This window comes from Larus michahellis, chromosome 7 (assembly GCF_964199755.1).
Source record: "Larus michahellis chromosome 7, bLarMic1.1, whole genome shotgun sequence".
NCBI classification, from domain to species: Eukaryota; Metazoa; Chordata; class Aves; order Charadriiformes; family Laridae; genus Larus; species Larus michahellis.
The window spans coordinates 23993549-24137727 of NC_133902.1; the positions used below are offsets into that span (position 1 = coordinate 23993549).

General features: G+C 40.3%; 4 protein-coding genes across 7 annotated transcripts; 2 read left to right on the plus strand and 2 right to left on the minus strand.

Annotated features, from left to right (window-relative positions):
* The first annotated feature begins 24806 nt into the window (after positions 1-24806).
* Positions 24807-25355, plus strand: AKAP19 (A-kinase anchoring protein 19). The gene has a single exon (XM_074594856.1). It carries the CDS (start codon positions 24956-24958, stop codon positions 25217-25219), a length of 264 nt encoding a protein of 87 aa, XP_074450957.1. The 5' UTR covers positions 24807-24955; the 3' UTR covers positions 25220-25355.
* Positions 25356-28246: 2891 nt separating this feature from the next.
* HIBCH (3-hydroxyisobutyryl-CoA hydrolase) lies at positions 28247-72557 on the minus strand. Its single transcript, XM_074594855.1, has 14 exons — positions 72455-72557; positions 71427-71469; positions 70516-70656; positions 68958-69042; positions 67974-68054; positions 65835-65887; positions 52491-52569; positions 47366-47511; positions 46378-46464; positions 45186-45244; positions 44321-44402; positions 36990-37109; positions 35751-35784; positions 28247-30996 (listed from the first exon to the last, which is right to left on the minus strand). The coding sequence occupies exons 1-14, from the start codon at positions 72484-72486 to the stop codon at positions 30881-30883; spliced, it is 1158 nt and encodes a 385-aa protein (XP_074450956.1). The 5' UTR covers positions 72487-72557; the 3' UTR covers positions 28247-30880.
* A 19344-nt stretch (positions 72558-91901) lies between these two features.
* On the plus strand, positions 91902-121945 carry MFSD6 (major facilitator superfamily domain containing 6). 4 transcript variants are annotated; one of them, XM_074594850.1, is made up of 8 exons: positions 91902-92086; positions 92319-92369; positions 101211-102807; positions 108525-108622; positions 114135-114296; positions 114859-114957; positions 117117-117397; positions 119729-121945. In XM_074594850.1, the coding sequence occupies exons 3-8, from the start codon at positions 101264-101266 to the stop codon at positions 119909-119911; spliced, it is 2367 nt and encodes a 788-aa protein (XP_074450951.1). In that variant the 5' UTR covers positions 91902-92086; positions 92319-92369; positions 101211-101263; the 3' UTR covers positions 119912-121945. The 4 variants fall into 4 exon arrangements, with proteins under 4 accessions (XP_074450951.1, XP_074450953.1, XP_074450954.1 ...); XM_074594852.1 differs by lacking the exons at positions 91902-92086; positions 92319-92369 and adding exons at positions 92644-92784; positions 119460-119511; XM_074594853.1 differs by lacking the exons at positions 91902-92086; positions 92319-92369 and adding exons at positions 92644-92784; positions 119493-119511.
* An 837-nt stretch (positions 121946-122782) lies between these two features.
* On the minus strand, positions 122783-139110 carry NEMP2 (nuclear envelope integral membrane protein 2). Its single transcript, XM_074594854.1, has 9 exons — positions 138941-139110; positions 136306-136421; positions 133826-134054; positions 133580-133652; positions 132485-132578; positions 131647-131761; positions 130759-130984; positions 128325-128501; positions 122783-126132 (listed from the first exon to the last, which is right to left on the minus strand). Exons 1-9 carry the CDS (start codon positions 139041-139043, stop codon positions 125907-125909), a joined length of 1359 nt encoding a protein of 452 aa, XP_074450955.1. The 5' UTR covers positions 139044-139110; the 3' UTR covers positions 122783-125906.
* Positions 139111-144179: the final 5069 nt, after the last annotated feature.

A 144179-nucleotide genomic window follows, 5' to 3' on the forward strand; every position in this document is an offset into this window, starting at 1 on the left:
ACCAAATCAGTCAGGACCCAAGAATTCAGGTTATTTTCATTCCGATTCAAACAAGCCTGGTAAGCTTTCTCTGCTTTTGTAAAGCTATAATGCAAATATCTTTTAAATATCTCATTGTTGACTGTCAGGGTTGTATTCTTGATGTAATTCAGCCATTCGGTGTCCTAAGCGTTAACGTTCAGTTAATTTATATTTCTGCGCCTACTAATAGCTAGTTCCTTAATATTTATGGGCGTGTTTTTCATCACATCCGCGTGGCTATACCCAGAGGTGTACAGGGAATTCAAACTGTGCTTCTTGAATCCCTGTTCCCCCTCGTGTCTTTCCATTCTCTTCTCTGGTTTTCACTGATTTCTTTTGTTTTCCAGTGAGACCGTCATTAAACTGTGTGTTCTGTGAAATATGTGCTTTTCTGTTTTCTGCTGTTTAATTACTAATCCACCAATTTTGGTTGAGGCTGTGAAATCAGAGATAACATGCATGTATTTAGCACACACCCAGATCCTTCAGGTCTGCTGTAAAGTTTGTCTCCTTTACCACAGTCACAGGGACCAGGAAATGGTATAATCCTCAAGAAATCTCCGAAAGCCTGCAAAATAACCTGCCACCTCGCAGCTCTGCACCTTGAGCAGACTAAGGACTGGCTTCAGTGTCAAAACATGAGATCAGAAATCTTTTCCAAACTTTAAGGTGCGCATTACAGTAAATCTAGGTGTTCTGAATCCACTATAGTGGTAGCATCTCCTATGGGCTGACTACATAAAGAGATAAGTAAAGAGATTTCTCCTTTTATCACTATGGAATTTCCTTCCTTTCCTTTCCTTTCCGTTACACGGTCTGTTGTACTTTTTCTATGAGAAATAGAAAACAGCAGTTTCTTATCTGCCTCCTCTCTTCCATGCATACCTTTCGATAGATTATCATGTTCTTTCTTTTCTACAGTAAATAGCTCTGCTTTTTCAATATTAGTGGTTTAGCCCTGTATCATTTTTTCCCCTTTTCTAGGGCTACGCTGTGAGGAGTTTGTTTCTCTTAACAGAGAGTAATCAACAATATTCTACAAATGTCTACAATACTTCAGTCAAGGTAACGTACTGATTATACAGCTGTAGATAAACTATAGTGGACTTTTATTTACCCATTCTGGTATTTGGAAGTTACAAAAAACACCTGCACATTGAACAGAAGTTTTTAACCGAGCTATTCACAGTGGCGTTCTCTTTAAAAAATAACAATTTTTTTACAAAAGTATAATAAACACAAACGCCTGTAAGCTTTGCAAGAAATTCAGTTCTTCCTTCTGCCTGGCTGCGTACTCAGTAATCCCAGCGGAACGGTCTGCTCTACGCGGCTGTTTGACTGGAAGGCAGGACGTGAAGGTATTTTTCCCCGAAGCGCTTCTAGTTTAGCTGTAGTCGAACCTCGTGAGAAGCGCAGCTCTCAAAAGCAATGCTAAATTGTTCCACTTCGGGTGGTTCTGGCTGCTTCCATGACATGGAAGTTTCTTGCATCCAAAAAGAAATTTGAACGGGTTAAATTTGCTTAAACTATGCATTATTAAGTTTTTTAAAATCATGTAATAGTTTTAAGTATTGCACTTGAGTTTACTGGGATGACAATTACAATACTAAATACTTTTATCAGTGACGTCCCTCAAATGTACTTTAACAGTGAGCCCAAATTTTCTCAAAGGTGAGATTATATCATATAAACTTTGATTTTCTATACGACATCATAAAACTACCTTTACTTACAAGATAAAAGAAAAAGCAACCATTATTTTTACTGGTACTTGGTGTATACAGCACCACCTATGATATTGGCTGCTGCACAGCTGAGCAGTCAGGAACTAAGCTAGAATAAATTTACTTTCCATCTGCTCTGTGCATGACTGTAGGAGCGGCAGAAGGATATTTAAAGAAAAAGAGAAAGGGAAAAAAAAGTTTCAGAGCTTAAATAAACAGACTTTGTTCACTTTACTCACAGTCAGTGATGACTTTGAGAAGTGGCTGAGAATCCTCCAAAACACCTTTTCATGACTGCTGTGGCACTGAGTCTTTGGGGTCTTGATTTTGGGGATGAGGGTGGAGTACGGATACTATTGCAGTGCATCCACATGCCTATGCAAACGTGTCTAACACCATGAAATCCACTGGGAGGGGGGAGAAAGCACAAAATCTTCTAGTTTTCTGCTAGGGAGAACAAAGAAGCTGTATCAATATCCAAAGAGATGCAAAAATTTTTTGACAAAATTCTTTATTCGTGCCTATAAGACTAACAGATTCAAATGCAGAGATTTTATAGCATGAAATGGCTTTCTTCTTTCAAAGGACAAAATAACAATACTGAACTTGAAGTATAATAAGGATTCAAAAAAAGTCCCAGTGCTGCTTGAAGAGACCAAATCTTGTGTGCAATTCCATTCGCAAATGAGCACATATACAAAGCCATGAGTAACTAATAAAACCTGGCAAAACATCAGTAAAGACAAAATATTCCAAAGGCAGTGTTGCTGAAATCCTTTGAAACTGAATTCGAAGATCATAGGGACTTCCGAAGGTTGTGTAGATCAAGCCCTAAAAGAAGCCGATGCTTGACTTTAAGTTCCAGTGGCCTTTGCCCTTTTGCATCAAGCAGGAGCTTCTTCCAAAAATAATTTCCTGAATGTAAATGACCTCTTATAGCACTTATTACTTGGGGTATAATGTTCGAAGCAGAAGTGAACCTTAAATTAGTCGAAGAACACATACGAAATTTCCAACTTCTAATAATAGTGAAGCAAGTCTTCCACATGTTGTTATAAATTTAAGTCCAAGATGATTAACGTGGCTCACAGGCTACTCTTGTAAGATGATAGAACAGATATTTTTGCTGCCTCTCCTGAGAGGGGTAATGTTTCAAAATCATTTCCAAACAAGCATCTTCTAAGCGACAGATATTTCTCTTTTTTTTTTCCTCACTTTAATAAAAAGGTGATGTATGCTCTCTTCTTAATTGTGTCATTATATGAACATCAAACAAATGTCATGACAGCATGATGTGATAACAGTGTGGATGTGATAGCCATGAAATAATATGTTATATTCACTAATACAAGTCATTAATTTATTGTTGCTGTCATTCTGTTTGAAATAGAGTGCTTGTATTGTAAGCGTGCAGGGAATCTCACAAGCAAATTCAACAGATCCATCTTCATTCAAAGTTATTTGTACTTACAATAGGTTTCTATCCTAGCATATTTTAATTCAATTCTGTCAAAAGGTTTTAGAAAAAAAAAATATCTTACAAACTCCTTTATTAATTTAAATCATACCAATAATAAATTGGGTAGTGAGTTGTTTACTGCCATAAACAAATTGTAGTGGCCTGGGATCGTTCTTTTGGCACAGAAAAACATGACTGGCAAAGCTCAAAGGATGGGTTTGGGCAATGAAGAAAGATTATTTAGTTTCAATACCTTAAAACTTGGGTCTTGGCTCTACTGAAATCATCGATAATTCTGTGACTCACTCAGGCAAATATGAATTCACCTCTTCATTATTTGAAATCTTGCTCAAGGGAGTGACCGACAAACTGAAGAGGCAATTTTCTGGTTCTGTTCTCCAGGTCGTTTGGGTGACCTTGGACAAACCAATTTAGTATTTCCCATCCGCTACCAACAGCAGTAAAAGGACTAATTGTTAAACGGAGACCTTATTCTTTCTAGTGATACAAGTGACTATGTGGCTGCCCGGTTGCTGTGTTAAGCCACCGGAGCCAACCCCAACCGAGCTGATGCATCCCGGCTGCCACTCCAACGCAGGGCGGTGCGGCACAGAGCAGTGAGGTGAGCCCAGCGCCGTACCCCAGCTTGTCAGAGCCAGCTCGGATCTCTCTGCACAGCCACTCTCTGCACGCACACACTTAAGCCTACACATTTTCCAAACTTCCCTACCCATCCCCTCTCATTGTCCCTCGTTTCCCCACCGTTAAAAAGTAAATATAATTTTCCACTCGGAGGATAGTTGTGGTAACAAAATGTACGATGTTCCAAGGTGCTGCCCTGGCGAGAGGTGTGTTAAGCATAGAGGCAGATAGGTAAGGAGATGGCAAGCGGTACAGGTTGCAGGCATGAAGCAGTTATTTAATTACTGATAGTACGTGATGCAGTTCATAGACGAGAGAGATAAAAATACTAAATATTCTTATTTGGCTGAAGCTATTCATCCTGATTCATCCTCTCTGATTCAGAACTGAGGTTTGCAACGTGTTTCTGTCTGTGTGTACTATTGACGCTTGCTGAAAAGAATTTGTCAGACCGTGTGCGTTTGTGAGCTCTTGGCTGACCCACTCAATGACTCCTCTGGTTCACTAAATGCAGGCTTGTTTTGGAGCTAAGTGACACAAGTTTTGCTGTGGAAATTGCATCCAGTTGTTGGACTCTCAACACAGAGTCTGTTTTTGACTAAATTTTTCCAGCTAGTAAGATGTCATGCCACATACAAGTAGGATCTTGAACTCTGAACCACGCGAGATGAACAATGCTCAATTCAGACATCAAAAAGCAGAGTTGGGGGCGAGGGGAAGAAAGGAGAGCCAGAAGGAGAGTGAAAAGTTACTCAAGTTAGCAGGAGCAAATTTCCAATATGAAGCTGTTGGCAGACCACCTCAGATAGGGTGGCGCTGGCAGATTTTTGGTGATCCATTTGTCTCCCTGAGACTATTTTGGTGATCCATTTGTCTCCCTTTCCTATATTAACTCCTTGATCAAATCAGAAAACTTAACCATATAACATTGTGCTGCATCTAAGTGCAAGACAGCTCTTATGTTTATGAGCTACTGGATCATCATATACATACATATATATGTACCAAACTATGTATCTGTGTGTGCTACCTTGTTGAAACTTGGGACTACATCCCAAACTGATATGATACAGGATATCTGGTGCTTCTTGAAAAATGTGCTTTGCAAGAGCCAAAGGCTGAGCCAGGTAGGTTTAATTCTTATATATTACTTTATGACATTTTTCTTGTATACATTTCTGCTCGGAGATCAAACGCAGCATCAGTTAATGCCAACTGAGATGTGCGTTTTTGTAAGCCAAAGCTTACTGGAAAACGGAGGGAGATTAAACTCCACCATCAAGCTTCCAGTGACAGAATCTCTAGCTTTGGGGGTTTTTTTGGCAGGCCCATATAAGCTTGATTTTGCCTGTTGGTTTTTTTTCCAGTCTGAACCCTGATTGTAGGCCAGTGTTTAGGCATCACCTCTCAGTGTATTTTGGCAGTGTACTTGTGGGCATTAATCGTTGCTCTACCGTCTGCCTCTCCTCTAGCTCAAGCCCCAGCAGCCCCTGCCAGTCCCAAACCTACAAGCGCACCCACCACCTGTCCAAGGTGAACGCAAGATCTCAATTAACACTGACCATTAAACCTAGGTCTTAATTCTGGCTTTATCCTGTCTCATAGCTTATTCCACAAACCCTTTACTAGTTCAAATCGTATGCTAGTGGCATACCAGCTCAATTTTTAGGTTTTTTTAGCAGTAGCTGATCATAATGGGTTGTTTAGAATCATGCATATTATCAGACTAAATATTTCGAGTCTTTTCAGTCATAAAAACTTTTCTATGTGCAATCAAAATTAGCTTTTATTCAAAGCTCTGCTTTAATGAAATAAATGTGTTGCAAGCTTCTGCTGTCTAACTCAGTCATCCAACTAAAATGTTCTTTCCACTGCTATATTTAAGGTAGGAACAGGTATCATAAAACTAACTAGAAACTGGGAAAACTGAGACTTGAAGGCAGAACTCTAGACCATATCCTAGAAAAGGGCTCCTGAAACACGCACTCGCGCTCTGTTGAATCTCTCAGTACAGAGTAACGGTTACACAGACCATCCATAACCAACATTTATTTCAATTTAATTTTTCTGCCATGCTTACAGCATCCTCAAGGCAGTGTTTTTTTTCACCCAAGAGAAATTCCTTGTACCATGTTAAAGGTTAATTTTTCCTCCTGAAATCAAATTGCAAAGTCAGGGCTATGGGGGCCTATGTATACCATGAATGAAATCCATTTTCTTATTTTCTTCTTTGCCATTATGTGGTTATAGATAATATTTCTATTTATGACTTACAAAAAATTGTTATTGCATCTTGCTGTTTGACCTATGTATGGGCATAAATTTCACTGTGTACAAGGGCTCTGATTTTAGGATTATGCAGCTGAAAACCTCTTGATACAGTGGAAAGGATATCATATATTGTATAGTAGCTCAGATAAGATGAGATAATTAGATCATTAGGGTATTGGATAATACCTGTAGGTATCAAAATATTTATTTTGTGAGGTAATCATGATGACAGTTCTTTGTCAGTAAATTAGGCTCTTCTGAAAATGAATTTCAAATTTATCTTCTCATTTCAGTGACAGCTGAAGTCATTTTGTGACTTTATAAAGGAATTTATTTGACATTTGTGCTGGAAAAGGTGGTGTTGGTATATGAGAGAAAGTACACAGTGTTTGATCTCAGCCAGCAAGGCAATTTAGGGAAATGAAAGAGTCTTTAGCAGCAGTAGCCCTGATTCAGTCACCCATAAATCTCCCCGAGGGATGCGCATCCTCGGCATCCGTATCCGTCAGTCCCCTGTCTTTGCCCTGATGTAGCTTCTGAGGGAGTTTCCACCCCAGCGTCTTTTCAAGGTATCTTCTGGCTCATTTCCTATTTGAAAATCCATTTGCTCAGAAGGAGCCGATTTTTCTGCCCATTTCGTTAGCGCACTGAGCGGTTCGGGCTGCACCGCAGGGTGAGTCTCTGGTGGTCCCCCTTGGGCTGCCTGTGCTGGGCAGGCAGCTGAACAACAAAGCAAACAAAAGCTGCCCCTTAAAGTGAGGGGGGGACGCGCGCCTGCCCTCAAGGAAAACCGAGAGAAGTGGGCCAGGCTCTCAAAACAGCAAGAGACGTTACAGCTGCTCTCGTGGCAGCAGGAGTCCACCCTTTCACAAGTTTGTCTGCATGGCTTAATTTCTCAGGGTTCAGAAACTCATCTTCTAAGCAAAGGTAGTTTGGGGACTACAGTTTTGGTTTCCTAGTACTACAAGTACTACATACCCATTAAGCATCTTTAGCTTTGTCCATAAAAACGCATGAAGAGCCCATTTTGGGGAACGTATTAGTTCTTAGGGGGGCAGCTGATTTACTCTGAACAAAGCTGGGATGAAATAATGTGATGGGTTGACCCCGGTCAATAGGCAAACACCCACCTGGCTGCTCACGCCTTCCCCTCTCCTGCTGGGTCTAGAGAAAAGAGAAGGAAGGCAAAGGAGACTTGTGGATGGAGATGAGGACAGTTTATCAGGTGACACGGAAGCTAGGGGCACAAGAAGAGTTTGCTCACTACTTCCCACTGGCAGGCAGATGTTTAGCTGCTTCCCGGGAAGCAGGGCATCAGCATGCACGGCCAAGGGGTACTCGGGAAGATGAACACCACGACCACAGACATTTCCCCTTCCTCCTCCTTTTCCTGAGCTTGTACAGCCGAGCACAGTGTCGTAGGGTATGGGATGTGCCTTTGGCCAGCTCAGGTCAGCTCTCCGGGTCGTGTCCCTCCAAACCCGCTCGCTGGGGGGGCAGAGTGGGAAAGAGAGAAAACACACTTGACGCTGTACAACTCCTGCTTGGCAATAGCCGCAATATTGGGGAGTTATCAACGCTGTCCTAGCCACAAATCCAAACTGCAGCACCCTACGGGCCGCTATGGAGAAAGTTAACTCCATCCCCACCAGACCCAGGACAAATACAAAGCCTCTTACTCTTGTTTCATATTTGTTAACCTTTTTAGTTGTTGCTCATAATGATGGTGATCTCAGCGTGAAAATTTGAAGGTACAGATGTTGGTACAACGCTCTTCTGAAGCACATTGCCTCATGTTAAGGACATTAATGTCCACAGATGTTGCAAGATTTGGAGGAGCAGGATCTCGGTGTGTCACTGCTCTGCTGATCCATGGCTTTGTCTGCAGCGACGTGTCTCCATCTCCACTTAGAAGCAATTTCCCATTTAATATTTTATTTTAGTATCTTTGGATTGGGAACCCTGGGAGTGAATTTTATTTTGGCAAAGGGAATGTTATGGGAAGATTAGGTCCTTAAATTCCTGTTATTTCCCTGTAATGTTTCCTCTTGTGTAACAACTTTTGTACTGCTACTGCTTTGTTGCTGTCCTCAGGGCTCTTAGCTTTTGGCGCGTCAGTGACCGTATTAGATGTGATTTTGCTTTTTTGACAGATAATATTTGACTATCATAAAGCTATAATTTCCAGTTTAGAAAGAAGATGGCGTTGTTTGCAGCCTCATGTCGCACGAAAGCCTGACGTGACCTATCGCGGCGCACATCCCAAAGTTTGAGTTTATTCTAGGAGAAATCTAAATGTAAAAGATTTACCCGTTTTCTGTCTGTCTGGCTTCTCAGCTGACTATAATTCTGGTGGGTGGCTTTTCAGTCGCAAATCTCTTTTGATCCTCTTTGCAATATTCTAATGCCTCATGTTTGGTTAATCCCCTCGCTGTGCTGCTGCCTGGTGTTTTCAGGGCTGCGGTTTGCATGTCCTCCCCTGCTTCATGTTTTGCTGCTGTTAAGATATTCATTAAAAAAAAGAAAGAAAAGAGGACTCGCATATAAATTACGAATATTTCTCTGGCTGCTATATTGCCTTATTAGCAGAAATGTAAGTAATATTTGGTGTTTGCTGTTCTCCTGGTTGATGTTTTCTAGGACCGCGCAGGGGGTGCGGGTGGTCTCTGCTCACAAGGAGGTACGTGTGTGACTGCACAGGCTGGGTGCAAACCCCACCCCAGCTGCTGCCGCCCACTGGCGTGGCTGAAGCCCCGTGCCCACGCTGCCTCTCGCAGACAGCTTACGTTCAGACTCGCTGCTAACCGTCTGCCAAACACCATCTCCAGTGTCATAGATAGACCGAAGCAAACGGTGCAGCTGCCTCTTTCCCCAAAGCTCCTGGGAAGTTTTTATCGCTGCTGTTTCGGTTTTCCTTCACGATGAACGCGCAGTGCTGCTTCGGTGATTTAGTGCCCGGCTTCTGTATGCACCACAGAAGGAGCCATCGTTGAGAAAGGTTTCTTAAAAAACCCCAGTTATTGCCATGGCACCAAGATGAGCCACAGACCGAGGCCAGTGTTTGTAATTCCCTGGGGAACACACTTTACTCCTCTGTCAGCGCAGAGCCCAGCTCAGAGCTCACCACCAGTGAGTCTTCATTAGCTGAAACCGTCAACCTCCTCCCACTGGAAGAAATTCCACTGTTCTGGAAAACTGTCATCTCGAATGAGAATTAATACTCGGAGTTGTTTTTAAAGATTTCTTGGCTGCTTGTGAATTCCTCAGGTGTCTTTCTCTGCCTTTACTCGAGGGCACTGACTTGAGGCCTCTGGGGAGCGGGGGTAACTCAGAGAGTCCCAGGCCACCAGCGCCGCTCCCTGTTGTAGGACACTAAACCCAAAGAGCCCCGGGAGCATGAGGAAACCGTTAGGCTTTTCCAATATAACAATCTTCGAGCTTTACAGCAACTGGGGAGAATCCAGTAAGGTGAAACTACTTCTTATCAGTCACCAGATACTTACAGAAGTCTTGAATTTGGAGTACTTCGGGGTTTTTGGCTTAAAAACATTTTTTCTTTTAGTTACACTTCTAGAGCATGTAGTTATATAAAATAAGGCTTTATGTTACAAAGGTATCTCCGTTTTTGGGAGTAAGGAAGGAAAGATACGCTTGTATCTGGTATAACTAATAATCCAAATGTTAATCAAACCCATGCTTTCTCTTACAGAATTAATGTTCTGTACCGTGTCCTTCTTCAGCCCTGAGGTCTCTTTCTTCTATAATCTTAGGCCAGACTCTGGTCCTGCTTTTACCTCCCTACATATAGGCTACAATGGAAGCGTCTTTTTTCTGTTGTAACAGTGCTACAAAAGATGGAACCTATGTTAGATACTTATGTTTTTCAGTATTTAATATTTACTCTGTCTTATCAATGTTTCTTGATAAATCTGCTCAACACAGGTGTAAGATGGGAGATGTACAACACTGATGGACAATGGACAAGAGGAGATTTATTACAAACATCCATCAGGTTTCTGACTAAAAAGCAGAAATAAGGAAAGCATTTTCAGGCCTTCCCGTGCAGAAAACAGAGGACAAAAGCTTCCGTGGGCTCTCCCTGACTTAATGTTTTCTTGTAAACTTTGTCTTCTCTGCTCTACAAAAACCACCAACTTATTTTCTTTATGGGGTCCTTTTAACAGTATTTCAATGACATGCAGTATGATATAAATTCTTGACAATATTACAGGTTCTATCAAAAAACCAAGATGCGTTTTGTGAATTAACTTTTGTTATAAGGATTCCTAAAATTGCCCAAATAGGCTTCCACTACAAACTTGCTATCAATTTCTGGAACAATGGCTACCACCCGTTGGAACAAAAGAATCCAACAAGTATTACACTCAATTGGCTAAAAAATTGTGCTGTACAGAAATGTGTAATTTATTTTATAACCCCTCTTCTGGTTTCTTCTTTATTACTGGTAAGTATAGTTGTTATATGGGAGAAAAGAATTAATACCCACACATTACATCTCATTACGCCTTTATAGCATAACATATTGTCATAATTAACTTTTTAGCACATTTCTAAGTATCTAGACAACTTCTAAGTAAATAATAATATGTCTTCACAGAAAAGTTGGCAAATAAGGTGGTTTAAATAGTTCCAAATGTTTTCACACAGATGTCACTGACTGGATGCAATGAATTATTGCAACACAGCCCCCATCCGCTGAAATACAGCAGCACACGCTGAAGTGTAAGTACAGGAGCGGAACTGAGCCCACGGGCTTCAAGTTCTGCTGCTAAACGGGGTATCTCACCCATTTTTTTTGGAAAAAAACCCCAACAGGTCTTCCTCCAAATATCTCATTGCAATCGTGATGGAGACTGACGATAATAGCCAGCTATTCTCACGTAGTGCTGGGGATTCCTTAATGCGTGCAAAGTTCAGGGAATATACTGATGGTTCATGTTGGTTTTCTCCTTTGAGCTATAGCAGTATATGGACATTCAATTAACAAAAAAAAAAAATCAATAGCAATGGGTTAAACATCGTATTTTAAATATTCAGTATATCTTCATACAAGAAAGTGGAATCAGGTTTTACATTTATATTCTGAACTTAAAGTTAGAAACTATCAAACCCTTTTTTGAGAGCAGGAGGATGAGCTGTTCCAAAAATAATTGTAGTCTAGAAATCAATGTTGTGCCCTAAGGTTTGGAGCAAACGTGCAATCACCACTGTCATGTACTTTTGTAGTAACAGAGTTGAAAACTAGGGCAGCCCTGAGTGACTTCTGTGGCCTATGCTTGGGCATACTCTAATCACACTCGTCTTTCTTTACTTTTAATCAACACGGTTGCAGACACAAAGGAAATATTTTAAGAAAACAGGAGCTCTAAGAAAAGGCTTTGGTAAATCTCAGTTGTGCGCAGAATACAAGAGCAATGCATAATGGACAAGAATTAGGTAAAGAAGAGAGGAAAAATCCGTAGCTGAGGAAAGGAACAGCTTTCCCATCATAAAGTTTTTTAAGAAGAGCATTTATTTAAAAAGCAATTATTTAGCCTATAAAGGTGGTGGTTGCAGTGAAGAAGACCTACTTTACCTCATGGTTTTGAGTTTGAAACTCTACCAAAGTACCTTATTGCAAGGCGGTCAGAGCACGTCGGGTAAAACTTTAAGGCTTTTGGATTGTTAGGAGATTTTAGTTGATGGGAAAACTTTGGGGTTTTTTAGCTCTTCATACTCTATACTGATGCTTTTCAGACTGCGTAACATTTTCCAACCCACAGAGTTAGTGGATTACTGCACATATAAATAGATTTTTGTAGAGTCACCACGTGACTGTGGGCACGCTGTGGGGAGCTACTGGGGCAGAGGACACATGTCCTAGCTTCCCTTCTTTGAATCTTCAACTGAATTAGAAATACGTGCCTCAATAAAGCCCTCCCTAATACAAGTGTACGCATGTATGTTAAAAAAAATAACATGAATTGGGAAACGGAGAAAGTATGAAGTGGTCCAGCCAGCAACCGATGACCAGGGACTGAGCTGGCGGTTGGATTTGGACTGATCCAGTAGTCCTCCGTGGAGTTTTGTAGCCCTTTTTTGAATGCCACCCTTGGACAAACTCGTTAAAAGTTTGCCATCTGGTACAGAGGTTGGTAAGCGACAAATTTTGCACCAAAAGTAGGTTAGCAATTTCTTACCCAAGTTCCTCTGAAACTTCAACGCAGCTATCGCTATCATGTAGTCCGGCATCCAGCTACCGTTCCAGCAATGCCAACAGCAGCACCATTCCGCAACTTCCATGGTTCAGTTTGCGCCATTTTCCTCCCATTGCAAATGTATTTATGCTGCACTTACCTTATTATCGGAAAACGCTTGTATCACTCTGGGGACATCCAAGCGGTTGTCCCCCGCTGAGGTGAATAAGTGCACACAGAGCAGGGCATGCCAAGCGTTTAGAGAATTCGGATTATTTTATAGGAAGATGTAGCAAACTAATAAGTAAATAACTAATAAAAATAGCTAATAAATAAATAGCTAATAATAAATATCAGATCCTATGACAACAAAAACGTCGAACTTGGTTCAAAACTATTTCTTCCAGAGGGAGAGTGCTTTCCCTAGCCCTATAGGAAAGTGCTTTCAGCCACTCAAACTGGGGAGACGGGTGTAAGAGGCAGCACGATGTGGGAAGCGGAGTCCCAGGAAAGGCTTTGGTGCCGGTGCCTTCCCAAACCAGTCTGTGTGCAGCAGGGGCTCCTGCACCCCGGCTGCTTGGTACCCTGGGGACCCCCGGCCCCGCTCGCTGGGTGACGGGGTACCTCAGATTTGGGCACTGGGGTTTTCAACATCACAGCACCTGTGTCTGGGCCCAGCCCTTCGCGTTGAAATGCTTTACAAGCTAAATATTTCATAGACTGCCTGGTCTCTGCCTGGTGGTAGTCATTTCAGATGGATGCTCTGCATTTAAAAAGACTGACTGCTTTGCTTGAGCCAAACATAATAAGCTGTCTCGCATGCTCCACAGCTAATAAAATATTAAGTATATTTTGGCACCCAGAAATAAATACCGGTTCGAAATTCTCATCGCACATATCTCCCTCTCCTGAACTCCCTGTCCCCCCCGGCTTTACACTGAAGTGCTGCTGCTCAGGCTAAACGGTTTGTTGTCGGGTCCTGGCACGGGCAGGTGAGTGGTGCGCAAGTACTGTACCGTTATTAGCTGATGGGCTGTAATGAAGTGATGAAACTGGGTGCTGCTGATGTACTCGCAGCCTGTGCCATGCAGAGGAAGGCAGCCCATGCCCCACGTCTGTTGAGACTCAACGGGAACTGCACTCGCTCAAAAGCTGAGGTTAAAAGTGGAGCCTTGCATTAGAAACCTGGCTAGAAAAAAAAAGACCACAGTGCTTGTAAACCACTGCAAAAATATTCATAATTTAGTTATGAAAGTCTTATTTAAAAACTGCTTGCATATAGTTTAAAAATCATTGTTGTAATAATACTACTGTGTTAATGCAAGGCAACCATACCTTTCCAGTACTCTGTCTCGTTTTATTTCTCAGGGCTATGATTTTATTTGATTTGCTCCCCGACCCACCCAGAGAACTAAAACAGTCATAAAAACAACGGACCAAAATCTACCCGTGTCAGCGGGTGCCGAGTCAAAGCTCCTCGAGATGAAAGGATATAGTGCCTCCAGCTTTAATAGGCTTTGGGTCAAGCTCCTAAAACCTGCTCCTGCAAACACTTGCACACACGTGCTTAGCTCCCAAGGGGCTTACTGCTGCCTGGTGAACTCACCCCTTAAAAATCGCAGGTGTGGGGAAAAGAATGGGAGCCAATGCCAATAGCTGAGGTTGCCTGCCCTGGGAACCGCTGCTGTGGGGAGGGTTTGTGCCATCCCATCACCCCCCCAACATTTGCACCCCAGCCCCAGAAACTCTCCCTTTGGTCTCTAAGGGCGGCGTGGTTCCCCTTAGTGCTTTAGGTGAAATGATGCAGCAAACGCTTCTCGTACAAACCCCACGCACAGCACTTGTCAGCTAAATGCCTTCTCTGGACCCCGAAGGCAGTAATTAGTAAAATATGTACTTTTTTCAATTCACGCTCATGATGGACTGCTTGCAAGTAACAAGTGTGATATTGCACACTGTTGTCGAATGGTCGCAACAGCTGTAGGCAGCGATCCCTTCCCATGAACAGCTGGACGCTGTTTGTGGAGGTGTGTAGGGGCGGTTGCCCACTCCCTGCCCCACAGCTCAGGGCTAGGGAGGAGGGCGTGGGGTTTGCCAGTCACAGAGAGATGTGGCATGTGTTTTTCCATGCCTGTCTAGCCCCCGGCTCTCCTGCACAGCCCCCCCGGGACCTAGTAACAGCAGTGCAATGGACTCACTGTGACCCAGCAGCTACATTTGTAATAGCATTTTTCTTTACTAATATTACCAGTGTGGTGTTTTTGTTGGCTTTGGTAGAGTTGCAATAAATTCCTTGGCTGGCCAATGCCTAACTGGAAATATGTTAGAAACCTACTTGACAATAAAACTGTGGCCTAAATCCATAGGAAGACTTCACCACAGGTCAGCAGCAGGGTATAAAGCCAGTGCTACCTCTGCCAAGGGGCCTGAGACCCCCGCCTTTGGACTGGGGCCCAGCGTGAGCTTCGTGTCCTGAAGCACAGAGCCGGTCATCGCTGCCACCAGGAGACCACTGCCACCTCCTGGGGTGCTGCTGGCCAGCCCCAGCCAGGCGTGAGCCCCAGTGCAACCTCACGGAGGTGACCGATGTCCACGGTGCGCCCCCATGGCTTTGATGTCAAGGCTCCCCGAAGGCAGGAGGAACCCTTTACCCGAGACATCTGCCCACAGCCTCTCTTGAGACATATTTATTTCATTTTTAGCATCGCTTTTATTTTAGAAAAATTAAAAGCGTTATTTTAGTTTGCTGAGCTCCTTCATTCAGGAAGCTTTCCTTCAGGGTGGGGGCATTTCTTAAAAAGCTGTGGTACAATTGCTATTTTTCTGTCATTGCGCACAATTTGATGCTGCCTGACAGGACAAAATCGGAGGACCATCACCCAGGCCTCGCCCCTAGTCTTTCCCACAGTTTCCTTCACTTGAGCACTCGCCAGCACTGAATCACTCCCCGTCCTGGGGCACGTCTGCGTTTTGTCACAGGGATTAGCCAAATGTGCCATTTCGATAGCCATGAGCTTTTTATGCGGTAACTCCGTCCTTAAAAAGCGCTTCCCATCGTTTGAAAGAAGGAGAAGCCAATGAAAGGCGATTTTCCTGCGTGATTTTTTTTCCTTTTTTTAAATTTTAAACCGCAGGCCCCATCCCGGCGCCGATGCACGTCGGCCCCCGCTGCCACCGGCCCCGCCGGGCGCGGGGGGGTCCCCGGGGGGAGAGAGGGGGCGGGCGGTGCGGGGCGGCAGGTGCCGCTGCGGCGCGGGGCGGGGCGGCAGGTCGGGGCCGCTGCCGCGGCGCTGCCGAAGGGGCCGGCGGGGCGGTGGGGCGGTGGCGGCGGCGCCTCCCCGCCCCGGCGGTGCCGCGGGGAGGGCGGAGAGCGCCCGGCGGAGCGGCGCGGCGCGGCGTGGCGTGAGTCGTAGTGGCGGCGGCGGCGACGGGTGGGGGGCCCCTCCCCGACCGCTGCCAGTTCGAGCGGGGCCGGGCCGGCTGCCCGCTCCCCCGGGAGGTCCCCGCCGTGCGGGGGGCGGCGGTGCCGTCGGTGCGGGGCGGAGGCGGGGCGGCGGCGCGCCGGGAGCGGGCGGCTCGGCCCGGCCCTGCCCGCCGGGAGCCCCCGGCGCGCCGGCTGGGCGGGGGGAGCTTGCGGGCAGGTTCCCCGAAGTGTTCGTTGTCAGCATGGACTTTGATGGTGGTTTCGCATCTCTGTGGTTCAGGGAGGGCGATCTGGAGGACGCGGCGTTGGTGGGACGAGGGCCTGATCCTGCTGGCACCTTTGGAGGAAGGAGCATCCCTCTCCAGGAGTTTCTCCTCGGTGGCCGGAGGCGTGCTGGTGGGACCGCGTTTGCAACATGCTCTTTGCACTTAAACCACCCCCACCGTGCTGGTATGTCAGACGGGTTTCTTGCTCCCATCTCATCTTGCTTAGGAGGACCATGGTAGCCTGGCGCGGTGTTGCGGGAGGAACAGGCCGTGGCCCCTCGCAGGCGTCACAATGGGTGGTGACCCACGGCCATGGGCAGGACTGGCCTTCAGCATCCTCCGCTCGTGCTGCAAGGAAAGGAAGAAGAGCTGGGCTTTGAGGTGGGGGTTTCAGGACAGGCAGCAGTGACCCTTACTCCTCCCGTCATCTCGCAGTGAGGTCACTAGCAATAAAGTCCTCAAAACCGAGCAAAACAGAGAGGTGGTGCTCCAGCTGGGCACCCGTGGGGCTGCCTGAGAAGAGGTAGTACCCCATAAAATGATGTGAGTGAGGGAGTGCGGGAAGGTAAATGGTGCGGCTGGTTCTCTGTAAGCCACGTTCCTGCTGTGGGGAAGGCAGGAGACTGGTATTTGCTGGCCGAGGTGGTGTGAGGGCTTCTTGTCTGCCCCTGCTCTGCCATGCTTCAGCTTTCCCAAGCTTCGGCACAGACCTGTACAGGGAAGGTTACCTTGATCTGGCACTTTGTGAAACACAGGTTTAGTGGTGTTAGATCAGCCGCTGCAAAAATTGTAAAACATTCAGAAACATCACATGCTTTCTCATAGTTCAGGAAGTAGGAGTCCACATTAGGTTTCTAAATATAGTAACTAAAAAAAAAAAAAAAGAGAAATACAGGGATTTATACTATAGTCTTAACAAAGTGGTATTTTTAACCTTTAAGTACATCCAGATTCATTTTCTTCTGAACATTTTGTTCTGCTGAGAAAATATTTAAAAATCACTTTGATTTGTATGTGTCACACGAGGGGCTGGGTAGAGCCTCGCCACGCTCGTGTCTCCAGGGACAAGGTGGTTCCGTGGGCAGGGTCCTGGGGGTGGGGGGAGCCGGTGGCGCTGCCAGGCTGCGTGGGGCACGACTGCCTCGCCTGGCTGCCGGCTGCCCCGCTCCTCGGGCGCGAAGGCAGCAGCTCCGTTAGAAGTAGAAGCTGGCACATTAGGAGCGATGAAATTCAAGAAAACAAATACCGGGGGAGAGCCGTGAGACAGTGGTTTTTAAGGCTGATGCAGTTCTCTCTCACGATTCTGGGCAGCTTTCATACAGAGAATCTGGTCATTAACTTCTCATTTTGTTCTCTTACTCCTCGGCTGATTTCTGCCAATCATTAGTGATGTAGTTGTGATTTTAAAATGTGGGGTTGTGTTTTCCTGCGCATTCCTATGTGAGACTTGGTCTTCTGTTGCATTCCTAGTTCTGATTCCCAGTTTTACAGTTGGCTTCTGTATATGGAGATTAAAGAACAGAACGGGGTGTGTGCTGCTTTTCTTGTACTCGTCTCTGGTTGTTCCTGGGCAGATCCTGGCCATCTCCTTCGTTCTGACTTTCATTTGTGTTAATCCAGTGGGACCTTTGCCTTTGTAAGGGCATCACAAAGCAAAGCAATGCACCTCATTCATACCTTATGATCTGCAGCTCCATATGTTCGTAGTTGAATCTTGTGACAGATACTACAATAAAACGCGCCCCTGTCAGACTGAGATACTGATCCACTGTTTTACCTGCTGCTGCTCATCACTTCTGGCTGGCAGGATCCCCAGGCTGGGCAGCAGCCAGAGACAACAGAAGGAGGGGCTTTCTTGCTTGTAAAGATTTGTGCATCTCCGTTTGTCGTCTGCATCAGTCTGTCTTTGGCTGGCACCTGTAGAGGAGAGTAATATGCTTTATTAAGGCTAGATACGAAGTTTTTGCATGAGTATAACTAGCTTAATGTTTTAACTGTTCCTGAAGGTGGGCTGTTAATAGGTAGGGTGTGATACCACGATTGACATACTGGGATAGAAGTTCTGTGCTGTATATAGGAAAATACCAATTTCTGCTTTAGTTCATTGAAAACGGTATCACAGCGTTGTGATCAACCAAGAGGCTGCTTCATTTGACCCAGCGCCGTGCTTTCAAGCTGTGTAACCTCGGTGTGTGACTCAGAGGGGCTCTCTGACAGCCTTTGGTGGTACGCCTTGCATTTTCCCACCTGTGGAGAAAATATTTGTAGGGGTCTTCTCCAGGCTATAGATTTGCAGCTAATACATATAGGGGGTGGGGTGATAATTGCAACAGCTGTGGGCTTTGCTGAAAGATGTGCTGATCCAATATCTTTCCATGTTATGCAGGGCAAGGAAGCAGCTACACATCTATATTACAAACATCATACCCATTTGTTATGTCCCGTCTCTATTTACTCACCAGTTCTGAGCATTGTTTTGTATTTGGGTCTGGGTTCTTGGAGAGTTTCAGATCTCCTCCATGACCATTAGCTTTTCCTTCCTCTGAACCAAGGCATTTCTCACTAATTTCTGTGGTTGAGTTCCTTCAATTTTGGCAAAGCTTCCTGCAGACAGAGCTTCTGAGAAGCTCTGCGTCTTCTTCATGCCCTTCTTTTACAACCTCTCTCTGAGGCCTCACTTGCTAAGGAAACTCCATTGGTCCACTCCTACTCATCTGGAAAGCAGGCTTTCATAAGCATTAGGCATCCTACTCGTTTGTGTGAGGGCACGTTAAGGTAATGACTCTCCCTTGTCCATGGTCTGGCAGAGTATGTTGAGAAATGTCTGTTTGCTTGTATTCTGGGGCACTCGGGGGAAAAAACCACCAGGCACTGAAAAAGCAGAATTAATACATTGTACGTATTTTCTCCAAAATAGTAGTAGGATGGTTGCTTGGACAAGCAGCTAAGTTATGCGAGAGCAGAACCCATAAGAAGTTCTCAGCATCCTCTTGCCCTCTTGCCTTCAGGCTGCTCTCTGAACTGCATGCAATTCTGATAAATAAACCGCTGTACTGGAGGGAGGATTTCAGGACAGACTGACTGGGTACAGTTTTACTTTCATGAAATCAGACAGCTACCAAGCACACGATGTTCTTTACTTGTAACATGTCATTTTTCCTGGATGAAAACTCACCTTATGGCTGCTGAGGACTGTACCTGCTGGCATGGCTAATATTGGTATTTTCACCTAAAGGTTCTTCGCTGTCCTTCACCTCTGCTTGCTCCTTCAACTGTCCTTTTACTGAAAAGCCTTTTAAAGTAAGCTAGAGGTCATGCCTGATTCTGAGAAGTGAGTGTGTTGTTTCCCCAGTCAGTTACAAACTGGCTTAGGAGCCTGCAAAAGTTTTATCAATTCTGGCCATAGGTGGGAAAAAACTCAAGCCATTGAAATTCCAGCACGTACCCTGAGACAGATAACCAGGAGACTTTCATTTACATGCTAATCCTGCACAGCAGTTGTTTTCCGTTCCTGCATCCAGCCCTTCCCAATCTGTAGCTCTTATCTCTCCTTGTCAGTAAGCAGCAAGAGAGGGAGAGGACGGCCCTGCGAGGAATGAGAGCTTCGCTTTTTCTCTTGCGGTGCCTGAGTTCTTTTGGGGTATTTAGATATTTTAGTGATTGCCCAAGGTAGCTTGATCTTGGGAATTGTGCTTGTCTTAAAAGAACTCTAGCTTTTTAAAACTTCCTTTTCCTGGGGTTAGAAGGAGACTTTATAATAAACATTACCCCAGTGTAGCCGCTCTGTAGGATTTGCATAAAACTGGATGTTAAGGAGAGGCAGAAATATAAAACTGGTGGATTGGACTGCTTTGAGAGCCCCTGCCTGGGGTTGCTCTGCACGGGGAGCCGCTGAGTCCTGCAGCGATGGAGACGATGGTGTGCGCTAAGTGAATGATTCATCCCTCTACCATTTATGTGCCATTGCTCTGTTCAAAACTGCAGAATATACATAAGCATAATATCATGTATCCTCCTGAATAACAACCCACCTTGTTAGGGAGAGGAAAGGCAGACGTAGGATGTTCTGGGTTTCTGTTTCTCTCCATTGTTAGATGGAGAACGTAAATATTTAGCGTGATTAGGTGCAGTTCAGAGGTCTGGATGTCTAAATGCTGTTTGGTTTACCTCTGCCGGTATGACAGTTGGGTCATTTGCCTTGAGTTTGAATATCTTTGTTACAAAGGGTAATGTTTATTGTTTCCACGATTATGACAGCGCTGTGATTATCTGACTATTCTCCCTATGTGCTTGGATGATGACGGTCCAGGTCTCAGCAGAAGCTCTGAGAGGGGGAAGGGAAAACAGGAGAGAACTTTTAAGCTTAGGCAAAAGATGGGGTGCTCCAGATGCTGGCGTATTACCCTTCCTGTATCCTTGCTGAAATCATCCTTAACTGGACTTACTGTGGAAGGAGGTTGGCAACATGCCCAAGCAGTGGCCCCTCTGTATGCCTGGGATTAGGAGCTGTATATAAATGGTTGTAGCCTGCCATTCAATCTGATTTCTTAAGTGCTGTATCATCCTTTTACCATTAGCAAAGTCAAATACTGTGGGTGAACAGGCAAACAGACTTCTGCAAGGCCAGCACTACAGGTTCATCTAACTTTGTGATAAGACGTAACTTTGACATCTTCTTGAGTGCTGTGCTTTATTTATTGGTTCCCATTGCAGAGTCCTGGTTGTGAAGCTGTCTGTGCTGTACTGGGGACAAGTGGGACAACTTGCTAAAAGCAGACGTGTTTTTGGTAAGTAGCATACTGACCTTCTCTGTCACAGCAGAAATTACTCGCTGTGTTCAGTTGGGCAAAGCTGCACTACGCTATTCTTCATCATATTCCAGAGAGGCAGGCGAAACCCTTATTTTTGGATAGCTCACATTTATCCTTTTGTAATTATTTCTTTTTGATGATGTTAATACCTTAAAAAGTCTTGTTTTTCTAAATAAAACTGCAGTTATGCTATTAATGCTTTCTTCCTGTATTTTATATTGTATAATAGTGAATTGCACGCATCCTTTTACCATTGTTTTGTTTCCTTCAGTGGTTAGAGATGAACTCGCCTTGGCACGAAACACGTAACCAGGCTGGCAAAGAGACTGCTTAGCCCTCTCATGCAAGGTGAGTTCAGCTATGTGGTATGACTCCCTCAATATTTTCTCTCTCCTTGTATTACCACAGGGCACACGCGTAGTAAATAACATAATAGGTGAGACAACACCTGAACTTGTCCTCGTGAGCTTCTGATTCAAGGGAATATGGAATATTCAGGGATATGGAAGGGAATCGATTGTTTGCGGGACTCTTCTTAAAATAATAAACAGTGTTTATAGTATTGAAGTTAAATGAGGTATTTAAAAGCATATTGACTATATGTCCACTGAAATTGAGCACAACTAGGAACCTGTATTTTTCAGATGAATTAAATCAACATTTCACTTACCGTAAAATTGGAATTTAAAAAGAGAAGATATGCTAAAGTATGTGATGGGGCTGCTTTAACTCCTGGTTGACAGTGTAATCAAGCAGATGGCAGCTCCCTAACCTCTGCCTGCAGCTAAGCGCAGCAGCTTGTCACGTGGGGAACTGCATCTGCAGGGGTTTTGGCCTGAGCCTCGAACAGTCTATGCAGCGGTTTCTGAGACACAACTGGCAACAGAATAGAGCTTGGACACCGAAAGAAACAGACTCCTATCAGACAATTTTGCGTTGTGCAGTTACTGAATGAAACATCGTGCTGGGAGTAAAATGAGCTGCTTCTTTTTTTCACCCCCTCTGAGTGTGTGAGCATTGTGAGGAAAGCTGGAGATGTTAAAAACCCTGTCAGAACTTAACGCTCTGGAGATGAGTTCGGGGGAGAGGATTTAAACAGCGCTTCACCCTGTATGTGCAAGCAATGGTTGTCAGAAAAACAAGGAAGCAGTCAGAAGATTGAGGGCAGCTTCATTTGCGATCATTTATGTGCCAACAATTATTAACTCAAGCAGAGCAGGCAAACTATAAAACTTACTGCAGTGACTTGGAAAGTACTGTGCTGTATAAATAATGAAATGAGCAACAGTCAAGAATTTAAACTAGGGTCGATAACCTTGCTTTTAAGCTCAACTAGTAATCAATTTGGAATTTAGTTGTCTTCTGTGCCTTGCTGTCTAGAAGTTTTATAGCCCGCCCCTTCCTCTGTGTAGGACAGCCAAACATTTGATTTAGCACAAATGAAAAGTCAGAGGTAAAAAGGTGGGAACAGAGGTAAATCCTGCAGAGAAAGATGCTGACCTGTGGAATTCCTCCCACCTGCTTTAGGAGATGTTTGTCCTCCCGCTACTCAGTTCCCTCCTCCTTTCTGCTAGACATTAACTCATCTGCATGTGTCCTCTAACAGAACAGGAAAGGAAATCACCAGTTGTAGGACAAAACCATCTTAAACTAACAATAAAATACTAACTGAAGTTGGCTACCATTTAACAGACCTCTAAAAAGCACAAAAAAAGAATAACATGTAAAAGAATATGGCTCCAAACTTAGATAAAAAATCCAAATCTGAATAGTCATTAAATAGTCAGGGATGAAACTCAGATAAAATATGTTGTTATATCAACAGTGGCATAGAGCATGTTTATGGCCAGGGAATCCGAGGTTTAAATCTACAGTATTTACGGTTCTGACTAAGCCTAAGGAGGACACAGTATCGAATCTAAAACTGCTAATTGTCACCAGTAGCATAGTGAGAAGGTATTGGATGGCATACCTGTCTACTTCCCAGTGAAGCTTGCGTATTACCTTGGCTGGATAAAGACTGCAGCTTTCTAGTATCAGCAATGCTGGGTTATAGACGCTGTTAGTGATTCTTTGCCATATTAGATACTTCAAGCTACATATTTGTCCAGAAGAGCAAGTGGAAATTATTTTTATTAATGTGTTATTATTAGTAAACATTGAAATTAGACGTGCACAAGACAGTAATATTAGAAATTTTTGAATTACTCAGACGTCTGAATTGCTTTCAGACATCTCCTTGGCCTCTGGTCTGTAAGCAAGTTCTGTAAGCGTTTTAAGTTTCATCAATGTATGCAGTTGATAGACATGGGCATAAAGCTCATGGGGTTTTTTATAAACCTCCACAGGGATAAATGTGGTTTCTTGTGCAGTGAAGGGAATCCTTCCTTTTACTCATTTAATCAAGTTGTTACAGTAAAAATCTCACTGATAGCTTAGCTCTCCTCTGTGTTGGGTACAACTACAAATGCTAGCAGCGGGGTTTGTTACAGGCGTGTTAACTACACCGCCTGCTCTAAAATGCACTGGCACATGCTGCAGCGTGTCATTACGCACACAAAAAAACTTCCCTGAATTTTATTAAAGTAGTTTAAAAACATTTCTCTGGAACTCTGAAATGCTCTTATACACACATTTTCATACCTTTAGCTTTGTATGTACTTTCTGGCTTCAGAAGCCCTTCAGGTCTGGCTTTCTGCCAGGAATATCAACCACTGCTTCTGAGTGCTGGCACATCAGTCCTACAAATGGTTTTCTAAACAGATAGTGATGTTTCCATGAACTAGCAGAAAGAGGAGAGAAGCTTGTCACTGTGAACGTGGTTGTCATGAGTCAGCTGGTGGACTGGGGAAGTCCCGTCCTACCTGTAAAACACCATTTACCTGCAAATGGGATTGATTTCCTCTGCAAATATTTGCCTGTCATCAGGTTACTGGATTGGAGCCCCTATTTGCCCCAGCATATAAAGCAAATAAATAAGGCTTAACATCTTTGCCATGATGATGTTTTCAAAGGCTATTTACAAAAAAATCTTTAACTTTGGCTGACCTTAGTATGACGTCATTGGGTGAAGCTGTAGGAAACAGTTGGTTTCTGTGCAGCACAGTCTTTATTTTGGCTGGCAGTCTATTAACTCCGATAAGCGGGTAAGCTCAGCCAAGCAAAGTCAGGCATATCATGAGATTCTGCTTTGCCTGTATAGAGAAAGTAGCCTGAGAAACAGCTTTGTAGGCCAGTAAACAAAAAAACATATACCAGAATTTGGGGCTGACCAGTTCTGATTCTTGAGGAGTTTGACAAAGGGACCCTGTCAGGTGTTTCATTCCTCGCTCTCCCTTCTCTAGATCTTGAGTTGTCCTGCTTCAGTAGGAATGGCGCTCTGTCAGACCTGCCTCAAACGCAGCTGTCCGCAGCTGCTTTAACCTCTCAAGGAAAAACCGAAAAGCAGCTCGTTTCTCGTGAATCCCTCCTCCTGACTGCATGCTCAAGCATCCTTTAGCAGCAGCTGAGTGACACTGAGAGTGAGCGTCACTCCTGCCCAGAGGGTGTAACCACAGCCACGACACAGGGCGCTCTGGTGGTTGTGAGGTGCTTCTGTGGGGTGTTTTTGGGTTTTATTTTTATTTTCTTTAGCAGCAGCAGTCACTGGAGTTAAACAGTATTTGTTTAAAGATTCAGGAAAATAGCACTGCGTTGTCAGTTTGGAAGAAACAGTTTGGGTTTTTTTCTGAGACCTTTACATTCCTAGAAGCCTTACATCACGTACTGGGAATTGCATTCAAAGGCAGCTTGAATTCAGGTCAAGCTTTGCCTACTTGTAGTAGATGGATGTTAGTGATAAAAACATTTTACGTGCACACCGTGCAGAGATTTACTGAAGTTGCTTCTACAAGCGTCTGTAGTGAATTTAGCTTTCCTTTGAGCTCACTGAGAATGGCAAACTATTGCATTTATATGAAACACTATTTTGACAGATTTCTTCAGAAGTAAAGAAGCACAAAAGGAGACGTTTTGTTCTTTCAAAATAACTGGAACCACTGGCAAGAAGCAGCAACGCTGTGCATTGAACAAGGGAACCATTTCCAGATTATCAAAACATGCTGTTGAACTGAATTTTGCAGCTGCATTTTCAAATGTACCATGGGATGCATCAAATCCAAGGACGCCTTTCCAGGTTCAAATGCTATCCAGGATGAACGGATCAGGGGAGGTAACGAAGGATGCACCGGGGAGAAATCATCACTGATAGCGGTGAAGGTGGACGAGAAGGGTCCATCAAGCACGATAGTGCTAGACTATGCACACCGTCTCTCCCATGAGATTCTTGATCAGGCGGTGAAACAGTGGGCAGTGACGGAAAGCAAATACAGCGACATCCCTTATATCGAAAGTGATGTGCCCTGAGCCCTGGCTGGCAAGAACTGTCTTCACAGTGGGTGTCCTGGCTGTTAAGCAGTTTGTATTTGGTACCAGTGCAAATAAAGTAAAATCAGCTGTGATTTGAGCATAATGCCACTATATGAGTGTGTTTGCAATGACAGGCTGAAAAAATTTGCCTTTAAATCTATATTGCTAAGAAACTAATTGGATTATAGTAGAATCTATTAATCAAGTCTCACTTGTTATCAGCCGTATTTTGAGTATATTCTGTCTTTGTATGTGTTGAATGTGATCAGAAATCAGTGTTTAAAAAAAGGAGGAGAAGAACGTGGTTGCCCTGCAACTGTAGAAGTGCTGCCACAGAGGCCCCAAAGATGCTTAAGAACAAAGTGTGGATTATTTTTATATACTACATAAAAAATCAGAGGCCTCTTTGTAGGTGAAAAGAGAAGAACTCTCCGTGCTTGGTAAATTTGCCTGCATTTTGCTAAAGTGAAACCAAGGTCTACATGTAGCAAAGGTAACTGCTGTTATAGATTTTACTTTGATTCTTTGACCTGACTAAATCTGTAAGCCACAAAATAATGAAGGCGATGAGAAGCATTTTATAAAACCAAGTAGTATTCAGGGAACCATATGGATTATGATAATATTCAACTTCCAGTCTTAAGCGAACCAATGAGAAACATTACAATATTGATGAACAGTGCATTATAATTAACAGATGCTCTGGAGTCTGTAAATGCATGAAGGCTATTCTTTAAAATCCTGCAGTAAGATAGTTTAATTACATCCGATCACTGTGTTCAGCCAGAGCTGTTTGGTTTTTTGGTTTGAGGGTTTTGTGTTGTTTTTTTCTGTCTTTGGTGTTAGGGTGCTGGCTTTGGGAGTTTTGGTTTTTTACTGTAACACAGATAGGTGTGCAAAAACTACTGATGCTAACTAGTGAAATGAACCTTCAAAGGTGTAACGATGTTTTAGGACTATGTATTTCATGGGAAATATGGCTGCATTACACTAAAATTTCACTCTAAAGTAACACCCTTGGGACAGTATACCGTCCTTAGGTTCTGTAGGCTCATCGCTTACCTACTGGTAATGGTGATGCAAACAAGAGCTGTAGAAACCTAAAGCCTGAGCCGTGCACTGAATTAGCGAATCAGCCTTAGGCCCAAAGCTGAAGGGCTATGTTCTTTACCAGTTTTATCGCGCTTGCATCCACACACTGGACCCTGCTTCTCCAGGACTTGCAGCCTGACCTACTGTGCTCATAAGTAGCATTTGAGAGATCAAGAAAGGGATTAATTAATCACAGTCATCTGAAAGCTACAATTTTGCTGACATTTTATACAAAATTAATGCCTTGTAGAAGCTTGGGGTTGTAGCACCTGTTTGTTCATTTTTATTATGGCCAGTTTAAAAGATGCATATTTTTTTCCTAAATCAAAGTGCTTCCCATTTTATGTTTTTGTTTTATAGAAAAATGCTTTCCATACTGGCAAAAACTGTTACTATTTTTAAAAAGTACACATAGTTCTAGTAACTGATATGAAGCATGATTTTTCAAGCCATGGTAAGCAAGCAGAAAGAGGACCATGCAAATCATTATTTTTAGCTTATTCTCAAACATGAGAGAGTCTATGAATTGAGCTGTTTTGCAAACTTTGTGACACAAACTTAGTTATTTGAAATTCACCTGTACTGGGGAAGTGGTTGTATCAAGAGTAAATGGTGAAAAATACTTCTTTGTAACACAGCACAAGACTGCCATTAATTCACACTGATCAGACCCTGTCTGTAAGACTGTTCTCAGCCTTTTGCTGAAAAAGGGAAAAAAACCCTGCTCTTGTTGTGACGTCATCTTTTTTGAAGCAATGTAGTATTCGTTGAAGCCATATGTAAAGTGGGACTAAGGTATTATGGTCCATTTAAATTCCGCTAATGGCGATGTTCCTTGAGGCTCTAAAACATGTAAACATTAAATCATGCCCTACCTTTGCTCTATCTAAGAAAACTCCATGCCATATACTAGGGTGAATTAAAAAGCAAAAGCAAAACACTGATCAGATCAGTACATGTGAATTGGATATTGCTTAACCACAGCATTAAAAAATATCCCTATCCTTATTATAGCTAAAATAGAGCTTTATTACAAAAAAAGGCCAGCTTTTCTGTAACATTAGTCTTGGCTCAAGAATGTTACACTCCTAAAGACACTAATTAAAAAAGGTGCACCCAAACTCCATAGATATTATTTGCCAGATAGGCGAAGAGCAGACAGAAAACTGCACTCGCTTAAAGAGTGCATTTAGGTGTATCTGTCTTGACCCTTGTACCTTGGTGGCTGCCATGGGGAGTTGGGTGCTGCAGTGCTCACCGTCGCAATGTCTCAAATCCTTTCTCTGGATGTAGCCTTAGCACCTGGCACTCTTCTGGAGGCGGAGTATCGTGTGCACTTTTGAAAGCAGCTTCTCCATTGGCAGGCTGCCACTGTGCGGTCCAACAGTAGCCAGAATTACAAAATAACATGAAATAGCCTCAAGCATCTGTACTGATAAACACCCAAAATTTCCCCAAAGGAGAAAGTTACCCAAGTATAATTAAACGTGCATCACAGTGAGCTTCCTTTTGGAGTACTGGCTGTGTAGGACAGCTACACCGCTTGCTCAGAGAGCCATCCATAACGCAGTAGCGACTGGATCGCCTGCTGCTGGTTATGTCCAAACAGTCACTTACCTGCAACCACAAAGCTTGTCTTCCCTCATTAATGCTTGAAGATTACAGCGACTTCAATATGGCCTGAAGCGCAATTCCAGCTGGTTTACGATGCTTTCTATGACATTGGCACTTCAGGGAAAGCACACAGCAAATGGAAAGCGTACAAGCTTGCAAACAAGCTTACAAACAACAGGGAGACAGCTTCTCACCAGGAAAATAATCTCTTTTACAAGATGCTGTCCTTAATAAATAATGCACTTACCATTAAATAAAAAAAATAAAATAAATCTGTTCAATACTACAATCTGGTGAGAGATCGAATGACATCTCATTCCAGAGTTCTGCTGTATTTTAATAGGCACAATATATAATAAAGACTTCTTTACCTAAATAAAATTACATCTGCTTATTTATCATTAGATTACTCTAAACTGTGCTATAGTCTTACAAAGCCACTTACAGTGGCTTTCCAGCTAAGTTGCCACTGATTCTTTGACTTGATTTTGTGTAATAAAGGCACTCCAGTATGAGACTGGCATACTCTGCAAAACCACTTCTATTTAGGAGTTAAAAATACATTTGCTTTGTATTTTCTGCAGGAAACGTTAAGTATAGTCAGAGTGGGTACTATGTGACTGACAATATTCTAATAATGGTTCAAAACACATTAACTGCAGCACAACTTTGTAAAAGTGACATTTCTGTAGTAAGACACATCAGTATTCCCAAATAAAACACACTACGATATATTTTTACAGTATTTTTGTGGAAAATACTTTCTTGTGGACCAAATAAAATTAAACTTGCCATCTGCTTGTAAGATTCTTATTTCATAAAATGCACCAATTGGACAGGGTCCTGTTACCATGAGTTTGGGATAATTCCTGTTCACATAAACTTTGGAAGCAATTGGACGTGCAAGTCAAAGTTTATTGATTCAGAAGTATACTCTTGCTAAAATGTTTTATGGCCTTTTCAGTCAGAGAAGGCATGATCCCTACTCCCTGGGGATTACTGTGTTTTTTATTAAATATAGTTGCTGAAGATTGCTTCTTTTGTACAAAAATAATGGAATGAACCAATTCTTAAAAATAAATTAAAAATAGCCATTTTTTAAGAATCTAAAACAAATAAAAATTTTAAACAATAAGGGGGGAGGTTTACATTCCTTACAGAACCAGCGTGAGGTAGAAATTTAAGTCATTTTTCAGAAGTTACCCTAGAGATATTAATGGAATCTCTCAACTACTTTTGACTGTCTCGTAACAAATACGTACATGGTAACAGCTTAAATTTTAACAATTTTATCTTAAAGATTCTGGTGCCAAAGCAAGGTGCCATTTTTTCTTGATTTTTCTCTCCATTTTGCTCACCTCTAGTTCTTTGAAAGTCACTGCAGTAGTTCACCTTGATGCCTGAATTTCCTGGACTTTGTTTCCAGGCAACAGCTTCTAGGAAGAAAGGAGCCTTAAGCCAGTGTAGACCATTACTGTCGGTAATAAAAACTGCCCAATGTTGAAAACTCCGTAATGGTTCTGCTGTACCTCTGACTTTTTGATTCCCCAGTGCTGATGACTATGTTATTCTTTAGTCTCATTGGTTCATCTTCAGAGAAGCCAAAATTTGTATTTGTGACCTGCCTGTAACTGTAGAAACAACTAGGAAGACATACTGACGTATGACTTGATTAACCGTAAAAAAGCACGCAGGCTTAATGTTGAAGAAAGATTAGTAGCTGTGTGTTGCATACACAATAGAAAAATTAATTTTAACCCCCCAAAAGATTATACTTTTATCAAGGGGCTCTGGTTATGTCATCTAACTTCCAAGTATTACTGGTATCAGAACCCAGCAACCTTTTGTACGTATACAACCAGGGTTTTTTGATGTATATTTAAATTTTGATCCTTACAAATACATTTTTTAGGATATGTGGTGTTAAAAAAATTTATGATCCAGGTAGCAGCAGATATTTCATGTTTTCCCCTATTTGTTATCTTTGGTACGTATTGCTGTGTCCCCCGCTACTTTTCACAAATTTTCCACACAGCGAACAGGATGTTCACGGGCACAAGCAAACGGGAACCCAGACCTGTTGGTATAGATAAAACTCCAGCCACTTGTAGTACGCGGGCCAGGCTGATCTCTGTCACTAAAATCATTAGGCAATCACTAAGATCAACAGGAAATGTGCCGCTTAGCGTTCAGAGGAAAGTCTGAGACAGTTATTTCTTCACCATTGTAAAACCAGGAAAACTAGCAATTTTTGAATCATGAAAAGCTAACAATGCAGTTCAATCAAACTTAATGGCATTTTAAAAAAATTGGGTTTACAAGCAACAGAACTGCGCTCTCGGCTCTGGCAATATTTTGACATTTGAAACAATGTCTACATCACATAGCAAGACTGAATACTGACCAACTGTTAACTCAATAGAACAATTTCTTGCTCTCAAATGGATAATGTGTCAGTCTGACCTTTTATTTAAAAGACTACTTAACACCATGGATTTAGCATGCCTTGCATTTTCCTTTGTAGCTCTGACTGTTTTAAAGCTTTAAGTATATTTATTTTCATTGTTTAAAGAAGAATCTGAGGCACAATCCCAACTTAACAAATCAGTGACAGAGCCAGGAACACAAAGGTCTCCCGACTTCTTGCTTATTAGGTCATCCCTTAACTATGCTGTCTCCCCAAAAGGTTCCTCCTAAACTAAGAGTTGATGCAAAAAATTACATGTTAATCATTGTGTAAAGCAGTAAAAATAACAATTTGCCTTGAAGTCATTTTCCCCCTTATTAACCATCATTATGGCAATGTAACAAAAAAGAATGTCCCTGAATGCAAAAAACCAGATTTACAAATCTCAGGGTAGCTAAAAGAGTCTTGTCAAACTTCATTATACTACTACTAACTTTTATATCAGAGAATTAAGCAGATGTATAAGATGTCAATAGGCTTGATCTTTACAACTTGAGATCGTTGTTTCCCAATGGCTTAAAACAATCGTTCACAAATTCATCACTGACTTCTTCTAAAGCAGCTGGCTTCCATCTGGGGGATTGGTCTTTGTCAATCAGCACTGTCAGGTGGAGTATAAAAAGACAAAAGTTACTTGTAAACTTTCTCTAATTAAGATTACTTTAGATTGCATCAAGACAGACATATACAGTGAATACATGGAGGAGAAAAATCAATACGCTTTGGAGAAGATGCAGTTGTTGAAACATAGATATTTCTACCGTAACAAAAATTATGGAGTTGTGACCTGTCTAGAGACATATCGGGGAACCACCTGATGATACAAGGCACAGTGGATCACTTCAGAAGTAGCCCAAGCTTTGAAGGAATAGTCCTGAAATTTGTGCTTTCTCTTAGACGTACTATTCTTGCCTGTCTTCTGCTTTTTCACGTGAAGCTGGGAACAGTATGCATGATGATGCTTTTGGACAAGGGCTTTCACATCTCTGTGTAAATCTGACTCTTTGTAGAGTATAGGAAAAGACTCAAAGTAGGTGCTAAATGCCCAAAGCTAATTTAAGTGCATCATATAAACTAATAACGAAATAACTAATGATGAAAGAGTAAAGCAGAGTATCTTTGCGGGAAAATCAAGAATATTCATTTGTAAATACTGACAGATACTGCAGACCTATGTAGATTTAACTGTGAAGATTTGTATAACCTTAGTATGTATACTTTACTCTGTAGGCTGTGAAACACACATCACTGAAGCTAAAATCATCAGTGAATGAACTGCATGTTAAAACTGTAACAAGAAATACCAATGCTCAAAAAGCATTCCTTGTATCATAGGAATGTTGAAGGCACGTCAGCAGGAACAGCTGCACTAGCAAACAATAGTAAGACAAGAAAGATTTTATTTGTGTGTAAAAATGAGCAATATGAATGGAACTCCAGAGCACCCTTCCGAGCACCTTTGTGGCTCCAAGAAAATCCATAAAGGTGCTATTCAAAATGTGAAATTTTTATAATTTAAAAAAGAATTGCTTTAGTAACTGTAGCTGTCCAGGATGCACTGACTGCCCAACATTCCTCCTCAACACACCCTCTCTTCAGATGTGTGATATCAGCACCTGATTTGGAGATGCACCTGTGTCCTGGGAGACCTCCCGACTGACACAGCACACAGCATATAAGGGAGGGTGGGCAGAAAGTACCTTTCAAGTTCCTCTGTTGAGGATAGAATTAATTTGTTTGTCCTTTCTGACAAAGACTTCAGAGTAAGGTGGTTTTAAAGGCACACAGACAAAAGATACTCACAGGGACTAGATGTTTTGAAGACTAACAGCTAAGGTAAGTTTTCATGTCTTTCTAAATGGACTTCATTTGTGGTGATTAAACTACAACTATCCAGGATGAGAAATGTATAAAGGAGTTGGATTGGAAATTCAGTGGAAAGAATGCCCACCTAAAGATTGTGTCTTATCAAAAGACAGGCATTAAGGCAGTTTGTGGTAAAAAATGTGACTTGAAATCTTCTTTTTAACTCTTCCCTCTATAACCAACTCTTGGAAAATGCCTAGAAAATAAATACTGTTCAAATTACAACTGCACTAATTAATATTTCTGTAGCTGAAGACATACAGGCATTGCAACTCTTTAGCTTGCATCTCCAACGAGAATTGGAGCCCTGTGTCAATTTACCTTCAAGTACAGGGCTAAGGACTCCCTGGATACAAATAAACACACTTTTGAAGAGAAACCCATTGTAGAGATAGAAGCTGCAGTTCCATGGAGAGTAGAATCCATGTGGGCAATTCTTTAAAAGAAATGTGCTTTAAGAGAATGATTTTATTAGGCCATTCAACTGGATAACTTAATGAAAAGTTATGATTCTACAAGTTAATTTTAAATATTATGATGTGAAGCGATTGATTGGTTTGGGTCAAAACATATAATTGTCCCAAATCAACTATGTTTATTCCATCAGAGTAATACTTGTCTAATGACTTCAACTGAAGTTGAAGGTCATGATCTGGCCAAAATAATCTTAACTGTTATCCACAAAAGACAACACTGACTAGAGACGCTTTAAATAAGGCGGGGTGGGGTGGGGAGGGAAGTCCATGTGTATGCTATTCTGAAGATTTCCAAGATAAATTAAGGGACGTTCATTAAAATAACAGTAACTGAACATAGACATTGTGTTCAGGGTTTGTTGTTGTGGTTTTTTTACCTCTTCAAAAATAAGAAACAATTCAAAAACCCCTCTGTTCAGTAGCAGTGACCTCACCAGAGTTAAATTAGTGTTCTATTTTTCAGCTTCATTCAGCACAGTCAAAACAGTGATATTTCTAAGCACCTGAAATTCTGTTGGTTGCAATGAAATCTCTCTACCTACTTGCTGACTGCAGGGGGTTTGCGTGCCCAGGGTAAGGCTGCCAGCACTGCAGGAGAGAGGGCAGAAGCCATACAGAAGTAAGATCTTTGCAGGCTCAGCAATATGTAGAAGGCCTTTACAATTCCATTTGAAGTGTACATTCCTGCACAGTTAGGAGGCTAATTTAACAGATTTCTGTACCCTCAAGCTGCTGAGATTGTAGTGTACCTGGATATGTTTGAGCACAGACTCCAAAAATGACACTTTTCTTATGCAGTAAGAATTAAAAAACAAAATTGTTGGAAATTACCCAAATCTTTGCATTTCTTAGTTTATGTATTATTCTATAAATCAAGGTGAAAAATGGATCTCTAAAGTATTTAAAGACCGCATTTACCATTATATGGGAAAACGCTGATGAAATATGATCTTTGTATTTTATGCTTTAAGGGTTTAGGCTTCTACTTAGTAGCCCCAATCACAAGTGGGGAAGTAGATTTGGCAGCAGAGTTTCAGTCTGGCTGAAAGAAAACTGGCTAAAAGAAAAATGAAATTTTGACCTCAGGTCAAAGCAGGTTTAAAAAGCTTTTAAACAAACTCTTTCCCTAGCATGCCTATTAAAATTACGGTTTGAAGCAGATAAAAACTGTTATTAAAACCTGACCAATGGCCATTGCTGCTGAAAAAAAATCTTCAAAAACTAAAATCTGATTATTATATCTTAATTTTACTTTGTGGTAGACAGAGTCAATAGCTGGCTCTTAAATGCTTGGAATATAATGTTTTAATGAAGAAAAAGCTAATACTTAACACTTTTATCATTTTCATTTTTATTCACTATGGTTGATCCTGTGAAGTACTTAATAATTTTACTTCCTATTAAAAAGGATGCTCAGCACACTGTTGGATAATGATTTCTATGAGATTAGACCCAACTACAAAAATGATTTTTGAGTCCGATTCTGCACCACTGTTAAACAAGAGAAACAATTTTAAGATGACAAATCTGAGAACAAGATATATGCAGTAAGCAGAGAAGAAAAGGGCTTCAAGAACAAATTATTATTCTTAGCAATCCCCCCAGTGCAGCTGGATCTCTGGTGGGGTTTTTTTCTTCCCCTGATATAGTTAAGCCTCTGCTATGCCATCCTCTGTAAAAGAGGAGCTTCCCAACTGCTGTTCTTGCAGGTTCTTTCTTTACAAGCAGTTTGTATAATATACTGACATGTGACTTGCTTTTGTGTTCTACTGCATCCCCAGATGGTTTAATGACCTTGTGCTTTACGAGTGAGAGTTTGGTTTGTTGTTCATCTGACTCTCAGACTTTGAATTTGTCGCTTCCCAAATAACTACATTTCAGCAGTTTATATGGTGGTTTAGAATATATCCTAGGAATATTCTTTTTAAGATATCTTTGTCCCCATTACACAATGAATGTACATGTACTTAATGCATGTAGTAAACTCTTCAAAGGAGTCTCTGCTAATAAGTGCTAAAGATTAATTAAAATCAGAAACTTTTTCCATGTTGTACAAACAAACTTTGCATCTCTCACCCCAGGCTATCTTTAACACAATATTATTAATAGTGAATGCTCAAACGAATATCCACTACTTTATAAAGACAGATATAAAAAATGAGGAGGAGGTGATAATACATACTCAAGTATGTAAATGTGTGAATTACAAGCCAGGTTCCCTCAACCCCAAAGTGTTATTCATCCAAATGTTTTGTACTGTAAGCTCCTTGGAAAAGGAAACGCCTCTGTTTTGTTTCATCTTGTGCTGTATAGTACATAAATAATTACTACAGTTTCCAACAGATGTGACACTGGGTTTGACAAACTGCATAGTGAATCAGCAGTAGAATCAAGGACGCAATCTAAGTTTGTCCCCTAGTTGAACTTGCTGAGCTGCTGCTCTACTTTTACCACTACCTATTTTGACTAATGCCTTAAAATGCTGAATTATTTAACATTAAGTTTACATATATGACTTTTTAATAGTAAGACACCTTTATACAGAGATATGTTGGACATGGGTGAAAGTAGTCTCTGTTCTAACAACTTTCTAAGCAAATAGCTGTTCCTGACTTTGAGTCTTAAACCATCTTACAGCTGGTTGAACCAGCTATGTGGCAACACTAAGTCTAGACACATAAATGATACCCATAGCTACTCACTACTACCAGCATTAAATATATTTTGAACTTTCCCAATGAACTGGTGAAACCTTTTCACGGTGCTGCATTACCAGGTGGATAAGTAACACCAGGAAACTGAGATTACACAAAGGAAACAACATGGCTGTTACACTTTGGAACAAATAATAACTTTTGGCCATACAAGAGTCCAATAAGCAAAAACTGCAGCAAGCTGGGAAGTGTTCTCTGGGCTGCTGCTGCATGTACTTTTCTTAACCTCTAGAGAAGCAACACAACAGTGAGTTTGCGTATTATTAAATTTGAGAAACATTTCTGATGTGCATGCTTACCTGCTCGAACCCCTTCATAGAAGTCGTGGCCTCTCTGAAAGACACAAAAACAAGCTGTAACGTGACAGATTCTATTTATTCCGTCTTTCCCTATCCCACTTCTGCTTGAAATGTAAATTTTCAAGATTTGGTTAAATCCCACTTGTACTGTTCTCATCTAGTTCTGCTTTCGCCTTACTTTGAGCTCTCTATCCTCTTGCTTAAATGCACCCACAACTCTTAAAATCAGTGTGTTGAACTGTAGTTGATCAGCCAACTTTTATGCAGTGCAAGCTCTCTCTCGGTGTGACACTTCATAGATTTTTCTGAAGAGTTTTGCATGATGAGGGCTAAGGTGTGTAGGATTAGAAATTCCTCAGAGAAAGGCCAGTTTTCAGGAATTGTGATGTACTCTGTATACATGAAACAAGTTGCAGTTAAATGGATTCCTGGAAACATCCAGTTTTGTTTTTTTATAAAGGTAAACCTAGCATTTAAATCCCTAAGGATGCTTCACTAGCAATGGAGCAACAATACTAGTTTCAGGAAAGATATGGTAAGGATACTGTCAGGATCTACAACATATCAGAATGATATACATTTTCAAACTTTTTAAAAAACATTTACTTTATCACAAATCATTTAATCAGATACATAAAAATCTTATTTTAAAATGTGACAAAATTAATAAGGGTGCCACGGGGAAGCTTTGAGGAATCTGCTCAGATAATTCATTTAGCAACTCTGTTCTACTGAAAGGATTGCTTCCTCATATGTTCTCCAAGTACTCAGCCCCTACTACAAATAGTACTAAAATCTCCTGTTTCCTTTAATAAACTTATCACAGCGCTCCTGAAAGGCAGTGATACACAGCTATTCCCACCCTGCTGACAGGAACTGAGGCATTGAGAGCAAAGTAATGTAAATAGGAAATCTGGTCAACAACACCAGAGTTTTAAAATTATGGTCCAAATACAAAACTTCCTAGATTGTATAACATTATCATGGTTTTCTTAACAAGTCCTCTACCATTCCCAACTGACCATCATTACTGTGATCTTCTTAGAGTTGCATATAAATATGTGGAACTGGAAAAAAGAAAGTGACAGCCTAACAAACAAAAAGAAGATACTGGAAAAAAAATCCCTACAAATTTTGAGCCCTTAATGTAATGTATAGAAAACCTAAGTGTCTGACAGGCTCACTGCCCCTCCATGGCTGGAAAGAGACAACGGGCTCAGCACTCAGCTGCCTGCTTACCATGCATGCTTGGCTCAGTCTGTATTCCATTGTGAGTACGTCTTGTAAGCTCATGGAAGCTCCTTCTCTGAGCTGTCTGAGAGTCATCTTTAAGGATGTAGGTGACATCTTATTAATAGTCTGGGGAAGATATTAAAAATGTTTTTTATTATCTTCAATTTAGACACTTCTGTAAGTCTCTCTTTTTTGCATTTTAAATTTCAAGTAAATGATGGTACTCTTCTCTCTGAGCTCACTTACGTGGTACCTATCCCTTCTGCTCCCTCCCACCATGCTGTCATACTAAATGAACTTACTTGCACAAACTTTTATCAGCAAGATCTTGTGGAAGCATGCCATCACTTGTGGAAAGCCTAGAACTCCTAAGGTCACATCATTTATTATCAAATTACTACTAGTCAGAGAATCTAACGCAGCTTAAATGATTTCCAAACAGATACTTTTGTAAGTGAAGGTGAGCGTTACAGGCAATTATACTCCATTTTTAAATATAAATGTATAGTCTGAATTGCTCTTAGATGTTACCGATATTGTAGCTGATAATACTATTGTACAGCACTTACATTTTATTTAGTACAATAGTCAGAGTTTTAAGGTAGCAGTGGTGAGAATAGCCGCAGACTTTAAGTAGTTGCTTTATGATCATCTGCAAAAACCAGACAATATACTGAGAAGAAATTTGTGGAAGAAAAAAATATTAAAAGAAATCAAACCTAAATGCATATTTGTCCAGGCTTCTTGTCTGGGATCAACAGATACTGCAGTAATTTAGCCTTACATAGCTCTGCTGATGGGAAGCCTGGAGGTCTTGCCTTCTTTTGACAGAGCTACAGGCTATAAATATTATGCAACAAACAGGATCTGTTTACGGCACACAAACAAATGCTGTAAATCTGGCTCTCATGATTATCCTTCAATTAACAGCATGCCAGTAAACAGTAGGGGGAGGTGGGGAGAAAGATGAAAACCTAGTTAAGAAAACAGAGCTGAGCTTTAAAGCTTTCAGGGTTGTGGGAGAAAGGAGCTAAATCTTATTGTTGTTGATCTTTGTTTTCTTACTCTAAACAAGACTACTCTTTCCCTGTAAACTCAACTAAAAGCTCTGTATTATTCACAGTACAATAGACATTTCCTGTTAATTAGGACATTTTTACCACTACCAAAAAGTGGCAGATGGTAAGATTTGCCTCTTTACATTATTTTCATTGCAGTCATTAGACTCCTTATTCACAGACTGAAATGGCAGGTTTCCAGTCATTAATGTTTTTTCTGGCTCCCAATTACTCTTCATCCCTCTTCAGACACCAGCTGATACAGCAGTGACCCATTTTGCCTAGTTAAGCTGGAAAACATGCTATTGCTATACAAGCAGGAGGCTGTGCAATTGTACCTTAAAAGCACTGGTTCTGTCATTCTATTATTTGCATGTTGACCACTCGCTTGAGAGAGAAGCTGGTTTAGAAAGAATTAATGCTGGCTCAACCTGTCAGCATTTCCTGCATTCTGGTAAACCTCTCTAACAACAAGCTACCTTTCAGCAGATAAGGAAACCAGCTATACCTCTAATTACGTCACTATGTATGTCTCAGATGGATAGCAGTTTTTAACTGGATCCCTTATTTCCCATAATATGCTCTTGCTGGCTGTACCTTTGAACTGGACCTTTTCTCCTTTGAGTTTTACATTCTGTCGTCTAATTAGAAAGTCTTTGCTCAGACCAGGTTAAACAGTATGCACAGTGCAACCAGATGGTTTCCTAGGTGAAAGGGTAATGGCAACTTCTTTCTGGTCAAAGAAAGCATTGAAATGGGGAAGAACTGAAACTAGCACCTAACTAGTCTAGTGCATCCAGCAGCTGCCTTATCTTGGCATATCAATGAGGCTGAAGGTGGAGGAGGGACTGCCATAAATGAAGCTGAAGGAAGAGGAACAAGGAAAGAAAATGGGTAGGTGTAATTGCAGAAAAATGAGTCACCAGTGTATCTATAAATAAATTCTCCGTACGAAGAGGAGGAGGGGATCGGTGCTAGGGAACAAGCCTGAAAAGGAGATAGGATAGGCTGAAGCGGGGAGTACTAAAATGCAAATAAGTCTTCATAGAAGTATTTGACATCTATTCCAGTATCTTTCACACCATCTTGATTTCAACATAATGATCCTGAAAGCTACAAGCTGAATTTGCAATAGATCTGAATTCCAATAAGATACTGTCAGAAGGTGACCAAATTAAGTGTCACTGACTCAATGGAATCCCTTACAAGAGTAACAGCTGGAATAGTGGCTGCCTCTTGTCTCCACGGCCCATTGAAGTTTCTCACCTGAGCTGCTTAGGGTCCTTGAGGGAGGCTTTCTTTAAGTTAAAACAAAACAAAAAAAAAAACAACTCCCAGAGGTCCAATGTACCAGTTCCCTTTCAATAGATGAAGACACCCATCACTTACTCTCTGAGATACCAAAGCATTTGTTTGTCTGCAGCAAACAATGGTTCTGGACGAGCTTTGATTAAAATATGAGCATCTAGCTAAAGCATCACAGGAAAGCTACTTAAGGACAGACATATCATTCTCTTACTGGTCTGTTAACAGAGGCTTCAGAATGCATCTTTACTTGAATTCAGCACTACCAAGATACCATCCAGCTTCGTTCCTGTCATCTATCATCTCACCCACTTGCTGCACGCCCATTTAAAGTTTCAGGAGCTAGTGTCTGCATCCCAGCCTGACCAGTAGATCTGGACAAGGTGTCTTATAATTCCTAGCCTCTGCAGTGTCCTTCACAATACACTGGAATTCATTCAGTAACAATGAAGGCTAGTAAATAATGAAGTATCAGTGCTCAGAAGGTGCACTCTCCTGCCAAAGAAAGCTGTCAGAAAGCATCGTGTGAAAGCCAAGTCAAACATCAGATGCTTTTCAGGTTTTGACCCTGCATGTTTACTTCATCCAATTAGAAGTGGTACTTCTGTCACTCAGATCAAAGCTTTATGGCTCATGTAAATCCTGAAAACAAAGTAATGCTATAAAGTAAAAGATTTAAAAAAATATTTTACTACGAATTCAAAAAGTGTGTTAGTACTCTGGCTTTCTACCTATTTGTAACTGGATTCAAAATATGATTTAAATCGTAAAGCCATTCTCAAGTAGAATTTTAACAACTTTACATTTTTCTTACTCGTGCAAACCACTTCAGTATCAGATGTGTGAAAGCCCGCCAATCAGGCATGTTTTGAAAGTAAAAATCGGAAGTACTGTAAATTGAACAGAACAGGATACCTAGGATAGCATGGCTCACAGCATACTTGGATTATAGCAGAACTAGTGTTCTGTTTTATTAATGCTAAAAGGTATCCGTACATCCAAGGTGTGGATGTACCAAGGTGTACCTCCAAGTTAGGGTATTTGTATTAGACTTTCAGTTAGGGCTTATTCCATAAGCTTATTAATATATCATAATAAATATACAGGGAAACAAAAAAAAAGCATACACATTGCTGTTACTGAATCCTTTAAAACTTCTATATTTATCATTTGAATGTGCTGTTGTTCCTGTACCTGGACACTAAAGTAAAAGCTTGGTTTCACAAAGTGACAGGAAACATGCAGGGGCATACTCTTGGTACTGTGACACTACTGATGAGGAAAATTACTTGCTTCACACAAGTCAGCAAACTGCTATCAAGGATAATGTCTGATAATCTCAGACTGTTGTGGTTTTGTTATGTGTTCCCTGCTCTAACCAGTTCTTTGAACTCTGCTCCTCTGAGCAATGTGAGAGCAGGCTCGGAGTGTGGGTGTTGTAAGTTGCTCAACTGCCGGGGTGCAAATGACCATTCTTCCTCCAGCTACAATTAAGTTTAACTACAATTCTGCTTCCCCAGTAAAACAAAACCTCCAGTTTAACCGGCAAGCATTTCCTGGAGAAATTTATATTCCTGGAAAAATTTATACCTGAATCCCTTTTTAACACACACACACACACCTGCCCCAAATGCATTTTCCTTCTTTGGTTTTATGGATCTTTTGCAGAAGAAATTAAGTATCCAATCCTACAAATTTACTTAATCCTACTGGCTTAGCACAAAATGTGTGCTGTTAGAGACTTGTCTGAAATTTACATACTTGTTCACACTAATAAGCCTTGTACCTGCTAGAAAATATTAGTGGTGGGTTTTTACCACAAATTTCTGGGTGGACAGAAGCCACTCATATTCACACAGTCTCATCTCTTGAACAGATAATTGTTTGGGAACTTCTGGCAGCTCCAAGGACAGTCTTTCATTTACTAATCATATGAAAGAAAAAGGCTGCTATAAAGTCCTACTAAAGATATGAAATAAAATTAAAAAAAACAAACCTGAAGAAGCAACAAAAGATCTTTATTTTTGTTCAGGAATTAAAAAAAAAAATCAGTTGCACAAAATCATAACTTTGAAGTAGATGACAGTTTTCAGTTCTAAACTAAAAATATGAAACAAATGTATCCCCCTAAAAAGAAGGAACAAGAACTTTTTTTTAAATAGGGGAGATCTGAGTTAGAAGGCTGCAGATGGAGGAAGCAAGTCAAGCCGGGTCTGGGTAACTAGAGCAAATGTGGCAGAACAAATTATCTAGTTAACATATTTCAGTAATGAAGTGTTTCCACACTCCTTGCACCTTTTCTAGTAGAAACTGTATTTTGAAAAAAGCACCCCTTAAGGGTTATAAGCCATTTTTAAAAGTTCCACTAGGTCTGATTATGTTTTAAAGTGCCATAAAATTGCATGAAATTAACTTAGGAAAAGCTGTATGTAAATAGTTCTTGATTGTTTTCAACCTCCACTGAAACTAATCAATATAATATGCCTGCAGAATTCTATTAAACTTTACAAAATCTAGAAATAAAATACTGCCTCATAACTCAATACTATAAAGAAATATGAGCCACTAAAAGTGACTGCTATTAACATGCTATCAAACTGTTTCAATAGACCTTAATATTACTGCTTACCCTGCCATCTATAACATAGGGAAAAAGTGAAGAACTGAATCATACAGCCTTTACAGTTTGGGGGAAAACCATGATGGTAGCCTGTGGTAGAATTCAGGTCTACAAACATAAAATTATTCTTCTGGCACTAGCTCACTTGACTACTTTATTCAGTGAAACCTGAATACTAGTTGCGGAAAAAAAATTAGCTTTCCCTTTCATTCAATTTTGTTTTGTAATACATACGCTGAACTTCTTGCAATGTACTAGGCGTACGGGTTGGCACAAGGATAATTTTAAAACTTCCTTTCTCAAAAACTGTTTGAGAGTTCCAGTGACACAATGTTAAATCTTTAACCAAAAACTAAAACCAAAAATGTGTCTGTGTTATCTGGGACAGGATGCCTAATGTTAGTGATACTACATTATAAGATTATATTCCTTCTGCTCAAATGAAAGTCCAAAGATGATGGATGTTTTCTTTCATTGAAAGAGCAGGATTTCTTCTGTGATCTGTTACCAAAGTTAAAACAAAGCTTTGTTGGACAAATGCTTGTGTGCTATCCAATTTTAAGTAATATTTGAAGAGCTCCAAGACAAACCTTTACAAGGCACCAGAATACAGATACTTCAAAGGAAAAAGAGAAAATACACACATTACTTGTAAATGAATGTAAGTGGCTTCTTGCTTCTGAGGCTGAAGTGTGTAATATTGCTGTACATTTTTTTGAGTAGTGACTGTATCCAACACTCAGAAATGCATTAAAAGGATCAAAAAATACTTTGTGATGACAAGTTGCTTGCTGCTTACCCAAATGAGATATCTAGTATGGAAGAAAACGAGCAACACTGTTCTGGCACTGTTTTATTTCAACCCTTGGCACTGAATGAGAAGCTATAAAAGGAACCTTTGTCACCAACAATCCCCTGATCATGGGGAGGGGAAAAGGGAAAGAGTTCTTGTTTTTTTTACTAGATTACAATTTCATACAACATATGATGGTATTCACATTGTATGCTTTTACAGAGGAATATTCTTGTCTGAGTGGAACTACTGGCAATCCCACAAGACTGTCCAATGTCGTATTGGTGTTATGTAGTATTAGTTATGTTAATAAGGTGACTAAAGTCTGCCCCATGAAGAGAAAGTAGAGATCCAGACTTAACAATGTCGGAGCAACTGACATAATCTAGCTGGACTTGTGCAAAGCATTTGACACTGTCCCACACAACATACTTGTGTCTAAATCAGAGACGTGAATTTGATGGATGGACCACTCAGTGGATAAGGAATTGTCTGGATGGCCACACTCAAAGAGTCAATGGCTTAATGTCCAAGTGGCGAGCAGTGATCAGTGGTGTTCCTCAGGGGTTGGTACTGGGACCGGTGCTGTTTAACATCTTTGTTGGTGACATGGATGGTGGGATTGAGTGCACCCTCAGCAAGTGTGCTGATGACACCAAGTTCTATGGTGCTGTTGACATGCTGGAGGGAAGGGATGCCATCCAGAAGAACCTGGAGAGGCTTGAAAAGTGCGCCTGTACAAACCTCATGAAATTCAACAAGGCCAAATGCAAGGTCCTCCACATGGGTCAGAACAATCCCAAGCACAAATATAGGCTGGGGAGAGAATGGATTAAGAGCAGCCCTGAGGAAAAGGACTTGGGGGTGTTGGTGGATGAGAAACTCAACATGAGCTGGTAATGTGCGCTTGCATCCCAGAAACCCAACCACATCCTAGGCTGCATCAAAAGACGTGTGGCCAGCAGGGTGAAGGAGGTGATTCTGCCCCTCTACTCCACTCTGGTGAGACCCCACCTGGAGTACTGTGTGCAGCTCTGGAGTCCTCTACACAAGAAAGACATGGACCTGTTGGAAGGTGTCCAGCGAAGGGCCACGAAGATGATCAGAGGGCTGGAGCACCTCTCCTACGAGGACAGGTTGAGAGAGTTGGGGTTGTTCAGCCTGGAGAAGAGAAGGCTCTGGGGAGACCTTATAGCGGCCTTCTAGTTCCTAAAGGGGGCCTACAGGAAAGGTGGGGAGGGACTCTTTATCAGTGAGTGGAGCAATAGGATGAGGGGCATCAGTTTTAAACTGAAAGAGGGGGGGTTTAGATTAGATATTAGGGAGAAATTCTTTACTGTGAGGGTGGTGAGGCACTGGAACAGGTTGCCCAGAGAAGTTGTCAATGCCCCATCCCTGGAAGTGTTCAAGGCCGGGTTGGACGGGGCTTGAAGTAACCTGGTCTAGTGGGAAGTGTCCCTGCCCATGGCAGGGGGGCTGGAACTAGATGATCTTTAAGGTCCCTTCCAACTCTAACTATTCTATAATTAAATAGCTAACAAAAATAACACAAAGACATTACCTCTAGCTGCTTAATGGCAAAAGGAGAACCATCTTGCTTTAATTTTTTAACAATTTCTTCCATGCTATTTGCTGAAAAAAGACTAAAAGGAAAAAAAGTAGTTAAGAAATGAATGAACTGCTTTAGCCTTCCTCTTCCCTATCAAGTGCTAGTAACACAGAAATTAGAAACAGAGCGTAACCCTCTGATTTGGCTTTTCTTAGCAATGCGTTCCCTGTTCAGTTTTAAGTAACTCAGTTGACAGGCATCTCCTCTTCCTTTACAGATCTCCAGCATTTCAATAAACTTCACTTACAAACTCTGATATTTATCCAGAAACTTTAGTTACTACCATCGGTCTTATCTGTGTTTTTATAATACATCAAATGTTTAGCTATCAGTTCTGTTCTATTGGTTTGGTGTCAACATCTCTAAACTTTCTTATTGCCGTACTTCTTCAAAAGTTTTAGGTGCTTCTTATCACTCTTATTCTTCCCTTTCTGACACACAGAAGTTCCAAACAATCAAAGAAATGGCCTTATATCAATGAGTATAAATGTGCTATGTAACATTTCCTGTCCAACTGAACGATTACTCTCAGAAATCCCCATCCAGTTTCTATAAAAAATGTTTTTTCATGTGCCATAGGGTAGTTTAATATAATGGTCTATGAATTAGGCAAATATGCTCAAGTATTCAATATACTGATGAGTGAAATATTTACTGAGCTTCAGATAAAGCTCCCTAAAGACAAAAAAGTTTAAATTACTACCTTGAATGTAATTTCTATCACCTTATCTGGGGAACACTGATACTGTTACTGGATTTAACTTCATGTTCTCTATCCAAGAGAATAAAAAAAAAAAAAAAAAAAATTACTGAATACCTGTTAATCTTCTCCATATGTTCATCAAGTACAAACTCCTTTTCTTGATCAATTTTGCTCTATTTAAAAAAAAATTACATATTTTACTTGGGATTTTTAGAGTGAAAAACTTATCAGTACTGAAAAATTCCAATGACTTGTGTTACAGAAATACCATATCATAAAAGAACATTAATATTCATAGGACACTGAAATTTTTAATGAGTTACAGTTTTGTTTTACAAAACATTACTGTATTTTTTACAGTAATGTTTTGTTTTTTTAAAAAAGTTTGGTTTTCTTAAAAAGCAAACGAACACATATATACACTTTTTTTTTTAAATGATGAAACAAAAAAATGCATTTCTCTTCTTTATCTTTTCTCTGTTGTTTTACAAAATTTTATTCAGAAAACTGTAGTGTGAAAAATATGCTGACCTTATGTGGAAAGGCTGTCAAATGTTTCAGATTTCCTGCGGTTTAGGATATAAGCAGATGTTTTGGTAACAGCAGCTGACGCTGGGAAAGGTTCCCTTCAGCTCTGATACGTAAAAATACACAGCTTCCTTTTCCTTTCCATGCCATCTTGTAAAGCAGTATACTGCAACATATAATCACTCCTATTTCATAGCTTTCTATTTTGTCAAAATAATCAGTACTACTATGTAAACTGGCTTATCCCATTTATTTTTCTAATTAATCTTTATATATGAACTTAGTCATTCCAAAACACAAATAAAAAGAGTAGACACTGCTCATTTTAAAGCCAAACAACTGAGGAGTACTACTCAGATTAACTGAATACATTGAATCCTGATTTGACTCCAGAAGTTTCCTTTCTTTTGAAATAAAATTACAATGCACATCAAAACAGCTAAAATAGCCACCGAGTAAACTGACTGTAAAGCCAAAACCTTTTATTTTCATGCCCATGATCATGCTACTGGCTGAAAACTTACTTCCACACATAGAAGAGAGAGCGAGCTGATCACAAGTGGAATTTGAGGATTATCCAAAACAAATAAAAAGTGAAGAAAGACTTTTAAATTTTAATTTTGACCACTGTAGGCCTTAGTGCTGCAAATCAGTGCAAAGAGTTTGGAAACCCATTATTTTTAAACATAAAATGAAAGATTAGTAGCATGGATAAAAAATAATTTGGTTTTACGTATATTTAACAATTCTGCTTGATTTCAGTAACTCATCAGATTACCTTCGCATGGTAGGAGTTCAGTAAGTCTGCAATATTTTCTGTTGAAGGAGATTTCAGTGCTATCAGGTCTTTCTCTAAGGCAGGTAGCTATTAAAAATAAGATTTAATGAACAGTAGATCAAACAAAAATGTACTTATTGGATTGTTACTGCTTTGGTAATAGTACTACACAGTACATATGTATATAAACTTTCAGACAGATCTTAAAGAGGTAGCAAGTAAACAATAAAAGGAGCCATAGTTCACTTTTTCAGTGTTGAACCATCTGGATTTAATTATGTTTGCAGCAATCAGCAAAGAACTCTGCTTCCCAAGCGGATCCCCAATGCAGTGCTACAGCTGCAGCAGGTAAAGCCAGCCTACAACAGTCTGAGAGGAAAAAGCAGGTGCCTGGCAACCATGCTATGCTCAAAATAGTATCTAACCAATGCCACAATGACAGTCATGGGTCTTTCCACAGAGAAGGAAAGCAAGTCATTGTTTCTCCTTCACTTATGTCCGTGCGAGTTACTGGAACATTATGAGTCTGACTTTATCAAATATATGAATTTTTAGACTTTCTTACAGCAACTGTAAGAAACAAATAGGATATCTCTTAAGGAGATTGCAAAAGACCACGTTAATGGGGTGTTACCTAGATTAAAAACTTCGCAGTTGTATAAATCTCTCATTTCAGGTATTGTTCTCTCAATTGTATAATCCTTCAAACAACTTCAATTATGCTCTGTAAATCATGTCCTTCAACAGTAGAATCATGAAGACAGCAACACTTGCTCCCTATTCCAAGCAAAGCTGTCACTAGCTGGAATGTGTTATAGTGACAGCTTGGGAATATCTTATGATCCCTGTTCACAGCGTACGGCCGGCTAATACAATTGCGCCTCTGCATACACTCAAGTTGGTAAAAGTATATTGGTGTGCAACACAACTCAAACTTGTCTCAAATGGTTGTAGGCTGCGCCCTTGCTAGCACTGGTTAGCAGCTTACCTTTTCAGATTCTACAAAATGTGTAGCGATGCCAGCTTTCAGTACATCTCTTCCTTTCAGCCTAAATCCTGTTAGTGCAAGGTAATAGCCAATCCTTCCTGATAGTCTTGGCAAGAAATATCCTCCACCTACATCAGGAAAAAGGCCTGTAATAAACAAAACAAAACAAAAAATGTCAAGGGAAAACAACTTGTCCTACTCATGCACGTAACTTACTAGCTATTTCTTCTTGTCTCACTTTCATCTCCCTGACTTAGGCATGGCTCTCTTGCCCGTTTCTCCTTGACTTGGTTTGACATTTCTGTCATCAAAACCCTTCCTAAAAGCAAGCTCTTGAACACCTTCCAAACTGTATCCTTTCCACTGGCACGTAATTTACAAACATATACCAGACAATATGGTATTTTCATTCTATTTGCCAACAACTTGAGATGTTTTTTAGATGCCTGAAGAATCAAGCGTGCTTTCAGCAAAAAACAGAAGTGACACCAAGATTTGTGAAATAATCTGTGCAAGCTCAAACTGCATGCTGCTCTTTCTCTGAAATCTTTTATTATGATAAAAATATCAAACAATGAAGAAATGCCTCTTTCACAGCTAAGTTTGAACAAATTTTGGGGCTGAGAATTCATTAATAGATCAACAGTATTGCTAGAGTCTTCCTGAAGGTGGAGGCACAAGATGCTGACTTGGCTCTGACAGGAGTATGACTAACCTGCAATTTAAAAAAATTATAAAACTTCGCAGTTTAGTGACTGGCTTACACCTATATTTTTTAAAAATCTAGAGTCATTTTTAAAAATTCAAATCTGTGAATAAAATTTAGAAGACTTATAAAAGTTGTAACTGAAAAATATAACTACTTTTATCAAAGTTTAAGTATTTAAAATCATCACTTTGTCAATATCTATTTATTCTATTATATACATTTATCACCTACAAAATGAATTCAAACACTTTTTGTAACTGTTAACATACTTAAACTTAAGAAAACTTAAGCATAGCTGTATCAATCTCAGAAATCAAAAGGAAAGAAGCAGTGTCCGGTTACTACTTCAAAATAATCCCCAATGGTGCATTCATGAAACTGAGTCTTTTGAAGAAATTAAAGGTGTGTTGGTGTTTTTTTCACTTTGAGAGAATAAATGAAACATGAAAATAAATGAAAAATAATACAAATGAGCGATAAGAAGCTCAGAAAACGCTTGCCAAAGCGCAGATATTAACTGGGAAGACTAAGATGTACATAAAGAGTTTAAATGGGGTTCTGATAGAATGTGGTAATTTTTTACTGACAAGTAATTGCTTTAAATCACGTAAGATTCAACGTAGTTTAGAAAGAACCCATTACAGGTATTTTAAGATGTGGGAAATTAGTGGTCCCTGAATATTCCTCCCCCTTGAACGGAATCAAGGGGAGGTTTCTTTCAGATAGCTTCTCTTCAGTGTTTTCCTTTTCTCAATAATCTTGAGTTCATCACTGCCTTATGTTCTCACCCATCTCTCAGCTGCTCCTCTGGTTCCTTCTTGGTCCTCCCTTAGTTCTGCTGCATCTACTACATCACTATAGTTGTAATGTTCTATTCCCATTCCCACTGATGTGTGTGTTGCCATTAATTGATTTATTCCTCATCACACAGGCTACTGAGACATGCAGCTCTTCTCCTAAAATGCTGAATGTCTTCTTGGCACCCTTTAAAAGCTCTAAGCTGTATTAACCCAAATTCATCACTTATCTTCTTTTTCCTGCACTCACATTCTGAATAGTCTACTCTGCATTTTACCTTCTCAGTTTGAGACATCATAGCTATAATGTTGATGCCAAGACTGTCATTTAGTTTTATGTTTCCATTCATCTGTCTCCACTTGGATATCCTACTACCGCAAAACAATCCCTCATTTCAAAATGAAACTTCTCTTACAAACGCCCTCTGAAGCAAAAAGTCAATTACATTATTCTCCCAGTCCACCAGGACTGCAACAGTAACAAACCTTTTCCTCTTTGCTCTAATGAAAAGACTATGCTGAAGTACCGTTCTCCCCATGCTCCAGTAAGTTTCCAGAGGGAAAGCCATCTTCCTATTGAGCCATACAGGGCCCTTCCACATGGCCATAAACAGGGAAATTAGTTCTAAATAAGCTGTGAAGTTGATTAGCTTAAGTTGATTTAGAGGTGAATAAAACTAAACTGAATGAAGGTTGCTTTAATTACTAAGGAATTTACAAACAAGATTAGTGAAGGTGTAACTAATCCACTTTACACTTACTTGGTTGCATAAACATAGTCCACTATAGCTTCTACTGTATCCTTTTCAAGGTCCCTGTTTTCTTCTTACAATTTTACTCCTCTTGTTCCTGTTCTACATATTCCTCTTAATTCTCTCAATAATGCTTCCCATATGTTTCTGCTTGCTACTGGGTTTCTCTTAACGTGTTGCATATACTTGATTTTTTTCCCTTTTGATAGCATTTAAGAATTATTTCTCAAATCCCTACTTAAATAAGAGAAGAACTGAACGTCTGCTGCGCTTACGAGGCTAAATGCTGTAATGCTGACTTGCAGTTTATGCTCTGAGACAGATGCAACACGCTTCGCTGTTATCCCGAATTGTGAAACTCTGCAGTTGCCAAGCATAAAATAAAGGCAGCTACCGCACTCCTACCTTATCATGCAGAGGTGGTTGGAGATTTATTATTAAATGACTTATAGAAAGCTAAAAACTTAGAGTGATATACAAGAAACTGTCCACATTGCCTTAAAGCCTACCTCTTAAAATAAGCTTTCATCTTTTGTTCTTGTCACCAGTGGTTTTTCCACACCTTCCTACATCTAAGCTGTTTTCCAGTGCTTTATCTTATCTATGTCAGTTCCAAACTCCTACAAGCTAGAACTGCCTTTATTTCTATTTGCAAAGTGGCATATCTATCTATAGCCTTTATTTATGGTTGTGTATAAATGCAGAACAATTGTGTGAGAATGTAGCAGCTGAATGAACGCTTTGTTTTCATTGCTCAGAAAAGGTGTAACGCCTACTGAAATAAGTGACATATGAAAAATCAATTAATACAGTATCTAGACAGCTAGACATTTTAAACATACACCACAGAGATCAGAACAGCTAAGCCCTTAAATCCAGATTTCAGTGGTTTTACTTCTAATTGATCCTAAAAGGGTTTTAATTACTTTCTCTCCTAAGCAAGTTATAAGATTTTCGTTTACATGTCTTCACAGTCTATTTTTGTTTAAATAATTCCTTCCCAACACAAGAAATGTATGTAAAGTACAAAATTTTTAATACAAGACTACTCATATCTTTACCTTTAAAGAAGAAAGCGAAGCAGGTATCTTTCTTATTAGAATGATTTTATACGCCAAAGAACTTCTCCGCTTAGTTTTTTAAAAAAATAAATGTTTTCTTCAAATAGTTTTATTGTACAACAACTGATTATGAACTTCAGGAGCTTAGCAAATCCATGTTGTATTAATGCTTGAGCTATTTCATTTACTCACTTTTCCTTCATCAGAGAAAAATATTTGGAGAGCTGCAATAGTTTTTGGTTTTCTCCTTCTAAACTTACTTGTTCAGAAAAATTACATGACATTTATCAGCTAGCAGGAATTGTTCTAATATTTTTTTTCAGGAGTTAAAATTATAATCAGCTTGTTTATATTTGGGAGATTTATTATGTTTTATTTGACTTGACACAGCTCATTTAATATTTTAAGAATTTCAGAATAAGTCTTGTGAAATGTTTCATACAGGCTGGATTGCAATAAACAATAGATAGTATGTGTAAGACCCTTTAAAAATATGAAAAATGCTTTTAAGCACTACTAACTGGGGGCATTGCAAAAATCCAATCATTAGCTAAGTGTGCATTTTAACTTTAGTTGTGATGACATTGTTGTACTTTAAATATTCTCAACAAAAGCACAATATTATAACTTTTATTCTCTTTTCAGAACAGAGTCCTGATTTTTGGTTTTTTTTAATTATCTCTTAGTTTTAACATTACGTTACTGTTTGGAAATTCTTTTAAGAAAATAACGGTCACTACTCCTTACAACTAATTCTTTGAGGTGAAACTAAGATTGAACCTAATAGTGCCATATCTGATGCCATTTAAGCTGTTTAACCACCAGATAAGGTTCTTTATTCTGAACAATGTGTTCAACAGGGCCACATATTACAGAGTAGCCTCATTCTCCTGCTTGAGGACATAAAGATAAGAACAATTGCAATCATCCTTCAGCTGCATTGCCTTGGAAAGATGTAGAAACTAGAAATTTTGCAGGAGAGAAATGCAGGACAGGTTACAGGTTTTGAGCATTCTTCTTAAACATTCCTGATAAGCACGGAGAAGGGACTTGGACATTGATGAAAACATTAATGCAGTATACATGCTAAACAATAATAGGTTCAACGTGGATACCGTGTTGGTGCCAGGATTTTCTTGAAGGGAAACGTGAATGATTTCCCAGTAGGGTTCACTTTAATCTTACTGCTTCTTCTTGAGCCACACCACCATCTTTGTATAGCTCTGAGACACAACATTTTCTTTTGTACATATCAGAGTTGACAAAGAAGCTGTATGATCAAACATTAGAAAACACAAGGTACGTGTTGCTATTAAAAAAATAAAAGACAATGACGCTGTTATCTCCCCTGCACACAGTCTGTGCACAACTGTAATGGGCCTACATTAATAATCTACATGAAAAACTGGAATTTCAAAACCTGTCTCATTAACATTGCAGATCAGCTTGTAGTACAGCCAGTTTGACTCATACTGAGTTGCAAATGTAAAGCTGACATACTCACACTGGGATTTTCAGACTTCATCTGCCTACAGCTGTAGCAAAGACTTAATTCCTCAGATCTACTTCCATTTTAAAAAAATTGTATGCCCACAGTCTTTGCGTCAGTCTAGACAGTAAACCCCAAGTTAAGAACTTCAATGATCAACCTCCCATAATACAGAAAATAGTTTCTATATATGTCATCTCCAGTTCATTTTTTAAAATTATTTCATTACCACCACTGCTTTCAGTCAAAGACACTTCATCCTTATTACACAAACAGTGAAACTTTAAACACTAATAATATGTGTGTAAAATACTTACCTATTGCTGTTTCTGGCATTGCGAAAAGTGTCTTCTCTGTAGCAACTCGGAAATGTCCATGGACTGAGAGGCCAACTCCCTATGCACGCAGCACAAGCAAAGGACACAGTTGTAAAATTACCGGTAAAACAACCATAACCATAATGCTATGTAACACACCTCTTCCTTTGCTCTACAATTAGAAACTACTAGATTTACTATGCACCTCTCAACAAAATATTAAAAGGCCTTTTACGGTTCAAACACTAATAAAGCATCATATTACCTTCATGATTTGGCTGAAATAGCATATTATGCTTTAAAAGGTTGATGAGTTATACAGAAATTAACTTCAAAAACCCATGAGTGACAGCAACAGAAACGAGTGACCGCATTTTCTCCATTAGTCTACTAAGGGAGTTGACATCCTTTTGCAAATGTTACCCCATCTATAATTTTTGCACGTACTTCAAACCACCAACAAAAAACTGCCAGTACATTTGGAATATACATAAATTGCACAAAGTTGTAATTATAATACTTTAAAAAGAATAATTAACTATTCTTATAATGTGATAATTACCTACTTTATCAATACAGAAGCATTTTAAGCAGGAAAAGCCTTTGGCATTATTAATTAAAATTCAAAATATGTGGTTAGAAACTCGCTTATTTAACCTGGGGAGTTTTGTTCTCCAAGTCAGAGAAAGAATTCACATTTCTAAGTATTGAGCCCTCTTCTCTAGCAGTCCTTCCTGATGAGACACTTCCTTCAAAAGCAGAAGAGTTCCTGGTGTTGTCTATCAAATATTTTCTGATTTAGGCAGTAAGCGCAGCAAGACCCAATAAAAATACATTTTTTCAGTTCACACAAAATTAATTTAATTTAGATAAATGCTCAAGAGGCAAACTAACAAATTTAAAGAAAAATGGTTATCTGACAAAGTTATTATTATTTAGTAATAGTATTTGAAGTAATCCAAGAATATTTGGATTACTGGGCACAGCCATAACATATGCGTAAAGGAGTCGCACTTCTCAAAGCTTATCTACATGATACGTGTCAATGAAATGCATGTTAGATACTACCTACAGACAAAACCCTCTACTGAGTATTTCACAAGAAGTTTCTTCATACAATTATTTTCTCTGTCTTCCTTTCCAGTACTTCAGCTTACTTCCTTTCCTCACTGTTAAATTTCCCTTTTCTTAGTCCTTCCAACCATCCAGTTTTTCTATTAACACTAAGATATGTTAAATATCATTGGCCAAATGAAGTCAGTGTCTAATGAAGATGTAACAGATTTTTGAGTAACATTTCTAATTGTTTAGATACTAGAAAAATGGCACTTTACACAACTAAGGCTACTAGTCTTCACAGAATTTCATACTTCCCACCAAAACCAGGGGGATTAATTGGATGATACTTGCTTGGACCTGCATTATATATTTGATAGGCTTTTAAGGAGAGAGCAGAACATAGTAAAACATTTATTCATTTAACTTATCTACAGAGATCTTTGGGTGGGTGTCACATTAAAATTTCAAAAAGTTATCTCAATTTAATATAAAATTACATCCATTTCCTCACACCATTCTCATGCATTCTTCCCTGGCCTCTCTTACAATTCTGCCCAGCAACAAATTAATTGTCACCATTTATTCCGTTAGGGTGATACACGACTAAATTTGAAAATATCTTCAAGTTTTTTTCTGTAAAATGAGTATCTGCCAGTGTTGGGTTTTAATATAGATGTATGAAGTTTTTAAGATTCTAATTTCCTGAGAAATGGACGCTTAAAGTACCTGGTTATCGTACTTGATTTTATATCCAGAGACTAAGCCAAATCTATATACATGAAATACTGCTGTTTCAAGGAGGCAAATGGGCTTTGAGCAAGTATCTGAATCTTATCTGCATATGGTACAATCCGTTATCTGTCCTTCAGCCCTTTGATTGAGGACTGGTCAGAGGCCGTAGATCTCGTCCAAGCTGCATCAAGGGCAATGGCCCTTTATTTAGTTCTCTTGCAAATGCAAAGCTACATGTAAAGCTACATTCACTCCTAAAACAGCTCTAGAAATCTTAAATGAAATGGAAGTGTGACTTCATCACTTCCAACTTTTTTTTATATTATAACAGCATATTTTCACTGCATTTGGTAAAGCCTGCTGTTATTTTTATACGTGTTCAGCAATAATGACGACCTTTTTATAAAGATAATGAAATATAAAAAAATCATGCCCATTTTGCTCTTTCTAATGTTAAAATTAATTTTTTCTAATCCCATATCTAAGAATACAAATATTAGCTCTCATAAAGTATTTTTTCTGGCTTATTCTCTAGAGAATCAGAAGTTTGTATAAGGACTCAACCTCAGTACTCAATACTCAGCCTCAGTATTAAATAACAGAGTAGAGTGTGAACTCCATGAAGAGAGCTTCTCTTCCAAGCTTGTTCTTTTTTATAGTGATAAAAATAACTGTAGAGTTTTAATAATGAAAAGTTGAAAGAGGTAATTTTCTTTTGAAAGAAGTAATTAAATCAGATTTCACTTTCTCAAGTGCTTAAGCTGTAATTGGATTTGGTTTCTAGACAGCCTTCCAGTTTTGTAGTATAGATGAGAGCTTAATTTCAGATGTACATTTAAAAGACTAAAACTGTATTTTCTTCTTATCCATTGTATCTTATCCTTATAAGGATATTCTTATCCTTATAAATAAAATCATGCAAATATGTGCTTACTTCTTTGAAGATCATTTCTAAATAATCCAACATCAAGATAAAATTAGGAGAGAAAAATGAGTTAATGCTTTGAGGGTTCAAACCTCAGTAATTTATTAAACTGGTGATCGTATGTTTATTTGCAACTTCCCAAATGGTTAATACATTCACTGTATGTATTTACCCTTCTCCATCTAATACAGAGGACAGATGCTTATTAGTTTAATAGTATCCTGTATAAAAAACAAACTCTTCCAGTCAGAAGTCTAAATGCATTCCTCCTACATTTCTGGATTTTTTAATTATTTTTTTTTTAAATTTAACTGAAATCTTACACAGCTCAGGTCCCACCTAGGAGGCTCTTCACACTGTTATCTGCAGTTGGGCTGTGTTCACTACACCAAATAGTCTCAGCATTTATACATACAAGTCTTGATGCTATAATGTGTTTGCTAAAACACACTAAATCCTGCACTGTCAGAGTCCTACCTTTCACGATCTTAAAATATATACTAAACTTAATGTCTTCCTTCAGACTTTTCCAAGATAATAGACTCCTATGGTAACTCAGGCTTGTCTTTTAATCCAGATAGTTTATCTTAATACTGGCATGAAAATTTTTTTCCACTGATGGCTGAATGTTTGAATTTTGTAAAGGATACTCAAAGAACGAGACTAGAAGTTAAGGAGTTAAGAAATTAACAATCAATCAATTTAAACAATCTTCCTGTAGGGTTTATATATGAATTAATTAAAAATATAGGTAAGAGATGAAATGGTGGTCTAACCGTGTATTACTGGAGACTGATTGGCTACGAAGGTGTTTGGTTACAAATTACAGATTTATTATTACATGGATGTTAAGATATTAATCTTAAAAACAGAATGTTACAACAACTGTTAAACTCAGCGCAGCTCAAGGAGGCACATAACATTATAGGCAGTTCAGTCTGAATTCCTCAACAAGCTTCTGAAAAAGTCAGTAAAGTATCTGAATTTTACTTCACATACACCTGATTTCCTACCCAATGTCATATTTCAAAATTAATTATGTGACTGTTTATAGAAAATTTATTGATTTCCATTTTTTCCTCATGATGAATACAGAACTTTATTAAAAGTATTTTTATAATGAAAAACAAAGTGCAAATTACTGATAGATGGAGAAATGGAATACAGCTACTATAAATCTTAAAAGTTGTAGCTGTAAGGCTGCATTTTCTTACACTGAGAATGACCCATATTTGTAAATAAAAGAATTCATCACATCTAGGGAAGTTATTAAGAAATTTGAGGGCCACAACAGAAAACCATGTAGAGCAAAATAAATACGCCCTTCCTGAATGACATACATAAACATCTGTTCACATACAGAAAAGCAGATCTGTGTCACAGCAGAACCATAAATCACGCTTGTCTATTTACTAATAACCTAACTCAGACTGTAAAAGAATCACTGCCTACAAAACTGTAAGTGATAGAATACAAGAAATAAACAGAAAAGGCCTTCAGGAATGTTGTATCGTCATTGGGCTGATAAAGAATTTTTAGCTGTTCAAGTAAACAATTTTATGATAATACCAATATCAGTATTGTCTGCAGTGACAGTCCTGTTGTTAACAGTTCACATTCAATGATTATGCTCATTTTTAACTTCATGAGAATACAGTTCCTGGTAGGGCTAGAACCACAAAACAAATGTGGCAATCAACAAACAAACAGTGCGTAACACAACAAAGGGCAAATATATCTGAATACAGATGTGTAAAAATAGCCAAGGTGCAGCAAAAATGTTTTCAAAAGCTTTAGTTGGCAAAGTAAGCGAGTGGAATTGATTCAGGAAGCAGCAGGAGCTTGTAGCTATGTTAGATCAAAAATCACTGATGTAAGAGCAATACCCACTGCATCCAGACACAGCAAATCTTAAACTGAATCAAAATTAATCTTCGTTCATCATTAATGTAATGGACCACTCCGAAGAGTATAATCCATTATTATCTGTAGATAGTAACCGACAAGATTAGTGAGCCACAGCAATGCAGCATAACAGATCAATCTGGACTAGGAATCTCTCTTTCTTTGGTCAATGACATATAAATCAACTCTATACAGGTATCTAAAAAATTTCACTAAAAAACAGTGCTTTTTGTGAACCTGTCTATCATTTAGTGTGGTATTTTAAAAGATATAATATTAATGTAATCTAATTTAAATATAAAATATTAATTTCCACATACTGATTATGTATTAGAGATTCTCAGTCCAAATTCCTACAGACATACAGAAGCACAACGAGCTGACTGGAGATGGATTATCTGTAATAACATCCGATGTTTCAGTCTTGTTCTCCTGACCCCTAATTATTTAAACAGATTTGATACAACTACATTAATAGCAATCATTTAGGTCAGGTTCTTCTTACAGTGAAACTTGGAAAAAAAAATACATAGGCCATTCTGTGCACTGATGCTGCTACAATGAGTGTCCTTTATCAACAGAATTTAGTTGAATTTTTAAAAGCCCTGTTTTGATTTTTCTACTACCAGCCAAAACTTATCAATGATCTCAGACTTTTTTTATTAGGGTAGTAATCTGCAATAGCCATATTTTTTCCCCTGCGTAAGCTGCAGGAACTGATCTGGTCTTCTGACGGTGAGCACCTGTGCTGGTGTGATCCCACCTGGCAGACTCTGCAGTGGCAGTTAAACACGTGCCTCTGCAGCAGGGATTGAGCGCCTGCAGTTCATGTCCTCCCTTTCCATGTGCATTGGCTCCTCCAAGGTAAAAAGCAGCAGGTTGAGCAGTTTGGTTTCACGGTCCAGTCTGGCTATGGACACTGTGGCTCGACAACCATGACACAAACATAAAAACTTTTACCAATAATTCCTTCTGATTACTCAGAATTTTCTGAAATACCTTCTTTCCAGAATTAAGAATGTTTTCTTTGTTTCTTTTTCACTACTGTCTATTACTTCCTAAGACTTACATTTAATAAGCCTACAAAACTTCCTGGCATCAGCAGTCAGCTGTGTCTGTTAAAAAATACTCTTTCACGTCAGAGGAAGCAGAACTTTTTATGGACGCAAGACTTCTGCTGCAACAGAAAGGGAAGAGAAGATGTAAGGAGATTTAGATCTGAAAAGCCTATAGCAAAAGTAATTAATTGCTAGACAGTGAAACTTTTTCTAGTGTTAAATTTGAAAGCATTCTTTTTCCCCCAGTGCTGTTCCCCAGTGTTTTCCCTATACATAACTGGCCACATATGTTCAGAAAAAGATAGTGTGGGGTTTTTATTATTTCTAAAATTCTGGAAGACAAGCTCTATCCCTTTGTCCCTCTGTATCACCTAAAAATGTAGCTACTGCAAGAAATCTGTTATGTCCAGCTCATCACATCTTACTGTCTGCAGGCAAGCAGGAGGAAACCCGCTTCAGCAACTCGCATTGACACAAAACTAAGCTTTTGGGTTTTATCTTAAAAACAGACAGGCACATGCAACATAACTTTATTTAAACAGGGGCATAGTTATTTGGGATGACAGGAGTGAACTGAGGGGATTTTGTAATGATGATCTAAGCACTATTTCTTAGGAAAAAGAGCTTAGAAAGTATAAGACAGATTAAAACTAACTCAAGGAGAAAATGAGCATTCAAATTCTTCTGGCAACGAGAAAAAAATAGCAGAAATATGAAAGGATGGAAAAGCAGGCAAAGATAATTCTCTTCAGAACTCTTTTTCCTTGATCTATAATAAAGGGAAGGAAAGAGAAATAATGAGATAACTCTCAATGTGAGACTAGGCATCTACATGAAGGCCTAGAACTAGAAAAAACAGTGGAACTTTTCGCAAAAAAGAGTCTGGTGTTAAATGGAAAGAACAAATCTGTGCAGAAGCCTGCAAAAATCTCTGCAATGACAGTCAACAGTGCAGGGGTAGAAAAAGCTTTCCATGAAACCACAAATAAAACCTCCTTTAAACATACACAGGTTGCAGAAAAAAAAATAAACTAGAAAGTACAACTTAAAATAATCTCAGAGTAGACAAGCGATGTTTACTCTTTGATGTGATCCATGTGTCATTACATTGCGCAGGAATGCAAACACTTATTCTGTAATTCTAAAATACTAAGCGTAGTATGACTGTGTAATACTAACATCTGTACAGCGTACATTCAGGAAGTCTGCCTTTCTTTTCTGGATGTAAAATAGTGGCATCCATTCCTTTTCATAGTCTACATTAAACAACTCAGTCACTGCAGAGTTGGGAGAGGGATGGGAGAGGCCTTTCACTTGCTGCACCAGTACTGATTCATAATTTAAAATACTTGTTTTCAAGACAGTGCTTTATGATAAGCCCTTTGGGGAATAACATCACATGTAAATCGTTGAACATTCAGTGGTTATTTTTTGTTGATGTCAAGAGCTGCTGATATTATAGTCCGATTAGCTATAAATGAAGTGTGCCATTTGTCCCTAGGATCACTCGCAGGAGCTTAGCAGGCAGACCAATGTGCCAGATGGTAAATATACTGTAACATCAGCAAAGAGCGAATCCTTTCTTAGTACTGCCTCAGCATTGTTTTCAACATCCTATATTACAAAAGCTAAGTGGCACACAAGTCAAAGCACAACAAATAACTACTTGCAAAATCTGTATTCTGTTCTACAGTAAAAGCTGCCTTCAGCTTTCAAGCATTGGCAACAAACCAGAACACAGGCTTCTATGTGGTATACATCCATGAGTTTCCAGAGGGACGGGCAGAGGGGGAGAGGAAGAGAGAGAACTGGAAAGCAGCTTATCTAGGTTTAGTATGACAATTACTTTTACTTCAGGGCAGATTTTAGAGCATAAATTAAAACAAAACCAAAGATTTTCAAGTTTCAGAGCATGATGACTGACCAGAGGCATGACATATTTATAAAAAGGAAGAAAAAGAAAAATCAGAAGTCCCAAGAAACACTGACATTTCTAAGTTCCAGTTTCCTGGCTGTAAAAATGGGTTAAAGGGATTAATAATGTCCATTACAAAACAGAAGTGCTGTTCTATGTAAAATAATAATTTTTCATGAAATTTTATATGCTGCAGTTAGTAACCCAAAGCGAATGATGTGTATATATATGTATATGTGTATTAATAACTAATAAGCAGAATTTATATAGTTTGCAATAAAATTTGCACCACACATTAAACAACAAATGAATAGCTGTTTTTTCTGTTAGCAATATCCACCTGTGCACTTCATGAATGCACATTCCTCTAATTAAAAATTGTATCACAAGTGGGCAAAAAATGTGAGATTTTACAGATACGGTTAATTCTAATGTTTCCTAGTTTTTGAATGTTAGTCTCAAATGCTGCTATCTACACCTCTGTATAAAAACTATATGCACACAACTTGTATGAATACATCCTAAAAGCAAATAAATTTAAAACAACGGACGTCAAGACACCTTATAATGTGGAGGAAAATGCGGAACTGCCCCCCTCAATTGTATTTTATATGCCTGAGGAATATCAGAAGACACCTAACAGACATTTACGTAGCAGCTGCAATTATTGCATATTTGTCTGGCTTCTTTTTCTGCGCATTTCTTATTAACAGCTCACAGTTCAAGTGAGATCACAATGAAGTAAAGCAGTTGGTTGTCTTTACACTTCCCACCTTCCTCTTTCAGTCTTCAGTCACTTCAGCTGAACATATTGAAACGCCAATATTCAGTAGTTTACAAGATTTAACTTTGGTGTTAGATACAGGCTCACAATGTTTATGTAAATACTTTTTATGGAAAAGAACAGGCAAACATCAGGTGTTATGGTCACAATGATTTTGTTTCCCTAGTCTGCGAGAAGAGACAGCAATGCCAGGCAACTTGCTTAGAAAGAAAGACTCTGTCTGCATAGATGTCCATACCCACAAACGGCACAGAGAGCAAGGGCAGACCCTTCTCTCCTACTTCTGCATCACTGGGAAATGGTTTTGGCAGTGGGTAGATTCAGACTGTGGGCCACTGGATCTTTGCAATGTTCCCTCCCTTTCCTCCTCCCACCTACAGCTGCAGTCCAGCTAGCTGTAACTCAGAGGCTAACTCGTGAAGCCTGAGAATAACTAACTTTATTTGTAGTAGCAAAGGTGTGTTTTTCCTTATGCTGCTTTGGTCATGACTGCAGAACATCAGGCAATCAAAAAAACAAATAATTCCATTTGGGAAGAAACAAGGAAAAAAATGTTATTTGCAGATATATGCCAGAAATTTTATATGTATGTTGGTAGTGAAAGGAACATTCCTAAAAAGTTGCAGCCACACAATCTGGATAAAAAGGGCACAGGATTATGACAGCTACTGCTCAATTCCAGCCCCTTTGTGTACTGGAATTCAATTGACTAAAATGTCTAACATACAAGCTGCTTATGACATCACTACCAATTTACTTTATAAGAAATATTAATGTAATGAGAGCTGTTGACCAAATCACACTAAAGTGAAAGTTCAGACATTTGTAACTATATTGATAGAATTCCCATGGTATCTGTAGCAAGCCTCTAACAACATTGTTCAAGAAAACATCATATTAATTTAGCTGTCGAAAGTGTTTGCTAGAAACTGCATTTCTAGTCTGTGCAGACATTACAGTTATGTTTTTTATTGAACAAACGCCTAGACATTTTTCAGGGGTTTATAGCAACCATGATATAGTAACTTAATACAAATAATAATGCAATGCTGTTGCAAAAAGAACTACTTAATGTATCATGCTAGAGCCAAGTCTCTACCAGCAGGCACCGAAGGGCTGAAGTGTAGCCACTCAGCCTAGATTCAATCCACCTGGGAAGCCTAATCAGACTGATGCAGTGGAGCTATAAAAGGCAATGCCAGCTGATATGGCAGTCAGGTTTCTTGAAGGAGAAAATGAGTACTTTTTTTTTCTTTGTAGTTTTTGAGGAAAAAGGTGGCTCCACAAGACTGACTCTCTGACAAGTGCTGTTCAAGGAAGAAGATTCAAAAAATCGGTAAAAGGTAAGCCATAAAGAAAGGTACTGCAATGGAAGCTTGTTATGCAAGGAGGTAAGAATAATGGCTTTAAGAATAACTGGAATTGGTGGCCTCCTAGCACCTGATGCTTTGAGAAGCTGCTGTTTGCATGGACTACTTGTGACAGAGTATCTCTGTAATATATGGAGGATAATTATTCTGCTCTACTTGGTGCTGATGAATCCTCCAGCTGAAATATTGTCTGGTCTCTGGTAATGAACTGTGAAGTACACAAACGCGAGAGATTCCAGGGCATCGCACGAAGACCAAGAGACTTAATCTATAGTAAAAGCTGAATTATTATCCTTACCTCTATTAAAGAGAGATAGCTAGGAGCAAGGAATGCAAGTATCTCAAAATGTTCTTAGAGAGCTGTGACTAAGACAGGAATCTATTGATTACACATACTAAAAACTTAAATTAGACACTAGGGAATCTTAACTTGAAAGAAGAACTAAGTACTAAGGTGGGAAATCTTGGAAAAACAGAATTCCTGCTGTCGGAGAGTTCCAAATGTATTAGGTGAAAATCTGCAATCATCTAGCTATATTTAACCCTACTTTGAGTGCGAAAGAATAATCCTAAGGTTCCTCTCAGCTCTATACTTCTGTATAGTCTAAAGCTTAACATATTTGACATTACTACCCAAGTGACTAACAGACTCAAACAGTTCTTTTAAAAAAATTCCACTCTCTAATAGTCACCTTAACGATACTCTATGTAAGTAACTTAGATGTAAATGAATACTAGATGAATAGAGAGGTGAGTGTGATTACTGATGGTGATTTAGCACCATGGTTCTGAAATAAAGCCTAGCTCAGGAAGTTTCTGAATCATGCATGCTCCTGAATACAATACTAAGGAAGAGTGTACTTTGTACACACTGTCACAAATTCCTCCCTAAACTAAAAACAGTGGCCTTTGCTCCTGAAAATTATATACTTCTGCTTTGGCAATATGCCACTGAAGTTTTAAATATGCTTTACGTAAAGTTAGTCCAGTGACCCAGGCCACATTCATTAACTTCCAAAGTCTGTGCCCTGTATGTTTTCTTTTTTTTTTTTCTGTCAAATATTCACCTTGAATTCTAAGACAAATCATCCAAAAAGCCACCACTCAAATCTGTCTAGTGTACTTTATTTGGCTTTGAAAGAGGTTCGAAATACATTTTTATTAATCCTTTTAGTCTCTTAAGAGAGAATATCTGACACAGTAACATATTTTGTGCCAAAGCCCTATTTAAAACTGTAGGTTTAGAGTGAGCTTATAAAGCACACTTCTATTCATCTCCCAAGAACTCAGGAAAAGATTGTGACTTTTCTAGAACCAAGAAGCCTAAACTTAGGACCTCATTTACAAACAATAATATTTTAAAAAAAAAAAAAGTTTAAATACTCTGCATTTCTTGTCTACTGTTCAGGGGTTTCATTTAAAACAAATAAAAAATCTATGGATAGAGGTCAACTAAAATAATATGAATAGTAGTTTTTAGCAATGAAAGGGTATGTGCCCAGTGTTCCCTTCAACAGTATACACCCTTTAGCAGTACACGTGGTATTTATAACTTGTTTCACTATTTTTTAGCAACATGCAGTCATCTTTGCTTCATCAAATGTACTTGTCACTTGAACTTACTGCTCTGTATAAGTACAAAAAGATGAAATGATACACTTATATTGAATATCAATTTTTGATGAACTTCGGGAGTATAAACACGGTGCATAAAACAAGCACCACAGCCCCATCTGTTGGCTAATTAAGCTCACAAGAAAGCCATCTAACAGTCCCTAGTCAACAATGCTGAAGTGGAACCAGTTCACTTTTTTGACACAATTCCAAGTTTTACCATCACAAATCTATGGTTTCTGTGGATCAGTAGCAACCTTTATTACCTAAGCACATAATAACTGAGTTTCTAATACACTTGTGTGATTTTTCATTTAATTTAAATTAGAACAACAGAGTACTCCATGTGCATAGTGCTGCTTTTTTGAGCAAGGTTGAGATTGACTTGCTTGTATTTTCATTCACAGATAAATGGTTTATAGTGAAATTGCAGTGTTTAAGAGGTGTCCCTTGATTTTTAAGCCCAAACTAAAACCACTTGCTTCTAAAGCCAAGGGCCTGAATGTAGATTTTTTTTTTTAAAGACATTTACTGTATTTTGTAAGTGACAAATGTTTCTAGCTCCCACTGACTTGTAGGGACTAAGATAGCCAGATCCTGAGCATATGAAATATGACCTGGTTGTGTTAAAAACAGAGAACCTAGCATATGACCGATTTAAAACAAAGCATCTAATTATACCATAAGTAGAATAACTCCTTCAGATGAATGCAGTTCTAGTGAATAATTACAATAATTACAATAGAATGTAGTACTTCATACAGCAAGCCAAAAAAGATCACAGTATGACCATGACAAGTTCAAGGGATGTTCTAGAGGTCCCAGTCCTGAAAATGGTGAGAGAAAAGGGTGGGGCATAGCTGGGATCTAATGCACTTTTCCTATGTAAGCATTGGTCCATTTAGAGGAATGAAAACAAATTTTATAGTCGAGGGAGGTGGCTGAAAGGAAAAGCGTAGAAGACAACTCAAAGCTAACACAAAACACGTACATAAAAATTAATCAGCATTGAGAAATGCTACTGCTGAACTCCTCCGTTAAGTTATCAGTAGATACTTCCATGTACTGCCAATGGTGGGGCAGAAGTATGTTGATGAAAACATGCACTCCTGTAGGAAGGACATTATCTCAGAGTAAACTGCAGCTGTATTAACAATTGCAAATTAAATAGCACTCAATGTTAAAAAAAAAAAAAGTTTAAAAGTAGACTGGAACCTGAGACCTACCTGCTTGTTCTGCTAAGTTAGGCTGCATACCTCCTCAATCAAAACCTAGTCCCCTACTGCCAAATGAAGATATTTGCTACTAGTATCATCAAATTGAGGATACGCAAGTAAGTTGTCATTCAAACTCTAATGACAGCTAAGCTCTGTCAAGGTCGCACTGAAATTTGGATAGCCTATGCTAAAATTTGGGTATCCAACTAGTTTCAGATTAACTGTAGTATTTTAAAAGCCCTTTAGAAGAAAGGGAACTATTAAAGAGTCTTAGTAATGCAGGATCACCTGACTCCTTTATGATCTTTTCAGTCCAAAAAAAATACTTTCCTTTTAAAGTATAGCTTAGAATGATATTTCTCCAATTTTTCAAAGAGTTATCCTTTAGTTGTATTTTTTTTATAGTTCTAATTTTTAATACACTTTGAGTGGCAAATTATTCTCAGCTCTTGTATGATCTACAAACTCACGCTTCAGTATTCTGAAAACTTTTGTGAGAAGCTTTTCCTACAGTGACAGGATTTTGCTCTTTTTCTCAACACAACCACCAGATCTCAGAGAAAGCAGTTGCACTAGCTATCAAAGAACAGCAGAAGCACTAGAAGACCACCTATCTACCCTAACAGGCAAGCGACAAAGGTTCAGATTATGATGCTTGTTCTTGAATTGAGATGTTTGAAATGTCACGTGTCCATTCAATCAAGTGCAGATTACATTACTTTAAAATAAACTATGTCAGATATCATACCAAGGTACTTAACTTACCCCTCCCATTGTAATGCCATCGATAAGTGCCACATATGGCTTCTTGCAAGTCCCTGTAAGAAATTAAAAAAAAAAAATAAAATTAAGCATTTTTTCAAAAGAGTGGATCTGTGACTAACTGTGTATATGACACGTTTCCCCATGTCTTACTTCAGCAAGAGCAACAAAAAATAACTGGTAAATTAAACAGTAAAACATCAACTTAAAATGAAGGTACTTCATGTAATTCTTAAGCAATGAAAAAAAACACCAGCTACAGACATACTGCATTCTGAGTGTTGTAAGAGAACATTATATAACCGCCAAATGTCAGATTGTTTCCTGCCTGAGTACCTGACAACTTATCTACATCTGGCTATCATAAATAGCTTTGTAAGATGTTGGGACACAACAGTTTCCCTTTCACCTCATTTCACAGCCTGGATTAACAGCACAGAGTATGCACCAGCACTCCAGTACTTAAAAAGCCAGATGTATTGGTAGGTTTCAGCCAAAATGTGACTATAAACTACTGCAATGCAAACATGTTCTGTCTTGCCAACCCTGTTGCATGTTACAACCCTGAGTGTGGCACAGGCAGCTCAAGATGATAATGTTCTAAAGTACCACAGTTTTATCTATCAGCTTTATCTGTTAGGCCTTTAGGAGGTAAAAAACTAAAGATCTGATGCTTTCAATTACCATTCATGGAAATATTCAGAAGTTCACTGTGAATGAAACTGCTGCTTCATATTCAGTGTTTTCAGGTCAGACTGAAAGTTCAGTCAGATTGCTGATATGGGTATCCACTGCAATCCTGTTGATAGCTTTTCTGCAGCAACTAGAGATCCTTGTTTTAAAAAAAGTATTATTTTAAAAGGCAGTTCAATTCTTCAAATAGTGGTTAGAAAATATAAACCGAATTGCATTTTTAACTTTGTTCTTACATGAACATATGGGCTAATGCTTGGGCTCTAGATGCTAGTCTTTGAAATAAATTTCTATAGAATTGTGCCTCTCCAAGTGCAAATGCTGTGAAAGCAGCTCCCCTGTGTATTTTTAAGTTGTAAAATATAAGATATAAATAAATCTTTTTGGCAGACATCTCAAAGGAATACACTCATACCAAAGTTATCAAAAATGTAGGTTTTGTAATTACATGCATTATAGACATAGAAGACACTGATCTTTTAAAAAAAAAAGCGAACTTTTAAAGTATGTACCCTTGCAGTATTTGAATAGACTAGTTAGTTGGAAGGGACCTACAACGATCATCCGGTCCAACTGCCATGATAATACTAGTTTTTCCCCAAGCACATGAAACTTATACTTTTCCTGCCTTAATCAAGAAAAATATTTTATGACAAGTGTGCTAAAAGTGGAAATTCTGTCAAATGAAATAAAAACAACTTTTCAGAAATTACTCTTATTGTAATAACTCTATGCTCTTCTGTCAACCTAAACTGATAAGCAACACCTTCACCTCTCCTCCTGTAATGACCACCAATGGATACAATGTTTAAAAACTCAAACTGTATTCAATTAAAGTATGTTTGGAGAAGTTTCTTCTCACCAAAACATTCAACTTCTGACTTTTACCCTAAAGAATTAATATCTTTTACCCCAGTAAACCTTACAGAGTGTCTTTGCTGTTAGTTATTTTAAGACTACAAACTCCTTGGTTCTTTGCAATAAACTAAGACAGTTAAGTCCTAGCTTGAGTATTCATTTATGCAGTTTATTTAAATGGAAAGCTTGAAAATAACTTGATCATCTGCTTTCTGACTGAATACTAATGATTTTCCATGAATCTATTTTTATCTTGGGTCTTCTTTGGAGTAGATCAATGATACTTAGTCCAGAACTGCACTGTCTACATCTAAGACTTAATTCAACCATAGCAGAAATATAACTACCCAGAACAATGGGATGGGATAAGGTAGCTATCTTAATAGCTTAAACAAAAGAAACAAATTCTGTATGCGAGTTATAAAAGTGAGATATGCTACACTACTGCTACTGAACTTGATAAAAAAAAATATTACTACTTCTATTATGTTATCACAGTCTTTTATAGATTAGCAAAGAGAAAAAGTGAATTTACATTCAAAGCCACTATTACAAAAACCGTACTGCTTCAGAATTTGCTATGAAACATACCAATGGCATTGTTCAGCATATATTCTTCTCTGAAGAAATCTTGTGCCAGTCTATCTCCAGTTTTTCCTGCATCTGTGATAGCTTAAGAGAAATAAAAATTCTAGAGATGACTGTAAGTTTAATAGAAAACACAAGTAAAAAATTAATATCATGTGGTAAGGTTTTTTTTCCTACAGCAATGAAACAGCAACTTAACCCTGCTTTATTTTATTTGAGAAAATTTGCTCAAACTTAAACATGACCGCAAAGCTTCAAATTTGAGTCAATTCTATTACGCTGGAGACTCTGTCACATACTTCTAAGAATGCAGTCCATTTTCTACACTATGGAACCCCTCTTAATGTCTGGTAGTCTCGTTTGTGATATTTTTTTATCAATATATAGAATGGTCACTTAAAACTGATTATACTGAAGACTGAATACTAAAAATGAGAAGCCAATTAGAGTAGGACATAATTTAACAATAACCCAGGCTGCTTATTTACCTAAAATTTAAAACAACTGATAATTTTCAGTTTGGAGATTCCCTACAGTTCACAGTTACAAAATAATCACAGATACATTGATCACCATTGTCAGCTCTGTATCTCGTCATCTCAAACATCAGACACAAGTTATCCAATGGTAACAGAGCTACCTATTAGGATCTGTCAAATTTCTTGTAAAGAATCTGTCAGTAATGAAAATCTGGGAAGAAAAAGGTAGAGAGAAGAACCTTCTCTTCTCAGGAATGACTGGCTGCTATTAACAGTTATTCATAAAACCCCAATTTTTACTCTTCTACAATGTTCCGACAGCTCTCTCCTGACAAATAAGTTAAATAGCATCTGTACATCAAGGTGCTGTAAGAAGTCAGCACAATTAATGTCTCTTACTGTTGTGTAGAAAGCATCTGTTTAACTGACTTAGAGTAAATAAAGGAAATCAATGCAAAGTAGTAACAGGCAAAGATATTTCAAATGTTTGAGTGGCTATAGTCCTTACCTCTGATGTCACCCCCAGCACAAAAAGCTTTTCCTCCAGTTCCCTTTATAATTATTACAAAAGTTTCAGGATCTTTCTCCCAAGTCTAAAAAGAAGTAAATGTTTCCATGTAAGATTAAAGTCTGTACAAAAAATGCTTTATCTGTATACTGTCTGTAATTCTTATTTTACTTTTTCAAAAAGCAAATCAAACCAATACTTAAAATAGTTTGTTTTAAGCTGAAGTTTGAGAGCTACATGTCTTTCTCCCATTCCTGTGTCCTATTCAACCTTCACATCAGAGATCAGCAAAAGCTGCCTTGTGTCTTTTGGAAAACTGCCTATGCAAAGCTCCCAATCTCTGAAGAAAGGTAGCACTCCCTAAAACAGTGTCGGACATAAATCTCAATGCGAACACAATGCTGGGGCAGGAAGTTGGGAATATGGAAGATATAATAACTATGTTTCAGGCCAAATAATGAAAGTTGTGTAAACCTAAGATGCATGGCAAGGAAAATGGCATTTAAATTGTTGATGGATTTTGCAAAATTACTGCAATCAATGCCAATCAAGCATTGACTGGATCAAATCAATTTGTGCACAGATGTTCTGTTAGGTACAAAGACCATGGTTTCGGTTTGTTGTTTTTCTTCTGAATTAAATATACTGTTACAAGATCTCAGCAGTGCTGCAGCCGTATTGAGAAAAAGATGCCTTTTACAGCGCTTTCCCCCCACCCTTAAACTATGCTTATATATCCCTTATTTAAGTAGGTGTACCAGATAAGACAAGACATTTCTGTATACCAGCAACTGTACTTAAAATTATGCCACCTTTTAAGGTTGTGCTTCAAATAAAGCCTGGTAGTCAGCACTATAGAGTAAGCATTTCTTTCTTTAATTGTTCTTTGAAGAATGCATAAATTTGCAACACAACTGTCTACCAAAATACCAAAAGGCAGGCAACTATCCCACAAATACTGGTATCTAATAAATTTGACTTTCTGCATATGATATATAATATCATTAAATTAAAAGAGGACTATTTGCATGCTTAAAATTTCACATTACTTCACTAGCTTGATTGGGTAGAAACAGTGCCTGTATAACCATAAAGAAGTTCTTGAAGGAATGACACTAACAGCACCATGCTTCATAATGATTTGTATCCTTTATTTCAGCCCCGCAGCCTCCCCACAAAACATGCACCCAATCAAGAGGCAACACCACTTCATAGCTTGGAATTTGTGCATGCTCACTGACAAGTTGGGTGTTGCCAAAAGGAACATATAAACACTGAACTTGCTTTTAATTCAGTTCTGGTTTTAATATGGGTGTCTCTTTATCTATCCAGATGTTAAATTTAACTTTGTCTGACAGCTTGTTTCTCTGACATGTCTCCTATTTCTAACTTGCTTGAAACTGACTGTTCTTTACTATCCTATAAATCTGAGCTCATTGGATGACGCACTCACACAGACTTTCATTCTTCAAATCAGTACATTAAATGTCAGACTGAATTTTAAAATTGGTTTTGGACAATGTAGGTATAGTGTATGGGTGGAAGCAGAGCTACTAACCTTTATTTGTGGATAAATTTGTTGGATCATAGAAAGATTTAGTGCATTGAGAGCCTTGGGCCTATTCAAAGTTATTATTCCTGCACCTCCTCTCTTTTCCAACAACACTTCAGCTGTTGAATCTGTATGCTTAGACATCTTCTGTATATGCAAAAACAAATAAAAAAAGCCAATGTCATCAGTTAGATACCCGGAGTAGCATGCTTACAAGAGTGTTTATGGAAATATATTCTTGAAGCGCGCTACTTAAGATCATAAAACACGCATTTCAGAATTACTTGCTAACGTTTCCCCACTGTACTTCAAGATTTATTTGCATTTGCTAAACAGTTCTTTTGAAACCACTTTATGTTTGAGTCCTTCAGAGTAATAAACCTTGGTCAAGTTTTCGAGCCACACACTCTTTAACAATGACATTTGAGTTCATTTAAAAAAACCCCACACAACAAAACACAAAGCCATGTTTCTTTAAGACTGATATTCTGAAAATACCTGCAACAATTATAACAATGACAGTTCCATGTGTCCTTACTGGCAGTTTGACAAAGCAAAACCAAACATATACATTGCTTTGTCTGTAAGTAACTTTTAAGAGTAGAGAACAAATCACTAAATTATTTTCACAATTGATTTCAAACTCACAGTTGAATGATATGTAAGAAATATATGGAAGCTAACCTAGAAACTAACTGTAAAAGTAAATAAAGCCAAAATAATTAAGCTTTAATTTACAGTATAATAGAAACTTGTAACAAAGTGCACAAAGATGTGGGCAGTGTTATGCCTGAGCAATAAATGATGACATTCATAACCATTGTCAGCAGACGCGTTAGAAATTGCATGTGCTGTCTGTCTCAGGGGGGTTGAGTCCTAAAAGCTTCCAACTTAGTCAAACAAGATGCTGTTCTTACCAAATGTTGTAATATTACTTGCAGTCTGTTGAATGGCCTCAGCCTGGAAAAGAAATATTAAAAAGACAGCTAAAACCATAAGCCAGCTACACAATCCCCAAATGTACGACTGCTGAGTTAAGCAAAGCTTTGTCAGAAAAATTTCTAAATGCAATTGTTTTACATTCTCCTTTTCAAAATCAAGTAAAATTAGAGTACAATTTGACATCAAAACAGTTGGAAACTTCTTTGCTTACTAGTAAATAGGCAGCAGATACCAGTGCCAACTACTAATGTTTTCAATGTGTTCAAGTTAGAAGGTGAACCTGGAAATAATAAGACAGAGAGTTTGGGGGCTATGTTTGATACTTAGCAGTGTATGTCTTTTAAGGATTTATAGCCCTTTTCTGGATGTTTAAATACTAGTACTTTTTTTTAAATCGTCTTGTCAAAAACGTGTGCATTTCCAAAGCTTCCATTACACCAAACCTGCCCTCGTGTCCTTGTCTGTTTGCACGTTTAGGTAGGTTTATGTTAAGGGCTTGAACATGGCTCGTGCTTCTATTGCTGACAGGAGATACCCATGCTGGGACGTTTTATGAACACATTACTCAGTTTAAGTAATGAGGCACTTATTAATTGCCACTGCATTCTATTGAGGAAGACAGTTAAGAACAGCATTTGCTGCACTTCAGACACCAGGCTTGCGTCAGTGTTAATGAGCCACTTTATCTTTCAGCTACTTAAAAAGCACAAAACACAGCCAATTAACGTGTTACATGCTGACGTCCCGGCGTCCTAGCCTAAATTTTTAAGTACACGCTCGATTCAGAATGTGAAAGTTAATCTAGGCCTAAACTATATTTTTATACAGCTTCAGGGCGTTACAGTCCCCGGCACTAGAGGCCTCCCCGACCCATCACTCCCCGCCGCGAGGCACTGCCGGCCCGCCGCCATTTAAACCCCCTCAGGCGTGGCGGAACCGAGTGGGGGGGGAGCTTTTCCGCGCCGCGGGGTGGCCACTATCAGCACGGCCGCCTTCCCGTTACCTGGGCAGCGGCCTCAGCACTCGGGCCGCCATGTCGGCAGGCGGCGCGGCCGATCGCCGTCATGGGCGTAAGCGGTACGGTGGGGTAGGGCGCATGCGCGGGGGGTGGCCGGGCCCCGTTCCCCTTAGAGCCGCCCTCACCCTTCGCTGGGTAAAGGGGAGTCTCTGAGGGGCAGCCGCCTGCCTTCGGGCCCCATTCCCGCTTAAACACGCCTTTTGCAGTTAGCGTAGCGACTATGAACGGTATAAAAGGCTGTTAGGCCCCTTGCACGGTAGTTGTATGAAGGGTTTTCCTTACCTTGACAGGATTTGGGCTGCTCCCCGGTCCGGGATTAGGTGTGAGGACATGAGGTGAGGCTGTTCCTTTGTGGGTGAAGCAAACGATGTCACGTGTAGTAGTTAATGGTGGTTGCTGCCCAAGGTGGAGAAAGCCGCGTTTCCAGATTAACCTTCAGAGCCGAACTCTGCCGACCGAAACTGCATTTTGACGATGCATTGTTTTCAGCAAGCAAAGCCACTTTCTTAATTTCAGGCCTCCCTGTTTCTCCTCATCTCTTTTACAGCTGCTGCCACACCTGTGCTGCCCTCTTGGCTCAGAGACACAGATGAGTGAGCTGGTCTAATGTAACATCCCACCAAAACCTGGTTATTTTAGAAGGTAAATGTGGGGATTAAGCAGCTGTCGTGGTTACTGCACCGACAGTAGCTGGGGACTGAACTGTGAGCTCAAACGCAGCGTATGTTCAGCGTAGATAGACTCAGAAATGGCAACCAGGAAAATTGCCATTTTATAAAAAACAGAAGATTAAGGCTTTTGAGAATTAACGGACATCATAGTAGGAGTCCATAATACTAAATTCACTTTTATTTCAGTAACTACGTCAGACCAGATATTTTTAGGCTGCCACATACCACCATGACACTGATACTGCACAGTGTGATGAACCATAGAGTAAATGACAATACAGTGCATTGGACAGAAATATAGCTTCATCATTTCTTAAGGTAGCAAGTGCTTTGCAGTGGCTGTCTTGATTCACATTCGTATTAAAAAAATATATAATAATTATCTTAAAATCTTGTAGCGAAATTATTTTTGCTGGAACAAAAAAGTGCCAGCTCTCGGAAGCACTTCTATAGGAGTCCCCAGAGGGCAACCTTGCTCTTTATTTCAAGAAACGATTCAGCCCTTGCTTACACCAGTGTCATCCGGACTGGCATTTCTGTTGCAGTAACTCTCAGGGTATGTTAAATTTGGTTGTAAAAATCTTAATCAAAGTAAATGGGCACACAAAAAAAAAATAAGCAGAACACTTCTGTACTATGCAGTCTCAATTTTCAGTCTTGTACACTGTGAACAAAAAATAGAACAGGACATGAGGTGCTTCTGCAGGCATTGGGAGACTGCCTACTGTGAACTAATTAATTGCAGAATTCATTAGGCAATCCAGACTATTCAAACTTTTACCTACAGATTATATGATCATCAAAGATGCAGTCTGTTAGTGTCATCTTGGGTATATACAGCCCTATATCCGGTTTTACAGCAAGTACCAATTAAATCTAAAACAGTATAAATGACACCAAATTATCACAATTGCCAAATATGAACCCTTATTTAGATTTATATTTTAAAAATGATTTTTGAGGATAAGTCAGCATCTCTCATCTAGGCATAACCAAATTATGGTGAGTTTGATAAGCGGGTGACATTTTTGTACTTCATCATCTATGTCTGAAAGTCTATATATTTCACAGACAAAAATGAACAGAACCTTTCTGTAAGGTAATCTTTTTGTTAGTGTCGTAGAAATGAAGAAATCAGTGTGTGGAAGCTAACCTTGGGTAAGAGCAGGTGGAAGCTGTTTGGAACCCCTGGAAATCTCTTAATAAATTCCACCTGCACATGGTGTGCATGGGTAAGGCTGTGATCAGGGCATGATTACATAGGATGTCTGTTTCTAGAGTCCAAAACAGAAGTTAGTGGTCTGATTCATCTTTTACTTATGCTGATTCAATCTGTTTCCCCCATCTATTCCCTCCCCGGCTTCAGTATAAATAATGGTGTAGACCCTTTCTTTGTTGTCTTCCAGCTGTATGTCTGATTTAGAACAAGAGTGGGGTTTTTTCGTTTGTAAACAATGAAGTAACAGCAAGCATTGTCTTGCAACAGCTACTGATTTCTTCCCACAGTGCTGACGCTGAATTTATTCTTAATGTTTAAATTCTCCCCCCCCCTCCTTTTTTTTGTAATGGATTTCAAGAAGAAGGGGTGGTGACAGAAGAGACGTCTTCCTTGAGCCTAACGTTCTACTTCATTTTAAAACATGCTGGTGATGGCTTGAATTTACCTATAGTTTGGGGGGAGAGTGGTAAGTGTTAGAAAATTGCAATTTTCTCACAGCCAGACATTTAGTGACTGAAAGCCAGTCCAAAAAGTAATTCAGATATCATCCTAATTTTTAATAGTCCTCCTGCACACCCCATTTTCTGCAGAGTGGAATATCAAAGTGAAAGTGTTTTCTAAAAAGTAAATAATAGACTTCTGCAAGTAGAAATAGGAAAAAGAGTGAAAATAATGGAGTCACACAAGAATAAGCGGAATGAGGTGACCTTTAGCCTGGGAGTTTATGGATGATATTACTATTAGCAAAGAGGGCGGCAGGAGACTAGATGTGCTAGGGGTGAGCAGCAGGCCTAGTAACCAAGCCAGGAACTCGGAGACTCTTAAGTGCAATAGCCAGAAGGATAGGCAGGTTGTAATTCCTCCCCTTGGAGAAATTTCCTGGCAGTGTGTTCAGCAGGTTTGGAAAGAGAAAACAAATTGCAGACTGTAGGAGGACTTTAGAGTTGAGCAGATGTTTTCGGGTTTTGTTTCTGGGTTTTTTTGGTTTCTTTTCTAGAACAACATAAAACTTCAGGATGTGGGAGCTCTCGCTCCCAAGGATTCCAAGAGCTGCTCAGCTGTGTTCTGTATGCCACCTATATACCACTAATTAATCATTAATTTTTACCTCTCACTTACTTGCCTCTGAGAGCTCCCAGTATAGTTCACTGAGACCAGATAATAAATGGTACGAGTACTTCATCATGTCCCGTGCTCCTGCATCCTGGCTTGCTGTAAATTTAATCTTTTCCTCTGCTGCTCTAACACCTAGCATCTAATTTCTCTATGTGTGGGTAGCAAGTGAATCCTTACAGTGTATGAAGGTTAGGAAAAATGAGTCTGTGAAGGCTTGAGGAATAGAACGGGACAATTTTCAGTTCATCCCTGCTAACTGGTTATTACTGTACTGACAAGCAACCCTCAGATTGTTTTTAATTAGTTCAGTCTCAGTTGACAATATTCTAAAACACCTCCACAGATGACACAGGTTCAAATTTCATTACTCCAGTGTGGACACCTAGTACTGCCATGGAGAGTCTTCCATTGATGTCAGTGAAAGTAGAAGTAGACTTAAAATAGTGGAAAAACCAATCTGTTTCTCCACTCTAACAATAAGGCAGGGAGGGAAGGACTGAAACAGAGGAAACACGTATGTAATATGGAGAAGCACATTTTTGCTTTTGTCTGTAACGTGAGCAATCCCACGGGAAGAGAGTACCTTCCCCAGGGCTTTCAGTCAGAGACTTTTCAGATAATGCATCTATATAACATCTGAAGTCATACATTTGGGATGAGGGTGCAGCTAATGGCATGCAGTAGTGAATATTCTCCTGTAAGAAGAAAGTGGGTGAAAGGTAGAAAAAAAACCCAACCTCTTTTTCTTTTTTCCCTTTTTTTTTTTTCCACCAGTTAATTTGCATCTTATCAGTGGGGAACTAGAAGTGTTTGGAAAAGGATGAAAGCAAATCCATAATGAAACTGTGTGAGTGAAGTAGTTTCCATTTTCTTTTGGCCTCAGAGGGCACGGGGGAAAGTGTGGGGGTGGCTGGGTGCTGCTGCAGATGCTGTCGTGTTGGTGAGGCCAGGAGAGAGGCCCCAAGCAAGGTCCATCCACCAGTGGGTTCCTCCCTCCCCCCATCTCGGCTTAGACAAACCACTTGCGCTGCATCCACCCTGCTGCCAGTACCCCCTAGGTTAGACGGGACCCTGGGCAAACACCCTCCTACATCTTTCTTCCCTGCTGCCACAAGCAATCTGTCACTCCCCCCCTCCAACCACCCTCCACCTACGTACAAAACCATAACTGTAAGGAACGCCCGCTTCCCTTCCCCCTTCCCACTTCCCTTCCCACATGTCTGTTTTTCTTTGTGGGTGAAAAATGCGAATTTCCCAGAGATCTGGTCACCCCTGAATTTGGCTTTGAGACCCAAGCTGTTTGATACCTTTTAGGGCCACAGCTTGGAAAGCTCTGCTTGCAGATCTATTGTGTTCGTTTTTCATTTGCATATAATTGCACATGTGCAGGTGGGAAGGGGCTATTTGCTTCCCACTTGCTTTGATATGCCTCCCCTCCTAAGAGGACTGCTTCCTTCCCTTCCTGCTCTCTGCCTCCCACGTATCCAGCAATGAGAAATGCTGCAGAAAACTGACCAGCTACCAATCCGCCCACCTGAGGAGGAGGAGCACTAGCAGCAGCAGCACATTTCTCTCAGCTTTTTAAACACAGTTAAAAAGAGCTGTAGTGTGGGTGGAAATAGCTGCAGGGAGTGTGTGTGGGAACGGGGCCAGAGGAAAGTGAATTTTCTGTTGGTAGGACAGTTACTTCTGGTGGACCAAAAAAATCCCCCAAGGATATCTTACTGCTGAGGGTGTCTTTGGGTGTATAATCGGTTCTTAAGGTTGAGTTTCCCAGGTCTGGAAAGAATGAAACCGAGTTTCTTTTTTCCTGGTAGCGCAAGTGATGGTACAGTGGCAGCCAGCACTCCTCACTCAGGGAAGCTTGCCTAGATGACTTCAGGAGTCTGCCTAGCAAATGATATTTGTATTTCATCCTGTTGTATCATCGTGTCTCTTGTTCCGCTCACGATGTATGTTCTTGATTCCGTGAGAGTGAGAGCTGCCTGTATGTAGGAAGAAAAAAAAGCATGTGGTTTTCACACAGTGTGGGTCTGTATTTCAGAATACCATTCCTGTTGGACCTCTTGAAATAGCACTGTCCCAGAATATCAGTTAATTCAAGATTTACTCTAAATTTGTGCTTCTATAAGGAATTAAATTCAAGTTTATTTATGTTAACAGGATGTTATTTGAGGTGCTTTGCTTCCATAACATGAAAATAGCAGTGAAAGTAGTATAGGAAAACGGAACTTGTAAGACTAGTGGTACAGAGTGCAAAGTGGTACTGCTGTTTCTTAAGAAGTATCACTGATAGACTCCAAGAACCAAGGGTACAGAACAGTTTTCATGTTCTGACTTGGTTTGACTTAGATATCTGGAATACAGGTTTTAAAATATGTAATCCTAATCAAATTTGTCCTAACTTGAGTTAGTTACATGCATGCTTCTCGATCCAAAACTCTACCCATGAATTTATTTTGACTATATTTCTCAGCAGCATCAGATTTCCCCTAGATATTACTGATGCAGAATCTTATAACAGGATGGGGTCTGTAATGATTCAAAGAGATGCAGTAACAGCCAATGAATGAAATTTGACTCTCAAAGTATAGGAGATTTTTAAAAAATATTGCATAGGGTATGTAATTTTCTCCTAGTGAGTAGAAACATCAAACCTGGAATTTGAATGGCTTTAGCCCTGTGAAGTAACTTTCTTCATGGAAAAGGAGTGCACACTGGAATACAAATTCCGTCACACAGCAACTTACCCTTCCAGTAAAGACACAGCAGTTTGTCAGACCCATTTCACAGACCAGGACCGCACAGATACAGTGCAGTAGGGAACTGGGCTCACTGACTTCAGTGCCTCCCCCCTGCCAGCCTGTCTCCTGTAGCTCTGGGGATCTTACCCTAGAGTAGGAATGAAAAATGTAGGCATAATTCCTTACACCGATCAGCTCAGAAACAAAGGAAGTTGTGAATAAGCCTAATTAACACATTTGCATGTGACACAACAGAAAGATCAGCTGATGGACTTATGTTAGCAAGAGCCAGAGCAGTATCAATGGAGATGTCACCTTAATGGAACTAATTACCCTGATGATTTAAAAGTCTTATTTCTGAATGGTGATTAATATTTTAAATATATCCTTGTAACCTTCCACTGAATCTTATGTAACTCATAATTATAATCTGCTGGAATTACATACCCACCCTGAGGAGGAACAATATTCCAAATAGTAAGTTCCCATCACTTGACTGATTTACTTTAAAACATTGCAGTAATTCCTGTCAGTAGCATTTTGAAGCACTATTGGCCCCCTTGTAATTGTCTCGCATTTAGCATTGGTTCAGTTAACTTTAAAGGTGGTGCTTTTCATATCTTTTATATCAATGAATATACATCAGATTTTAAATGCAGATTATATGCTTATTTTGCCAACTACTGTTAGCCTGAAATTTTCCTCATGTGATCTACTATGGTGGAATGATATTATTCAAGAAGCAGTAAAGAAAAAAAAACACCAAACATTTAGAATCATTAAAAACCTCTTTTAGGAGCTCAGTCCTGCATGTAACATTCCTGTTGGCCTCCCTGTTTTATCTGTTGTTCAGCTGGAACGTCACACGCTTTGGTCTTGAACCATCTGGTACCATTTCTTCTCAGGGGTCATAGTGAATGCCTAGTTACCTCATTTTGGTTCAGTCAAAATCACAGTGAATTAAGCACAAAGGCTTTTGATGCTAATTCATAGCTTTATGATAGTCCAGGGATTTGATGTGTACAGAGAGCATCTTGGATGTTTATTTTAAGAATTTGTTGCTCTAAATCTAAGCGAGGCTCTTCAGCAGGGCAGTTTGGCTGACAGCGTGACAGTCAATATCTTATTAAATGGATCTGCGTGTATTCAGACCTTTCCATGTTCCTCATCTGACACCTCACACAGGTATTAATTTTCCGTTTGAAAAGATCTACATTTGATTTTAAAAATCAATATTAAGAATATTTTTCAAAATTTCTTTCTGTTTTATTTAATTCTGGAGTACAACTAAAACAGTTCATAAAATAATTCCTTTGAAGCACATTGCCTAGGGAAAGATATCTCATTTAATGCCACAAATGATGCAAAGGACAGCAGAGCAGATTGGAGAACGTAAAAATGAGGAAAAAAATTAGATCAGCAGAATAAATAGAGGCCTTTAAGCTATTAAAAATTAAGCATATATCATTCATTGCTGCAAATATATTCTGTTTGTAGTATAAATTACCAGCCTCCAATATGGGGTAATTGTGACCAAATGCTAGGTTCAATGCAACTCCACTTAGCAGAACTGTGTGTAATTATTAACCTGGCGGAAAGCATGTGTAGCAAGTCAGAAGGGAAAGTGTCTGTGTGTGTGTTTGTTTGTTTGTTTTTTAAAAAGAAGTATGGTCATCCTAGATCATAAACAAACTTGCAATGGAAGTAACAGGGACAGAGTACTTGGTTCCTGGAGCCCTCATTCAGTGGATATACTTGCCCAGGGATACGGTGAAGAAAGGCAGTGGCAGCTGTGGCAGGGCACAATGTAGATCTAAATTGTTCACTGGTATCATTAGTTCTGCTCTGTAATCTCAATCTTCCGTCTGCCCAGTGGATTTCATGATGCCACTGGTTCTGCTGTCCAGACCTGGGCAGTCCCTCCTTCTCTCTTGCTCTCTCTCTGTCTCTGCAATAGCAGCCTGGGACAGAGGTTCATGCTGCTAAAAGCAGTATATGGGAATATATAATTATTTCAGAAATAACATGCAACACAGTGTGACTTAGTCATACTTTGACACACCTCTGTCTGCCAAGAAAAATGCAGGCACTACCTTGTAGAACCGTTGCTAAAAGCACTTCTTCAGGCTCTAGGAGTGAGAAGATGCTTTATTGTATGGTTAACTGCAGGAGTTAACCGCAGGGTTTCAATCTGGGACCTGCCAAGATATTAAAGCACACAAATCTGTTGCTTGAATTAAAGGCTGTGCTTCTGCCTAGGAGACGTAGCACCATGTAGAATTAGCCTGGGACATTATTTTGCAAATTTAAGACACTTTGAAAAGTGATTTTATTGACATTTGTAGCCTAAAAGAAATAAAGAGAAAGTTCTGGACAGCATCTAGAAGAAACATCCTTTGTTTATTTTATGCTAAAGTTAAACAAGTTTCTAAGAAAGCAGAGACTTTATGTTTAAAAAATAAATAAAGAAAAATCCATTTTCAATCTGAAATGTTAATGGAAATCTTTTTTTTCCCCTCATGAGTGAGCAGGAGAATCATGAAACACATTCGGACTGTGCATTCCTTTCCCTGTGCCACCACTAGCATCCCTGTAGCTTTTGCAAGCCTTTTGGAACATTCACCGTCGACCAGTTTCTTCCTGGTAAGAGACAGCTGTATTTTGCAGGTACAGCTGTCTGGCATCTTAATTACAATAGCAACATACAATTTTCAACATACTTTAAATAGTCAGAAGCAGACATTGAGAAGTAAGTTTGTCGCTTTTTCACTATTCTGCTGTAATTTTCACTTCTGTAAAGTAAAGAGAGTAACCTTTACCATCTTATTGTAATATCAACATTATAGTTGAAACAGTAAGATGCTCTACACTGATGATAACAAATGGCATCTTATTGCACAAAAGATAGCTCTTATTTTTGAGCTAAAGCGTAAATATAGTTTATATGCTTGCACTGTGTATACCAGAAAATGCCACGTAGGACAATGGCCCAGGATTATGGAATCCAGAGGAAGACGATTCAGATACCAAATGCTTTGAACTTCTGTGTTGCTTTACAAATCAACACATGGAATATATTCTCCGCTTCTCTAAAAAAGAAAAGAACACCTGTTCTGTAAACTGTTATAAATAGATATCCAACCAGGGTCTTTTATATATGTTAGAAGGGATGCATGCTTTTGCTTTCTAAACCAATAATCTGACTACTGCTTCACATGCAAGCTCGTAATGCTGCCATCTATCAGCTGTTACTCAGCTCTACAGAAGGAAACAAGGATTCTTTTTTAGCGCAGGACAAACAAATCCATGATGTATTAAAATGTGCTCACCCAGTCACACTCCTTTCCTCAGCATTATTTCAGTTATCTTTTATTCTGGGGAAATTTCCCACCTATCCAAGAATTTCCTACCTTCCTCACTTTTTTAAGTAAAAAAAGCCTAGTATTTACTGAACTAAAAAGCCAAAAATTCTGTCAGGTCCTCCCATATGCAATTTCAGGAGTTTTGTAGTGTATTTGCACAAGCAGTCAGCTCTCTGTTTCGCAGTAATTAATTTGCTTTTGTTAGTTATTGACAATAAGCAGTCATAATGCTTGTAGATAACATAGCTGTTACAAAATGACTGCAACAATGGATTGTGACTTTGTCACTGCATAATAACAATGAGAAGCAGATCTCTCAGGAATAGATGGAGTTGAAGGTGAAGGAAAATGTCCTCCCTAGAAGATGTCACTTCATCTTAAATACCTGGAAACTTTGACAAAGATTTTGGTGACCCATGCTGTGTAACCTTCATCTTTTCTGTACAGAAAGGGGTAACTGTTTACAGATCTGTGTTAATCTAACATGTAGAATGTGGGCAGCATTTACCTATGTCATAAAAAACTATAGCTCAGCCATGTTTTTAAATTGTTTTAGCTCGGTAGATAGCTAAATGAAAGTTCAACTCTGTAGTTGAAACCGTAGTTTAGTTCACTTTCTGTCTCTCTTTCCCAGATAGGCCTGAGTTAATTAGTAGCCAGCTTTCCAATACCCGTTTCCTGCGTTTGAGCCCTTTGTGTATAAACCATGTATACTTGCTCAGCCGCTGTTACTGCAAGGAGATCACCCCCACCCAGCTCAGAGTCCACAGGTTTACAAGTTTTATTTAGCTAATAAATTTAAAGTTGGGTAAGATCAGAGAGGTTTTGTAAACCAATTGCTGCATTCTATGTTAGTGATACTGCATTTTAAATGCAGTAAATTTTTTTAAAAATTTAAATTTTAAAATAATTTAAAATTTAGTGTTGTTGGGTCAAAACTTAAAATATATTGCAGTTTGAGGTCTTTAAAATTCTTCACCAGTGTTACATCTGGAATGCTAGTTGATGCTTAAATTATTAATTTAGAAAGTAAGAGAGAGATACAAGGTAGACAGGCAACCTATGTGTCATGTACTCTTATGTCCATACCTATTTTCATTTTTGCCAAAAGAAATTATAAATAACCTAGTTTACCAGAGAATTTTCAAGATTTGAAGTCTTCCTTCTGAGAGTGGTTTCTGAAGGGTTTTTAGGCATCAGGAAGGCTGATTCGCAACTGTCCTCCATAGTGATTAGGACAATTGTTTATCTTTTTTATTTCACTACAACCTGAATAATTAAAAAAAAAACCCTACAGTTCAGAGCTGATGGCATTTGCACTCTTCGTAGTGATGTTATTCAGCACACATGCTACAAAGAAAGAAGAAACTGAGACTTTAGGCTTTCCTTAACCTTCCCTGCTGCTGCTTCTATCAGCGGCCAAGGCTATGGAAAACACAAGGAACATCTGACTTCTGCTTTTCTGACTTAGATATGACTGATGTCAAGAAGGAGCCAGCTGCTGACACCTTGCTCTGGCTTCTCCTTCTGTCACTCATATAATCATGGCCTGCACTAGTAGGAAATGCTACTGTTTTAAGTACATTAGAATGGCTTTGCAGAATAGAAAAAATGCCTTCCTAACTCAGAACATCTCTAAGCTATTGTTTAAGGCAAAGCATGAGGGTTAGTAGTACTTCTTACATGGTGGCCTAGGGAATTTGAGCATCCATGAAACCATCAGTGGCCCAAAGGTGATCTGCAAAAAAAAATTAATGTTTGCTCAAAATAATTATAAGAATGCACGATATCATGAAAAACTTAAGAGAAAATAAACTGGGGTACAAAATGTTTGAGAACTATTGTTTTATTGTTATTCTAATCTCTTTTAATTGTTCCCCAGAAGATTACAGCTTTTAGAAACAAAAAGACGTAAAACCAACCACGCTGAGTCAGACAGAAGGACTGTCTCCCAAAAACGGCCTGGAGAGGCTGCAGGGGGAAAAGTAAGAACAGGCCAAACATGTCTCACACTCTGTTTTCAGCTCAGGGGACTCCTGAGTTGGATGTGGTGGCATTTTTAATTTTTTTTTCTATGTAGTAGCCTGGGGATTTCTCTTCCATGTGTTTATCCAGCCTCCCCTGGAACTTGACAAACTTTTAGCATCCACAGTATCTTTGCAATCTTTGGGCATGTCTCCTACTAGCTTCGTTTGATGTGCCCTAATCTATGTATGAGACAAAAGAGTAAATTTATCTGGTTTCTCCAATTCATGACTTTGTAAATCTACACCCCTGCTATGTTGCCTCTTTTCCTGACTAGGCTACTCAGCTGTTCTGGGCAGAGAAGTCATTCCAAACTTTTGAGCATCCTTCTCTGAACCTTTTCCAACTCTAATGTATTCTTTTTAAAATGAGGAGACCATACTGCTTTTTTTCCTATAATTCATATGGGATCCATGTCTGAATTTCTCTCCATGTGAAAAAAAAAAAAAATCCATACAGTATGCTAAAATAGAATTCTTACTTACTTTGCAATTGGTTTAGCACTTACAATCTTTCTTTTTTTTTCTTCTTTCTTTCCGCCCCTCGTAAGTTCTTCGACAGTTTTGAACGTTCTGGTAATAAACAGTTAACAGCACATTGTGGCAATACAAGGAATCCTCAGGGAGCTAGGTTGTACATCCTAAAAGCAGATAAAATTGTCCAACCCTGCAGGCAACAGACCTTTTCTCAACTATTAATAGAACAGGAGAAAGAGAGGGGAAAGAAGAAAAGGAATTAGTAAATTACTTGAAAAAGCATAGGTACTTAGAATTCGTAGTTGATGTGCTGATTTAGGAAGTCATGAGATATGGCATAGAAAAAAAAGGCAAGTAATTTTAATACTGTTAAATAGACAAAGACTATTTTTCTGCTTTTGTCACCTTCCTGTGTTTTTTTTTTTCTTTTTCTACCCAACCATTTCAAAGGCATATCCCTACAATGACGCATCAATTTTCTGTCTGCTTGAGGTTTAGAAATAGCTGAGCTGTTATAAATAGATCACAATCTGCAACAGACAAAGAGAATGGAAATACTGTAAAAGGTTAGCTGAAAAATTTAGACGTGGATTGAGATTTCAGATGTCTCTGAGACTGGAAGTCTCAGTTTGAAATGTTTTATTAACCGCAGCGAGGAACCCGTGCTCCTTGTGCAGCAGTGGGAACTGCCAGGTGGAATCAGGTGGTACTGCTGGTCACAGTGCCAGGCAGAGAATGACGTCCAGCCCCATCTCTGGGAGCTCACAGTTCAATGACAGGAGAAGAAGGCACCTTGCCGCTCCTTACTGTGAGGCTAAAACAAAAGAGGTGATTACTATTTTATACACTGTAAAGCCACTAAATCAGAAGGCATAACTTTTACACTGTAATTTTACTGGCAGTTCTTGCATACTCTGAATTAGCAACATTCATCAAGTTTGCTCCCTTTTTCGACTTTGCCTCCAAAACTCCTTAACTTTAGTGAAATGTCTTAGCATATGGTTGAAACCTTGTCCTTGTCCAACAAGGCAGTGAAAAAATCAAAACTTTTTGTTTCTGTTTGAGTATTCCGTTTTAAGGTCATTTAGCTCCTGCTGGCGCTTCCAAACAGACTTTGGGAGAACAAGTTGTCCTGCACTGAAACCTGATACCCGGGAGTGGTATTATTCCTCCAATCATATACATACAGCTGAGGTCCATTTTCTTATCTTCTGACTATCTAATTCTGTTAGAGTGACAGTGCAAAAGATGATTTGGTGACTGGGTAAAACAAGACATTAAGTGGAAGGGACAAAGTTGCTCTACAATTGTTTTGAAGAAGCTGCTTCCTGAAGCCAGGCTGGGTTTCGCAGTAGCTATATCATGGCAACTAGCTTGACATAAGCTATACATTCTCAAACTTTGCCAAATACAATGTCATACCACTGACATGGGTGGGACCTGGTCTTTGCTTGAAGTGTGTCTCCAGCAGTCATTGATTTTAATAGAAGTTTAGGCCAATACACAATGCAGAATCAGGTTCTTCAAATCTAAATTAACATTGTGTTGAAAACTAAACATATGTTGGGTTTTTTTCACTGTCAACAATTTAGTTTCCAGGTTTGGAAAAGAAACATTTCTGGGGAGGAATCCAATGCATTTATTAATGAGCTCAGTAAGTGTGGAACTATTAATATCTTCTGAGACTTTGTTTGTCTTATTTTTATCTTCAACTTCAGACTCTGAAATAAACAGATGTTCTGAAGCTTTGCGCTGAGAACACTAGAGTATGTTAAGTTCTATCGTAAATACATTGTGATTATCAAGATATTGTAGGAAACAGGTGAATAGCTGTGTACAATATTTCTGAAACAATTTGTACCATTACACAAACTCTTTATCTCACATTGCACTGATTGCTCTAAAAAGAATTTATCTAAAACATTTCTTATATGTTACTAATGATTTTTATTTCCAAACAGAAATCCGAATACAAAAATGGAAACATTACTTTATTCTCTAGTATTATCAGAGAACATTAAAGCTGCTATTGTTATTCTGTAGCATGACTGACAACATAGTTTATCCATCCTAAACATATTTTAAATAGACGAGTGCTTCTATTTGTCTAAAAAGGTTCCATTTACTTCACAATCATTTTTGATCAGAGATACTGCTTTGAATCTCAGTGTAACTGAAGTCTATGGCAGTCCTCCTACCGACACTTAAGTACTAAGGTCTGTTGTCCTTCATAGTGAGGAATATCATCTTAAGAATTTGAGAAGGACATTGGTAAATTGCTCATTGTTTTCACACTTTGGGGAGGGGGGACTGTATGAAATTCACCTTAAAACTGAATTCAACTACCAGTATCACTTGGATGTTGTCATATTAACCGGGAAGTTAAAACAGATTAACCAATCAGTTATGCTGGAGGTCCTGAGATGAAATACAAAATAAAAAAGACCAGTCTGCTTTCTGGAGGAGGAGGTTAGATGGCTTGGCTAACTCTGTGACTCCCTTCTGCATGAAAAGTGACATTTACTGCTCTTATTTATAATGAGGCAAATTCAGCCCTAGAGGGAGTCAGATGTGAGGCTTCTGAAGTCAGCAGTTAGCCTTAGACTGAATTTGGTGCAATGTGTCCCTCGGTACAAAAGATTATTCCACTGCTTGTTTTATTCAAGTAGTTTTCATCAAAAATCACATTTGCACGTGCTAAGTAGAAATGCCTGCCTTGCTTTTAGTTTAGGTTTACAAACCTACACTGTAGAAGCCCTGAATGTAATTGGGGAGATAAGATGATAAGACTGTGCTTGTACCTGATTCAAATAAACCTCAGTTCAGTTAAAAACTGTTTTGAGCTATCACCATTTTTTTTTTTAGCCATATAAATGGTGAGAGCTAGTCCTTGGATTAAAGGAGAATAATATATAGTGCTGTGTAAAATCAGAAGTAATTCTCTTGAATAATCTTTCAATATGTAGAATACTGAACCTCAAGTAAAATTTCATAGAATCATAGAATCGTTTAGGTTGGAAAAGACCTTTAAGATCATCGAGTCCAACCATTAACCTAACACTGCCAAGTCCACCACTAAACCATGTCCCCAAGCGTCACATCTACATGTCTTTTAAATACCTCCAGGGATGGCGATTCCACCACTTCCCTGGCCAGCCCATTCCAATGCTTGACAACCCTTTTGGTGAAGAAATTTTTCCTAATATCCCTGTTTTGGTCAGGGAATATTTTGCTGTGCGGTAGTATTGTATTTCCTTTAAAAGCTATTCTCAGAAACTTAAATTAGCCAAAACCTGAGAACTCAAATTCCCATTGACCTCAAGTCATTGACTAGTAATTAGGAAAACAGGGACATCTATATGCCATTTTTTGCAGATGTAAAGGACAACGACAGAAAAAAATTTCTTGCTTGAATGCCAATATTTGCTCAACCCCTTGCTCTGAGAAGGGATACAAGGAACTTCCTAGGGATCAGAAAGAACTGGTCAGTTTGCTATGCCTCAGTCAAATACCTGCAGTTATTAAAAACATGTTAGGCTCAATGGTTGTTCAGTACACTCAGAACATAGCGTAGAAGGCATACGTTTGTGTTACTGAAGCTAAGTATGGAAGCAAGGACCCATCCTGCCAGGACATAGTGGGCAGAGGAGGTGGGTGTACATGTCATATTTTTAACTATTCTGGCTGCCCTAGCCATTTTGTGTTTTTATTTTAACATTTCTGGTTTTTATTTAGGATAAAATGCATGTGCACGTGGGGGCTGTTTGTTTAAGTTTTAGAAGTTTGGTCTTTTCTGGGGACTCCGCTATAAGAAGGTCTAAGCAGATCCATCTCAAAGCTCTGGGCAGTTACGCTTCCCTCCCTCCATGAAGACAGGCCAATGCAGAATTCACTGCAAGTTCAGGGGCTAAATTGCATAAATTGTCTCTAGTTCCTGCCTGGACTACAGAGTCAGCAGGGCTTTGCACACTCTCCAATCTGTAGCAGTGGATCTTATGACAGGATCAAAGTCATCACATTTTTGCACATACTCAACGGCATCAACGTTAGCAGCAGCCCAACGTAAACAGTTAGCTCTGTGGACAGCAAAACTAATGAAGCTTGGTTTCCTATGGGTTTGTGTGTTACACTTGATTCCACCTTCCACCACTTTAAAAGCCTCAACTGTCCCTTCTCCCTTTCCTCCAGTTCCTTCCTCTGTTCCCTCACCTGACTCCCAGTTCTTCACAGGGTAACTTCACTGCTGCTCAGGCACAAACAGTGATGCACCGGCTGAATGGGAGCCCGCTATGGCATTCACGCTGTGGGCTTTCCTCCCACGGAGGGCACTGTCTTGCCTTTCTTTCCTTCGCCAGCCACCGATGTTCACACAACCTTCTAGAAATTTAATATTCGTGAGACTGTCATTGCACATCAGATTTTATACCTGCCAGTAGGTTCAAAGTTTCGTGGGGTGAGGAAAGGTTGACCACTGTATAAGCAGATACCATGCAAACACAAATCTCATTTTGAGGGAGAAAAAAAAAAAAGGCCTATCCAGTAGGAAAAAGTATGGATATACGCACACAGTAAACACCGTTTTTGTAACTACTATTTGCTTTTGCGCATTGCTTTGCCTTTTCTTTGCTAATTAATGTAATGCTTCTAAAAGTGTTAGACTGAAAATCAGAGGAAGGGAATCCTATGCTTCCTGCCAAACCAGAGAGACCGCTGCAACGCTGTCTTACTGGCTGTGAATATGCTCTCCTCGCTTACCATTAACATTGCTTGCAGCTGTGTATGATTTGCTGATTCACTGGATGACTATTTCTCAGTTCCTCTGGGATTTTTCTCTTACTGGTAATATAGTTGCTTTTAGTCTTTGAAACAGCAGGGAAAAGCCGCTTTGTTCCTCGTAATGACTTAACTTCTTCCCAGATTTACACTGGGGTATGCACAAACTGGCGTGTTATGAAGAACTTCCTAAAGAGGAAGAAACGAACGCCATAGTTGCCTTCATGCAGTGCCTTTCCTAGCAAAGGACTGACTAAAAAAGTAGTTTTGTTCATGTTATGCAAAATATATCGAAGGTCTGATGGAAATGAAAGCTTTTCTGTTGTCTTCACTGTGCTCTGGAGCAAGTTCCAGCAGCACAAATCTCAGCTTTGATTTATCTTTCTAATCTGACTGATGTAAATGATTTTTTCATCTTTTTTTTTTTTCTTTGTGGCTCAGAGTTAAAAGCTGCTAATGGACAGTGGAATATTTTGTGTCAACCAGAAATTCTTGATTTCAAAGTATAGCTCTAGCTTATGAAAGAAACCAAGAAGTTTTTCTATACATTAAAATTTAAGCTCCTAGAAACCATCTCCATAAGATGGGGCTCAGATACTTTACCTTTGCCATTACTGGAAAATATCAGAAACACAAATGCATATATCATACGTATAACATACCAGATGTTTTTCCATGGAAGTTTTGTGTTCTACGCTATACTTGCTTTATTTTTCCTCTAACCTGAGTAACAAGTCATTGAATCGGCTGACACCACTGAGTCCTTTTCAAGCAAAATCTACTACCATTAGCAATGTGCAGTTCCAGAAGTTATTTGTATGTAATTTTGTTTATTTTACTTTTAAAAGGTGACTACTTTGATGTAATTTTTCAGTTTATTTGGGGCTTTCTTTCAGACATTAAATGTGACTGGTTGGTTTTTAAGCAGTGAGGCATTTTTGACTATTTTTGGCAAGTATTCTCACCATGATATATGGTAAAGTTGTATAGCACACATAAATTGAAATCTTTATGAAGTAACGTATGCATTGAACCAAAAGCCCAAAATCCGCAGGCATGCTTTCTGTTTCATGGGCAAGTTTAACCCAGGTGTGGGTTTATAGTACAGAGTTTATTATATGGCAAGTATATGTACAAATTATATTTATTTTATGAAGTATTATTTCTGAATATTCTAATATCCAGTGCTCAGGTACATATTTATTAGTATCACTCTATCTATTAGCTAAGAGAAAAAGATTGTTGATTGGTAGTTTCTCCATGTATCACATTTTACTGTGATTAGGACCTTGATCCAGAGGTCTTTGAAAAAAGAGATCTTTCAATTAATTTCAATGGATTTTGCACGTGCCTCAGCTTTTTATTTTCTTTAATGTTTTATAGTAGCAAGTGTTTTAATAGGAAACTTTAAGTGGCTTACGACTGCATTTCCTTTTCTCTGAACACTGCTTTGGCTAGAAATACACAGCCCTTTGTGACAAAAGTACACGAGGACAGTTTGTGTGCAGTGCAGCAGTTTCTCCATTTTTGCTAATCCTCATTTTCATAGCTGAAAGAACAGAGAAAGAACTCTCTGAGCAAATGTAATAATTTCTAACAGGCTATAATCCAGATCTTTACACAGAGCCTCACTGAAAGAAATAACCATGCAGAGCTCTATTATGTTCTGTTCCGCTCATGCTGGAGTAGCTTGTCAGATTGGAAATAATACTGTTTGATGCTAAGGCTTTTCGCAACGCGTACCTTACGATGCTCACCGAATGGAGGCCCCGGTCTGAGCTCGGTCACCAAACTCAGTCAGTACCAGATTCAGCTTTTAAACTCAGTAAGAAACCATTTATTTGGCTTATATAGTTTAATGTGTGTATATATATATTTATGAAGAAAACATTGTAAATGACTCTGTATTAGTCCCATTCTATATTCTGGTCATCAGACGTAACGCCCTATTCACGTACCAGGTGATGCCACACTCTGCAAAGAAATGCATCCAGAGAGTACCTTTTTTTAAGCAAATAGCCCTGGCGTTTCAGAAACCGAGTAGAAGGAAGGGGGATGATCAGGATATTACTCCTCCAAGACAAGGTTATACAAGCAAAAATGCAGAAGATGGTCACATTCTTAGTGTGTAGTTTGGGGGGTGGGGTGGGGTGGGGTGTCCCTGTGTTTGCAATGTCGGGTTATCAGAGTTTAGGGAAAGATGGCTTTTATGGCTCCAGTAAATGTAGTCTGCGACTACACAGATCAGCTTTCCCTTTTCAGTTCACAAACGATGACTGGAAATGATTTGAAATACGTGTTCTCCCTAAAAGCATTTGTAGTAATTTGCCAAAAAGTCTCCATCAAGATGAAATAATTTTGGTTGGAGATGACATCTGGTTTATTACAGTAATATTTTGTAATAAAACCCCACTGGATGAGCCGATAGTTGTCTGTCTGAATTCTGCAAGATTACAGGAGGCCCGTGCTCCTGGTCTCGTCAGACATGGTTTCTCTCTGTGGTTAATTAGCCATGGGGGAGATTTTCAAAGATTAAGAGTTTTGAAAATCCTTCCAGAGACAGATGATAGACAAGCTTCCTCCTGCCCCAGGTCATCTCCTCTACAAAATTCAGTTTTTGTCTCCAGCCTCCTTCAGGAGAGGCCTTTGCTATAGGGGTAGTACCTCAAACCAGGACAGGGTAGACAAGCTTTTAATTGGATGGTGTTATTGATGGCCTTTGTATCCACAAAGATGGCACTCCATCAGGACTTTAGCGTGGCAGGGGAACGACCTTGGGAGAGCACTGCCTTCCATGGGGACAGCTGTCCCTTCCACTTTGGTGAGGACTTAAACTAAATGGGTCAAACACCCGTGGTGCTCCCATTCCTCTCCATCTGCCTCTGTTGTGCAAACCTGTAGTTTCCTCTCCATTTCTTACCTTGGGCAAAATAATGCAATAATTTATTTTTCCTTGAGGAAAGGGGGATCCTCCCTGAGAAGAGGGAGGTGCAGATAAGAAGACGCATTTGGTCTGTGGTATGCCAGTGAGCGTGGCCTGCGGTCTGGTCACTGCCCTGGGCAGAAAGCGCCGGCGCCGTGCTGCCGGGAGGGATGGCCGGAGGAGCCCCCGCGCTTTGTTGACTCTGCCTGGACCGCGGCCCCTCGGAGCTCGGGCACAGCACACCATGGCTGCAGCGCCCGGGATCGATCCTCAAACAACTTCACGATATCCCGTTGAGCTGAGGGCCGGTAAACACCCCACATCTCAGCCGGCCTTTCGCTTTCTGTCTTCAGCGTTCCCCTTCCTTAGCTTGACACCGCGGGCCTTTCGGTCGCGCCGCACGGCTCGGCTGTTGCCGGGGCAGTCACCCTCCCTGCCCCGGCTCATCTGCCTTCGTAATTACTGCAGCGGGGGGGGGGGTGTGTGTTATGATGATGATGTTTTAAGCATTTACGTAATTTTATTTGTATATAATTCTAGGAAACTGCGTTACTGAAGGGCTGATGCCAGCGGCTGCAGAAGGCACTACAGGTAATAATTTAATTCTTTACGCTGCCGTACGCGTTGGGAACTTCCGCGGAGTGGGAACCGCTGCGCACACGGAGTTATTGGGCGCTTTAGGGTCCACGAACGCTCCGCAGACGCTATTAGAAACCAGACGCCCGGCCCCTGGCCCCGGCTGCCCTCTGGTCGCCGGCTGGGCTTCGGACGGGCCCGGGGGGGGGGGGGGGCGCGGAGGCGGCGCCGGGCGAGCGGGTGCTTGGCTCCCCCCGCGGCGTGGGGCGGCTCCGTCCCTCCCCGCGGCGGCGGCGCGGCCCGGCCGGGGGGGGGCGGGCGAGGGTGCGCGGAGCCGCCGCCCGCAGCAGCCGCGGCGGCAGGAGGCGGTGGCGGGAGGGGGCTGCGATGCTCCCGGCTGAGCGCCCCCCCGGAGCCGCCCCCGGGCGAGGTGAGTCAGCGCGGCCCCGCGGTGCGCGGGGGGCCGGGCCGGCAGCCAGGCCCGCGGCAGGCCGCACGGCTGGGTGCCGCCGCCGCCTCCTCCCCTCACCGCGCTCCGTGGGGCGCCGGCACCCGGCGGGCCCGGCCGCGGTCCGGCGGGCACCGACCCGGGGATCGCTGCGGCCCCGCGGGGAGGCCGGCGGGCGAGGCGGCCGGCGGGCCGGCTGTGGCGCACCTCGCGGCTGCCGGTGAGGCCGGTCCGTTCCCAATCTCTGAGCCGGTACCGGCTCCAGCTCCCTCCCCAGCGGGGGCGACGGGCCTTGTCCCCGCAGCCGCCCGGGTTGCTGCCGTTGGGCCTTTGCCTCAGCCCTTCCCTTGCCTCCTCGGTGGCTGCTCTGTTCTGCTCTTCCTTCTCGGAGGCGTTTCCTGCCTGCGCCGCGCCGGAGCCCGTCAGCTGCTCCTCAGCTGAGCCGGCTGGTCCCGTGTGCTCGCTGAGGTCCGCTGGTGTTAACTGTGGCTAAGCGGTGACCTGGTTAGGATGCTGGCCATGTCTCCAGGATCCCAGCCATGTGCCTGAAGCGTAACCACTGTAGGTGCGACCGACCCATCCAAGGCCAAACCACCCCGTGCCCTCCTGCCCGACCACGATGGTGTCGGGGTCCCCAGAGGTGCCCGCAGGCTGGGCCGTGTCCCCTGGGAGCAGCCCCATCCCTGCTGCCAGCATCCAGGCGTGGTGTTACTTGCGGCTGTCACTTGGCTTCTGAACCCTTAAATCCTTAAAATACGATGATTTTTAGTAAGCAGGTTGTCAGTTACTCCTGTGTTTGTTAAAACAAGCATAAGAATAGATGCTTGTTTAAGAAATTGGTGCTAGAGGTACCATAGGTGTTATGTATGCCTGTTATATCCTGTTGGATGGAGTTTAAAACCCATGTTTGGTCATCAGCTCTGAAGTTTTAACCGCAAACTCGTTTTAAATGTTGTGTTAATGAAAAATGTGGTGTTGAAGAGCAATAAACTTGAAGTTTAGGGGAGAGGAGAGTGGTTGTCTGAACATAAAGCTGAAGTATTTCAGTAAAAGCTCCCCCAAAGCATTATGATGTTACTAAGATATATAGGGTCTCATTGTCCACTGTATTTAGTAATGTCCAAGGAAAAAGATTGCAAAATGCTTGTTCTCTAGCTTGGTTATTTTTTTGTATTTGTTTCCCTGGGTATACATAGTGGACAAAGGCAACATTTATTTTGTTTATATTCTCCAAAGACCCACTGGGGAATAAGGAAAAAGAGAGCAGTTCTCTTTTAAGGATGGTTTGTGATAGTGGTCATAAACTCTGTAAAAATCCTAAGCAGGTTAAAAAAAACCCCACCAAACAAGTGGAGTGAGAATATTAGAGCAAAAGCTAATCATGTGAGGAGCTAATATGAGGAAGCTGTGGTTGGTCACTGATGTGGCTGGTGCTAGGGTACGGTTTAAATACAACCTAAAATTCATTGTAATCTTCAGCTACAGCCTAATGGGCCTGAGTTTATACAGCAGCATGGGAGAATGTGACCCGCTGACATGATCCGGCCACAGTGGCGGTGGCTGGTCCCTAAAGCTGGGAATTGCCTGTCAGGCCTCTACGTTTTGAAGCAGACCACGGCTCCTGCTGCCGCCGGGCTTGGTGGGGCAGCTGGGTGCCTGCGTCCCTCCCCGGCACTCCAGAGCTGCTCCAGATGTGCTTGCGGAGTACTGCGGCTCTCACTCTGGGCACTTGCCTGGCCCGTGGTTGAAGGCATGCTTGTTATTTACCCTCATTAATGAAGTGTAAACCTTGGCAGTGTAGTTATGTAGTTGGTAAATAAAAAACTGCTTAAAGAATTGAAGTCTAATACTGACTAAAACTGATTAAAAGTAGTCTGCTACGACTTCTTAATTTGCACATATTAAATGGAAAACATGATTGGAAAGCAGGAGTCTTAAGATGTGAGTCTAATGTTTTTTCTTCAACAGATGAGGATCTGATAGTGTTCTTGTCGTCTTTAATGTTAATAGTAACACTATTGTATCAATTTTGCAACTTCAGACCTATTATAAAGTGCATTAAACCTATTAGAAACCTGATCTTGACATACTGCAGACATACTGTAGTCTCTCAATCTAATTGACTAAATGTGTCAAAGTATGTGGGGTTTAGTATGCATATTTGAATGAAGCAGAAAAACCTACAGACCAACACGCTAAGTAAGTGCATGCCAAGCAACACAAAATAAAGCAATTTTAAGAGTTAAGTGTTTTAGAACAAAGTGGTTCCACTTTGTGGAAACCCTAATTATGGTGGTTAATGTTATAATACTAATGTCTCGCTGCAGACTTGAAACAAATATGTTTCCCAGCACCAAGTTAATTCACTAAATGTGATTTGTTCCTGATTTTATGAACTCTGAGTAAGGTGTCCCTGCTGGGGCCTCGCAGGAGGACTGCTTACCTTTAGAGAGCAGGGGATGGTGGTGTGGGGCCGGTGGGTCAGTCTGTGCCAGTTGGTCAGTGTGGCTGGGCAGGGGACAGCCCCTCCATGGTCTCCACCTGGAGGTTGGCCAACCTGGGAGAGGTTTGGGAACGTGATGCAGGAGTAAATGAAGTCTGCACACTCCCCTGTCATGATGTAAGTTGTTTGCATAACATTCTCCTCCTTTTTGGCATGGACGCAGGCGACAGCACTAGGCTGTTCCTTAGGGGTGAACTTTGCTTAGAAATGGAAAACATGGTCTATTTATTCATGTTGATTACAGTGATGCCTTGTAGGCCTGCTGGATGCAGGGCTTAATTTGGAGAGCTGCTGCACAGATACTGTAGCAGAAAGTCTTTGATCCAAAGGTTTTGTAGTTTAGATCAATGGGAGAAGTCGGGCTGAGGAGGAGATGGTGTGCATGGGCGATATGATGGGTGCACTCCTTGTGGCAGTTTCACCAGCCGGGGGATGAGTGAGGTGAGCTTTATTTGGAAGGTGGATGGTTTTTAAGTTTATTTCTCTAGGACAGACCTTTTCTGAATGAAACAATTATTAGTGACTTAAAAAAAAGGGTTATTCATGAAACATGTTTTCTGTTAGCAATTTAAGAATGTTTGTATGAAAACTTCGTGTGGAATTTCATGTGTTTGCTGCAAAGTCAGTTTGCTAGTCAGTGAAATTCGGAAAGGGGTAAAATAAGATGTGATGCCATGTTGGCTGGCTTTGATTTATTGACACAATGCAAAGAGCAGGCTAGTCTGCTCTGTTCTTATGGCTCCATGTTGCTTGAGAGATTAATTACTGATTCCTGTTTCGCAATTCTACTCTTAGAGTATGTTTTCTGAGACTGTATACATATGAATCTTCTACAGTGATTTTGGTAGGTATTTAATGGGTTAGGCTACCCTAGATCATCTGTACTGTCTTCTGATGAACTGTCCTGGGTTTGTTGGGTTTTTGGGGTTTTTTTTGTTTGTTTTTTGTTTGTTTGGTTTTGTTTTGTTTTGTTTTTTACTTTCAGTATACATCCCGCCCCTGATTTTGAGGCTCTGCTGTGTGAGTCTTAATTATACTTTAATTCTCAAAGGCTAGCGAATGGAATATTTAAGGTGAATTAAACTTTATTTAAAAACAACAGTACTCCTTCACCCCAAATCTAATGTTGTTGGTCTGCAAGTGAAGTTTTAATGCCTTGTGCTGTAAGTGCCATGGTATTTTCCCTGAGAGGTTTAGGGATTTGCTGCCTCAGTCTGATCTGTTGATTGGTTTGCTTGGTTTTTTTTCCTCAGATACAGTGCAAAGCGTGTGTTTTGGTTTTTTTTTTTTCCAAGATTGTGGGAAGAGTGACTCCAAAGGGAGAGCTGGGGTTTTAGTATACTGTATTATTATTTTCCTTATTATCATTTTCCTTTTTTTATAGGGAACTTCTTGTAATGTTAGGTTGTCTTGAATAGATTGGCTTTTTATCCTTTCTGATCTTGAAATCCTCTTAATTATTAGGAGAGCCAGAGTAAATAAGGATCGATTTAAGAAATAAAAAAGGCAAGAATGCCAAGAAGATACTTAACTAAATGTAGAATACCCATATTCGCCTCTTTCCAGCTACCTGCCAAAGAGCCTCATTACAGCCATTAAAATGGGCATCACGTTGTCATCACTGAACTCCTTGGGACAAATGGTTTTTCCTCTGTTCCTCAGATAGCTGCCCAAAGGTACAAGTCTGCAGGAAATGTGCTGTAGCTGTTTGCGGAAGAGGCACGATGAAAGATGTGTCATAGATGTAAGGGTTTGAAAGTGGATTTTGTCTTGCTAGAGAAATACATATAAACCAGGCGGCAGCAATCTGTATCAGGAAACTTAGAAAAAGTAATAGACTCTGGTACTTACATTTAAAAAAACCCTATCTGTGCAAAGCTGGAAGGAAGAATAGTCTTGTGGTTAACAAGTATGTTCTTTATATCTAAAAAGAAGCACACGCGCTTGCTCATCAACAGGCTCAGAGGCCAAGTGATCTTGCAGAATAATCCCTGGTCTGAGAAAGCCGGGTTGGCCACAACCTTCCTGGGCAGCTGCGAGCAAGGGACTTGGGCCAGTACGGTAGGATCATGGTTTGGGGGGAAAGTGAGCAGTTTGGATTTTAGTGAAGTCTTTTCCCTTGTAGTCACATCAGGGGTGATGGGATGGTGAGGGAACAAAGACTTGGTTCCCTGTTCTGAGTTCTGTCGTGGTTTGGAAACATAAACCTGTGGGAAGACAAAAGCTTGTTTGTCTGTCGGAGGACCAAGGTGCTTTCTTGTGACGTACGTCTGCTGTGCTGTCTGCTTGCTTGGCGGGGCTTTCTCAGGATCTTTGCAGAAGTTTCAATTTGCGTGTTGGGGCTTTGTTGTCTGTTTGTGCCACTTAGCTAAGTTTGGGAAAGATAGCTTCAAAGCTGTTAATCCCGTTTTTCGGAGTGATATTACCACTATGCAGCCTCTATGGTCTCACATGAACTGATGACATTCAACAGGCCTCTACCAAAACTTCTTCCTCTGTTCTGCCTCAAATGAGTTAAAATTTGTATTCATGGTGAAATCTATCCTGTTTACTCTCTGAACTTCCCCACTCCTATTCTCTGCTGTTCATTTTAAACTTGCTGGTAGTGCTGTCTTCTATCCTCCTGCTGTCTTGTGGATCAGAAGAAGTTTTTGCAAAGTGAAGATGCAGTATTTTAAGGCTATGGTTAAAATAACCAGTAGATAACTAGTTTCTTCTCACTTAAAAGCGTGTTGTTTTTCCATCTGTTTGAGTTGCTGCACATTCAGTCCCTGACTGGCACAGGTTCTTTGCCAGTAGAAGGAAAGCCCTGTAGATTATTAATTTTTTTGTAGATTTTTTTCAGTAACAATGCGGCTTTGTTGGTTTTCTCATTTTCAGTCCTTTATTTTTAGAATTTAAAAAATTGCTAAATAAAATCACTTTCAAAAACTTAACTCCTAAACAAGCTAGTGATCAAAACATTAAAGAATGCCATATGGCTCCCACCAGTCTTGATGCTGTTATATTTCTGAAGAGTATATTATGTGTTATTAATAATATTCAATGAAACACTCCTAGGGTAGGAAAATATTTAGTGAAATTATTACGAAATACTCTTTTCAGAGGATTCTTACCCAAGATGATCTAGTCAAAATACGAGGAGTAGCTCTTTTTGGATTAATCGTTGCACACAACAGGTTAGAAGAAGATGGATGCTAGGGCAGATAGAAGTTACGGAGGGGTAAAGAAGATGCAGCAACTGAAGTGTTTAAAGACTAGCAGTAGAACAATTTTTAATATACACACTATTCATACAACATACAAAATTGAAGTCCCATTCCAATAGAAAAAGAAACTGAATTAAAAAACATCGGATGCTAATTGCTCTGAAAGCCCTCAGTATACTTTATATGAAATCAGATGGTTCAGAGCTCATATGTAGGGATAAGGAATATGACTGTGTTGTTTAAATTGGGATAATTTCAATTCATACTTGCAAAGAAGTTGTCCTAATATGCAGTTGGTTGAAATGTGAGTTCTGTCTTGTCATGTCATGGGGAAAGGGGAGGAAATTCATTCTTCAAAATTAAATGCTGTAAAGCTGTGATACAGCTAGTAAGCAAGTTGCTGTAAATAGTTGAGCATATACTGGTTTTGGTAGGAATAACACTGAAACCTCAGTTACGTCACCTTGACATAAGTGGGGCCCTGCACAAGTTCTGGAGTCTTTGTTGTCAAAGCAAGGCGAAGCATAAAGGAAATAAAAGCACAGATGATGACTGATCTAATTTACTCATTAGAAGGAGTTGTTTGATGGATATAGAAGCCAAAAATGAGCAAATATATGAGCAAAAAAACCACAGTCCTTCCAACTGTCAGGTGGAAGTGGCTGCCTGAACCAAAAATTGCGGGAGCTAACTAGACAGCTGCTGCGTTTTGGTTCATGTGGCTTTTGATGGTAGCAGGTAAGAGAAAGAAAATGTGTTTTCACATTTGACTGTTCTAACTTAATTAGGACTTTTTCTAATCTTTTGATGCTTGAAATACTTTTTTGTTATTAAATCAGATTGTCTCTGAAGAAACTGGAGAAAAAAGCAGTCTATGTGTATGTGCTAGCGTCATTTTGATTAACTTCTGACCTTGAATGCATGAATATTTAAGGTTCCTAGATTTTTATGCAACCTTTTCTCCCTAAGTGAAACCAGAGATCTTCATAGATAGTATCCCATAGAAATGACATTTAAAAGTGAAAAACACACGCAAACCTCATGAGTGTTTGGGATTTTAATAATGGTATTTTTAGACTTGTCTGTCACTGAACTTTGTAAGGTTTAGATTATTGTAATGGACTGTTGTTTTTAGAAGTATCCATGGCATGTTCTGTCTGCTGTTATGCGCGTGTTGCATCAGTAAGAAACAATTAGTTTATCATACTTGTGAATGTTAGAGTCACTGTGCTATTACTAACCTTGCATCCATTTGCAAATCCGTTGTCAGTATTTAAATAAATTCTGAATTATAATTAAATAACTTAAAGGCACTGGATACACCAATGTGTGACTAATTTCAAGGGGAAGATACTGTGCTTTCAGTTGAGTTTTGAAAGACTGCGATTTCATTGGAGCTCTGCTAGTGGGAAAAAGTGCAGACCTGCAAAAAAATACTTCAGATTCCTAGGGAAGATATTCCTGATCATAAATTGAATGCTCTTGGAGAAATTTCAGGTTCTTCTGGAATTAAATGCTCTTTTCAAATATTGGTTCTTGAAAGGATTCCTGTGTGATAGTAACACTAATCCAAACAGAAAAGGGATGACAAAACCAAAATATATTAAATGTTCAACTTTCTCATAATGAACATGAGCTAATCTTCCTAGCTTAAATTTACAGATATTAATATAGCAAAAATAGTTGCCTAATGTAATGATTTTGAGCTGGTAGCCTGCTGGAAGAGCTTTTTGTTTTGGTTTGGTTTTGTTCCTTGAAAGGAAAGCTTCTATTACCTAGCCTAATTTATTATAATGGTTTGTTGTTTTTTGATGTGCAAGCTGGTTGGTCAAATCAAAGTCTAAGTAGTGGTGAATTTATTTTTTACTGTGCTTGTGAGTTTTGCAGTCTCTTGCGTCTGGAAAGGATAAGCATGGGGAACTGCAGTACAGTTATCTCCTGATCCACCTTTCTTCAATTTCAGAATTTGACTTGAAGAGATCGTTGTAGGGCCTATACTTATTTTCTGTCCTTGTGTTGCTTTGCTCCCAGGTCTTTGATGCCTTTGAGGTCGTTATCCTAAGTTTGAGGGTCCCTCGTTTTAATCTTGTAGCCCCATCCTAATCCCCACCTCTCTTCCCATTAAGCCTAGAAACTCAAGTCTCCCACCAATTTCTGCTGTGGTTGTCAAGTGCTTAGAAAATTACATTTCAAGAGGAGATTGATGAACCTTTTGAAGGCCGTTATGAGGCTTCAGACGATAATTTGTTTTGATAATTAAAAAACCCTGGATATATATGTGGCTGCATTATTAAATTATGAAATCATGGCTATCCTTTGGTATAGTAGGGAATACTGGAAATAAAGCAGTTAGCCTTGGGGGAGAAAAGACAACTTGAAAGAAGAGACTTGCAAATGCTAGCACTTAATTGCCACAGTAACTTTGACTATATAAATTATTCTGTCCTAAACATGAAAGATGTTTTATTACGAAATATTAAAGGTGCTGTTGGGAGAACTTCACAGGATTGGTCATAAAACACATTTTTATTGATACCACTAGTTAGTCTAGACAAATGGTCTTCCCTGCTCTGATATTGCATGTATTGCTCAGGAAGGTCACTTACAAAAAGAAGTTGTCTTTGTCCTCAGTGACTGGCATTGCGGGTCTGTTCCTGTGTGGTACCTTAACCATGTTATGTTTTATTTGTTTGCAGGGTAGCCACAGTTCCTTGAGAGCGCATCAGATATTGGATGCTTGTGATAAACCATGGCAGCTGATGATAAGGTTGCCATTTTAACCGATGATGAAGAAGAACAGAAGAGAAAGTATGTGCTTGCTGATCCTTTCAATGGCATTTCCAAGGATCAAGACTTGCCACCCCAAAATGAATCCCCTTCGACGGAGACAACCACTGTCCCAGATGAAGAGCTAGATTGGTTAGAAAAGCACTGCGTCAAAATAAACAATGATCTTCTGATCTCAAAGGTCTTTTATTTTTTCTTCTATTCTGCATATGGCTCGCTCTACCCCTTGCTGCCTGTGTATTACAAGCAGCTGGGTATGTCACCCAGTCAGAGTGGACTTCTAGTGGGCATCAGGTACTTTATTGAGTTTTGCAGTGCTCCCTTCTGGGGAGTGGTGGCAGACCGCTTCAAGAAAGGGAAGATCGTCCTCCTCTTTTCGCTTTTATGCTGGGTTTTATTTAACCTGGGGATTGGATTTGTTAGACCAGCCACCTTAAGATGCGTACCAAAGGGCCTTCCGCCAGCACATCCCACCAATGCAAGCAGCCTTTTAACAACAGTTTCGCAAAATGCCTCAATGTCTCCTCCGCTAACCACAGTGAGTACCACATCCCCGAAAGTTCGTGTGAAGAGAGACCTGCTCACTTCCAGTCCAGTGACTTTGGAAACAACAGGGACAGCCAATCCTGAAATAACATTCCTGTTACCTACACAGAGCAGTGATGTGGAGTTTGTCTTGGAAAACAGTACCCATTTTATTTTGAAAAACACCACTGCTAGCCCAGTCTCACCAGGGAATGCAACTCCGAGTACCACCCCAGCTGCCATCACCACAAAGCCTACGCCTTCTGACCAAGCTGTGCTCGTTTATGATCAACAAGAGGTAGAAGCCATCTTTCTACTCATTCTGCTGGTTGTCATAATAGGAGAATTTTTCAGTGCTTCCTCTGTTACTATTGTGGACACCGTAACTCTGCAGTACCTTGGCAAACACAGGGACCGGTATGGATTGCAGCGCATGTGGGGGTCTCTGGGCTGGGGGCTGGCCATGCTCTCCGTGGGAATTGGCATTGACTATACCCATACAGAAGTCAGCATTGAAGGTCAAGGATGTAAAGCGCCTGAGTACAAGAACTACAGGATAGTTTTCATCGTTTTTGGTGTTCTGATGACAATGGCATTAATTGTGGCCACCCAGTTTCGATTTCATTATGCACACTTCAAGCAAGATGAAAATAAGAGAAAAGAGGTAGAAATCTCACAGGTGGACAGAAGCGCCTCCAATGAATCCTCTGATAACACTCCTACCAGTATGAGCCAGTCGCAGTCTTTCAGTTTTTGGGACTTAATAAAACTGCTGTGTAGTATCCAGTACGGCTCAGTGCTCTTCGTGGCCTGGTTCATGGGGTTTGGATATGGCTTTGTGTTCACCTTTCTTTACTGGCACTTGGAAGACCTGAATGGCACCACCACTCTCTTTGGAGTTTGTTCTGTGCTCAGTCATGTGTCTGAGCTGACTGCCTACTTCTTCAGCCACAAATTGATTGAATTAGTTGGTCATATCAGGTAAGATGTTAGCCATTGTTAGAGCGCTATACAAAAAATGTTGAATTTCAGGCCTAGCCTTGTGTTACAAAGTGAAATTGAAGTTAATCCTTTTATTCTAAATTTCCGAGTCCTGCTCAGTTACATAGCTTGCCTGATGGGGTTTATTATTATTTTAGGAGTTACAAATGCTCTCAAATGCTTCCTTTGCATTTTAGTTGTGTGTTAGTATGTGCATTATGCCTGGCACCATACCCTTTTGCAGATGGTTCCAGAAGATATCTTAGTTAGAGATCTTTATAAATCGCCACCCACTCAAGGATTGTCTGCTTCGACATATAAATACCATTAATTGTACAATATTTTTGCTGTGAGTAGCAGCGTTCTGGAAACCTCCAGCCTGCTTTTCCTTGTGGGGCAGTTCATTGCTCCCCCCCGTAGTAGCCTGGAAAGGTGTCACTTGCAGGCTGCGAGGGGAGAAGGGTGAGATGAAGCAGCGAGGTGAGCACCTCCTGTGCACATGCCCTCGTAATCAGACTCTGGGTGTTGGCAGAATGAGGTTGCAGCCTGGTAGTGTCGCTTACCGGTTCAGTTCCTTGCGCTCTTCCTTTAGTTGCGACTGTGTGTGTTAGCTGCTGAACTGAGATGGCGGCGCAGGGCTTCCCCTGTCGTTTTTGTCTTGTGTAAGTGAAATGCTTCCAGCATATTGATGAACACTGTTTTCCATTAAACTCACAATTGACTCAATTTTCGCATATTATAAATCCCTACAGTACTCTTTAAAAAAAGCTCAGGGGAAGAAAGACAGGGAGGAATCTGAGTTAATGAAGTCTTAAAGTTTTGGGGTTTTTTATATTTACTCAGGTACCCTGTGCAACTGAGCTCAGAGCTCTGTGTGCTGTTAGCATCATGTCTTTTCCAAATGCCTTGTTTATAATCATACAGTCATTGAGATGTTAAGTTTTTTAAGCTGTCTGCACTGGGTTTTTTGTGCATTCTTTTCTGTGGTTTTGCTCTTTTTTTCTTTTTTTTTTTCTTTTATTGGGATGAATTTTTTTTATTCATTTGACCTCTACTAAAAATGTTTGAGATGCTTAGCATGGTAATTTGAGAGATTGCTTAAAAGATGTTTTATTTCATCCTTTAAACAGAGGAGGATCTCTTTACTTTGAGTCAGTCTTTTAATCTCTGAATTTGACAATAATTGGTATGAGAAAACATGATTGCATGCAAAGACTGGAGGAAGGATATGATGATGGAGGAGTGGTGAGAACAGATCACAGTCTTGATAGCTAAAGCTAGCTTGGGTATGCTCTTTCAATGTGTTTTGCTATAGTACAAAATTCAGGCTTAGACTTCAACTAGAGAAAGAACAAAAAATAAAAGCATGGTAGGCTTGTGAATAAGATGAAATAGAAGGAGATAGGAGCATTGGCCAGTAAAAAGAAAGATGATATGCAGGATTAGCTCCTCTTTTTTTTTTTTTTTCTTTGCACTTTTAAGCCTATGAAGCCAAGATTGGATCAAGATTAAGTTGTTTAAACACTAGCTCCTATTTGCAATAAAACAGCATTCTTTATACCTGCACCTGGGAAATGCACATTAGTCATATTTTAATGTTATCCAATGCTTACTTGAATTTAGTCATCACAGTTTTATGAGATGTTTCGTCCTGGTTGTCTGTCTGTCTTGTATTTTTTGAACTTTGTATAATGCATGGTTTGTTCAAGAGGAGGCAAACTTTTTTTTTATTGAGAGAGGAATGTATAGGAGTTCATAGCTCATGTTTTTTGATAGTTCTGTGTATGTCTGCTGCCTTATAGTACAGATATTCATTCTCCCAATAACAAGAACGAATATCCTCCAACTAGATATCCTTCATGGAACTGTCTTAGCCAGAAGCATTTGGGATTAATTTTTTTTACTATTATTTTTTTTAATAGCTTAAAATTCCTTGTTTACCATTTTGGCATAAAAGCAGTTACATGTTTATGGGAATTCTGGTGTAAGGTCTTGTATGAAATAAGATAGAAGTACCTCTTAATCCACAGCTAGTTGTGAATATTTCACAGGGTATTTCACAATTAGAGGGAAGGAGGCTTGACATCTCTTTGGTAAGGTGCCTTCAGTGCTGAGGTTGTCTCACCTTACACTGAATTCTGTCACTAATAACATTAGTTTAAAAAAAAAAAAAAAAAAAAAAAAAGAAAAGGGTATTTGCACATTTTCTTCTGGGATTAGACTCCTAGATGTAGATAGTCTTTCTGCAGTATTTATTTTAACATTATCATGCAATCTTTCCTTCCGGTCCTCATTCTTTGAAGACAGGCATGATTACCAGAATTGCATGCACTGTCACAGTAGCAGGAAAAAATGCTATTGACTGTCATTTGCAGAACTACAAGAAAACAGGCTTTACACCCTTGACATACAGAACCTCAGTTTTCCTTTTCTAGCCTTGTAAAGGTTTCTGTTTCTACCATTGTATGTGTTGGCATATAAGATCCTTACAACATTTTGAAACCTGTTCTGTTTTCACAGGTTTTCTTTTTTAAACTAATACTCAAATTATTGTTGAAGCATTTTAAGCAAGACCGTACTAAACATATGCTGATTAAAATGCCTGATTTCTGACTTCATTGCCTTTACTGTTCATATGCAGGTGCACTGCGTGTTGTGCATGTGTTACACATGCTGCTAGTGTTTCTAACATTGTATTTTAGCAGGTCACTAGATGAATCTGGAGTACTGACACTGAGTGGTTCAGCTAGAAAGCTGTTCTGTGATTGTGCGGATTTACGAGGGAGGGAATATTGCAGATATTAGAGAGGTATTTTTTGCCTTGCCTCCTCCAGCCACCTTTTGAGAGATGACAGACTAGATTTTCATTTAAAAGTAAATTAAAGAGTTAAAAAGAAATAAGTAATCAGAAAGTGTAGTAAAGACCAGAAGTTCTTTGAGAGGATATTGTGAAGGAAAAGTGTACAAAACTGGCCATCAAATATTTAGACAGCATTGTTGAATGGTATAGAATCATAGAATGGTTTGGGTTGGAAGGGACCTTAAAGATCATCTAGTTCCAGCCCCCCTGCCATGGGCAGGGACACCTCCCACTAGACCAGGCTGCTCAAAGCCCCATCCAGCCTGGCCTTGAACACTTCCAGGGATGGGGCATCCACAGCTTCTCTGGGCAACCTGTTCCGGTGTCTCACCACCCTCACAGTAAGGAATTTCTTTCCAATATCTAATCTGAATCTCCCCTCTTTCATTTTAAAACGGTTACCCCTTGTCCTGTCCTTACACTCCCTGACAAAGAGTCCCTCCCCATCTTTCCTGTAGGCCCCCTTTAGGGACTGGAAGCACTCCTGACTGCCATTGAGTTTAGGAAGATGATGTCAATCTCTGAAAATAACCTCCTACTTGAGGTTAAACTTGAATGTGTTTGTCTGACCACAATTCCAGCATGTGAGTTTTTATAGGAAGCAGAGACTGGTAGTCATGGCTGTAAACAGCTTAACATAAATATAGTTTCAGTGCTTTGAATGAACCTGTAAATTGAACGCAGTGTTTCTGTGGATATTGCACGTTGGTTTCATAAGTAACATCTCTTTGCGTTATCCATTTAGGTCTGATAAAGAGCTTAAGTGATTTTTATAAACACGTTTTTGAAATGACTCTGTAAATACACAAAAGTTGTTGTGTGACAGACCCCTCCAAAAGCATAATTATAGAAATCTCCATAAACTCTATTTTACCTTAAACTTTGTACATATTCTAACAAATTAAAAGGTAGAACCTGACTAAATTGCTGCTCTTAAACTCTGAATCCAGATCTTTCTGCAAGCGTAACATGGCAGAAAAGCGCAGGTAGCCGAGTGTGTTAGTGGTGATGGAAAAACTATGAAGCAGGAGGAGGCCTGTTCACATCTCCAGTCTGGCTGTGGTAGGGAACAGTTGAGTTGGGGAAAAGTGTTCTCGGGGCACAGGCAAAATTTTTGCTAGACAAAAGTGAAATTAAGCTGGCAAGAACTGGTCCTAAACAGAGGGCTGGGTGCATCTGTGTTGCTGATCAGGCAAAACAAGTGTATGGTGAGGTGGTTCCTTTGTATCCGCAAGAGCCTTACTCATAGGGGAATGAAGAAAGGAGCCTGCAGAATTTGCGTGTTTGCTTACCTTTTGTGGCAAGCGTGTCCTAATACACTTCAGAAATGTGACTGTACATAAGGATTACATTAAGTGGTGGCTGTGAAAGGAACTAAGTTATTTGGAACAGAAGGCATTAATTAAAGGGGGAGGTGAAATTTATGATGTGTGGCACAAGGAACAAGTTTGTTCCTTCTTGTTTAATACAAAACTTTTTCACGGCTTCCTGTGTTTTCTTCAATGAATGCTTGGGCTTGCATTGCCTAAAGGCAGCTTAAACCAGCTGTTCATGGACCTTACACGTATCTGGAAGCGACACAGCTTGGTCTGATGTGTGATGGGGGGAGGAGGAATTTCCCAGCTTGTCGAAAGTAAAATATATTGTCTTCTGTGAATCCACATTGTTGTGAAATGCACAGACCTGTCTCTATAATTTTGAATGTTTTTGGTATCACTGACATGATGAAAACTATGGTCCTGGGTCTTTAGCTGTCAACATGTATATATATTTGGAGACTTCAGATGTTAACGAGATGCTGTGTTCTTATGGCTGCATCTCATTCTAGATTTTTCAGTGGCTGTGTACCATTTAATTAAATCTCGGTCTGCTTTTGTAGAATAACTAACTAAAAAAGCAGCACAAAGAATAACAAGCCCTTTCACAATGTCTGTGCTTAGACCAGGGGTCAATCAAGAAGCCATATTTTGGACAATAAGTTGTCCTTGTTCCTGAAAAAATCTTCAAATGCAATAGCATCTTTTTTCAAGCTAAAAAACATGTTTTGAATCAAGTCTTTGTTTCCTAATATCCATCTGAAAATAAGAGAAAGATAGCTCGATGAATAAGCACCCTGGAGGTAAGCTAAGCAAACTGAAAACTGGGAGGGAAAAGTCATCAGGTTAAATGTGCAGTGGGGAAAGCACTGCACAAATAGTCTTCCTGCTTCATTGTTTAAAAACTGTTATAAGAGCTTTTTTTCCTCTTCATTCTGAGATGCAGCATCTGCTGCTTTTCAACAGGATGGTTAAGTTTTATCCTGAGGCATGTTGTTACAAACCATATTGCTTCTGTGGGATGTGTTTTTAGAGTAGTTCTGAGCAGTTTGCAGATCCTGGGACTATACACTTACATTTATTAGGGTAAAATTAATTAATGTAATAATGTAAGGCTGCACCAGGCTTACATTGAAATGGAAGAATGAATCTCTGAATGATTAGAAAGGAAGATTGTTTGGAAGGGATGTTGAATGTGCTTAGAAATGGTCTCTGTGAAATACAGCCCTGTACAGAGCGTGGCATGGAACTACAGAGTGAGTTAAAATCTCAATGGATCAGCTGTCCCTTTGAATTTTTTTTGTCCATTAGGATTTTGAAAAGAGTCTTAACTTTAGCCTCGGTTTGAATATGTGTTTGGAGCTGGCAAGAGGAGAGTTCATGTTTGGGTGCAAGACTGTGTTTTGTGTTGAGCAAATGCTTTAGGCTGGCAAACTGTTTGTACACGCGCAAAGGAGTTCTGAACCAGTAGGGTATATTGTAACACACCAAAAAACGAAAGTGCAAACTAACCTGATTTCTCTTTTCCTTACTTCCTTCAGAGTGCTGTATATTGGTCTTGCCTGTAATACAGCTCGATATATTTACATCTCGTATCTGGAAAACGCCTGGACTGTTCTTCCGATGGAAGTACTTCAAGGTATGACCGTGCAGTAATGCCTTTCCAGTATAATAAGATCAGGTGCTTACGTTTATCTTGTTTTCAAGTGAAGTGTAATTAAGTAAAAATCTGGTATTTCTCATATTTTTTTTGACCACAAATATCCCAGAATGTCCAGGTTCATAAAACATTACTGTTTATCTTGGGAAACATTTGACGTCAAAAGGGTGGGTTTGCATTTGATTGTGCACAGTTCTGTGTTTATTCAAACAGAACTGTGTGAGACCAACACACCCTTTAACTAAACAAAGAGACAGAAGCATGAGCTGGGTACACACCTACTGCAAATCCTGTTTGGTGGTAAATGTGAACTTCGTTAAATGCAAAAGATCGCAGTTCCTGAAAGGATGCTGGAAAAAAAAAAAAAAAAAAAAGAGAAAAAAAAGAAAAAAAAAAAAGAAATAACATAGTCGTGGTCATTCTGTCTCTGTTAAAATATTTTGTAGTTTTTCAGCTGTACTGTTTGATCAATAGCTTTAGACTATAGAATTTTCTTTTTTTAATAGCTAAAGAGGAATGAATTTCTTTCAATAGCTTTGTCTGTGCTACTAGAGCTTCTTTAAGATACTTGCTCTTTAACTAATTTAATTAGAAGGGCAGAGGTGTGGTTTATGAAAAGTGTTTTGAGCCCTGTTTTCAAGTGGTGCTGTCAAAGACTGCAAGACCTTCATTGCCATGTTAAAGTATAAATTGTTCTAACTTACATTTTATGACATTTTTTCGTGTCTTTGTAGTGGGTACCAATTCTCAAAACCAAGAAAAATCTAAGCTATTTTACTTTCTGTTTCGTCAGTATTTGAAGAATACTGAAGTATTTGCGGTTGTAAGCTTGCAAGAGAATGGTTAATTTAAATGTAGAAAATGTTTTCCCTGCCTTTAATAATAGTTGTACCATCTTTGTTAAAGACAGTACTCTGGCTTTATAGAATACTTCTTAGAAAATTTTCCACAGGTTATACTTAGAAGTTTTATTCTTCTGTGTGCAGCGTAATTTGAATTTGCATTAACTTTTTCTACTGTATTTACAGAAATCTTTGTAAGGTAGATTTTAACTTGAGTTACAAAGTGCTATTGGTGAGCACTGTGTAGATCTCTACATATATGGAGAAAGAAATCTGTGTCCTGGCTCCTTCCCTCCCTGCTAACAAAAACAGTCTATTGTATTAAAACTGCCACAACAGCAAGCTTCTGAATTTTGTTATTAAAAAAACCCCAAACCACAACTATTGAATTGATACCGTCATCGTTCATACCAAGTGTTAAAATATGAAAATGTCACAAAGAACCTGAAGAATGCGTGTGTCATATTTTTGCCTGCTTAAACGTCTAGGGGGAACAAATGATGAATACAAAGCTTTGGATATTATCTTCTAGGTAATCCTGTTTTAGAGACACCCCAACTCAAAATATAAGAAAAAAACTTGTGTCTCAACAATACAGCCAGAAGTTTGTGCCCAGAGGCATCACAGGAGTATAGTCATGGCTGAGAAAGAAGTTTCTATTACTTTGAATCTTGTTTTTGTTCTGATGAAATTCCAATATGAATTGCCTAATATGTAGGTTTGCTTTTACAGCAGGGCTGTGAAGGACCTGTTTTGGTGGGGTTTTCTGTGTGGTATAATCTTGAGTACTCAAGATTTACAGAAAAAACGAAGGACCTTCAAAATAATACTTCCTCATAAATTTATCTGCCAGACTTTATATCTAGCCACTGCTGAACCACGTACGCTTGGGTTAATGCTGCTATTTGCAGTTATTTATATTCATCAAATGAGAAATATAAAAACAAAACAAACACGTACATACCCCCACCCTCCTGAAAGCCTCTGTGTGTTCTACGTGCACTTTTTAGCCTGCATCTAACATGGTTTATTAGTGTCCACAACGTCCATAGGTATGCTGTATGTGTGTCTGATTACTGCCACTACATTTGTTACATTCCAGTAATCTCATTCAGTGTTGCTGAATGCAAGATCAAGTTTGTCTTTTTAGAAGACTGTTCCCCCCCCCCCCTTTTTATTCTTTTCTCCTCCTCACTCTTAGCAGCTTTAGTTTCTTCTTGATTCATTATTTCTTTTACAGCAGTTACCAAATCCTGTTTCTTTGCGGTCTGCTTTCTTTCCTTCCCTTTCCTTTTCTTTCCGTCCACTGAATCTCTTGGCCGGGAGAAGAGGTGACACCTTAATGAAATTTGGTGAGGTAGAAGCTCTTATTTTTAAATGAGTTTGTTGATGGAGGTAAGAGTTGTAGCTGCTTTGCATGTGTAAGGGTTAGAAGTATTTAAAAACAAAAAAAAAGTAGATTATGCAGAACATGTGGGTACCACGTGACTGCATCAAGTTGATAGGTCTTTTAAATCCCTTGGTGAAGTCCTTGTTGTAATTGTACGTAACTCTTCTTCCAGGAAGCTGTTAAATTCCATGTAAATTCCAGTTCCATCAGATGGAGGGGTTTTAAAGTCAACAACACTTTCAGCTGGCTTTACAAAAGAATTTATTTTTCTTTTTAATATGTTTCTGTAATACAAGAAGGATTATTCCCGTGTGCTGCGCTGAAGGGCATGGGGGGATTTCTGGAAGATGACTCTGCAGACTGCATCTATTGATTGTAATAAGACCCATGCTGTGTTTCCGTTGCTGTCGGTGTAACGGGGAATGGCAGGACTCTTTAAGATCATTGCGCTCCCAGAGGAGTAAATGAGCAGATTTAAACTCGCTTCTTAATTTAGAGTTTTGAATCTGCCCACAGCGTGTGTATATGTCATAAACGTGTGAACACGCAAGCAATCTTGTTCATTTCACACTTAATGGATTAAGTTTTGATGTGCTAGTTATCTGCAAATTATTTTTCCAAAGCAATGGTTCAAATTCTCTGGTAACAGCTATGCTAGCTCACCGATTATTTTCTGAAGTGCAAAACTATATTGATAACCTGAAAATTAGCTATTTTCACTTGGCAGTAATCCAGCAAACTCCAAAACAAGTACTGTTCTAAGAAGTGATTCCTACTAGTACTCCAGCAGCACAGTTACGTCTAGAGAGCAAAAAGCTTGGGTCTTTAACTGGCAATAATTAGGGTATATCTCTCTTCCAATAGATTTGGCTCCCCAAATCCTCAACTCTTGGTTTATATGTAAATTGTCCTGTTTGCTAAACGTTATTATTTTGAGCTGGAGTTGGCATACTTGTTGGAAATATAGTCCAGATGGTGAAATGGTGGTTAGTGGTTTTAGCAAATAATGTCACAATACGTATATTGTGAACAGCTTCTTTTGAAAAAAAGAATTGTGATTAGCAGTAATTCAGACCAGACTTCTTGTAAAAGTTGTAAAAACTGTTTCAAATAGTCAATAATAGTCAAATAGTTCAATAGTCAAATAATAAAAATCACATTAGTAATGTACACATACTAAAAAAAAAAAAAAAAAGAAAAGCCCATATCTTTAAAGGCAAGTGAAATAAGCTGGTTTAAAGGAATGGATTTGTTTTCAGAGGAACGGGGAACACTGTGTTCTATCTGGATCGTCTAGTAAAGAACCTGTTGGTTAAGTAGGGCCTTTTGTTTTCAAACAAATACCCTGGTATTGTGCTTCACGGTTCAAATAATTTCTGATTTGTTTTTGATTTGCCTGGCTTTAATACTTGACTTACTCTTTAATAGCTGATAAAACTGAATGTTTTACATTAATTAATATCCTTTCTAAAACAAAAGCACATTATCTACCTTAGATTAGCCTGGCTTTGTTATTGGGATGGTTCTTGGTTGCTATTTCCGATGCATATGTGAGTCTACATTTTTTAAAAAAACCCCTAGATTCTCAGTGAGTTTTAAAACTCTGAGCTTTTTGGATTGAAAGTCTGAGTTTTAAAGCCTTAAACTGTAAATGGTAAGGTAAAATACACTCATCCTAGTGTAAGCCTTTTATTTTTCAACAAGGCGATGTGCTATTACCAAAGCCACCTCTGGAATGTATAAAGGTGGCCTTTACAAACCCAAAGCTTGAGAAATTTTTATTTAGATTTTGAATGAAAGAGAATGTACAGCCTTGTGGACATCTAATGTGTCTGTACCTGAACTGTATCAATTCCATACAGTGCCATTTATCCTTTAACAAATAACCAAAACCCAAGTTATTCTGTGTGTTACAAAAGCATGTATTTTCTTGTTCTCGTGAGTCTTCAGCCTAACTGCCTAAGTAATTACTGAGTGTCCAACTGTTCCTTAGTAAGTCAAGCGTAGAGGACAGAAACATGTTGACTGAATCATCAGTTGTGCCAGCATTTTTTTTTTTAAAACCGAGGCAGTAGAGCATAGGCATTGGTAAGCTGTGATGACTATTTTTAATACCACTCAAATAAGAAAAAAATATTCCCACTCAATCTGAGGGTGGCAAAATAGTTCAGGCTTATTTAACGTGTGATGAGCTACAAAACTGTGGTGGGTTGTTTTCTTTTTCCAACTTCTCCACAACCCTGCCTTTTCCTGTCCTGTTCTTCCACACTCCACAAAAAAACCCAAACCACCAGGCAGGTGCTCAAAGACGAGGAGGGCTCCACTTGGCACGGGGTTCTGCGTCCTGATGGTCATTCGCTGTCTTTTCCCCTTAGCTGTCCTTCTTCTCCAGTAGGAAAAAATGTTCATAACCCTGCATCTACAAGGCATGTGCCAGCAAGAGACTTCCCAAATCTCTGCTGGGGGGCTGGGGCGGTTGTTGATAGCAGTGAGGGCCTCTGCTGTGCCGGGTCCCCGGCGTGGGTGACGCGCGAGGCGGCAGCAGCGTGCAGCAGTGCCTACGCAGCGTGCAGTTGCAGCGGGAGGCAGGGCACGCTGACTCTGCCTCTGAACAGCAGGCGTGAAAATCAGCATCTTTGGCCTACCCTGAGGAGCATGCGCGTTTTTCACCTCCGGACCATTCAGTGCTAAATGCAGAGCGTGTTGGTGTTGAGTTCAGAAAGAGTTTGCGTGGAGGCGGTTGATTTTGGGGTGGAGTGAGAAGGGCAGCAGGGGATTAATTCTTGCCTCTGAAATGACACGGATATCTCTGATACTGTTTGGATTTTATCACCTTTGTAAGGAGACTGTCCTTGTAAGGAGACTGCTGAGAGGCATCGATGCTTTAATTGCCTGCAGCTTATGAAATCAGGACCATATTTCAAAGGCCCTCAAAGGGACAAGGAGTCTGGCAGAGAGATTTTCAATGCGCTTTTTTTTTAAGTCTTCCTAGGGACTGTATCTCAAGAAGAGACGTGAGGTCATCTTAGAGGGAGAAAGAGCTATTGACAGACTCTGCAGGAGGAGTCACCATGTCTCCCTGTGGCTTGGCTGCCAGTACCACGTTACCGAAAGCTGATTTGTACTCCACAGACATTTGTCAGTGAGGGGATTTTGTTGGTTTTCTCTAATGCATGCTCCAACAGATGAGTGCAGTTGCTCTGATGTTGTGTCAGTACCCTCTGGAGCCTGTCCTCTTCACGGTGTTTCATCTCTCTAGGTGTCACACACGCGGCTATATGGGCAGCCTGTATTTCGTACCTTAGCGCGGCAGTGCCTCCAGAGCTGAGAACGTCAGCCCAGGGAATCCTGCAAGGTCTCCACTTGGGTCTGGGCAGAGGATGCGGGGCTATGGTTGGAGGGGTTTTGGTCAATTACTTCGGTAAGCAAAAATTGTATTGAAGACTTCTATTTTATTTATTGAAGTTCTGTTTTTTCTGAACTACCGGCTTTAAAGTTATTTATGCTTAAGGTATTGTTCTGTTTTAAAGAGTAATACACTTGTATAAATCATAGAATCATAGAACTGCTTAGGCTGGGAGGGACCTCAGGAGATGTCTAGTCCAGGCCCCTGATCAAAGCAAGGTCAGCACTGAATTCAGAGGAGGTTGCTTACGGCTTTGTCCTTTTAGCATTACAGATTGATTAAATATGTTATGCCTAGATATTTTTAGTAGTAAGTGAGCAAATCTCCAACCTGATTCGTAAGTAAAATGAATGAATCCTTTGTGAGAGTATAGGTTGATGCTGTGCAGCCTCTTGATGAACAAATGAGAATCTAATTACTTGGTTAATGTTGAAGTTTTGGGGGAGGAAAATGTAATGAAACAAGCTAATAAGAGTCTACATGGGACAATACATACCGAAGGAGCACATAATGCTGACTCATTTTATTAAGTCAGTGGATTCTCAATTTAAAAAAAAAAAATAAAATCTCATTACAGGTCCTGCTGCCACATTCAGAGGAATAGGGATGGCTTGTTTAGTCATTCTTCTTCTATTTGCACTGATCCAGTGGCTGTTGGTTCCCAATGAAGAAGAAGGTAAATATTCATGTCACTGAGACACTACAAAATTAGAGACAGTGAAAAAAGGTATCTCTGAAGCTGCTCCCTGCATCTTTAATTTTTTATGTTTAGTGTCTTTTCTCAGATTTTGACAAAACAGTTTGGTTTTAAGTGAGAATTTTTTTTCCTGAGCAATGGTAGAAATTGAAGTGGTGTGCTGCTGCTGTAAGAAGGGCAGCATTGCGTTCTTGGGTGTCGCTAGGAGGAAAGCATAACTTGCTTTACTACCTGTATGTCCTCTCGGCTCTGAGAATCCCCCAGGTTAGTCTTAACAGCGGTAGTGAGTCATTTCAGTTGCGGCAGTTCTTTAAGGTCACCTTGACCGCTACACTCTCTCGTATTCTACCAGTGCGAGCCACCTCTGCCAGAAATTGTAGAGGTGGCTTCAGAGGACAGAAACTTTTATAGCTGCTACAGTTCTGTTCTGGCACCTGAGAAATCTTCCCGCAGGTGGAATTTGAGCTTTTTCATCTCCACCTTTATCAATATAAAAGCTAACAAGAAATGGAATATGTGGTACAAAGTTAAGGATTTAGCATAAATCTAATTCTTGCAAAGGCAATAAAACCGTGGCAAATTCTGAAGTCATGAATTTTTGAACTTCTTTTTAGCCAAATGTTACTTTCCAGTATGAGCTTTGAGTATGAAAGGAAAGTCTTCTTTAGCTGGAACATTAAATGAATGGTCCTTGACTAGTTATCAACTTGCCTGTACTGAAGGGGTCAAATATTTATTTTGCTAGAATTCTCTTCACTTCTGTTCAGATAATAACGGCAAGAAATGGAAAGGTGAAAGGGATATTTGCTGCTTTGTTTCCCATCAGCTTTCGGTTAATTACATGTGAACCTACAAAATAATAGTTTGTTAGTGGCCTTATACTGTTTAGTTTGTTTCAGTCTTTGGTTTCTATTTAATACACACTACCCTTATTAACAGTGTGTATATTAATCTTAAGCATGGCAGTAATTAGGTTGCTTTCAACATGACCAGTTGCATGAGTAAAACTAATCACGTGGTCAGGTGTGTGCAGGATTAGCCTCTTCATTTCTTCACTACTAGAGAGCATCCAGCCATTGCTTAAAATATCTAGTACTATCTAAGAGTCTGTAAACAAAATATGATTTTATAATTTTGAAAAAATAGATCTTTTTAATCAGTAAAATATTTCTACTCAGAAAAAATATTTTCTTAAAATTTACAGTGTGTGTTATTTACAGACTTGTAGAGAACATACAGTTATTACTTAAAATACCCAAGGGTTTATAACAATCTGTTTAATGACTTTTCCTATATTTAATACTCTGGCTCTTCAGGATTGTAGGGCACATTGTGTTGGGTCACAACAGTCATTTTATGGGTGACATTTCGAGTCAGTAAAAACTATTTAAGATTATTGGAAGACCTTAGATGTAAAGGTTAGTTGGGAGGATTTCTTCCTTTACCTGAAACTCAGCGACGGATATTTTGTCTCCTCCAGTGTGTCACCCCACCCTTGTTCTTTTCTCACTAACTGCGTCACTCCATAGTAACCATGGAGTGATGGTTTGTTTCTTAAATAAAAAAGCGGTGAAGATGTAGAACAGCTTCTTTAAGTGAAATCAGTAGGTTTAGAAATTTTAAGATCAGAAACGGCAGTTCTGATGATGTAGGCCATGGGACTTCACCGGATGGTTCCTGCTTGAAGCCAGTGTTTAGTTATGAGTACAAGTGAGTTGTAAGATGCGGACTTTATGCAGAGAAAGAAGTTTGCCACAAGTCTAAAAGACTTATTTTCAATTTGCATGTGACATGAAAATGACTTCTTCCATGTAACATGAAAAATACGTATTTCTAATAGCTAACTGGGAAGAAACGGAGCGCTTCATGCTCGTTAGCCCCTCCTGTTCACGCAGACATCTAAAATACCTCCCTGCAGTTGCAGAACAGCCTTGATTGTAAGGCAACGTCCACGTTGCGTTTCCCTAACTCGATTGTGGCGTGTCGCGCTCCTGGGTGTTTGTGCCAGTGTTCTGCTGCTAGTACAGTGATAACCGTATTACGAAAGCAAGAAACACTTAGTGTTCATTGTCTTGCTTCACTTTTTTTTTTTTTAAGCTCGTTGGCTTTGCCAGTGATTATTTTGTTTTAAACTTCAGAAAAGACAATGCTGGCGGAGAGGATCCCAGTGCCTTCCAGTCCTGTTCCCATCGCGACTATTGACCTTGTGCAACAGCAGTCGGAAGATATCATGCCTCGGACTGAGCCCAGGCTGCCTCTAAAGAAAACTAAACACCAAGAAGAGCAAGAGGATGTGAACAAGCCTGCCTGGGGCATCAGCTCTTCTCCTTGGGTCACCTTAGCTTATGCTGTCTACCAGATAAAAGAGATGGTTAAACTATCCAAAACCAATCCAACTCCTGAGAATCAGCCTTTGCAGGTAATCTTCTAACATACAGGGAGTACTTATGTATTTGTTGGATGCTTAAAAACCTTTATAGCTATGTAAATGTGTTAGTACCTGGCAGGTGTTCTCTGTCAGCTTGTAATAAATTCGGAGTTGTGGAACAGTAGTTGAAATAGTGCAGGAAATAGAGTTGCTTTCTATGTGTAGTATAGCCAGAATAACTGTTTTTGTAAGTATTATCTTCCTGAAGATGGGAGGGGAAGGAGAGACCTAGAAAGAGGCTCTGTTTTAGAGGCTTGGATATACTGAATTCCCTTTAAGTATGCATTTGTTTTTGTATTAGTTGGAATCTGTGGGTTATGCTTTTTGCAAAATTTACAAGGTGATAATTGAACATGAAGATGCCCAGCTGCTTAACAGAGTGTAAAATGATTTTTATTTGGTTTTGCTTCTTTGGATGATGCTATCAAATGTCTACATTGTTGTGGAAATAGGTGTTCCAGACAACTACTGATGGGATACAGAGCCTTCTGTTCAAATAAAGTTAATCTCTTTTTTTATCTAGAGTTACACCAGATAGGAGCCATTCCGTGACTTAAAATGTCTGGGTGCTGGTGCTTACTTTACACCATTTCCCTTCTGTCCAGTCTCCCCTCAAAATACCTTGTAGGAGCTTCATCAATGATGAGATGGGTTTGCATCTTGAACTATCATCTGAAGCATACTGCTTAAGCAAAATAGGGGAATGCTGCCAATGCAAGTTTTAGAACAGCAAGGTTAATGTTAAAACCACTATGTTTACCTGTCTGGAAGGAACGGGTGAGGTTCCTTCTTATGCACCCAGTAGGCGTAAACACAGAAATGCTTTTTCCACAACTGCTGTCTTTAGAAATGTGTAATTTGGGATATGAGTGTGAATCAGCGGAGCAGAGTGTGGAGGAATTTCACGTTTGTTTTTGAACTTCCTTGAGTCAAAGAACGTGTTTTTTATAGTGGTACTGAAGATATCACTGGGTCTCTGACATCAAAATAATTCGTCCACACCAACTGCTGTTTCCCAATGGTAAATGTCCTCTGGGTCTTGGTTGGTATAAGCTGTCCCCTTTTTTTCAAAAGAGAAATCACAGAAAAGCAGTGGCACAGAATTTACACAATGACCACGTCAAGAAAAGAATGTTTTGCAGTTGTGTGGTGTCTGAGAGGGACATGTCCAACACTGCTGGACACGACCCAGCTGCTTCACAAAGAATTGTGAAGAGGCCAGAAAGGCTTTCATGCCTGGTGGTGTGTCTGTGGCACATGATCTCTTCGTTATTCTTTCCTTCCTGTAGAAATACAGTGCTGATATAAAAGTGGTTCTTGTTGGTGTGCCAAAATTCAACGGACTCCACTGTATTATTTTCTTCATCATCTGTGTTCTCCAAAATCTCTTATCCCTGTTTCAGTGCCCCAAAAGGACAAACCTTCTCCAAAACATTTCAAGTTTTGTGGTCGGTCATTTATTTGAGGCTTGTGGTATTAAAATACTGAAACTAGGAAAAGGCTACCCAGCTCTCTTATTAAATTTGTTAAATAGCCTCCTTCAAATGAAAATAGATCATTTGGAAGGAGGGTCAGTGCACAGAAAATGGAATTAGTGACAAAAATTATTCCCCTTTATTTCATTAAGATTTTGGCTCGATTTTGCTACTGCTTGCTTATATTCCTTCACGCGAAGGGACGTACTTGCCATGTTCTCTATTCTTCAGTGCAAAACAAATAATCATAGATAGAGTATCATTTGCTAGTGTGAAATGTATTGGTGTGAAAGCTTGCTGTTTCAGCCCTGGGGAATGTAACTGCTGTTTCAGTGTGCTCTGGTGTTCCTTAGTGAGGCCCGTTGGAGTAGGCTGGATGGAATTGTACATCAGTACTGTGAACGTTCTGCCGTTCAGAGAGTCTGAGCAGTATCTTGGGGAGGGAGGAAACTATTGAGGAAAGCGATACTTAAGGAGCATGAAAACATTTTACAGAATTGTTTGATCAAAATAATGATCTTTTCTAAACACTTTCAAGTCCAGTTAATTGTTCTTTTTTCCCCTTGAAACACAACAAGTTTGTTTTTTGCATGCTTCTTGGGAAAGCGCAGTTAGGAAAAGAGATGGAAGGTAAGCTACTGTCTGCTTGCTATTAGTGTCATCTGGATTTAAATGTACTACTTTTGCTTGGCTTCTTTAAGTTTGATTTGCTACGTTGCGGGCATTCAAAGTAAGCACTTTGTGAATTTCCAGAAGTGCCTGAATGTATCTGGGGCTGTACCTCTGGGGATAGTGTCACGAGTGTTTATACTTACTTTTTGCATGCAATCCTTTCCCTTGTCTTTAGAAAATCAATGAGAATTGCAGTGCTTCATCAGCCAGCTCCGCAAGACAACCCCAAAATCTGACCGATTCTGGGCAGCCCAGCAATTGTTCAGCACCAACACCTGCAGCAACATCAGATTCCCAAGTTGATGGCGACCGCGTTGTGTCGGATCATGATGCTCAGCCTGCTGCTGCAGGGCCCTGAGATGCGCTCACCTTATCAAATCCAGTGCATGGAATTCTGCTTCTCACCTGGGAAACGCTGGAGTAGGAGCTCAAAAGTAGGACTTCCTTCATCTTAACGATCATAATGTGATGCAGTGCAAGCTTTTAACTATATAAAGAATATTCATATGACTACACAGAGCAACGTGAGCAGGGAAGCCAAAAGTTTGGAATTCTTGAGGGAAGTGATATGGACGGATCTAACGGTAGGAAGAATTCTTGGCTGCTTTGCTAAAGCTGAGTCAAGTGCTATGAGATTTCTTTGCAATCTGTAGAAAAAGGGAGTTCACTCTTCGCTTGTTGAGGCACAGAGTGTCTGGTTTGATTGGGTAATTTTCTTTGAATTTGTTCCCAAGACAAAATGGAAAGACTTTTTAGGAGAGAAACTGAGTTTCCCTGCGTCATCTATTAGAAAATATCAGATCCAATAAATATAGGAACAGCATGAAACTGTCTCTGTAAAGACTTCTCAGAAACAGAGTAGCTTTAGCAAGCGTATCTTCATATTCTGGTGACGGGTTAAGTAAAACACACACATATTCAAAGGATATGTTTTTGAAGCTGATGTTACCTTGTTTGAGATGAAGGTTTAGTTCTGCAAAGCAAAGGTTTTGAACTGGTGTTTTAGTGAAACAAAAAAGCTGGAGGAAGGCTTCTGAAGAAGTTAACCTCTGCACTTGCAGCCCTTCAGTTGGGCATAGGTTGTGTGCGTTCGGGTAATTTTAGGTTTGATGTTGTATTGAGACAAGACTCTTTGATCGAGAATGCACAACCTGAGACTGATCAAGGGTTTCAGTGGACACACTGTCTTTTTGGTTTTTTATTTCATCATCTATACAATGGTTTATTTAATGCAGTGTAGTTACTGTGGTTATTTATTAAGAAAACAGTAAGCTTTAAGTGCCTAGGGAAGGTGGGGGTAGGGAGGAATCATCTAAAAATCTTCATGATGAGGATTGTAGGGGCAAAGTTGTTGATGCAGAAATCAAGTAGAGTGAGAGATTCTCAGGAGGAAGGAAACGTAAATAAATTGCAGCATATTTAGGAAATTACTTTGTCCAATGTCAAGACACTGGAAGACTTTGGATTATGTTCTGTTGTGCTTTTCAATATTACCTGCAGCCAGCTCACTTGCTGGTGCATAGTGAAAATTGCTGCTGGAGGGATATCCCAGGGCTCGAGGAGGAGTCTGGGAGGTTTAGTCAGGAGAGTGTTTTGGCCCATTTGCTTTTATTAACAGCTTGTTCCTGTGAGATTCTGAGCACTCGGCTTCTATGGGAGTGAGTATTGCTCAGCCCTCGTTGAAATCAGATATAGGTGGTGTGTCGGGCCTTCCGTAGGGAAGGTGCGTGCCGTGGGGCTCTATGGTGGTGCAGAGACAAGATTATCAGGAGCACAGGGTTAGGGGGGAGAGGAAGGGAAGATGGCAGCAGCTAAGCAGGAAAAGGGGGCGCGGAGTTTTACCCTCCTGACTGAAGGGGTGTCTCGTGGCTGGGTTTTAGCTGCGCTTTTAGAACAACCCATGTTCTGGTGGTGCCTGGGACCAACACCATAGACAATAAAAAGAAACATCAATGACTAGCCACTAGTTACTTTTTTTGCACTTGAACTTAAATGTACTGTACTCACATAAACCCTCATGACTTGTCCAAGTGTCCTTTAAAATCAGAAATGTATTTATTGTATGTTTGTATAACTCGGGGGAGATGTAAAGACTGAACAGGCGACGGAACAGAAGGATGCTAAAAATCATCTTGAGGCAAACCAGCCATTTGTTGAGTTCACGCTGTATGGTGTTACCTCAGCTGCTACTGCATAGCACCTGGATTGTGAGGTGAAGAGCTTGTACACCGTGTTTACACTTCAGAATCGTGTATTTGAAATGCCTGCTCTTTTAGGAATTGTATAGTCATTCTATGTTGCAAAATGAACCTGTACACCTGGGTTTTGATATTTGTGAAACTGTAAAAAATGTGGTGAGAAATATAAAATATCCATAATGTATTTAATAGTATCAATTGGAACTTTTATTGCATTTACTCATATTACGGTGCCAGCAGTGAACATCATCACTTGAACTGAAAATAATTCAATAACGGCCTTTTTCTAGGTTCACTGCCTGGAGGAAAGTGGACCCAGAGCCTGGGAACTACAGTTGCGCAGCGTTGAAATCTGTTTCGTGGTAAAATCTGACTGTAGGCACAAATTTCCCTATGCGGGGTGAGGAGGATGTGAGGGATGCACACCAGTGTGCATCATAAACCGGCTGGTACGGAAGCGTGCGGGGCACCGTCAGCGAAAGTCAAAATTGGATTACGTTAGTCACCTAGCGGTTTGGAGATAGAGGCTGCCAAGCGCTGGTCATGTCAGCACGTATCAAAATACTTCCAGGTTCTGATTATATTTGCACTATCGCACCTGGCCCGTACAGTGGCACATCTATCTGGAATTGACTTTTATCTGAGGTGTAGCACAGTGCAATTTTTACTATTTCAGCTGCTTCACTTGTATGAATACAAAAGCGATGACAGGGAGAGATCTTAGTTTTGTTTTGTTGTTTGCCTGCGTGTACCTGCCAGACCTCGCTTGTCGCCCAGCGGATCTGGATTTTGGTGGTTTGGATCTGTCATGACTGGAGAACGGGAATGGCCCGTTCCTTCAGGGAGATGGATTCAAGGTAGAGGGGATGCTCTGTTTTGGAGCAACGACAGTTATCGCGCAGTGACCGTTTCTTAAATCTGCAACAAGGGAGAAAACTTCCGGACGTAAACACACCCATTTGCTTGGCTCCTCCTTCTCCTATGTCCTGCTGTTCTGAAGAGAATAAATGCGTAAGGGAGGAGTACCACATAGTTGAAAAATTTTTATTTAAAAAACTCTTGAAAGTAAAGACAGTATATCAAGTATGCTGTACTGTGAATACAAAATAAATATGAAATCTAACTTTTTCTTAAACACCGTGAAACAGAAGATAAATGTCACTTATCCTTCGTTAAGAAAGAAAAGCTTTTATAATGGTTAAGGCAATGGTTAATTTCTAGGTTCTGTTCACAGATATTCTGGCTGAACACTGAGCAGTACCTGTATTTCAGTAAACCCGTGTAATCTCCACATCTCACAGGAGCACTGTGCAAGTAAACTCACTGTTGGCCAAGGGCTCAAATGACAGCAGTTGGTTTTGGTGGGTTTTGTTTATGAAATGCTTCCAACGTTGGAACAGGCATGGGAGGCTTTCTAAGGTCAGTATCAGCTATCCACTGAAGTAGCTGTCATCTTTCTCGTATGTTGCTGTAATTCTGTCCTGGATGTACCTGGTAGTTTCCTGCTCTACTCTGGATATTATTTACCCATCCCTGGCAAATGATGGACTTCACAACTCCATAAAATGTGGGTTATTTTTTTTTTTCCTTGTGGGAACAGGTGTATGTGCTATTGTTCTAAATTATTTAGAAAAAGGGACAGTGTCTGAAAAATGCAATTGCCTATTTTTGGGGGGCTTTTCAATTTAACATACTGCATAGGTAAAATATTATCTTAATGTATTATCTGGGGTATTGTATGTAAATACATATCATGTACTTATGGAAAGATAATCATCGCTACCTCAGCAAAGACAAGAAATCCAGAGAAACTGTGGGTTTAAGCTAGGATAAATCTGATTTTCCCCCTTGGCCTCAAATCACATGGATGGGAGTTCTTAGCTAGCTACAAAGTACACTGAAAAAGCTTGTGCACCTCAAAACATGCAAAAAACGTTTAACATTAAGCCATCTCTTCAAGTATCCTTTTGACTAATCTGTAGTACTTTTAAGAACTTCATTTTCATGATGATGGCAACCTCAAAGGTAAAATAGTCTTTAGTAGACAAAGATCATTGGTCAGGGGTGAATTTTCAGCCTGCTTCCAAACCATCAAAGACGATGAGGATTTCCTCAGTTTTCGCAACAGCTAATGCCTCCAGCTTCTTGCTAGTGACAGAACCCGCCAAGCCAAGCCTGACTTCAGAGTGTGGGTGGCAATTTAACTGTGAATGTGGTAGTAGCAGCCTCTCTTAGAGGTGACTCTTGCTGCTAGTGCCCTTCCTGAACAGAACTCTCTTGTTCTATTTTTGAAGGTTGTGGACTTTACAGTGAGTGTATTTTGGATTACTTGCTCAAGAGGGCTTCTCTCTGCTAAATATGCTATAGATTCTGTATCTGGATTTATAAGTGTGTGGCACCAAAGGGTGTTAAGTGTTTCTACTGTAAAATGGATGAGTTTCTTTTAAAATGAAGCAACGTTGAAGCAATATAAAGGAGGAAGGACTATGTAAGTAAGGCTTTCAAGCATGAACTCTGAGTCCTCTTTTATACAGCGGAGCTCTTAGAATGTGGTATGGCAGCACTTCTTAGCACTCTTAGAGGTAACATTTTCTCCCTTGTCCAGCGACAGACAATGAGAAGCCACGATAGTGCATGCACCACAGAAGTCATGCTGCATCACTGGGAATGTTGCAATGAAAAGAGATCCCTTTTAAAACAAATACATCCTGCTCTGAAATGGCCTTCTGGAGAGCAAACTGCTTCCCACCACCCACACCGGTGGGTTTGTAAGATCAGGAGTGACACAATTAATGGTCTTTTGTTTTCTGCAATTTAGAGACAGTAAAGGAAAACAGCAAGGTGAGGACAGAAGAATACAGGGGTAGTCTAAAAAACAAAAGAGGGAAATGACTCTGCAGGTGGGTGAATTGAGGGGTCGTGATCTACTCTCTAGTCTAGGATTCTGTAAACCGTAAGCTGAAACACATTTGACTGTCTAAATTTCTCTCCCTGTTCTTTTCCTCCCCGCACACCTCCTGTGGTAAGTCCCAAAGAGGGCCGAAGAAGGGAAGGTAGGAGCCAAGCATCCCTCCCTCCTTGTTTTGGAATTACTTTTCACTTTCTAATGAATGAGCAAAGTATTGAGTCTCTGAGGACAGTGGGAGCTATATGTGGGTTATCTGTATTACCAATTACATGCTTACAGCATCACTCCGGCGCTGCTGGCAGCAGTTCCTCCGAGCAGCTGAAACAGCCTCAGCCTTTGTCACCTTTTCTGGGCTGTTGAGAGGCCCGGTATGGAGGCCAGCACCCGTCTGAGGTAAGGTGACAGTGAAATTGAAAGCAATACTGAAAATACATTTGGGGATGGAAATCCTCTCCTAAATCGTCTGAAGCTGTCAGAGGTGGAGAAGCAGAGGACTGAAGAAAGGTTCAGCAGAGAGGGACCTGTAGAAGGGGGAAGAGAAATAAACAAAGACATGGAAAGAACAAAGTGCGGTATAATTAGAGCAGAGACCAAAACCAGAGCAATGCAACAGAGGGTGGAAAGTCAGGCAGGGTTCTGAAGAGTGAGAGGGGCTTAAAACAAACGTGGAAAGGCAAAATGAGGCTAACAGACGGCAAGGCTGGCCAGAGGAGCAAACAAACCTCGTTCAACTGTGTTGACTCTCTATTGATCTTTAGCACTGAAAAGTCCCACAAACAATAAAAATAGTTTATCAGCACACTAACAGCATTATTAAAATTGTTGACACATAGGGTACGTAGGAAAAGTAGAGTCTTAATAATGGCTTCTCTACCCTCTAGTGCTCAGCACAGAGGACTTGACAATGAAAAGGGCCAAAACAGATTCTCTGTTCTCTAGAGGTAGTATCCTTGGAAAAACAAGGCATCCTGGTGGGACTTTGGCTGCTTTGGAAATAAGCAACGTTTACTTCCCCAGTTAAAGTACCGGTAGCATGAGAATCCTCTTCACTTGAACAGCCCCTGTGGTTTCCTTCTGTGGCTCTAATCGGGCAACATCAGTGATAAAAGAAACAGTTTTTTCAAAAATCCTTGTTTGTCCACCAGCAACCACAAGAAATCACCAAGCACGAGTTCTCAGTCTGTAATCCTTCCTTTCTAGGACAAATGTGTTTTCCCTCTCTCCTTTTTTTGGTTATTTCCCAAAGCTCAGAGCAACTCAGTAGCGTATGGAAATGAAATTTGTTTATGCATTTCATCTTCATCCTCCTCATCTCCCTCATGGATGGAATTGGCTGGTTCATCTTGCTCAGATTCTGCCCTGGTCTCGAAGAGCTGCTCTTCCAGGAAGAAGCTCCCAATGCCGTATTCTTCATCATGTGCCTTTGCTTCTGCAGGTGAGACGTGGGGAGATCCCAGAACAAAACCTGCAAACCTGACAGATTTTTAAAGGGAGAAGTGATCAGCTGAGAAACGAAAAAAAAAAATACGGTAAATGCCGCGGATGCTGCCCATTAAGCAGGGGTGTTGTGAGGATATGCCTGCCGGCAGTGCAGATGAGGGGAGGCTGCAGCATGAGCTAGGGAGTCCTGAACAACAGAGTAAATAGCAATGGATGGAAACAACCCTCAAGATCTGTTTTCCTGCCTCATCTTCTTTTCAGTCTTCAGTCTTTTCTATATAAGTAACTTTTGCTCTTCTGGAGGCCATCTGCAAGGTCTTGTGACTAAGCAAGAAGATCTAACTTCGTTTTCACATCTTGTCAGTACTCATTGGGTAATCCAGAGTGAGCATTTGTACAGTTGGCTAGATGGTACTTTTAGCTTCTAAAAATAAATTAAAGCTGAAGCATATTTGAGACAAAGGCTGTAAGAATTCAGGTAAGTTGACATTGCTAATGAAAGGAAAAATGGCGAGAACTTCGCATTCCTACATTGCTGTGCCATCACCTTGCGTCTGGTGCTGCACACATACTCTGGGCAAGCTGAGCTCAAGTCTTGCCAAAGAATTCCTGCTTTGGGTGAACTTGGGGCTGCAGACTGGGAATTCTGCAGCTGCTCCAAGTAAATGCCAAAGCGGGGATCTGGCAGAACAAAGCATGGGCTTGGCACTGTCCCTACATTTCAGTTTGCCACAAATCTTAATTTCAGTGGACAACTACATTGAAGAGAGAGAACGGAGCTGGAGGTTTCTGGCAAGCCTGTTGAAACAGAAGGCAGTTCTGACACCTGAGTAAGTGTCGACAGCATCAGAGAAATGTAAGAAAAAGGAAATGCAGCTACATTCTGGAGTTCTGGTAAACTGATCAATAATTTACATTTTAGACTTAACATTTCTGTGAGATGAATGTTGTCACCTCACTCTTCTTGGAAGCACTGTTAGTCTAAATGGGGAACAGAGTTGGACTGGCTGTGTTTTACAGGTTTGCCTTGTGTTGAACTATCTTCTGGTGGAAGCCTGAAGGGAGTACTCAACTTTAAATCAGACTTCTGCTGGTTCTCCTTCTTAGTTTTTTATTTTTATAGTGAACAATTTATAAGAACTATATTAACTAAGTGATCGCCAGAAAATACAGATGTCTCCATTATTTGTTTTGTGCATTTGGTGGTATTTTGTTTTACAATACTGCAGTGAGTTTTCACTTTTCCTATCTTTCAGTCATGCTACAGAGTGCAAATATCCTAGAAAATAAGGTAGTTTAACAGTAAATCTATAAAACCTGGCAGAGAGGCTGTCTGTGTGCCCATGCAAGGAACATGAAGGTTCTGAAATGAGTTTTAACTTTTTATTGATTAAATTCCAAGCTGACTGGGGCTCCTTTGAAATTGTGGTACTTGGTTCTGTGGCAAGGGCCAAGTCTTTGTGGCTGGGCAGTATGTGAAACTCTGCTTCTGATATCCCGAAGCTTCAGTTTTGACAGAAATGCGCTGCTCTGATGATTAAATTTTATATTCTGCAGTATTTTCTGGGTACATTTATCTGATTCTTCCCTTCCTAACCCATATTTCTCTGAAGTTTGTCTCTTAAGCTATATCTGAAATAGCTCTTCTACCTGTTACACTTCCTAAGTGCAGGCACTGATTTTTTTTCCTCTGTGTGCTTAGTCTTAGGTATTGGTTGATACCTCAAGTCATAGGATTTCTTGGCTCTGCAGGCTTGCAGTTGGGAGAGCTAAATGCAAGTAGTATCGGAGCGCGTATCTTCAGCCTGTCCCAATTTTACACAATGCAAAAGTTGTCGTCTCTAAAAACTGAAGGAAGGAGCATTTCACTGGTTAGACGGCCACTTGAGTCACTGTGTAGGAGCTTGCAGAGCCGTTGTAGGAAGCCTGTATGCTTTAGGGAAAGCTGCCATTACCACGAATTAGCTGTCAACGCTTGCAAATTCTCAGAGTAACTTATGGTCAGAGAGGAACAAACAGGAGGCTTAATACCACCAGCAAGGAATATCCTTCAGAGGTGTGGCTGTGATCTCTGGTGGGGTCACTCAAGTAGATAAAGCTACCCGCACGCCTGACTGCATGCAAGATAAACACACGTGAACAGTGCCTGAAGTAGCATTTGGATCTGCTGTGTAACAGTGTCTGTGCAACGCATCTCCTGTTTGAGAGGGGCCAGATTTTCTTACCTATGTGGGGACTGGAGTTTGGATACAGCTAACCACGATGGGAAGTCAGGGTTCCTGCAGAATGAGCGTAGCTCCTCCAGAGCTCTCATAGTTTCTGTTTCACCCTGTTCTCGATATTCCTCTTCAGTAAGGCATTTAAACACTAACTTTTTTGATTTAAAGTGGTTCTTCATTTTTCTAGAATGAAATGAAAACAATTAGCATTTCTACAATCTTCTGGCACATAATTATTGTCCTTTTTCTCTACTACCTGCTATTAACACGCATTAATCATTTTTATGCTTTTAAGAGCATAAACGCTCTTAAGCTACATTCTTGCATTAAAATTTTAGGACAAGGTGTCTAATGTTTGCTAGCCTGCTTACTCTACGCCTTAACCAATGTTGTAGGATTCCACAGAACGGTACCTGATGAGCTTCAATGAGCTTTGGATCAGGTCCTTATTGTGTACGCGTGGACTTAAATCTCACAGAATTAAATAGATGGCTGCTCGCTCAGCCATTTTTAGGTGCAATATGCAAAACGTGCCTGTGCAGAGACATGGGCTGAATCAAAACCCAGTCTGCATATGTAACTTAGAATATAAGCAATGCTCTAAGTCTGTTATGAGTTGTTCATGTTGTTTACTAGATCGCTTCTCTTAAATCTTGCTTTAAATTACAAAACTGAGTAGTCTGAGGCCTAAATGTTTACAATCTGATGTTTTTTTAGCTGCTGCGTAGCATGTATAATATAATTAGATATCAATTAGAAAGTGTGCCATGTTCTGTTCCCTTCTGTCGACTGCTTTCAATTTAAATGTTGTGATGAGTTAAGATAAGCAAGGGCTGGATGCCCATAAAACTTTCAGCTCTGTATAAAAACACCTGCTCCAACCAGCAGCTTTCACTTTCCTCCTTATTTCCCTGTAAAGCAAGAACAAACTGTAGCCCTTCTTCAGGTCAACTGGTAAAGGTCTTCCTGGCTCGCTGGGATCAGGACTGATCTTAACAACAAATAATGCAAGATTTTTATTTATTTTGATAGAGCTGCTGCTCTGAACTGTGTATCTGGCATCATGGCCTCACAGTTTGGTGCTGATGCTTAGTGTTTTGAAACAGTAAAAAAACTCCCTTATCATTCTCCTAAGATAAATTTGTAGAGCTGTATTTCAGTGCTTTGAGGCTTTATAGAAGCCTAGAGAAGTTCATGAAAAACAAGAAGAGCTCCACATGGAGAACAAGCTACAGTGTTTCAGGGAAGAACAGGTGTGTTCTGACTTCCGTGAACTTGTAGCCAGATCTTACTGATTTCAGAGTGAGCTGAACCTGCTTGCATCAGGTAAGTATTGATCTTACATGTTGCTTTTGAAACAGATGGTGCTTCTCAGCTGCAGGCAAAAATCAGTCTTCAACAAATGATGAATTCTACCTAAAATAAAAAAGCTTCAACCCAGTCCACACTTCAACATCTAAAAGGAGCACTAGAGCAAAGCAACACGTTCTTCAAAACTAATTGATGTGTAAAAGACTAAAAAATAAATTATTTGTTTTTTTATTCTTTTGGTTATGCCAGTTCTAGCCTTTGACTCTTCGTGGTTCTCTGCAGTTCAGCGGAAGTCCACAGCTACAGAACAGTCTGCACTAAAGTCTCTTGATCTGGATGTCATCACGGAAGGTAAAAAACAGATGTAAGTTGGCAGGAGTTGTTAGAAACTTCATTTGAGTGTTGTATTTGTGACAAAACATGCTTCAAATTCAAGGATGAGCAAACATGTTCCCATATTGCTAATGAAAATACTTAGCAAACTAAGGTCTACATACTGTAAGCAGTTCCCATTCCAAATGCTGTAATATAAATGAGGCTCTGGGGGAATGTCTCCACAGTGACCGACTGTTTCCACAAATTAAAGGCAGACACGTACATCTAGGATAATAACCCTGGAAAACTAAAATCAGTGGATTTTTGTGGACATGGGTTTTTAGTCTCTGACTTCTACACTAACCTACAAGGACTGTCACTTTTTAACATCTGCTTCCTAGGTGATAGTACACTGGTTTTGCCTGTAAGATTCAGTACAAATTACCTGCAGATTCTCTCACTACACAAGAAACCAAGCCAGTATTGCTGCAGTCGAATCAATCAACCAAAGAGAAATGGTTTGGTTACCATATGTTGAAGACTAGAAGGTGCTACATTTCTACTGAAGAGCACAGTCACATTTCTCCGTTCTCCATAGAACAAAACTCACGCTTAAAACTGCCAAACTGAAAAGAATTAAATTCCTGTGCCTCAGGGATTTAAGCCTTTTCTATTGCTACTTTATACCTGGTGAAAATATGAACTAGTATTAGAAATTCATAAACCACTATTGAAGTGCAAGGGTTTTCTCAGTATCAGCCTCCAGTATTTCCTGGTGATACAGGGACTTTGACATTCACAAATACATACAAACCTGCCTATGTGACAAGCAGCACCAAGGGGGTAACCCAGGCCTTTGGAACAGAGGCTGACTGCTATTACCGCGTATGCAACTTGAGGTATGGTGACACCACAATAAATCAAGACAAAGGCTGTTAATTGTAGCGTCCATGTAAACAAGGTTATGCTCACTTCAGTGGTAAGCGGTCCATGCTGATAGCATGTGGCAAAGCTGGTAATTCCAACAGCCAGAAAATACCCTGTAGAAACAGAAAAGAAGGACATGGAGGAAGGAGGAAAAGACGCAGACTACCCATATAAACTTCATTAGTTTGGTTCACAAAGCTTCCAACTGCTGTGAAGTATAGCCTGCTGTTTCTAGTGTTGTCTTATAGATACCTGCATTATGTTGTGTGTGCTTTGTATTTTGAAAGTGCACAAAGAGTTCACAAGGTAGTCTATGAACAGCCTTTAGCTAACGCCGTGAGCTGCACATGAATGCTCCCCACGCAAGGATGCTGAGGCAGGTGCCTGATCAATAGATTTGTCAGCCCCTGTAGCCACATCCAGTTAGCAACTCGCACATCCAGTTCCCAGATCCAGCAAAATACAAACCAGTGTAGCTACCTTTTGCTGTTACAGGGAAAGTATGTAATGGCAAATCAATGAATAAATAATACAGGCATATCTGCTCTTAAAGCTGCTACTGGCCCACTATATCAAATTACTTATTTAATAACACAGTATGAGTAAATGCTCATTTGAGTGGATTAGGAACCTTTGGAATATTCCAACATCTATGGCTTAGGAGAAAAATTTACTCCTTAAGTGAGTCACTTGATTTTGTTTTTTATGGGCAGGTATTCATCTAACCACTAAATTAAACCAAAATCTGCAGCGCATTGTTTGATAATTTTCTTACCCAACAAGTAGTTTCTGTGTTCAGACCACAACCACTGCATATTCTCTTTGAAGCAGTAAATAAAATAGAGAGAGGACATCCAGCAGCCGCTCATTAGGATCCAGAAGGTACTGCGCTGGAAATTTAAAAACAATTGAAAATTTTAAAGAGTAAAAAACATTTCAAGTCAGAATCAGGACCATTGTGTGCAAGGGAATTCACAGGCAGAACCACATGTGATATTCGGTAGACCTACAGGGTTTATGATCTGTGTTAGGCTTCCACTGTACAGTGCTCCGCATGCTACAACTAAATAAATAACAATTCTAAGTGGAGCAACTGCATCTCTGTATTTGTGTATCATGTCACAATGCCACGGTATAAGGCTATTGCAGTGTATTCCCAATTAACATATGTCAGCAATACTGTGAGAATGCGCAGACTTTGTAAAAGTAAAGAAGAAAATTCACATCCGCCTTGCAATGAATTGTCTCTGGTGAACGGAAGAGAACGTGTCCCAGTGGCCACGAAAACTACATTTTGATTTAGACTGATCCATAGATTCAAAAGTAAGCTTAACTCCAGTCTAATCAAAATACTTTATGTTTCAGAATTAAAGTCTTCTTTTACATCAACAATCTCCTGTTTACTTCAAAGTCAGGAGCAAGCTAACTAGAACTTGATTCTGACCTGATTGATTGTATTTGCTTGATGCAAGCAATCCTGCAGTCATTTCAGCAGAGTTACTCTGCCACAAAAACAGAGCAAGGTCAGAATCTGGCTCTGTACTCTTCACTTCCTATATTATGATGTTGAGGATGATTATTATTATTATTTTGTTTTATAAATTTAGATTTACCCTTGGAATAAACCTTTTAAGTGCCAACAGGACAAAGACCAGCAGAGCAAGAATACCCAGTATTATTCCAGAAAGGTAAAAGAACTTGGTACTCCTGTAAGAGAACAAGAGAGAATATGGTGAGAAGTATAATTTGTAATTGGTTAAGATGCCAACATCGGTAAAAGCAGAAGTGATCTTTAATAAGAACTGAATACAGCTGTAAGTTAAAGTTGTAGATACATGGTTAACAGGCCCAGTTCAGATGTTAAATCCATGTAAAGAAAAATTCCCAACAGATACTTCAAGGTCACTAGAGTTGTTACAGGCCAGGAGATAGTGTTGGGTTTTTTTAAAGCTTACACTATTTGCGATTTCATTGACCTTCTAGTTTCTAGTAATTTTGTTTTCTCCTACGTACTGATATGATTCTGTACTGCAAGAAGTTTTATTTTTTAAAATTTAAAAAAAAAACCACAAACCTGCAAGTTTTTTTCCTAAGCTTACGCGTTTACAAAATCTAACTTTTAAATTCAGAGTTAACTCTATAAAAGCTATTGCTGCTCTGTTTGTTTTAGAGGTGCCTCCTGACAATTAATTTGTGACTCATTGTGACACATGTTTTGCTGTAACAATTAAGTATCCTCCCTTAAATGCTATGCAAAACATGCATCAAAAGAAGGATGGGGAAAGGCTGGCACAACGGTGGAGGCAGATGAGGTCCCAGATGACCTCATCCTAAGCACTTCTTCCTGCAGGAAGGCATCACTTATAATACATGCAGCATTATTTAGCATTCAGTTAACCTCACTGGTCTACAAAAGGGAGAGAGAATTTTTCTGAATCCACACACTTGCTTGCTGAGGGTTTTCTTGGTTTTTCCCAGTGCAGGAAGCTTGGATACAAGAATCCTAATACAGCTAAGTGATTAATAGAGTGCAGCACTCCAAGATATGTCACAATCTGCCCAAGAACAAATGGTATGAAGAAGTTTTAAATATATGTTCAGTTTCCTTATTTCACTTTCCCAAAGAACCACCTCTTTAGCTTAGAAAGCAGACCAAAGATGCACAGGCTTTGGGAAAGAAGGTCAAAAAGCCAGCAGCTAGTACTCACCTGCTCAGGCTGTTTGCAAAATGGAACAGAAAAATTCCAGCTACAAACAAAAACAAGAGCTTTCCATCTAGCACTAAAAAAAAGGGGAAAAAATAGAAATGGACTTTAGACTAAATCAATCTGAATTGTTGATTATACAAAATATCAACAGAAGAGTCCCAAGCTTCTTACAGAAGAGTACATTCAGTAACGCTGGCAATGCCAAGCTATCTGTAATCTCAACGGAAAGTTTTCTTTTTTACTTACTTTCTCGTTTCACACTCACAGTGTACAGTTCGGTTTTGAAGGGCTGTATTTTGAAACAAATATCGTCTCCATATTGTTTTATGCTTATGAAAGTTTCTGTAGATGTCTCTGGTTTCCAGAAGATTTGAACAGCACATGCAGCAAACTCAAAAACAGTTTCTGAATTACGACAGTTGCTTTTTTCCGAAAGAGGTTCAAACCTGAACATTTCTGTGCTGTTAACTTTTACCTAAAAGGAAACAACAAAACACACAGAGAAGTAGCTCAGAATCACTGGGGGGTTTTGTTTTTCTGAACTATATAGCATATAAGCCATACAAGTGATAACGAAAATCAGTATAGAGAGCTCAAGAATAAAATGCTAGTGCAATTCTTAGTTGATTAATATTAGTTATTAATATTATACAAATATTAACTCTTTAGGCTTTATAAGGTGATTCAGAGAACTCAATGTCAGCAAAGTTCTACGGAAGGGTCTCATTCCATCCAAAAGCTTGGTGGGTTTGGTTTTACCCTGACGCTTGCCCACACACAAATTTCTAACAAAACCAGTAATATTTGACTGACCACAGTTTCTTTTGAGGATATTCATACACTTTCCCATTTCCCTTCTGAACTGGAAGAAATTAGGCTTACTTTTCTTGTAGTTAATAATGCAATCTTCATGTTAGGGACAGAAGAGGGATAAGGAAAATGAAAAGATATCATAACCAGAAATTTAAATATAAGCACGTTCCCATTGGTTATTTTGGGGTTTCCTGGTAGTTCCTAGCACCCTACCCCACCAAACTGGTAAAAGATCTTGTCCATCTTCTGAGATGGGATGAACTTCCTGAAGATTCTGATTCATTGTGAGCTCCTGATCAAGGCCTATTAGACAACAAAGACCCATCTACAAAAAAGCGATGCAACAGCTAATAAAACAGGCTTCTACTGGGAGAAGAGACAACATGTCAGCAAGCAATTTGTGGTGGGAAAAATCCTAACTTCGTTCTTTTAACCATTTCCTCCAGGAAAGCTCATGTAATTTCTGGAGGGTTTCACCACCTGAAGTCTGACACCATTCCTAGAAACATCCGCAGCATGTTCCTGAGGAAAAAAGTCCTGGGAACAGACAGAGAGATGTTCTACTTACTTATATCTGAGAGCAAATTCTTTCAACAAAGATGAAGTTAAACTGTTTCCTTCCCTTGTCCAGAGACATACTTCCCAGGAAAAAAAAAGGAACGACACATATAGTCAGCTTGTTCCGTTATGACAGAATCATAAAATGGTTGGAGTTGGAAGGGACCTTAAAGATCATCTAGTTCCAACCCCCCTGCCATGGGCAGGGACACCTCCCACCAGACCAGGCTGCTCAAAGCCCCATCCAGCCTGGCCTTGAACACTTCCAGGGATGGGGCATCCACAACTTCTCTGGGCAACCTGGGCCAGTGTCTCACCACCCTCTTCGTAATACGTAATCTAAATCTCCCCTCTTTCAGTTTAAAACCGTTACCCCTCGTCCTATCCCTACACTCCCTGATCAAGAGTCCCTCCCCATCTTTCCTGTAGGCCCCCTTCAGGTACTGAAAGGCTGCTGCTATAAGGTCTCCCCGGAGCCTTCTCTTCTGGCTGAACAACACCATCTCTCTCAGCCTGTCTTCATAGGAGAGGTGCCCCAGCCCTCTGGTCATCTTTGTGTCCCTCCTCTGGACTTGCTCCAAGAGGTCCATGTCCTTCTTATGTTGGGAGCCCCAGAACTGGACATAGTACTCCAGGTGGGGTCTCATGAGAGCAGAGCAAAGGGGCAAAATCACCTCCCTTGACCTACTGGCCACACTTCCTTTGATGCTATTTTTTAATTTATTTTATTTTATATATTTTTTTATTTAATGCTATTACTTATTTATTTTTAGCTATTATTGCTTCCACTGTTAAGAGATTTTTATATTGCTTCGAGCTAATCTCTAAACATGCTTCTTGTAAGATGACCTTCTTACTCAGAAAAACAGAAATGCACCGCTACTGCTGTCTTTTTGTTAGTCACAATCTAATACACCTTTGGTTCCCATGCCGTGGCCTGGTACGCTACAGCGAGTGAGTCACAGAACTGCATCTTATCCTCAAATTTTAAAGTTTTATAAAGGCGTTTGGTAATAAGCAGAAACATTTGTTGCAGAGGCTAACAGCGGTCCATCAGTACAAAAGGTGTGCAACAAAATAATAGGCAACACTAAGTTAATGTTTGTGTGGCATCATACTATAAGCCTGGATGACATCCTTCTAATAAAGGGAGACCAAAACTCACTGCATCCGAGGTGGAAGATCACCATGCTGCATGCTCCTACCTATTCATCTTTCAACTCTTCATACGCTTTGCTGTGTATGAAGCTTCAGACACTCTTCAACTCACACTTTCAACTCATCATACACTTTGCTGAGAAATGTTCACGTGAAATGTGTTGCATATCTGAATGATCCCCAAAATGGCCCCTTACCTGAAGAGTCGACCAAACGTACTGTAAGTGAAAGGTTCTGTTTTGCACGTAGCAATAACACTTTTCATCCCGTTTCTGAATGACATCCATTTCCTGCAGAAAGCTACAGTTTCTACCTGGGAGGGGGGGCAGAAAAGTTAATTTTAAGCATATGTCAAATACAAATGTATAATTTTCCTCCATTCCATTGTTGTATATGCTGAGGGAATCACAAGGAATTTGCAGATAATCAACTGTAAAAACTATGCTCCAGGGTAGCATGTTCAATATGATTGAGATGAAAACTCAAATTACACTTCTAATCAAGTCATTTAGGCTCCAGAGTAAACTGCAACACCTTTGAAATAAAAAATTAATCTAGGGTGATATTTTTAAAAAACGTAATCCGTAAAAGCTTGGCTTTGGTATCAAGTGTTTTGATGGCACTGGAATAGGGCCTCTGGGCCAAATTCACTGCTGGCACGAGTGGGTGTAACTCCACCGGAGCCGATGCTTATACCAATGGTGAATGCAACTGTGGGAGTCTGAGCAGGTAAACAGGCTTACATATTAAAATAGTCATTTAGCACATGACATGGCTGCTGATCGCAGAAATCATACTCCTCTCCCTCAGAAGTGTTTCTAATGTTAAATAACACAACTTTTTTTTTTAAAAAACAAATTTTCCTGACATAGTCCAGCCATGACGTGTAATAACGCAACTGCACTAATAGCTTGCCCTAAGCCATTTAATTAGGGATGCTAATTGGTCTAACTCTCCTGAAATGTTAGTGACCCCCTAAGATCTTCAGAATTACATTGCACTTTTGAGCAGAAATGCATCTAAAAGATTTATGGAGCAAATATTAAGAATAACATACATTCCGATCTATATACATGTGTAAAATATACCCTACAGTACATTACCACAGTGTTCCAGGAACATAATTAAAAAGAAGAATAAAGGAAATAATTACGGATCTGAACAGAGGGAATCATCTGTCTCACTGAATAGAAAATGTCAGTCTAAGCCAAGCTCGGTAATAACTGCTAAAACACTGTCATACGCTCAGAACAGCAAAATGAATATGTGCAAAACAGTCTCAATCTGGACAAGGAGATACTGTTTGCAGGTAACAACCTGCCCTGTCTCTATAAGGAAGCTGAACTTAGGCTAAATTATTTTTTAACCAATTTAATTAAGCCAATGAAAAATACCTGTGTTGATGTTCTTACATAAGTTTATTAAGTCATTCCAGAATTAAAGTGTCCACAGATGATCCTGCTAAAGTAAATTGGTTTGAACTTAAAATTTGGGCATTTGTATTGTGAAAAACTAACCATCTGATTAATTTTCATCCATGGCAAATCCAACGGAGGGGGGGAAGCAGAACCCTTCAGACAAGGGCTGGTACATCTTGACAGGCACTTTATAAAGGCCATTGAACCAAGGTGCACAAAGGATTCATTCATCTCCAAAAAGTGCTGCTGACTGACGCAGCGAGCAGGTGAGGCTGGGCACTGTCCAGGGCTAAGACTGAGATAACCAAGTGACAGGAAATGGCAATACCCTAGCAGGACCAAAACGCAGCCGAAACTGCCCACGCTGCAGGGTGTATTAGGATTTTCTGCCACTACAGATAAACTATCCATCCACGTTAGAAGTAACGTCCTCCATATATAACACTAGAAAATATTTTCTTCCCCCCCCCCCTTAATTTTAAGGCAATTTCCGGAGAAAAAATAATTTGCTTCAAACATGAGATCAGCTCTGTAGAGTGAAACAATCACGTTCCAAAAGGACAGATGCTTCTGAACAGGTAACTGTGAGATGGAGGAGGACTATAGCACAGAGAGGGCAGCTCGTGGGTTTTGAGATTGCAAGCAGTGGACAGAATGGGCATCTCCTGCAGAATCCAGAGGACGCCCATGACTTGGGAATGTCAAGGCAAGGGGGGAAGCAATTTCTTGAGTTACGTGTCATTGCTACCCCTGAGAATAATAACCTTTAGGGTTTTCACTGCCCTCTTTAATGAGGGATCTGTTCTGCCCCCAATTCTCCCGAACCGAGCTAACGAGAAAGCCGGAGGGAGGAGCACACAGCCCAGGCCAGTTTCCCATGCGAGTGGTACCCAGCCTTCCCAATCCGCCGCCGGAACGGATGGGAGGCACTTGCTCCGCTTTGTTCGTGGCAGCTCTCCCGGGCCAGGCCCCAGCGCCCGTGCCCGCCTCTTCCACTAGATACCGCACAGAGTAGTCTTGTGGAAACTGGACGGAGATGGAACAAGCAGGAGAAACCAGCAAAGCGCCTCCGGGACGCGTCTGGCCCCCGAAACTACTTCAGCCCGCCGCCGAAGCGGGCAGGGAGGCGCGGCGGCCCCGGCCTTTATCCCCGGGGCAGCGCCATTTTGGGCAGCAGGTCGCGCTGTACCGGCGGCGAGGGAGGCTGAGGGAAGCCGGGGGAGGGCAGCGTGTCCCCCCGCGTCCTGCTCGCAAGGGGATGGGGCGGGGGTGTGTGAGGAAACTCCCGCCCGGGCAGGGAAAGGGACCCCTCCACCCAAGACCGCCACCCCGCCCGCGGCCTGCTCTGCCCCGCCGCCGGCGGAGCTCCTCCGACCCCGCACACTCCCCGGGGGCGGGAGGGGAAGGGCAGTACCTGCTGACGGCGCCTCCCCGCTGCCCCCGGCCAGCGCCAGGAGGAGGAGGAGCAGCCCCGGCACCGGCCGGGCCTGGCGGCGGGGCGGCCTCGCCGGACTCATGTGGCGGCCACCGCCGCCGCCTCCGGCCTCGCCCCAACGGTCGCGGCGAGGGCGGGCCCCGGCGTGAGGAAGGGGCGGCGCGGCCCTGCGCTCCCCCGCCGCCCTTCTCCTCCTCCTCCTTCCCCGCCAGGGCCACGGCGGTGACAGGCCCCGGGCAGGGGGTTCAACACGGTCTATCCTAAACACTTGTGCGGGGAGCAGGCGGGAGCCCCGGTGTCGGGCAGCGGCCAGCCCGGAGGCAGGGGCGGCCCCACAGCACCTCTTCTGGCCGGTCCCACTCTACAGTTTGGTTCTCCCACTTGAGTTTTAGGGCTTCAGGGGAGTTCGGAGTCTGCGCTTGGAAAGAAAAAGAAAAATCCTGTGAGTGTAACGGCCTAGCAAAGGCGTTTCCTGGGGCTGTGGTCCTGCCTCCGCCAGCCTGGCTGGCTGAAAGAACGTTGACTGCCCTTGTCGGCCAAGATATAAATTGGTCCAAAAGCAGACGTGAGCGGCTTGTGACGCTTCTCGCGCCTCAGCAAGGCAGCCACCCCAGCTGAACAGAGAGTTAATGTTTGCCCTCCGACGCAGGTGGTTCCCCATGCCCCCTTCCCGACCAGCCGGAGGGAGAGGCCAAGCCAGGCCACCAGCATCAGCAGCTGGTGCTGGAGCCAGCCACCCAACGACAGCCATCGGACCCTTTGCCCACCCAGAGGAATTCCCCCAGTGAAATGTTATGAGGTGCTGTGATGGAGGTGAATGCGGATGGAGGTCTGCGGCTCCTCTGTATTTCCTGAAGAAGAGCCCCGAGTGGGACGCGCCGTTCCCCCACCAGCGCTGTGAAGGCACGAGCTGGGTCCAACTCAGCCCGCTTGCTCATCGCAGTTGTTTTAGATCGCGTGTGAGTCACAGTCAGCAGTCAGGGGTGGAAAGGGCTGGAGCTTTTTTTCCTATTCTGTGAAAATCAATAAGGCACAATTTTGCCAAGGCATTCTGGCATCGACAACATCTATTTTTACAATGAGCCCTACATTTGGCCTTTCCAACCTACTTGCTTTGCTACAATGCATTCCCTTCCTTGTTCTTAAAACCATGCCATTTCTCCGCGTGAAGGTTGCTTTTGGGTTTATTTTTCGATTGTTTAGGGCTGGATCCAATTCCCGGGGGTGCCAGGATGGGCTTTTTTAACACCTGAAGGGGGCTGCCCACTGCCTCGCACCTTGTCTGGGCGCTTACATCTGCGGGAGTGGGTGGTGTGGGGCTGCGCCTCGCCTCGCCTCGCCTCCTACACCCGCTCGGTGCTGGCTGAGCACACATGTAACTGTGGATTATTCCTTGCAAGTACCAAGGAAGTGGAGAATAAGGGCAAAAATAGTTGGGATTTGATAGCGTGTGCAACATCTGACAAACTTCAGTCTCCAAAGCGATTGATTTATATCTTTGTCTTTATGTAATTTGGGTGTTGTCTCTATATAATTTTTGGGTGCTTTCTCTAGCAAACGTGGTGAAGAAAGAAATGCTGGATTTTGTGCTTACCTGCTTCCCTAGTAAATCCTTAGAAATATGTTACCTCTTGGTTGCCTGTCTAAACAGCAAGGGACAATCATAGCCAAGTTATGAAGGGAATCCCTTTCACATTTTCAATTTGCAGAATTTTTTGGGTTACGGTAACCTTCTTGACAGTGTCTTTTCTGGGAAAGGAGACACTCCATCTTCAGTTCTTGCTTGTATTTTCCTAGAGCTCTTTGCACTTCACCGCTAATTAACTTTCAATAACTGTCGTAGGGTTACAGTCAGTCAGCATGAATCAGATGGAAAATGTAGCTTTAGGGGACTGCACTCTGTCAAAAACGATTAGAAACCTTTGCTTGATTTCTAAGGAGAATGTACTCGCTCAAGCAGGATACAGCAGCTATTAGGCAGCGTTCTACTGCAGTAAGAAATCCTTAATAAAAGAAACTCAGTGCTTTTGCTACAGCCCTCCTTCCAGGGCAGCTCTGAGTAATTATGCGGCATTTTCCTTGCTTCCTGTTTGTTTGTTTGACTTCCTAAATGGCGGTGTTGCTTAGGCCAAAGCTTGGGTTCTGAGCTTAAAGGTGGTATTTTTAACTGTTTGATCACAAATATGATCCGAGAGGGGGGAGAACACTTATGGGTGCAGCTTGGCTCATGGAAACTCTGCCCTTCTTGGGTGGTGGAAGCTGGGGAGAATTGAGTGAGACCAGCTTTTGGCTGGGAGAGCTCGGGGGAAGACCTGGCTGTGGCAGGCAGCGATGCTGGTGGTACTGGGAATGGGTCACATTCGCAGGATGAAGCATGCAGGGCTCTCAAACTCTATGCTTTTGACAAAATGCCACTTCAGTAATTGAGAAGGTTGCAGGTGAGCAGTACAGAGCCACGTCCCTCGTGCGAGCTTTCGTCTTAGGCCCTTAGCCAGAGCAAGAGCTCTGGCTCTTGAAATGCTCCTTAGTATCAATCTGCAATGCCCTTCTCTAGCTGCTTAAAAGCTGTTTTCAATGTTAGATGTAATACCAAATCCTCTTTGTGCTGGTGAATCCTTTTTCTTCCACAAAGACTCCAGGTAGTCACTGCTGATGATTTAGTTGGCCTGTGCAGCCGTAGAAATAGGCTGCAGGTGTGTAAAGCACTGATGGGGGTCCTCTGTGCTCCTCAAAGCCTTGCTGACCGTGGGCCCTAGTGCTGTTGGAGACAGCCTCTCTCGCTGCAGCATCTGGCAAGCCCAAGCTATGGACAAGGCACTCGGTGTCCCAGTTTCCACCTGGCAAGGTGGTGCTCATTACCCAGTTACAGCCTACTGTTTACTTTCTAGCTAGAGCTAGTAGAGGCATTTAATTTCCAGGTGTGCCATTAAAATCTCAACACATGCTCCGGATGACTAAGGATGCTTCCTGTGATTTATTTAATTTTCTTCCCCCCTTCTTTGCTCTCCCTTCCCCTTCCTTATGTCAGCAATGGGTATGATTTGTTTGCAGAGTTACAGGGTGCTTTATCTTTCTTTGGCCAGCCCCAAGTGGATGGCGGTTTGTTGAAGCTACGGCATTCTTGCTTTCTTAGAGCTGGCACGTGGGCGTTGGATTGTGTCATTCGTAGGAGGTGAACGTCAAAGGAAGTGGGATCAACTGCTGGTGGAGGTTTGTAAGCCAGGTACTTAATATTTGGTTTCCTGGAAAAGCAAGAAAAAAACAGCAAAATAGGCAGCCTTTGTGTTTTTAGTTTTCCCATGTAATCAGAATAACACAATGCCTATATGTGCTTAAGCACAGTTTGGTTTGTTGGGTTTTTTTGTCTTGGTTTATCCAGGATGGAGAACTACTGTATTTCCCTTTAAATAGTTTCACATGTTTTGGTGGATTCCGTTGAATGTTTATTCCAGTAATACAAATAATTCGTGTTCCGTAAGTGCCCTCACAAATAATGTGATTTATTATCAGGTACATTATGTTGTCTTTTTATTTGATGTAAAATGGTCTCTTAGAGTTAAAATTAGACAGAAGAGCCATTTGAGACTATTTTGTTCATCTCCAGCTGTTTTTTCAGGAGTGCATTAGTCTGAAGTATTTCATGGGCAAAATACTGAGTTATTTTGGGGGGAGAAAAATGATCTACGAAAGAAAAGTATAGCTACTTATTTTTACAGTAGTTTTATGGTAATCGCTATTTTATTTGACATATATAGATACTTCTCTACTAGGAATATTTCTTTGTTCTAGGTTTTGCAGTCCTTGTTCAGGCTAAGCTTAAAAACTAACAAGAGAAATGATTTTTTTAAAGGTTACCTGTGTCCTATCTTATGGATTAGGCAAAAAGACCATATTTTTTCATTATGCTGTTTTTTCTTAAACCTTTCCCTACTTAATCTAAGTGCAAGACACTTATTCTAGTTGTCCATGCTTTTGCAAATCTCCGTGCCATAACAGATGTTTTCCCGTTGTATCGGTGGCGGGGGTCTGGCGTGTCTGAAACGGGTGCAATCTGAATGTTTTTAGATAAACCTCTCTGAGTAAAGCAGCTTTTTGCTTCTTGTATGGCTTCTGATTTACGCAGCTTTCTTGGCATTTAACCCTACACTCGTTTTCCCATTGCTGTCAAAGGGACCTGTAGGTCAGGAGGAAGGAAAGCTGAGTCAGCCGATGGTAAAGTGTTCACCGGAGGAAACACAGTCCCTCCCTCTGACTTCAGCAAAGTACTCTGGTGTAAATACATTGGTCTCATTGATATTATTCCTGATCTACACAACAGTAAGCAGTAAGTAAGTAAGCACACCAGAAAGTTAAGTAGCAGTGGGCCTTAAATATTTATCTGGTTTATTTTTAGCATGCCAATTGCAGCTATTTATGTAGTAAGGAAGCAGTGATACAAATCTGACTGGATTCCCCGTTCACTTTGAATCTGCAATAGAGAGGCAGTAATTTTTTTTACCACCATCTCTTATTTATTATATTAAATTTGCTCTGATTAATATGTTATGGGCCTCATTTTTAAGGGACTCTTAACCCGCTTTTAAACATAAGGGATCTTGTTACTTACCTAAAGGAGCAATAATGCAGCCTAAGAGCAGCTGTGAGATTGCTCTGCGGTGCTGTGCAGGCACTAGTACATTACATGGATTTATCCAGGGGGAAAGGTCCCAAAATTGTGAGGAGGCTCCACGGTAGAGCAAACAATGTGAAAGGAGCCAGTACTCTTTAATGACATCCAGTACAGCGAAAAGAAAAAGCACCTTTGCAGTTGGTTGTTGGCTTACTAATAAAATCCTAGAATAAAATATATTCTCCTATGAGAGGCTTTTGCTGGACGTAGGACAAGCAGATGGAGCTACTGCTGTGAGTGAGCCCGCGTCTATGCCAGTGTGGCAAGGAAGGACATTCCCTCTGAAAAGGCGTGTGAAGGGTAAATTAGGCAGGTGGATGAAGATGCTGGAAAATAGTGTGTGGTTGTACGTGCTGGCTCAGAAATTAGCACTTTTGGCTCTCAGGCCACTGGTTTATATGTGGCTCAGCTTAGTAGTTACAAACATCTCTTACTTTCTTTTGATTATGGATGGTCTGTGGTAAACAGATTGGTGATCCTACCCAGTCTTTAGTTGGCAAACAACCACATCACAAAAGCCAAGCCCTACCACTAATGTTGGCATCCCAA

Coding starts and splice junctions, on each gene's coding strand:
- AKAP19 (XM_074594856.1), top strand. CDS start 24,956: ATGGGATGCATCAAATCCAAGGACGCCTTTCCAGGTTCAAATGCTATC.
- HIBCH (XM_074594855.1), bottom strand. CDS start 72,486: ATGGCGGCCCGAGTGCTGAGGCCGCTGCCCAG. Junction 69,043..70,515: donor AAATTTATCCACAAATAAAG/GTTAGTAGCTCT, acceptor ACTTCTTTTTAG/ACTTGGGAGAAAGATCCTGA. Junction 30,997..35,750: donor CTATGAAGGGGTTCGAGCAG/GTAAGCATGCAC, acceptor TCCACCTGACAG/TGCTGATTGACAAAGACCAA.
- MFSD6 (XM_074594850.1), top strand. CDS start 101,264: ATGGCAGCTGATGATAAGGTTGCCATTTTAACCGATGATGAAGAAGAA. Junction 114,297..114,858: donor GGTTTTGGTCAATTACTTCG/GTAAGCAAAAAT, acceptor ATCTCATTACAG/GTCCTGCTGCCACATTCAGA. Junction 114,958..117,116: donor GGTTCCCAATGAAGAAGAAG/GTAAATATTCAT, acceptor TTTAAACTTCAG/AAAAGACAATGCTGGCGGAG.
- NEMP2 (XM_074594854.1), bottom strand. CDS start 139,043: ATGAGTCCGGCGAGGCCGCCCCGCCGCCAGGCCCGGCCGGTGCCGGGG. Junction 134,055..136,305: donor ACGTTTGGTCGACTCTTCAG/GTAAGGGGCCAT, acceptor GTTTCCTTTTAG/GTAAAAGTTAACAGCACAGA. Junction 131,762..132,484: donor TTAAAAGGTTTATTCCAAGG/GTAAATCTAAAT, acceptor TTAAATTTCCAG/CGCAGTACCTTCTGGATCCT.